Source organism: Tachysurus fulvidraco, chromosome 8 (assembly GCF_022655615.1).
Source record: "Tachysurus fulvidraco isolate hzauxx_2018 chromosome 8, HZAU_PFXX_2.0, whole genome shotgun sequence".
Classification (NCBI taxonomy): Eukaryota; Metazoa; Chordata; class Actinopteri; order Siluriformes; family Bagridae; genus Tachysurus; species Tachysurus fulvidraco.
In genome coordinates this window covers 16,445,730-16,589,908 of record NC_062525.1, presented here as the reverse complement: position 1 = coordinate 16,589,908, position 144,179 = coordinate 16,445,730, and the positions used below count along the sequence as shown (strand labels likewise).

The 144,179-nt window shown below is 38.5% G+C and overlaps 1 protein-coding gene across 11 annotated transcripts; it reads right to left on the bottom strand.

Annotated features, from left to right (window-relative positions):
• Positions 1-37,765: 37,765 nt before the first annotated feature.
• cacna1g (calcium channel, voltage-dependent, T type, alpha 1G subunit) lies at positions 37,766-143,095 on the bottom strand. Of its 11 annotated transcripts, none has more exons than XM_047817659.1 (37): positions 142,974-143,095; positions 137,805-137,938; positions 122,093-122,190; positions 115,723-115,882; positions 114,459-114,744; positions 113,466-113,558; positions 111,687-112,512; positions 111,145-111,524; positions 96,697-96,848; positions 96,144-96,329; positions 95,744-95,858; positions 95,470-95,625; positions 93,451-93,516; positions 89,316-89,409; positions 88,797-88,978; positions 87,368-87,847; positions 87,103-87,203; positions 84,839-84,962; positions 78,194-78,262; positions 76,872-77,056; positions 69,211-69,337; positions 68,381-68,506; positions 68,200-68,289; positions 67,674-67,866; positions 66,639-66,689; positions 57,464-57,615; positions 55,604-55,713; positions 53,610-53,743; positions 52,491-52,561; positions 51,390-51,468; positions 50,757-50,878; positions 49,735-50,136; positions 46,183-46,326; positions 45,214-45,336; positions 41,948-42,140; positions 41,488-41,657; positions 37,766-39,301 (listed from the first exon to the last, which is right to left on the bottom strand). In XM_047817659.1, exons 1-37 carry the CDS (start codon positions 143,064-143,066, stop codon positions 38,414-38,416), a joined length of 7,155 nt encoding a protein of 2,384 aa, XP_047673615.1. In that variant the 5' UTR covers positions 143,067-143,095; the 3' UTR covers positions 37,766-38,413. The 11 variants fall into 11 exon arrangements, with proteins under 11 accessions (XP_047673615.1, XP_047673616.1, XP_047673617.1 ...); XM_047817660.1 differs by having other exon boundaries at positions 88,797-88,975; XM_047817668.1 differs by lacking the exon at positions 37,766-39,301 and adding an exon at positions 39,474-41,158.
• Positions 143,096-144,179: the final 1,084 nt, after the last annotated feature.

Here is a 144,179-nt window from a genome sequence, read left to right as displayed (position 1 = left end):
GTCAATTTTCACCCAAAAATACGTTGCCTTACCATTTTGAGCATTTTTTTGACCGAAAAATGTACGTCGTCTGATCTTTTAAAAATTTTCACTATGTGAAAAGGGGGGTTAAATCTAGCATTTTGTTGTAATTAATGTGCATTTATCATGCTCCAGAGCTGAGATTTTAGCTGGAATGCTTTTCACAGCCCAGTTCAGTATGGGCGACAAATTTGAAATGCCATATTGCGGAAACTATGCATAATAGGCTAAAAAATAATCTTCATCCGAAGTTAATATTGATCTTCCTGACATGTATAGTGAATTTTGTGAGAATCGGATTTGGGGTCAATTTTCGCCCAAAAATACGTTGCCTTACCATTTTGAGCATTTTTTTTGACCGAAAACTGTACATCGTCTGATCTTTTTCATTTTTCACTATGTGAAAAGGGGGGTTAAAACTAGCATTTTGGTGTAATTAATGTGCATCTATCATGCTCCAGAGCTGAGATATTAGCTGGAATGCTATTCACACCAAGGTCGAGTATGGGCGATGATTTTGAAATGCCATATCGCGGAAACTATGCATGATAGGTGAAAAATATTCTTCATCTCCATACATTGACCCGCCGCCTTACCATTTTGAGCATTTTTTTGACCGAAAAATTTACGTCGTCTGATCTTTTTAATTTTTCACTATGTAAAAAGGGTTGTTAAAACTAGCATTTTGGAGTAATTAATGAGCATCTATCATGCTCCAGAGCTGAGATTTTAGCTGGAATTCTTTTCACAGCTAGGTTCAGAATGGGCGACGATTTTGAAATGCCATATCGCGGAAACTATGCATGATAGGCGAAAAATAATCTTCACCCCAAGTTAGTATTGAGTTTCCTGACATGTATAATGAATTTGGTGAGAATCGGATTTGCGGTCAATTTTCGCCCAAAAATACGTTGACCCGCCGCCTTACCATTTTGAGCATTTCTTTTGACCGAAAAATGTACGTCGTCTGATCGATTTAAATTTTCACTATGTGAAATGGGGGGTTACATATCGCGGAAACTATGCATAATGAGCTAAAAATAATCTTCATCCCAAGTTAGTATTGATGTTCCTGACACGTATAGTGAATTTGGTGAGAGACGGATTTGGGGTCAATTTTCGCCCAAAAATACGTTGACCCGCCGCCTTACCATTTTGAGCATTTCTTTTGACTGAAAAATGTACGTCATCTGATCGTTTTAAATTTTCACTATGTGAAATGGGGGGTTACATATCGCGGAAACTATGCATAATGAGCTAAAAATAATCTTCATCCCAAGTTAGTATTGATGTTCCTGACACGTATAGTGAATTTGGTGAGAATCGGATTTGGGGTCAATTTTCGCCCAAAAATACGTTGACCCGCCACCTTACCATTTTGAGCATTTCTTTTGACCGAAAAATGTACGTCGTCTGATCGTTTTAAATTTTCACTATGTGAAATGGGGGGTTACATATCGCGGAAACTATGCATAATGAGCTAAAAATAATCTTCATCCCAAGTTAGTATTGATGTTCCTGACACGTATAGTGAATTTGGTGAGAGACGGATTTGGGGTGAATTTTCGCCCAAAAATACGTTGACCCGCCCGGCCTTACCATTTTGAGCATTTTTTTGATCGAAAAATTTACGTCGTCTGATCTTTTTAATTTTTCACTATGTGAAAAGGGTTGTTAAAACTAGCATTTTGGAGTAATTAATGTGCATCTATCATGCTCCAGAGCTGAGATTTTAGCTGGAATTCTTTTCACAGCTAGGTTCAGAATGGGCGACGTTTTTTAAATGCCATATCGCGGAAACTATGCATGATAGGCGAAAAATAATTTTCACCCCAAGTTAGTATTGAGTTTCCTGACATGTATAGTGAATTTGGTGAGAATCGGATTTGGGGTCAATTTTCGCCCAAAAATACGTTGACCCGCCGCCTTACCATTTTGAGCATTTTTTTGACCAAAAAATTTCCGTCGTCTGATCTTTTTCATTTTTCACTATGTGAAAAGGGGGGTTAAAACTAGCATTTTGGTGTAATTAATGAGCATCTATCATGCTCCAGAGCTGAGATTTTAGCTGGAATTCTTTTCACAGCTAGGTTCAGAATGGGCTACGATTTTGAAATGCCATATCGCGGAAACTATGCATGATAGGCGAAAAATAATCTTCACCCCAAGTTAGTATTGAGTTTCCTGACATGTATAATGAATTTGGTGAGAATCGGATTTGGGGTCAATTTTCGCCCAAAAATACGTTGACCCGCCGCCTTACCATTTTGAGCATTTCTTTTGACCGAAAAATGTACGTCGTCTGATCGATTTAAATTTTAACTATGTGAAATGGGGGGTTACATATCGCGGAAACTATGCATAATGAGCTAAAAATAATCTTCATCCCAAGTTAGTATTGATGTTCCTGACACGTATAGTGAATTTGGTGAGAGACGGATTTGGGGTCAATTTTCGCCCAAAAATACGTTGACCCGCCGCTTTACCATTTTGAGCATTTTTTTGATCGAAAAATTTACGTCGTCTGATCTTTTTAATTTTTCACTATGTGAAAAGGGTTGTTAAAACTAGCATTTTGGAGTAATTAATGTGCATCTATCATGCTCCAGAGCTGAGATTTTAGCTGGAATTCTTTTCACAGCTAGGTTCAGAATGGGCGACGTTTTTTAAATGCCATATCGCGGAAACTATGCATGATAGGCGAAAAATAATTTTCACCCCAAGTTAGTATTGAGTTTCCTGACATGTATAGTGAATTTGGTAGGAATCGGATTTGGGGTCAATTTTCGCCCAAAAATACGTTGACCCGCCGCCTTATCATTTTGAGCATTTCTTTTGCCTGAAAAATGTACGTCGTCTGATCGTTTTCATTTTTCACTATATGAAAAGGGGGGTTAAAACTAGCATTTTGGTGTAATTAATGAGCATCTATCATGCTCCAGAGCTGAGATTTTAGCTGGAATGCTTTTCAAAGCTAGGTTCAGAATGGGCTACGATTTTGAAAAGCATTATCACGGAAACTATGCATGATAGGCGAAAAAAAATCTTCACCCCAAGTTAGTATTGAGTTTCCTGACATGTATAGTGAATTTGGTGAGAATCGGATTTGGGGTCAATTTTCGCCCAAAAATACGTTGACCCGCTGCCTTACCATTTTGAGCATTTCTTTTGACCGAAAAATGTACGTCGTCTGATCGTTTTAAATTTTCACTATGTGAAATGGGGGTTACATATCGCGGAAACTATGCATAATGAGCTAAAAATAATCTTCATCCCAAGTTAGTATTGATGTTCCTGACACGTATAGTGAATTTTGTGAGAGACGGATTTGGGGTCAATTTTCGCCCAAAAATACGTTGACCCGCCGCTTTACCATTTTGAGCATTTTTTTGATCGAAAAATTTCCGTCGTCTGATCTTTTTCATTTTTCACTATGTGAAAAGGGGGGTTAAAACTAGCATTTTGGTGTAATTAATGAGCATCTATCATGCTCCAGAGCTGAGATTTTAGCTGGAATTCTTTTCACAGCTAGGTTCAGAATGGGCTACGATTTTGAAATGCCATATCGCGGAAACTATGCATGATAGGCGAAAAATAATCTTCACCCCAAGTTAGTATTGAGTTTCCTGACATGTATAGTGAATTTGGTGAGAATCGGATTTGGGGTCAATTTTCGCCCAAAAATACGTTGACCCGCCGCCTTACCATTTTGAGCATTTTTTTGACCAAAAAATTTCCGTCGTCTGATCTTTTTCATTTTTCACTATGTGAAAAGGGGGGTTAAAACTAGCATTTTGGTGTAATTAATGAGCATCTATCATGCTCCAGAGCTGAGATTTTAGCTGGAATTCTTTTCACAGCTATGTTCAGAATGGGCTACGATTTTGAAATGCCATATCGCTGAAACTATGCATGATAGGCAAAAAACAATCTTCACCCCAAGTTAGTATTGAGTTTCCTGACATGTATAATGAATTTGGTGAGAATCGGATTTGGGGTCAATTTTCGCCCAAAAATACGTTGACCCGCCGCCTTACCATTTTGAGCATTTCTTTTGACCGAAAAATGTACGTCGTCTGATCGTTTTAAATTTTCACTATGTGAAATGGGGGTTACATATCGCGGAAACTATGCATAATGAGCTAAAAATAATCTTCATCCCAAGTTAGTATTGATGTTCCTGACACGTATAGTGAATTTTGTGAGAGACGGATTTGGGGTCAATTTTCGCCCAAAAATACGTTGACCCGCCGCCTTACCATTTTGAGCATTTTTTTGATCGAAAAATTTACGTCGTCTGATCTTTTTAATTTTTCACTATGTGAAAAGGGTTGTTAAAACTAGCATTTTGGAGTAATTAATGTGCATCTATCATGCTCCAGAGCTGAGATTTTAGCTGGAATTCTTTTCACAGCTAGGTTCAGAATGGGCTACGATTTTGAAATGCCATATCGCTGAAACTATGCATGATAGGCAAAAAATAATCTTCACCCCAAGTTAGTATTGAGTTTCCTGACATGCATAATGAATTTGGTGAGAATCGGATTTGGGGTCAATTTTCGCCCAAAAATACGTTGACCCGCCGCCTTACCATTTTGAGCATTTTTTTGACCAAAAAATTTCCGTCGTCTGATCTTTTTCATTTTTCACTATGTGAAAAGGGGGGTTAAAACTAGCATTTTGGTGTAATTAATGAGCATCTATCATGCTCCAGAGCTGAGATTTTAGCTGGAATTCTTTTCACAGCTAGGTTCAGAATGGGCTACGATTTTGAAATGCCATATCGTGGAAACTATGCATGATAGGCAAAAATAATCTTCACCCCAAGTTAGTATTGAGTTTCCTGACATGTATAGTGAATTTGGTGAGAATCGGATTTGGGGTCAATTTTCGCCCAAAAATACGTTCACCCGCCGCCTTTCCATTTTGAGCATTTCTTTTGACCGAAAAATGTACGTCGTCTGATCGTTTTAAATTTTCACTATGTGAAATGGGGGGTTACATATCGCGGAAACTATGCATAATGAGCTAAAAATAATCTTCATACCAAGCTAGTATTGATGTTCCTGACACGTATAGTGAATTTGGTGAGAATCGGATTTGGGGTCAATTTTCGCACAAAAATACGTTGACCCGCCGCCTTACCATTTTGTCCATTTTTTTGACCAAAAAATTTCCGTCGTCTGATCTTTTTCATTTTTCACTATGTGAAAAGGGGGGTTAAAACTAGCATTTTGGAGTAATTAATGTGCATCTATCATGCTCCAGAGCTGAGATTTTAGCTGGAATTCTTTTCACAGCTAGGTTCAGAATGGGCGACGATTTTGAAATGCCATATCGCGGAAACTATGCATGATAGGCGAAAAATAATTTTCACCCCAAGTTAGTATTGAGTTTCCTGACATGTATAGTGAATTTGGTGAGAATCGGATTTGGGGTCAATTTTCGCCCAAAAATACGTTGACCCGCCGCCTTACCATTTTGAGCATTTTTTTGACCAAAAAATTTCCGTCGTCTGATCTTTTTCATTTTTCACTATGTGAAAAGGGAGGTTAAAACTAGCATTTTGGTGTAATTAATGAGCATCTATCATGCTCCAGAGCTGAGATTTTAGCTGGAATTCTTTTCACAGCTAGGTTCAGAATGGGCTACGATTTTGAAATGCCATATCGCGGAAACTATGCATGATAGGCGAAAAATAATCTTCACCCCAAGTTAGTATTGAGTTTCCTGACATGTATAATGAATTTGGTGAGAATCGGATTTGGGGTCAATTTTCGCCCAAAAATACGTTGACCCGCCGCCTTACCATTTTGAGCATTTCTTTTGACCGAAAAATGTACGTCGTCTGATCGTTTTAAATTTTCACTATGTGAAATGGGGGGTTACATATCGCGGAAACTATGCATAATGAGCTAAAAATAATCTTCATCCCAAGTTAGTATTGATGTTCCTGACACGTATAGTGAATTTGGTGAGAGACGGATTTGGGGTCAATTTTCGCCCAAAAATACGTTGACCCGCCGCTTTACCATTTTGAGCATTTTTTTGATCGAAAAATTTACGTCGTCTGATCTTTTTAATTTTTCACTATGTGAAAAGGGTTGTTAAAACTAGCATTTTGGAGTAATTAATGTGCATCTATCATGCTCCAGAGCTGAGATTTTAGCTGGAATTCTTTTCACAGCTAGGTTCAGAATGGGCGACGATTTTGAAATGCCATATCGCGGAAACTATGCATGATAGGCGAAAAATAATCTTCACCCCAAGTTAGTATTGAGTTTCCTGACATGTATAGTGAATTTGGTGAGAATCGGATTTGGGGTCAATTTTCGCCCAAAAATACGTTGACCCGCCGCCTTACCATTTTGAGCATTTCTTTTGACCGAAAAATGTACGTCGTCTGATCTTTTTCATTTTTCACTATGTGAAAAGGGGGGTTAAAACTAGCATTTTGGTGTAATTAATGAGCATCTATCATGCTCCAGAGCTGAGATTTTAGCTGGAATGCTTTTCAAAGCTAGGTTCAGAATGGGCTACGATTTTGAAAAGCATTATCGCGGAAACTATGCATGATAGGCGAAAAATAATCTTCACCCCAAGTTAGTATTGAGTTTCCTGACATGTATAGTGAATTTGGTGAGAATCGGATTTGGGGTCAATTTTCGCCCAAAAATACGTTGACCCGCCGCCTTACCATTTTGAGCATTTCTTTTGACCGAAAAATGTACGTCGTCTGATCGTTTTAAATTTTCACTATGTGAAATGGGGGTTACATATCGCGGAAACTATGCATAATGAGCTAAAAATAATCTTCATCCCAAGTTAGTATTGATGTTCCTGACACGTATAGTGAATTTGGTGAGAGACGGATTTGGGGTCAATTTTCGCCCAAAAATACGTTGACCCGCCGCTTTACCATTTTGAGCATTTTTTTGATCGAAAAATTTACGTCGTCTGATCTTTTTCATTTTTCACTATGTGAAAAGGGGGGTTAAAACTAGCATTTTGGTGTAATTAATGAGCATCTATCATGCTCCAGAGCTGAGATTTTAGCTGGAATTCTTTTCACAGCTAGGTTCAGAATGGGCTACGATTTTGAAATGCCATATTGCGGAAACTGTGCATAATAGGCGAAACATAATCTTCACCCCAAGTTAGTATTGAGTTTCCTGACATGTATAGTGAATTTGGTGAGAATCGGATTTGGGGTCAATTTTCGCCCAAAAATACGTTGACCCGCCGCCTTACCATTTTGAGCATTTTTTTGACCAAAAAATTTCCGTCGTCTGATCTTTTTCATTTTTCACTATGTGAAAAGGGGGGTTAAAACTAGCATTTTGGTGTAATTAATGAGCATCTATCATGCTCCAGAGCTGAGATTTTAGCTGGAATTCTTTTCACAGCTAGGTTCAGAATGGGCTACGATTTTGAAATGCCATATCGCTGAAACTATGCATGATAGGCAAAAAACAATCTTCACCCCAAGTTAGTATTGAGTTTCCTGACATGTATAATGAATTTGGTGAGAATCGGATTTGGGGTCAATTTTCGCCCAAAAATACGTTGACCCGCCGCCTTACCATTTTGAGCATTTCTTTTGACCGAAAAATGTACGTCGTCTGATCGTTTTAAATTTTCACTATGTGAAATGGATGGTTACATATCGCGGAAACTATGCATAATGAGCTAAAAATAATCTTCATCCCAAGTTAGTATCGATGTTCCTGACACGTATAGTGAATTTTGCGAGAGACCGATTTGGGGTCAATTTTCGCCCAAAAATACGTTGACCCGCCGCCTTACCATTTTGAGCATTTTTTTGATCGAAAAATTTACGTCGTCTGATCTTTTTAATTTTTCACTATGTGAAAAGGGTTGTTAAAACTAGCATTTTGGAGTAATTAATGTGCATCTAACATGCTCCAGAGCTGAGATTTTAGCTGGAATTCTTTTCACAGCTAGGTTCAGAATGGGCTACGATTTTGAAATGCCATATCGCGGAAACTATGCATGATAGGCGAAAAATAATCTTCACCCCAAGTTAGTATTGAGTTTCCTGACATGTATAATGAATTTGGTGAGAATCGGATTTGGGGTCAATTTTCGCCCAAAAATACGTTGACCCGCCGCCTTACCATTTTGTCCATTTTTTTGACCAAAAAATTTCCGTCGTCTGATCTTTTTCATTTTTCACTATGTGAAAAGGGGGGTTAAAACTAGCATTTTGGTGTAATTAATGAGCATCTATCATGCTCCAGAGCTGAGATTTTAGCTGGAATTCTTTTCACAGCTAGGTTCAGAATGGGCTACGATTTTGAAATGCCATATCGCTGAAACTATGCATGATAGGCAAAAAACAATCTTCACCCCAAGTTAGTATTGAGTTTCCTGACATGTATAATGAATTTGGTGAGAATCGGATTTGGGGTCAATTTTCGCTTGGCGTTGGCCGCCTTACCATTTTGAGCATTTCTTTTGACCGAAAAATGTACGTCGTCTGATCGTTTTAAATTTTCACTATGTGAAATGGGGGGTTACATATCGCGGAAACTATGCATAATAAGCTAAAAATAATCTTCATACCAAGTTAGTATTGATGTTCCTGACACGTATAGTGAATTTGGTGAGAATCGGATTTGGGGTCAATTTTCGCACAAAAATACGTTGACCCGCCGCCTTACCATTTTGAGCATTTTTTTGACCAAAAAATTTCCGTCGTCTGATCTTTTTCATTTTTCACTATGTGAAAAGGGGGGTTAAAACTAGCATTTTGGAGTAATTAATGTGCATCTATCATGCTCCAGAGCTGAGATTTTAGCTGGAATGCTTTTCAAAGCTAGGTTCAGAATGGGCTACGATTTTGAAATGCCATATCGCTGAAACTATGCATGATAGGCAAAAAATAATCTTCACCCCAAGTTAGTATTGAGTTTCCTGACATGCATAATGAATTTGGTGAGAATCGGATTTGGGGTCAATTTTCGCCCAAAAATACGTTGACCCGCCGCCTTACCATTTTGAGCATTTTTTTGATCGAAAAATTTACGTCGTCTGATCTTTTTCATTTTTCACTATGTGAAAAGGGTTGTTAAAACTAGCATTTTGGAGTAATTAATGTGCATCTATCATGCTCCAGAGCTGAGATTTTAGCTGGAATTCTTTTCACAGCTAGGTTCAGAATAGGCGACGTTTTTTAAATGCCATATCGCGGAAACTATGCATGATAGGCGAAAAATAATTTTCACCCCAAGTTAGTATTGAGTTTCGTGACATGTATAGTGAATTTGGTGAGAATCGGATTTGGGGTCAATTTTCGCCCAAAAATACGTTGACCCGCCGCCTTACCATTTTGAGCATTTTTTTTGACCGAAAAATGTACATCGTCTGATCGTTTTAAATTTTCACTATGTGAAATGGGGGGTTCCATATCGCGGAAACTATGCATAATGAGCTAAAAATAATCTTCATACCAAGTTAGTATTGATGTTCCTGACACGTATAGTGAATTTGGTGAGAATCGGATTTGGGGTCAATTTTCGCCCAAAAATACGTTGACCCGCCGCCTTACCATTTTGTGCATTTTTTTGACCAAAAAATTTCCGTCGTCTGATCTTTTTCATTTTTCACTATGTGAAAAGGGGGGTTAAAAGTAGCATTTTGGTGTAATTAATGAGCAACTATCATGCTCCAGAGCTGAGATTTTAGCTGGAATTCTTTTCACAGCTAGGTTCAGAATGGGCTACGATTTTGAAATGCCATATTGCGGAAACTATGCATGATAGGCGAAAAATAATCTTCACCTCAAGTTAGTATTGAGTTTCCTGACATGTATAGTGAATTTGGTGAGAATCGGATTTGGGGTCAATTTTCGCCCAAAAATACGTTGACCCGCCGCCTTACCATTTTGAGCATTTTTTTTGACCGAAAAATGTACATCGTCTGATCGTTTTAAATTTTCACTATGTGAAAAGGGGGGTTAAAACTAGCATTTTGGTGTAATTAATGAGCATCTATCATGCTCCAGAGCTGAGATTTTAGCTGGAATGCTTTTCAAAGCTAGGTTCAGAATGGGCTACGATTTTGAAAAGCATTATCGCGGAAACTATGCATGATAGGCGAAAAATAATCTTCACCCCAAGTTAGTATTGAGTTTCCTGACATGTATAGTGAATTTGGTGAGAATCGGATTTGGGGTCAATTTTCGCCCAAAAATACGTTGACTCGCCGCCTTACCATTTTGAGCATTTTTTTTGACCGAAAAATGTACATCGTCTGATCGTTTTAAATTTTCACTATGTGAAATGGGGGGTTACATATCGCGGAAACTATGCATAATGAGCTAAAAATAATCTTCATACCAAGTTAGTATTGATGTTCCTGACACGTATAGTGAATTTGGTGAGAATCGGATTTGGGGTCAATTTTCGCCCAAAAATACGTTGACCCGCCGCCTTACCATTTTGTCCATTTTTTTGATCGAAAAATTTACGTCGTCTGATCTTTTTCATTTTTCACTATGTGAAAAGGGGGGTTAAAACTAGCATTTTGGTGTAATTAATGAGCATCTATCATGCTCCAGAGCTGAGATTTTAGCTGGAATTCTTTTCACAGCTAGGTTCAGAATTGTGCATTTTTTTGACCAAAAAATTTCCGTCGTCTGATCTTTTTCATTTTTCACTATGTGAAAAGGGGGGTTAAAAGTAGCATTTTGGTGTAATTAATGAGCAACTATCATGCTCCAGAGCTGAGATTTTAGCTGGAATTCTTTTCACAGCTAGGTTCAGAATGGGCTACGATTTTGAAATGCCATATTGCGGAAACTATGCATGATAGGCGAAAAATAATCTTCACCTCAAGTTAGTATTGAGTTTCCTGACATGTATAGTGAATTTGGTGAGAATCGGATTTGGGGTCAATTTTCGCCCAAAAATACGTTGACCCGCCGCCTTACCATTTTGAGCATTTTTTTTGACCGAAAAATGTACATCGTCTGATCGTTTTAAATTTTCACTATGTGAAAAGGGGGGTTAAAACTAGCATTTTGGTGTAATTAATGAGCATCTATCATGCTCCAGAGCTGAGATTTTAGCTGGAATGCTTTTCAAAGCTAGGTTCAGAATGGGCTACGATTTTGAAAAGCATTATCGCGGAAACTATGCATGATAGGCGAAAAATAATCTTCACCCCAAGTTAGTATTGAGTTTCCTGACATGTATAGTGAATTTGGTGAGAATCGGATTTGGGGTCAATTTTCGCCCAAAAATACGTTGACCCGCCGCCTTACCATTTTGAGCATTTTTTTGACCGAAAAATGTACATCGTCTGATCGTTTTAAATTTTCACTATGTGAAATGGGGGGTTACATATCGCGGAAACTATGCATAATGAGCTAAAAATAATCTTCATACCAAGTTAGTATTGATGTTCCTGACACGTATAGTGAATTTGGTGAGAATCGGATTTGGGGTCAATTTTCGCCCAAAAATACGTTGACCCGCCGCCTTACCATTTTGTCCATTTTTTTGATCGAAAAATTTACGTCGTCTGATCTTTTTCATTTTTCACTATGTGAAAAGGGGGGTTAAAACTAGCATTTTGGTGTAATTAATGAGCATCTATCATGCTCCAGAGCTGAGATTTTAGCTGGAATTCTTTTCACAGCTAGGTTCAGAATGGGCGACGATTTTGAAATGCCATATCGCGGAAACTATGCATGATAGGCGAAAAATAATTTTCACCCCAAGTTAGTATTGAGTTTCCTGACATGTATAGTGAATTTGGTGAGAATCGGATTTGGGGTCAATTTTCGCCCAAAAATACGTTGACCCGCCGCCTTACCATTTTGAGCATTTTTTTGACCAAAAAATTTCCGTCGTCTGATCTTTTTCATTTTTCACTATGTGAAAAGGGGGTTACATATCGCAAAAACTATGCATAGTGAGCTAAAAATAATCTTCATCCCAAGTTAGTATCGATGTTCCTGACACGTATAGTGAATTTTGTGAGAGACGGATTTGGGGTCAATTTTCGCCCAAAAATACGTTGACCCGCCGCCTTACCATTTTGAGCATTTTTTTGATCGAAAAATTTACGTCGTCTGATCTTTTTAATTTTTCACTATGTGAAAAGGGTTGTTAAAACTAGCATTTTGGAGTAATTAATGTGCATCTAACATGCTCCAGAGCTGAGATTTTAGCTGGAATTCTTTTCACAGCTAGGTTCAGAATGGGCTACGATTTTGAAATGCCATATCGCGGAAACTATGCATGATAGGTGAAAAATAATCTTCACCCCAAGTTAGTATCGATGTTCCTGACACGTATAGTGAATTTTGTGAGAGACGGATTTGGGGTCAATTTTCGCCCAAAAATACGTTGACCCGCCGCCTTACCATTTTGAGCATTTTTTTTGACCGAAAAATGTACATCGTCTGATCGTTTTAAATTTTCACTATGTGAAATGGGGGGTTACATATCGCGGAAAGTATGCATAATGAGCTAAAAATAATCTTCATACCAAGTTAGTATCGATGTTCCTGACACGTATAGTGAATTTTGTGAGAGACGGATTTGGGGTGAATTTTCGCCCAAAAATACGTTGACCCGCCGCCTTACCATTTTGTCCATTTTTTTGATCGAAAAATTTACGTCGTCTGATCTTTTTCATTTTTCACTATGTGAAAAGGGTTGTTAAAACTAGCATTTTGGAGTAATTAATGTGCATCTAACATGCTCCAGAGCTGAGATTTTAGCTGGAATTCTTTTCACAGCTAGGTTCAGAATGGGCTACGATTTTGAAATGCCATATCGCGGAAACTATGCATGATAGGCGAAAAATAATCTTCACCCCAAGTTAGTATTGAGTTTCCTGACATGTATAGTGAATTTGGTGAGAATCGGATTTGGGGTCAATTTTCGCCCAAAAATACGTTGACCCGCCGCCTTACCATTTTGAGCATTTTTTTGACCAAAAAATTTCCGTCGTCTGATCTTTTTCATTTTTCACTATGTGAAAAGGGGGTTACATATCGCGGAAACTATGCATAGTGAGCTAAAAATAATCTTCATCCCAAGTTAGTATTGATGTTCCTGACACGTATAGTGAATTTTGTGAGAGACGGATTTGGGGTCAATTTTCGCCCAAAAATACGTTGACCCGCCGCTTTACCATTTTGAGCATTTTTTTGATCGAAAAATTTACGTCGTCTGATCTTTTTAATTTTTCACTATGTGAAAAGGGTTGTTAAAACTAGCATTTTGGAGTAATTAATGTGCATCTATCATGCTCCAGAGCTGAGATTTTAGCTGGAATGCTTTTCAAAGCTAGGTTCAGAATGGGCTACGATTTTGAAATGCCATATCGCTGAAACTATGCATGATAGGCAAAAAATAATCTTCACCCCAAGTTAGTATTGAGTTTCCTGACATGCATAATGAATTTGGTGAGAATCGGATTTGGGGTCAATTTTCGCCCAAAAATACGTTGACCCGCCGCCTTACCATTTTGAGCATTTCTTTTGACCGAAAAATGTACAACGTCTGATCGTTTTAAATTTTCACTATGTGAAATGGGGGGTTACATATCGCGGAAACTATGCATGATAGGCGAAAAATAATTTTCACCCCAAGTTAGTATTGAGTTTCCTGACATGTATAGTGAATTTGGTGAGAATCGGATTTGGGGTCAATTTTCGCCCAAAAATACGTTGACCCGCCGCCTTACCATTTTGAGCATTTTTTTTGACCGAAAAATGTACGTCGTCTGATCGTTTTAAATTTTCACTATGTGAAATGGGGGGTTACATATCGCGGAAACTATGCATAGTGAGCTAAAAATAATCTTCATCCCAAGTTAGTATCGATGTTCCTGACACGTATAGTGAATTTTGTGAGAGACGGATTTGGGGTGAATTTTCGCCCAAAAATACGTTTACCCGCCGCCTTACCATTTTGTCCATTTTTTTGATCGAAAAATTTACGTCGTCTGATCTTTTTCATTTTTCACTATGTGAAAAGGGTTGTTAAAACTAGCATTTTGGTGTAATTAATGAGCATCTATCATGCTCCAAAGCTGAGATTTTAGCTGGAATTCTTTTCACAGCTAGGTTCAGAATGGGCTACGATTTTGAAATGCCATATCGCGGAAACTATGCATGATAGGTGAAAAATAATCTTCACCCCAAGTTAGTATTGAGTTTCCTGACATGTATAATGAATTTGGTGAGAATCGGATTTGGGGTCAATTTTCGCCCAAAAATACGTTGACCCGCCGCCTTACCATTTTGAGCATTTCTTTTGACCGAAAAATGTACGTCGTCTGATCGTTTTAAATTTTCACTATGTGAAATGGGGGGTTACATATCGCGGAAACTATGCATAGTGAGCTAAAAATAATCTTCATCCCAAGTTAGTATCGATGTTCCTGACACGTATAGTGAATTTTGTGAGAGACGGATTTGGGGTGAATTTTCGCCCAAAAATACGTTGACCCGCCGCCTTACCATTTTGTCCATTTTTTTGATCGAAAAATTTACGTCGTCTGATCTTTTTCATTTTTCACTATGTGAAAAGGGTTGTTAAAACTAGCATTTTGGTGTAATTAATGAGCATCTATCATGCTCCAGAGCTGAGATATTAGCTGGAATGCTTTTCAAAGCTAGGTTCAGAATGGGCTACGATTTTGAAAAGCATTATCGCGGAAACTATGCATGATAGGCGAAAAAAAATCTTCACCCCAAGTTAGTATTGAGTTTCCTGACATGTATAATGAATTTGGTGAGAATCGGATTTGGGGTCAATTTTCGCCCAAAAATACGTTGACCCGCCGCCTTACCATTTTGAGCATTTCTTTTGTCCAAAAAATGTACGTCGTCTGATCGTTTTAAATTTTCACTATGTGAAATGGGGGGTTACATATCGCGGAAACTATGCATAGTGAGCTAAAAATAATCTTCATCCCAAGTTAGTATCGATGTTCCTGACACGTATAGTGAATTTTGTGAGAGACGGATTTGGGGTCAATTTTCGCCCAAAAATACGTTGACCCGCCGCCTTACCATTTTGAGCATTTTTTTGATCGAACAATTTACGTCGTCTGATCTTTTTAATTTTTCATTATGTGAAAAGGGGGGTTAAAACTAGCATTTTGGAGTAATTAATGTGCATCTATCATGCTCCAGAGCTGAGATTTTAGCTGGAATTCTTTTCACAGCTAGGTTCAGAATGGGCGACGATTTTGAAATGCCATATCGCGGAAACTATGCATGATAGGCGAAAAATAATCTTCACCCCAAGTTAGTATTGAGTTTCCTGACACGTATAGTGAATTTTGTGAGAGACGGATTTGGGGTCAATTTTCGCCCAAAAATACGTTGACCCGCCGCCTTACCATTTTGTCCATTTTTTTGATCGAAAAATTTACGTCGTCTGATCTTTTTCATTTTTCACTATGTGAAAAGGGTTGTTAAAACTAGCATTTTGGTGTAATTAATGAGCATCTATCATGCTCCAGAGCTGAGATATTAGCTGGAATGCTTTTCAAAGCTGAGTTCAGAATAAGCGACGATTTTGAAATGCCATATCGCGGAAACTATGCATGATAGGCGAAAAATAATCTTCACCCCAAGTTAGTATTGAGTTTCCTGACATGTATAGTGAATTTGGTGAGAATCGGATTTGGGGTCAATTTTCGCCCAAAAATACGTTGACCCGCCGCCTTACCATTTTGAGCATTTCTTTTGACCGAAAAATGTACGTCGTCTGATCGTTTTAAATTTTCACTATGTGAAATGGGGGGTTACATATCGCGGAAACTATGCATAGTGAGCTAAAAATAATCTTCATCCCAAGTTAGTATCGATGTTCCTGACACGTATAGTGAATTTTGTGAGAGACGGATTTGGGGTGAATTTTCGCCCAAAAATACGTTGACCCGCCGCCTTACCATTTTGAGCATTTTTTTGACCAAAAAATTTCCGTCGTCTGATCTTTTTCATTTTTCACTATGTGAAAAGGGGGTTACATATCACGGAAACTATGCATAGTGAGCTAAAAATAATCTTCATCCCAAGTTAGTATCGATGTTCCGGCCATATCGCGAAAACTATGCATGATAGGCGAAAAATAATCTTCACCCGAAGTTAGTATTGAGTTTCCTGACATGTATAGTGAATTTGGTGAGAATCGGATTTGGGGTCAATTTTCGCCCAAAAATACGTTGACCCGCCGCCTTACCATTTTGTCCATTTTTTTGATCGAAAAATTTACGTCGTCTGATCTTTTTCATTTTTCACTATGTGAAAAGGGGGGTTAAAACTAGCATTTTGGTGTAATTAATGAGCATCTATCATGCTCCAGAGCTGAGATTTTAGCTGGAATTCTTTTCACAGCTAGGTTCAGAATGGGCGACGATTTTGAAATGCCATATCGCGGAAACTATGCATGATAGGCGAAAAATAATTTTCACCCCAAGTTAGTATTGAGTTTCCTGACATGTATAGTGAATTTGGTGAGAATCGGATTTGGGGTCAATTTTCGCCCAAAAATACATTGACCCGCCGCCTTACCATTTTGAGCATTTTTTTGACCAAAAAATTTCCGTCGTCTGATCTTTTTCATTTTTCACTATGTGAAAAGGGGGTTACATATCGCGGAAACTATGCATAGTGAGCTAAAAATAATCTTCATCCCAAGTTAGTATCGATGTTCCTGACACGTATAGTGAATTTTGTGAGAGACGGATTTGGGGTCAATTTTCGCCCAAAAATACGTTGACCCGCCGCCTTACCATTTTGAGCATTTTTTTGATCGAAAAATTTACGTCGTCTGATCTTTTTAATTTTTCACTATGTGAAAAGGGTTGTTAAAACTAGCATTTTGGAGTAATTAATGTGCATCTAACATGCTCCAGAGCTGAGATTTTAGCTGGAATTCTTTTCACAGCTAGGTTCAGAATGGGCTACGATTTTGAAATGCCATATCGCGGAAACTATGCATGATAGGCGAAAAATAATCTTCACCCCAAGTTAGTATTGAGTTTCCTGACATGTATAATGAATTTGGTGAGAATCGGATTTGGGGTCAATTTTCGCCCAAAAATACGTTGACCCGCCGCCTTACCATTTTGAGCATTTCTTTTGACCGAAAAATGTACGTCGTCTGATCGTTTTAAATTTTCACTATGTGAAATGGGGGGTTACATATCGCGGAAACTATGCATAGTGAGCTAAAAATAATCTTCATCCCAAGTTAGTATCGATGTTCCTGACACGTATAGTGAATTTTGTGAGAGACGGATTTGGGGTGAATTTTCGCCCAAAAATACGTTGACCCGCCGCCTTACCATTTTGTCCATTTTTTTGATCGAAAAATTTACGTCGTCTGATCTTTTTCATTTTTCACTATGTGAAAAGGGTTGTTAAAACTAGCATTTTGGTGTAATTAATGAGCATCTATCATGCTCCAGAGCTGAGATATTAGCTGGAATGCTTTTCAAAGCTAGGTTCAGAATGGGCTACGATTTTGAAAAGCATTATCGCGGAAACTATGCATGATAGGCGAAAAAAAATCTTCACCCCAAGTTAGTATTGAGTTTCCTGACATGTATAGTGAATTTGGTGAGAATCGGATTTGGGGTCAATTTTCGCCCAAAAATACGTTGACCCGCCGCCTTACCATTTTGAGCATTTTTTTTGACCGAAAAATGTACATCGTCTGATCGTTTTAAATTTTCACTATGTGAAATGGGGGGTTACATATCGCGGAAAGTATGCAAAATGAGCTAAAAATAATCTTCATACCAAGTTAGTATTGATGTTCCTGACACGTATAGTGAATTTTGTGAGAGACGGATTTGGGGTCAATTTTCGCCCAAAAATACGTTGACCCGCCGCCTTACCATTTTGAGCATTTTTTTGATCGAAAAATTTACGTCGTCTGATCTTTTTAATTTTTCACTATGTGAAAAGGGTTGTTAAAACTAGCATTTTGGAGTAATTAATGTGCATCTAACATGCTCCAGAGCTGAGATTTTAGCTGGAATTCTTTTCACAGCTAGGTTCAGAATGGGCGACGATTTTGAAATGCCATATCGCGGAAACTATGCATGATAGGCGAAAAATAATCTTCACCCCAAGTTAGTATTGAGTTTCCTGACATGTATAATGAATTTGGTGAGAATCGGATTTGGGGTCAATTTTCGCCCAAAAATACGTTGACCCGCCGCCTTACCATTTTGAGCATTTCTTTTGACCGAAAAATGTACGTCGTCTGATCGTTTTAAATTTTCACTATGTGAAATGGGGGGTTACATATCGCGGAAACTATGCATAGTGAGCTAAAAATAATCTTCATCCCAAGTTAGTATCGATGTTCCTGACACGTATAGTGAATTTTGTGAGAGACGGATTTGGGGTGAATTTTCGCCCAAAAATACGTTGACCCGCCGCCTTACCATTTTGTCCATTTTTTTGATCGAAAAATTTACGTCGTCTGATCTTTTTCATTTTTCACTATGTGAAAAGGGTTGTTAAAACTAGCATTTTGGTGTAATTAATGAGCATCTATCATGCTCCAGAGCTGAGATTTTAGCTGGAATTCTTTTCACAGCTAGGTTCAGAATGGGCTACGATTTTGAAATGCCATATCGCGGAAACTATGCATGATAGGCGAAAAATAATCTTCACCCCAAGTTAGTATTGAGTTTCCTGACATGTATAGTGAATTTGGTGAGAATCGGATTTGGGGTCAATTTTCGCCCAAAAATACGTTGACCCGCCGCCTTACCATTTTGAGCATTTTTTTGACCAAAAAATTTCCGTCGTCTGATCTTTTTCATTTTTCACTATGTGAAAAGGGGGGTTAAAACTAGCATTTTGGTGTAATTAATGAGCATCTATCATGCTCCAGAGCTGAGATTTTAGCTGGAATGCTTTTCAAAGCTAGGTTCAGAATGGGCTACGATTTTGAAAAGCATTATCGCGGAAACTATGCATGATAGGCGAAAAAATAATCTTCACCCCAAGTTAGTATTGAGTTTCCTGACATGTATAGTGAATTTGGTGAGAATCGGATTTGGGGTCAATTTTCGCCCAAAAATACGTTGACCCGCCGCCTTACCATTTTGAGCATGTCTTTTGACCGAAAAATGTACGTCGTCTGATCGTTTTAAATTTTCACTATGTGAAATTGGGGGTTACATATCGCGGAAACTATGCATAATGAGCTAAAAATAATCTTCATCCCAAGTCAGTATTGATGTTCCTGACACGTATAGTGAATTTTGTGAGAGACGGATTTGGGGTCAATTTTCGCCCAAAAATACGTTGACCCGCCGCCTTACCATTTTGTCCATTTTTTTGATCGAAAAATTTACGTCGTCTGATCTTTTTCATTTGTCACTATGTGAAAAGGGGGGTTAAAACTAGCATTTTGGTGTAATTAATGAGCATCTATCATGCTCCAGAGCTGAGATTTTAGCTGGAATTCTTTTCACAGCTAGGTTCAGAATTGTGCATTTTTTTGACCAAAAAATTTCCGTCGTCTGATCTTTTTCATTTTTCACTATGTGAAAAGGGGGGTTAAAACTAGCATTTTGGTGTAATTAATGAGCATCTATCATGCTCCAGAGCTGAGATTTTAGCTGGAATTCTTTTCACAGCTAGGTTCAGAATGGGCTACGATTTTGAAATGCCATATCGCGGAAACTATGCATGATAGGCGAAAAATAATCTTCACCCCAAGTTAGTATTGAGTTTCCTGACATGTATAGTGAATTTGGTGAGAATCGGATTTGGGGTCAATTTTCGCCCAAAAATACGTTGACCCGCCGCCTTACCATTTTGAGCATTTTTTTGACCAAAAAATTTCCGTCGTCTGATCTTTTTCATTTTTCACTATGTGAAAAGGGGGGTTAAAACTAGCATTTTGGTGTAATTAATGAGCATCTATCATGCTCCAGAGCTGAGATTTTAGCTGGAATGCTTTTCAAAGCTAGGTTCAGAATGGGCTACGATTTTGAAAAGCATTATCGCGGAAACTATGCATGATAGGCGAAAAATAATCTTCACCCCAAGTTAGTATTGAGTTTCCTGACATGTATAGTGAATTTGGTGAGAATCGGATTTGGGGTCAATTTTCGCCCAAAAATACGTTGACCCGCCGCCTTACCATTTTGAGCATTTCTTTTGACCGAAAAATGTACGTCGTCTGATCGTTTTAAATTTTCACTATGTGAAATGGGGGGTTACATATCGCGGAAACTATGCATAATGAGCTAAAAATAATCTTCATCCCAAGTTAGTATTGATGTTCCTGACACGTATAGTGAATTTTGTGAGAGACGGATTTGGGGTCAATTTTCGCCCAAAAATACGTTGACCCGCCGCCTTACCATTTTGAGCATTTTTTTGATCGAAAAATTTACGTCGTCTGATCTTTTTCATTTTTCACTATGTGAAAAGGGGGGTTAAAACTAGCATTTTGGAGTAATTAATGAGCATCTATCATGCTCCAGAGCTGAGATTTTAGCTGGAATTCTTTTCACAGCTAGGTTCAGAATGGGCGACGATTTTGAAATGCCATATCGCGGAAACTATGCATGATAGGCGAAAAATAATCTTCACCCCAAGTTAGTATTGAGTTTCCTGACATGTATAATGAATTTGGTGAGAATCGGATTTGGGGTCAATTTTCGCCCAAAAATACGTTGACCCGCCGCCTTACCATTTTGAGCATTTCTTTTGACCGAAAAATGTACGTCGTCTGATCGTTTTAAATTTTCACTATGTGAAATGGGGGGTTACATATCGCGGAAACTATGCATAGTGAGCTAAAAATAATCTTCATCCCAAGTTAGTATCGATGTTCCTGACACGTATAGTGAATTTTGTGAGAGACGGATTTGGGGTCAATTTTCGCCCAAAAATACGTTGACCCGCCGCCTTACCATTTTGAGCATTTTTTTGATCGAAAAATTTACGTCGTCTGATCTTTTTAATTTTTCACTATGTGAAAAGGGTTGTTAAAACTAGCATTTTGGAGTAATTAATGTGCATCTATCATGCTCCAGAGCTGAGATTTTAGCTGGAATTCTTTTCACAGCTAGGTTCAGAATGGGCTACGATTTTGAAATGCCATATCGCGGAAACTATGCATGATAGGCGAAAAATAATCTTCACCCCAAGTTAGTATTGAGTTTCCTGACATGTATAATGAATTTGGTGAGAATCGGATTTGGGGTCAATTTTCGCCCAAAAATACGTTGACCCGCCGCCTTACCATTTTGAGCATTTCTTTTGACCGAAAAATGTACGTCGTCTGATCGTTTTAAATTTTCACTATGTGAAATGGGGGGTTACATATCGCGGAAACTATGCATAATGAGCTAAAAATAATCTTCATCCCAAGTTAGTATTGATGTTCCTGACACGTATAGTGAATTTTGTGAGAGACGGATTTGGGGTCAATTTTCGCCCAAAAATACGTTGACCCGCCGCCTTACCATTTTGAGCATTTTTTTTGACCAAAAAATTTCCGTCGTCTGATCTTTTTCATTTTTCACTATGTGAAAAGGGTTGTTAAAACTAGCATTTTGGAGTAATTAATGTGCATCTATCATGCTCCAGAGCTGAGATTTTAGCTGGAATGCTTTTCAAAGCTAGGTTCAGAATGGGCTACGATTTTGAAATGCCATATCGCTGAAACTATGCATGATAGGCAAAAAATAATCTTCACCCCAAGTTAGTATTGAGTTTCCTGACATGTATAATGAATTTGGTGAGAATCGGATTTGGGGTCAATTTTCGCCCAAAAATACGTTGACCCGCCGCCTTACCATTTTGAGCATTTCTTTTGACCGAAAAATGTACGTCGTCTGATCGTTTTAAATTTTCACTATGTGAAATGGGGGGTTACATATCGCGGAAACTATGCATAGTGAGCTAAAAATAATCTTCATCCCAAGTTAGTATCGATGTTCCTGACACGTATAGTGAATTTTGTGAGAGACGGATTTGGGGTCAATTTTCGCCCAAAAATACGTTGACCCGCCGCCTTACCATTTTGAGCATTTTTTTGATCGAAAAATTTACGTCGTCTGATCTTTTTAATTTTTCACTATGTGAAAAGGGTTGTTAAAACTAGCATTTTGGAGTAATTAATGTGCATCTATCATGCTCCAGAGCTGAGATTTTAGCTGGAATGCTTTTCAAAGCTAGGTTCAGAATGGGCTACGATTTTGAAATGCCATATCGCTGAAACTATGCATGATAGGCAAAAAATAATCTTCACCCCAAGTTAGTATTGAGTTTCCTGACATGTATAATGAATTTGGTGAGAATCGGATTTGGGGTCAATTTTCGCCCAAAAATACGTTGACCCGCCGCCTTACCATTTTGAGCATTTCTTTTGACCGAAAAATGTACGTCGTCTGATCGTTTTAAATTTTCACTATGTGAAATGGGGGGTTACATATCGCGGAAACTATGCATAGTGAGCTAAAAATAATCTTCATCCCAAGTTAGTACTGAGTTTCCTGACATGTATAGTGAATTTGGTGAGAATCGGATTTGGGGTCAATTTTCGCCCAAAAATACGTTGACCCGCCGCCTTACCATTTTGAGCATTTCTTTTGACCGAAAAATGTACGTCGTCTGATCGTTTTAAATTTTCACTATGTGAAATGGGGGGTTACATATCGCGGAAACTATGCATAATGAGCTAAAAATAATCTTCATCCCAAGTTAGTATTGATGTTCCTGACACGTATAGTGAATTTTGTGAGAGACGGATTTGGGGTCAATTTTCGCCCAAAAATACGTTGACCCGCCGCCTTACCATTTTGAGCATTTTTTTGATCGAAAAATTTACGTCGTCTGATCTTTTTAATTTTTCACTATGTGAAAAAGGTTGTTAAAACTAGCATTTTGGTGTAATTAATGAGCATCTATCATGCTCCAGAGCTGAGATTTTAGCTGGAATTCTTTTCACAGCTAGGTTCAGAATGGGCTACGATTTTGAAATGCCATATCGCGGAAACTATGCATGATAGGCGAAAAATAATCTTCACCCCAAGTTAGTATTGAGTTTCCTGACATGTATAATGAATTTGGTGAGAATCGGATTTGGGGTCAATTTTCGCCCAAAAATACGTTGACCCGCCGCCTTACCATTTTGAGCATTTCTTTTGACCGAAAAATGTACGTCGTCTGATCGTTTTAAATTTTCACTATGTGAAATGGGGGGTTACATATCGCGGAAACTATGCATAGTGAGCTAAAAATAATCTTCATCCCAAGTTAGTATCGATGTTCCTGACACGTATAGTGAATTTTGTGAGAGACGGATTTGGGGTGAATTTTCGCCCAAAAATACGTTGACCCGCCGCCTTACCATTTTGTCCATTTTTTTGATCGAAAAATTTACGTCGTCTGATCTTTTTCATTTTTCACTATGTGAAAAGGGTTGTTAAAACTAGCATTTTGGTGTAATTAATGAGCATCTATCATGCTCCAGAGCTGAGATATTAGCTGGAATGCTTTTCAAAGCTAGGTTCAGAATGGGCGACGATTTTGAAATGCCATATCGCGGAAACTATGCATGATAGGCGAAAAATAATCTTCACCCCAAGTTAGTATTGAGTTTCCTGACATGTATAATGAATTTGGTGAGAATCGGATTTGGGGTCAATTTTCGCCCAAAAATACGTTGACCCGCCGCCTTACCATTTTGAGCATTTCTTTTGACCGAAAAATGTACGTCGTCTGATCGTTTTAAATTTTCACTATGTGAAATGGGGGGTTACATATCGCGGAAACTATGCATAGTGAGCTAAAAATAATCTTCATCCCAAGTTAGTATCGATGTTCCTGACACGTATAGTGAATTTTGTGAGAGACGGATTTGGGGTCAATTTTCGCCCAAAAATACGTTGACCCGCCGCCTTACCATTTTGAGCATTTTTTTGATCGAAAAATTTACGTCGTCTGATCTTTTTCATTTTTCACTATGTGAAAAGGGGGGTTAAAACTAGCATTTTGGTGTAATTAATGAGCATCTATCATGCTCCAGAGCTGAGATTTTAGCTGGAATTCTTTTCACAGCTAGGTTCAGAATGGGCTACGATTTTGAAATGCCATATCGCGGAAACTATGCATGATAGGCGAAAAATAATCTTCACCCCAAGTTAGTATTGAGTTTCCTGACATGTATAGTGAATTTGGTGAGAATCGGATTTGGGGTCAATTTTCGCCCAAAAATACGTTGACCCGCCGCCTTACCATTTTGAGCATTTTTTTGATCGAAAAATTTACGTCGTCTGATCTTTTTCATTTTTCACTATGTGAAAAGGGGGGTTAAAACTAGCATTTTGGTGTAATTAATGAGCATCTATCATGCTCCAGAGCTGAGATTTTAGCTGGAATGCTTTTCAAAGCTAGGTTCAGAATGGGCTACGATTTTGAAATGCCATATCGCGGAAACTATGCATGATAGGCGAAAAATAATCTTCACCCCAAGTTAGTATTGAGTTTCCTGACATGTATAATGAATTTGGTGAGAATCGGATTTGGGGTCAATTTTCGCCCAAAAATACGTTGACCCGCCGCCTTACCATTTTGAGCATTTCTTTTGACCGAAAAATGTACGTCGTCTGATCGTTTTAAATTTTCACTATGTGAAATGGGGGGTTACATATCGCGGAAACTATGCATAGTGAGCTAAAAATAATCTTCATCCCAAGTTAGTATCGATGTTCCTGACACGTATAGTGAATTTTGTGAGAGACGGATTTGGGGTGAATTTTCGCCCAAAAATACGTTGACCCGCCGCCTTACCATTTTGAGCATTTTTTTGACCAAAAAATTTCCGTCGTCTGATCTTTTTCATTTTTCACTATGTGAAAAGGGGGTTACATATCACGGAAACTATGCATAGTGAGCTAAAAATAATCTTCATCCCAAGTTAGTATCGATGTTCCGGCCATATCGCGAAAACTATGCATGATAGGCGAAAAATAATCTTCACCCCAAGTTAGTATTGAGTTTCCTGACATGTATAATGAATTTGGTGAGAATCGGATTTGGGGTCAATTTTCGCTTGGCGTTGGCCGCCTTACCATTTTGTCCATTTTTTTGATCGAAAAATTTCCGTCGTCTGATCTTTTTCATTTTTCACTATGTGAAAAGGGGGGTTAAAACTAGCATTTTGGTGTAATTAATGAGCATCTATCATGCTCCAGAGCTGAGATTTTAGCTGGAATTCTTTTCACAGCTAGGTTCAGAATGGGCTACGATTTTGAAATGCCATATCGCGGAAACTATGCATGATAGGCGAAAAATAATCTTCACCCCAAGTTAGTATTGAGTTTCCTGACATGTATAGTGAATTTGGTGAGAATCGGATTTGGGGTCAATTTTCGCCCAAAAATACGTTGACCCGCCGCCTTACCATTTTGAGCATTTCTTTTGACCGAAAAATGTACGTCGTCTGATCGTTTTAAATTTTCACTATGTGAAATGGGGGGTTACATATCGCGGAAACTATGCATAGTGAGCTAAAAATAATCTTCATCCCAAGTTAGTATCGATGTTCCTGACACGTATAGTGAATTTTGTGAGAGACGGATTTGGGGTCAATTTTCGCCCAAAAATACGTTGACCCGCCGCCTTACCATTTTGAGCATTTTTTTGATCGAAAAATTTACGTCGTCTGATCTTTTTAATTTTTCACTATGTGAAAAGGGTTGTTAAAACTAGCATTTTGGAGTAATTAATGTGCATCTAACATGCTCCAGAGCTGAGATTTTAGCTGGAATTCTTTTCACAGCTAGGTTCAGAATGGGCTACGATTTTGAAATGCCATATCGCGGAAACTATGCATGATAGGCGAAAAATAATCTTCACCCCAAGTTAGTATTGAGTTTCCTGACATGTATAATGTATTTGGTGAGAATCGGATTTGGGGTCAATTTTCGCCCAAAAATACGTTGACCCGCCGCCTTACCATTTTGAGCATTTCTTTTGACCGAAAAATGTACGTCGTCTGATCGTTTTAAATTTTCACTATGTGAAATGGGGGGTTACATATCGCGGAAACTATGCATAGTGAGCTAAAAATAATCTTCATCCCAAGTTAGTATCGATGTTCCTGACACGTATAGTGAATTTTGTGAGAGACGGATTTGGGGTCAATTTTCGCCCAAAAATACGTTGACCCGCCGCCTTACCATTTTGTCCATTTTTTTGATCGAAAAATTTACGTCGTCTGATCTTTTTCATTTTTCACTATGTGAAAAGGGTTGTTAAAACTAGCATTTTGGTGTAATTAATGAGCATCTATCATGCTCCAGAGCTGAGATATTAGCTGGAATGCTTTTCAAAGCTAGGTTCAGAATGGGCTACGATTTTGAAAAGCATTATCGCGGAAACTATGCATGATAGGCGAAAAAAAATCTTCACCCCAAGTTAGTATTGAGTTTCCTGACATGTATAATGAATTTGGTGAGAATCGGATTTGGGGTCAATTTTCGCCCAAAAATACGTTGACCCGCCGCCTTACCATTTTGAGCATTTCTTTTGTCCAAAAAATGTACGTCGTCTGATCGTTTTAAATTTTCACTATGTGAAATGGGGGGTTACATATCGCGGAAACTATGCATAGTGAGCTAAAAATAATCTTCATCCCAAGTTAGTATCGATGTTCCTGACACGTATAGTGAATTTTGTGAGAGACGGATTTGGGGTCAATTTTCGCCCAAAAATACGTTGACCCGCCGCCTTACCATTTTGAGCATTTTTTTGATCGAACAATTTACGTCGTCTGATCTTTTTAATTTTTCATTATGTGAAAAGGGGGGTTAAAACTAGCATTTTGGAGTAATTAATGTGCATCTATCATGCTCCAGAGCTGAGATTTTAGCTGGAATTCTTTTCACAGCTAGGTTCAGAATGGGCGACGATTTTGAAATGCCATATCGCGGAAACTATGCATGATAGGCGAAAAATAATCTTCACCCCAAGTTAGTATTGAGTTTCCTGACATGTATAATGAATTTGGTGAGAATCGGATTTGGGGTCAATTTTCGCCCAAAAATACGTTGACCCGCCGCCTTACCATTTTGAGCATTTCTTTTGACCGAAAAATGTACGTCGTCTGATCGTTTTAAATTTTCACTATGTGAAATGGGGGGTTACATATCGCGGAAACTATGCATAGTGAGCTAAAAATAATCTTCATCCCAAGTTAGTATCGATGTTCCTGACACGTATAGTGAATTTTGTGAGAGACGGATTTGGGGTGAATTTTCGCCCAAAAATACGTTGACCCGCCGCCTTACCATTTTGTCCATTTTTTTGATCGAAAAATTTACGTCGTCTGATCTTTTTCATTTTTCACTATGTGAAAAGGGTTGTTAAAACTAGCATTTTGGTGTAATTAATGAGCATCTATCATGCTCCAGAGCTGAGATTTTAGCTGGAATGCTTTTCAAAGCTAGGTTCAGAATGGGCTACGATTTTGAAAAGCATTATCGCGGAAACTATGCATGATAGGCGAAAAATAATCTTCACCCCAAGTTAGTATTGAGTTTCCTGACATGTATAGTGAATTTGGTGAGAATCGGATTTGGGGTCAATTTTCGCCCAAAAATACGTTGACCCGCCGCCTTACCATTTTGAGCATTTTTTTGACCAAAAAATTTCCGTCGTCTGATCTTTTTCATTTTTCACTATGTGAAAAGGGGGGTTAAAACTAGCATTTTGGTGTAATTAATGAGCATCTATCATGCTCCAGAGCTGAGATTTTAGCTGGAATGCTTTTCAAAGCTAGGTTCAGAATGGGCTACGATTTTGAAAAGCATTATCGCGGAAACTATGCATGATAGGCGAAAAAAAATCTTCACCCCAAGTTAGTATTGAGTTTCCTGACATGTATAGTGAATTTGGTGAGAATCGGATTTGGGGTCAATTTTCGCCCAAAAATACGTTGACCCGCCGCCTTACCATTTTGAGCATTTCTTTTGACCGAAAAATGTACGTCGTCTGATCGTTTTAAATTTTCACTATGTGAAATGGGGGGTTACATATCGCGGAAACTATGCATAGTGAGCTAAAAATAATCTTCATCCCAAGTTAGTATCGATGTTCCTGACACGTATAGTGAATTTTGTGAGAGACGGATTTGGGGTCAATTTTTGCCCAAAAATACCTTGACCATTTTTTAAATTTTCACTATGTGAAATGGGGGGTTACATATCGCGGAAACTATGCATAATAAGCTAAAAGTAATCTTCATCCCAAGTTAGTATTGATCTTCCTGACACGTATAGTTGTTACGCCTTTATGTTTTGAATTTTGCTTATTTTTTTTCTGACTGTCACTGGTGTCTTTCGGTGTCTGGTTCTTGTTTCAGCCCCTCCAATCACGTCACATATCCGCCTGCATGCAATTGGACGATCATCACATGACACGCTATGCCCCGCCTCTTCGTCGTGCTATTGGCTGGCTCTGAATTTTCGGTTGAAAATTTAAACCACGTCGGCGAAAGTGAAAGGGGGGGGAGAGATAGAGAGAAAAAGCCGGTTTTTGAATGGTTGTATGCTGTGGCTTGCATGCCGTACTACCCCCATTGTGGAAAGCACGGTGTATTGTCGAAATTGTGGGTTGATTTAGTCATTTTGTGTTTTCTGCCTCGTTGTATGAGTGTCCTGTTGTATGTGTTTTTCATGTAGATTTTGTAAATATGGTTATATGTGGACCTTGTAAATACACACTATTCGGTGGTTTGTAGGAAGTCGGTGCCAGTTTTGTTATTCGGTTTATTATTGTTTTTGGCTAGATAGGGAGCGAGGGAAGGACATGTACTTTCTTTTCTTTTCTTTGGATTAGGTTAAGGGAGTTGTACTTGTTGAGTTTTATTTATTATTTTGGCCTTTCCGACTTCTGAAGCTGTCACCACCTAAATAAAATAAATACAAGAAGGAAACTGACATGCCACATTCTGTTATTTTTCTTTTTTCTTTTCTATTTTTGTGCTGAGTTTCATTTTTACCTGTATGTTACAGTCTGACCTAGACCCGGTCGTAACAGAATTGGGGGCTCGTCCTGTGCGCTCCGTGTGTTGTTCTTTTCTGATACGTTTGCCGGCGGTTTTGTCTTGGCGTTGGGGGTGTGAGGTTTATTTTATGAGAGATGGCTACAACGTTTGATCTAGATCAGTTTGTTATTTGTCCTACGTTTGAGCAGTTTGAACGATGTCGTAAGGATGACTTATTAACCCTTGCAGACTTTTTCCGCATATCGGTTCCACGGAGTGCCAATAAGCGCGACATCAAGGAGCTGCTGTGTGCGGAGCTGATAAAACAGCGAATTCTTGTTGAGCCTACCGAGGAGGGTCTTGCATTTGATTTAGTTGGTTCTGAGGATTTACCGGCAGCGGAGGCTGGACGTAAATCTGAGGACCCAACGCGCATAGATCCCGCAGTAGCAGCAGGCTCACCGCTGGAGGAGCCCGCGCTGGAGCTCCAACTAAAACAACTTGACCTTGAGTTAAGTCGTCAGCAGTATCAGTCTCAACTAATACAGCTACAAACCTTGGAGTTGGAGGCAAAGAAGGAGATAAAACTCAAGGAGCTGGAGTTAAGGTTTGCTCTTGGAGAGAGGCCAGAATACGGTCCTAATGTACCTCCTGCATCTGCGTCTCCTGCACCTGCGCAGCCTGTGCCTCTACATGAATCATCACCGGTGTTACAGCGTGCACACCAAGGAACCCCGTCTGTAAGTGTTGCTGGGTTTGATGTTAGTAGACATATTGCGTTAGTTCCTATGTTTAGGGAAAGTGAGGTGGACACATATTTCTCTGTTTTTGAGCGCATTGCCGCCACTCTGCAGTGGCCTAGAAACATTTGGACGTTACTATTGCAGTGCAAGTTTGTGGGAAAAGCTCAAGAAGTGTGTTCTGCGTTATCATTAGAACAAAGTATGGATTATGAAACTGTGAAATCATCTGTCTTGAGGGCGTATGAACTTGTTCCGGAAGCCTATCGCCAGAGATTTCGTAAACAGGCCAAAACCGCCAGCCAAACGTACGTTGAGTTTGCGCGTGAGAAATCTGTTTTGTTTGATAAGTGGTGCGCTGCAAACAAGGTGGTTACTTTAGAGCAGTTAAAAGAATTGATTCTGTTGGAAGAATTTAAGTCGTGTCTTTCTGATAAAATGGTGGTTTATCTGAATGTACAAAAAGTCTCTTCGCTGGCTGATGCTGCCGTTTTGGCAGATGAGTTTGTGCTTACTCATCGAACCGTATTTTCTTCTCCGCGGCGTGATGTTTCTGAGAGGGTCTCGGTGAATACTCCTAAGAATGCTAGTGAGTTACGTGAATGTTTTTATTGTCGTGAGTCTGGACATCTCATTGCTGCTTGTCCGGTGTTAACACGCAAAAACCGACGGAAAGCACACAGCAGTCCGAAAAGTGTTGCTTTAGCACATACTCCGCCGCAACACTCTGACAGTTTACTTTCACTTGACTCAGTTGATTCTACATTTGAACCTTTTATTATAGATGGTATGGTCTCTCTTTCTGACACTGGATTGGATTTTAAGTCGGTGCGCATTTTGAGAGACACTGGAGCCGCTCAGTCCTTTATTTTGGAGGGTGTTCTCCCGTTATCGACCAATCTAGTTGTGGTACAGATGTTCTGGTTCAGGGTATTGAACTTGGGGTAGTGAAGGCACCTTTGCATAACATTTATCTTCGATCCGATGTCGTGGCTGGATTTGTTAAAGTTGCAGTTCGATCGCAGTTGCCAGTTAAGGGGGTTTCATTTATTTTGGGCAACGATTTAGTGGGTGGGAAGGTTTTTTGTTGGCCTGTGGTAACTGACAACCCAACTTTGAATGACCGTGATGAGCTGTCACGTGAATTTCCCTCTGTTTTTACTTCATGCGTGGTGACGCCTGCCCAGGCCCGAAAAATGAAGGATGCTGATGATCTTTCAGACTCATTTATGTGTAGTACAAATCCTCTGTGTGAGAGCATTCCCGAGAGTGATATGATCCGCAGTTCTGAAACTGACCCAGACATTAAAGTTATTTCTGTACTGAAGGAGGAATGTGATAAGCTTGGTGTTGGACGTTCACAACTGGTGGAAGCCCAGCAATCAGACCCTTCACTCTCTCCGTGTATTGCTGCAGTTGTGGAAAAGTCAAACTTGGCTAACTATTCAACAGCTTATTTCTTTGATGGTGATGTGTTAATGCGTAAATGGGCACCTCCAAACTCGGATCATGATTGGAGGTCAGTCTTTCAAGTGGTGGTTCCCAAGCCGTATAGAACCCAAGTTTTAAGTGTCGCCCATGACCATGATCTCTCTGGCCACTTAGGGGTGAGAAAGACCTATAGTCGTGTGTTAAAGCATTTCTTTTGGCCTGCCATGAAGTCCGATGTCAGCAGTTATTGCCGTTCGTGTCATGTTTGTCAAGTAGCGGGTAAACCTAATCAGGCTATTCCCCCTGCACCTCTTCAGCCTATACCTGTAATGGGTGAGCCTTTTGAAAGAATTTTGATAGACTGTGTGGGCCCCCTTCCTAGAACCAAGTCTGGAAATACCTACTTGCTAACTATGATGTGTGCTGCTTCTAGGTACCCTGAAGCCATACCATATATGTGGACCTTGTAAATACACACTATTCGGTGGTTTGTAGGAAGTCGGTGCAAATTTTGTTATTCGGTTTATTATTGTTTTTGGCTAGATAGGGAGCGAGGGAAGGACATGTACTTTCGCTTCTTTTCTTTGGATTAGGTTAAGGGAGTTGTACTTGTTGAGTTAGAGGGAGTTTTATTTATTATTTTGGCCTTTCCGACTTCTGAAACTGTCACCACCTAAATAAAATAAATACAAGAAGGAAACTGACATGCCACGTTCTGTTATTTTTCTTTTTTTTTCTATTTTTGTGCTGAGTTTCATTTTTACCTGTATATTACGGTCTGACCTAGACCCGGTCGTAACATAGTGAATTTGGTGAGAATCGGATTTGGGGTCAATTTTCGCCCAAAAATACGTTGACCCGCCGCCTTACTATTTTGAGCATTTTTTTTGCCTGAAAAATTTACGTCGTCTGATCTTTTTAATTTTTCACTATGTGAAAAGGGGGGGGGGGTGTTAAATCTAGCATTTTGGTGTTATTTATGTGCATCTATCATGCTCCAGAGCTGAGATTTTAGCTGTAATGATTTTTACAGCTAGGTTCAGAATAGGCGACGATTTTGAAATGCCATATCGCGGAAACTATGCATGATAGGCGAAAAATAATCTTCATCCCAAGTTAGTATTGATCTTCCTGACACGTATAGTGAATTTGGTGAGAATCGGATTTGGGGTCAATTTTCGCCCAAAAATACGTTGACCCCGCCGCCTTACCATTTTGAGCATTTTTTTGACTGAAAAATGTACGTCGTCTGATCTTTTTAAATTTTCACTATGTGAAATGGGGGGATACATATCGCGGAAACTATGCATAATAAGCTAAAAATAATCTTCATCCCAAGTTAGTATTGATCTTCCTGACACGGATAGTGAATTTGGTGAGAATCGGATTTGGGGTCAATTTTTGCGCGAAAAAATATTATTATATCATAATAAATTTTGAATTAAATTATATTATTATTATTACTAAGTGGAATCCGCTTGTTAGTTTTCATCTTCATTGTTGAACAAAATCAAGCCTGATTGAAGGAAAATTATTTCTTGTTGACTGCATTGATTTATGCCAAACAGTTTATTATTCAGCCTGCAGAATGCTGAGTGCATGTAACATGTTTTTAACCTCTGTGCTCTGCTTTTCAGTACTTTAATTATATGATGCGTTGGAGCATGCAGTTCTACTTATCAGTCTAGTATGCAGAGATCATCTGTCACAGTGTCTTGTGGTGTGCTAACACTACATTTATGATGAAAATGCTGTGTCTTCTGTGAGCTGGACAAAAGGCACAGACCTCCTAAAGAGTCCGGTTCCAGGTAAATAACTCCCTGGAAAGAAGGTAAACAGTGGATTTTACTTTTAACCTTTGGAAGAGTTTATTTTGTTGTTGTCTCTCACCTTAAAGCCAACAGTGCTGTATCCAAAAGCTGTATCCATCCTCCAGAAGGTTATCGTGAGGCAAAAACTGAAACTTGTTAAGATTCTGCAACCTGAAGTACAAAGCTGTGAAAAGTGGAAAGTCTGAGCACGTAATGTTACCTACTGTCACCGAAACAAAGCTAGTCCTAGGAGGCCAAAGACCATTTACTTTGTGGATGTTGAATAAGTCAATAAAATAGACTTTTAGGTAGTTTTACTCCTGCTATTTTTTGAAATTGGAGGAAAAACCTGAGTGTACCTTTAGTATTATTACTTTTTTCCAGTCACATTTGTCAAAGGTGTGAAACACTTGATGTCTATTAAAGAAACGAAGTGAACGGTGCACACAAAACTGTCTTTATAGATTTCTTCACGATTCTCTCGGGTTGAATGGGTTTATGGCATTTAATAGTCATGTTTTTTGAAGATAATTACACAACTTTATTCTTCTAAATCAACTTCCATGCTTAGTCAATAAACTGTCTCATCATTGATGTTAAATGCTTTAAAAACAATGTCCTAGTGATGTTCTACTGATGTTGTAGAGTTATATTTTTAAAGAAAGACTTCAATAGGTTTAATATGAATCAAGACTAGTGTCATTCTCTATGATATAAATCACAAAAACACAATTCCGAGGATAGAATGGTGATTATGTTGAGAATATGTCGAGCTTTTCGATAGTGTCTGCTTTTGTAAGTCAGGCTTTCTTTGGAAAACAGAGAAAGTATAAAATTGTCCTGTGATCGCAGAAGTTTAATATTTACAGCTGAACACTTCTGTAATCATACAACATCAATGCTTGAAGCTCAAAGTACTGTAATCATTAAACACTGTCATGCATGTACTGAAGGATTTTTTCAACACACTTAGTACTGTGTGACTTTCCAGTATACAGCTGTTTGGGAGTAATGAGACATAATATAATGATCTGGTGTCACCCAGATTTGTGTAAAACTGCTTTGTGACAATGTCTTGTACTGAACGGCGTGGCCAAGCAGCAGGGGGGGAGGGTGGTGTTGGTGTTGGTGGGGTGTCAGGGGATGGGGTACGGATGGGAGCCAAGTCTTGGAATATGTGTTAGGGATGAATGCATGCCTGTGTGTAGTTTACACATAAGGGTTGTGAATTTCAGTAAAAGATGGAAAGCAGATAAACAGAGGGAGTCACAAGGAAGTGAGCTATGAGAGCTGAGTGGTGTGTGCTTGTGCTTGTGTTGTCTCTGTGTGAGACCTTCAGTCACAAAAAGCACTCATGGAAAATAAATAGCTCTTTTAAGCTGTCCAGAGTCTGCCATTTTCTCCTTATCCTCCCGACCATCCTCCCGTGTGTGTGACATATACTGTATAAATAAAATTTTACTGAATTGAATACACCTTATTCTGTGGTTTTATTTCATACAGGAAATTTTTTTTGGAAAAGTCCAAAAAAGCTTAAGATGTGTAGCATATTGTAGAAATGTTGTGAAACTCTACTTAGTAAAAGAAAAGACCATCAAGACCAATGAGATTATGTCTCTGAATATTGGCGGATATTAGATTCTTATTAGATATTAGATACTTTCCTTATGCATGCTAAAGATCTGATAACAGAAAAACATTTTCTTAAACATAGAACATATTTCCTTTCCTTCCTTTCTAATCTGTTAAGTAATTGTAAAGTAAACATGGAATATGAAGTCAATATGGCATGTATCTGGTTAAATAAATGAAGGAAATCCACTTTGCTTGTTTAATCATTAAAATTTGGATGCAGTGCAAGAAATATGCAACTATTTTTAAGCAAATGATATTATAAGCAGGGAGACTTCCATGAAATGACTGCTATCACTAAATCTTACATTCAACTAGAGTATTATAAAAACTATATAAATCAAATATAAGGGTTTTGGGGGGAAGCTGATCTGTGCTCTAAGCCCTAAAATACTGCATCATATAGAGCTAAACAAATGCAGATATATGCAAAGGAGTACATCAAAGCCCTTCACATGCTGACATGTTCTTCTCTGAACTAAAAACTATTGGGTTTCCTGAACTAAATTAAGTATTTTTTTATTAAATATATTAGTCTGGTTAATCCCAAAATTCTAAAAGGAGAAAATTTTACTTTTTCAGTCTGTGGTACAGGAGCATCAGGGACATTTTATGTGGTATTTGATCAGCTTCAGCTGTTTAGCAGTTTGAGTTAAACTGATTCTTTACCCAACATGTGCAGGAAAATAGCTTAAGCAAGAATAAAGAGTAAATAAAAATATTTCCTTGTTTTGGTGAAATACAATATATATGGCCAAAACACCTGACCCTTACTGGCATATGTGGATCTTCCCCAAACTGTTGCCACACTTATCTGCAACATCTTTGTATGCTGTAGCATTAAGATTTCCCTTCACTGGAACTAATGCCTCTTTTCCACCGGAAAGAACCGGGTGCTGGTTCAGAGCTAGCGCTGGTGCTGGTTCAAAGTTGGTTCCACTGGCGAACCTTCTAAGAACCGGTTTGCCTTTCCACCGCATAGAGAGCCATCACAGCGCCGAATGTGACGTCACTGTATACGTGTCACGTGTCCCAGCAACGTTAGCGCAGCAGCGGCAAACACAAACACATCAACAATGGCGGATGTTGCTTTACTGTTAATGCTCATGGCTCTTCGAACCTACATTGGCATCCAAATGTGACGAATAAAACGTGTTCGTGCAGCAGCCCCATGTAATCTGTATAAACGGAGGTTGTAATCGAAAAGTACATAACGCTATTTTATCATTAACACAGAATTAGCCTTAGCATGTAGCTACCTACTATCATGTGTGCTGATAATGTATCATATTGCGGTAAAGTAAAAGTGTATTAAACATTAGTATACTTAAGGTACATTATCAAATGCGCTAACAGTAGCCCCACCCCCAGCTCCTGACGCAAGCGGTTCTTAAGTCTAGACCAGCAACGTTTTGGTGCTACTTAAGAACCACTTTTCCTGGTTCGGAGCCGGTGCTTTGGTGGTCGAAACAGAAAGAACTGGTTCTAAATTAGGCTTTGGCTCCGAACCAGCACTCGAACTGCCTCGGTGGAAAAGGGGCATAAGAGGCCCAAAGCTGAACCAGCATGACAAAAGCATGACAAGAACACACACACACAAAAAAAATTAAATAAAAAAGCAAGATCCAAAAACTCGTTTTATCACATTTGCATTGGTAAATTTGAGTGGCCTGCACCGAGCCCTGTCCTCAACCCCACTGAACACCTTTGGTTTCAGTTGGAGCCCCAACGTCACCCCAGTCCTACTCGCACTCAGGCTCACAGATTCTCTTGTGGCTGAATGAGAAAATCCCTTCAGTCTTACTACAAATTTGAGAAGAAGCCTTCTCAGAAGAGTGAACGTTATCACAGAAGCAAATGGAGATGAAATCTGTGCTTGGATTTTCAGCAAGCACATATAGGCAATCCACAAACATTTGGCCATATACTGTAGTGTATAGTTTTGGCTTCCCATACAAAAGAAAAAAAAAAAGATTTCGGCTGTTTGATAGAATCGAGGAACAATGACATTTTCCCAGTCCACCACACACTCATATATTATATACATTCTGCTGTGCTACAGTACATGAAATCCAGTTTGTTAAACAAACAGAAGATAAATTTAAATTTCTACAAATTTCAAACCAAATCTACTTACATACAGCATTCGGAAACAGATGCTTTTTTCAGCATCCTAAATCAAAATCACATTTTTTTTCAATAGCTGAAGGTTCAAGAGATAATTTTCTATTTATTTATTTCTGAAAGGTGGGAAACGTGGAGCTGGGATGAGCTACTGAATTATAATGTTTTAGTGTCTCTGATGTCAGCGGCCAAGGCACTTAAAACTACAATGAAAAATGTTTTTCACATGAAATAAAAACACAACTGTTAAATTAGCTTATTGCAAATGCCTCCCAAAACACACACACACACACACACACACACACACACACACACACACACACACACACACACACACACACACACACACACACACACACACAAACTCACACAGTCCCCAGGGCGTAAAGGAGATAAATACATAAAGCAAAACATTACATAAAAAAGCCAAACATTCTGAGGAGAACTGAGAAAAAAAGAAATCAGAAGATTAATATCAGCCTGTAGGTTGGAAGGATGTGCTGGAAACAGGTTTAACACACACATGTATTTTGATCATGTTACATTGATAATCAGCTGAAACTTGCTAAAAAAAAATGGAAAAATAAGACAGCTGGTTTGGATATTATTTTGATACTGAAATGTATTTTGCCTAATAAATGTGAATTTTACATTAATTCCTTAAAAAAGAGTCTACAGAACTCAATGCATGTTATGCCAATATCACAGGTCAATGTCACAGGGTTCATAAACATAAAAGAAACGAATGGCCGCACGTAGTGTTTGCTTTTTGATGAATAGGCCAGTAATGAGACTGTGCGGTGTTGATCACAGGGCATATCTCAGCACAGCAAACACAAATAAGGCTAATTATTCAACTCACTAAGATCATTTGCTTGTGTTTAAAAATCAAAGAGCAGTTTAATGAGTTATATATACTGTGTGAGTATATATATATATATATATATATATATATATATATATATATATATATATATATATATATATATACTACAAATACATGGATCTTAAAAAAAAAGAACATTTCCTTTTTTTAATCCTACCTAAAGCTAAAAATATCCTATGGTGAAAAAATAAAGCAAAACAACAAATAATTTCAACATTGAAAAGTCACAAAGGGACACAAATAAAAATATATTGAAATTAAAAAAATCTACATCTGTACAAATACTATGGCCCAATAATTTAAGAAAATAGTGTCTCTAAAACGTTCATATTGCTTTGTACCTTCACCACTGCTCTTGTGGAAGAAGAGCTGTGCTAAAAAGTCTCCAAAACAGCCAGAAGGAGCCCTGTGGGGGCCCCAATAACAACATTTAATAGGAGGTCATAGGATTGCCAGCATACGCCTGCTGGCATGATGGAAGAGAAACTGTTCTGTTATTAGCTTGGTTTGTCCTCATTACAGTGTCGTTTTGATTTTCTTTTTTGGCAGTACAGAACAAGACAAGAAATGGTCACTACTCATCATGATCATTGGTTATTCACCATTGTTGTGTTTAACACTATTACTCTCTATGCTATTATTACTATTATCACTGTCATGGACACACAAAGTGCATTGTCTTGTTAACTCGTGCATATATGCATTCGTATGCACTTTTGTGCATTTGTGTGTACATGTTCAGTGCTCAGAGCTTGATTTCTCAAAGGAGAAGTTGGGCAGAGTTAATAGCTTGGGGTTAGAAACCCCTTCTTGGGGCAACCCATCTCCTCCTCCACCCAGATCAAATGAGTCCTTGGATTCACTGGAGGGGGCTCTCCTTCTCAGGCAGGTGTCCCTGCTGGGCAGAGAGGGTGGCATTGTACCCATTCCAGTGTCCAACACTATCTGGAAGTCCCTCGGAAGCACCAGCCCCTCTGGAGGATCCACAGAGATGCAAGGAGGGCTCATTTTCTTCTTCTTGCGTGTCCGGGGCGAGGGCTGTTGTAAGCTGTCTGCGCGTGACACAAAGCCAGAGGAAACTGAGCTCCTCTGGGGGCTGCTTTCCGTCGATGGACAAACCTCAATGGAGTGGCGTCGTGGGTCATCAAGCCAGGATGATGGCCGTGGCAGTAGTAGTGGTGCCCGCCTACTCTGCACGTCTGCACTGTGATACTTCTTGAATTGCCTCAGAGATGGGATGCGGCCTTCACACAGCCCTCCCCCAAATCCACCTCCTCTAATGCAGTCCTGACCCCTATTATCTTTAAAGCCTGATCGGATTATTTGCGACACCTCCTGATCCACGGGGTCCTCCTCTGAAGATTTGTCATTGGCAGAGGGAGAGCAACGGTGCCTGGAGCAGATGTTGTATTGATCATGGGGGTTGTGCTGTGTGTGCACACTGCCACGCAGTGGTTTGGGAGAAGCACCTGGTGTTGCAGGAACGAGGAAAAGTGACGGTTGGGGAAACTGCTGCAGTGCTGGGAATGTAGTGCGAGGAGTGGAGAGTTCACCAAGCCCCATGGGGCTCTCATTCTCCTCTCCTTTAGTGTACAAGGCCTCCTGAGAGTCAGTGCTCACTGCCACCTGAGGAAAGCAGGGGTGGGAGAGGTGGAAGTGAGAAGGAAGGGTACGGGGGAGAGTGTTTAAGGCATGATAAGATGAGAAAGTAAGGTTGTTAAAATGAGGCTGAAAGGGATTACAAGAGCTGGGAATGATGAGCAGTGGGTTTAGAGTAGAGTTCACCATTTGTAAGTCAGCATGCTGTGCTCTGCCAAGTACAGAAGTTAATAATAATAATAATAATAATAATAATAATAATAATAATAATAATAATAATAATAATAATAATTGTTGTTGGTGGTTTTGATTCTCCTTTCTGTTCACAGAAATAATGCCTTGTAAATAATGCCATGAACTGGTATGTGCACTACACCAAAATGTTGTTCAGGGCAAGGCAGAGGTTGCAACATCAGTATCTACCCTTTCCTCTTATCTCACCATTTTCTCTCAATTCATTACATGTCTGGTGATTTGTTCCTTTAATTTAAGTAAATTGAAGTACATAGGCTTTAGCCATCATTAAAGGCAAAAAAATGTAATGATATGAATAGCACTTCTGAACTAGGGCCGAGGACCTTTTACCATGATCCTATTTATCCTGTTTAGCAGACTGCACTCTGAGCCACTGAACTATACTGTAAGAGACCACAAACAACCTCCTTTCTCCAGGTAGGGATACATGCCAGAGGTAACACTTTGAATCAGTCGACTATAAAGTTACCTTCTGCTCATATGTCCAGTAGGAGAAATGTGGTGGTAGTGTACTTCAAAGAAGGGCTAAAGATCAAGCAGATTTATGTATGAATTTCGACAGCTGAAGGGCAGAACCGAACTAAATGGTGTGTGTGTGTGTGTGTGTGTGTGTGTGTGTGTGTGTGTGTGTGTGTGTGTGTGTGTGTGTGTGTGTGTGTGTGTGTGTGTGTGTGTGTGTGTGTGCTACCACCTTCCTGTTTACCGGAGCAGGTGTGCATAATATAGACATCACTGCCACCTAGTGGTCACTAGATATTACTGAACAATGAATTAACATATTCATTTCTGTAGGCACTTGGTGAAGGCTAAATACACTTACAGTACTTAAGTACACTTCCTGACTGAAATGGCAAATGAATAAAAATGTTTAATGATGTTAAATGACTCTACAATTAAAATTAGTAAAATTTAAAATTTCAACTGCAGCAATATATAATAAAACATGAACTTACTAAAGCTTACTCATGCAAATGCAAATCAAACTCATGCAAATCTTCAAGAAGAGCTTTATCCTGCCTAGAGGATATTCTATTCCTGTAACATAGTATGTGGCTGGTAAACACTCTGGATGGGGTGCCAGTCCATCATAGAGAACCATGCACACCCCCATTCCCACACACGTTCATCTCTGGGCAATTTACCACAGACGATCAACCTACAGCCGCTATTTCTGTTTCTGGGACGTGGAAGAAATCTGGAGGATCTTTAGGAGAACATGTGAAACTCTAGAAAGACAGTAACCAAAACTCAGGAATGAACTGGAGACTCTGAAAGTGTGAAATGATTAAAAAAATTGGACACTAGACCATTGGACATCTCTTTCTTGTTGGGCAGAGAAATGTTGGTGACATCTCTCTGTCCTCTGCTCAGGACAATAAACACTGTACCTGATCTTAACCCTTCTTCTAATGTTTGTCCCTTACAGTAGCACTGGTGAAATGCAGTGGAGCATGGAGATTATGGTAAGATTTTGAAAAGGAGAAAAGGCTTTATGAAAGGAGTCAGGATCGAGGGGTGTGGGAACAAATGTGAAAGATGCTGGAGGCTACCACTCCAGCTCTCTCAGCAGCAGGAGTATCTGTGTCTCAGGAGCAGGCTGGGGTCCGGTGTGTGCTGTACCATGCTGATCTGATCAGGATTAGTCACATTAGTGGATACACAGGGCACAAGAAGAAAAGGAGAAGAAAAAAGAAGAGGAAGAAGAGAATTCAGGAAGAATTATGAGCAATGGGCAATGGACTAGACCAGAGGACAGGTCTGTCATGCAGAGGTCTCCAAATATACTACATAAAACAGACAGAAGATACAGTACATTGAATACAAAGAGAGACAATGACTAAGCAACGACTAAGTAGCAGGTGCGGAGAAGAAACTCACAAAGATGTTGATGAATCACAGTCAGTGTTGAGTGTTGGAGAGAAAGCTGTAAATGTGCCAAGCGTATGGGTAGAGCTCACCTGTCTGCGCAGGGTACGGGAGAGTGTGTGTCCATGTCGAGGGGGAGGAATTCTGGGGATACACTCTGAGTCAGACAGGCTGTGGGGACTGATGGGCCGGAAGAGCTCTGTAGGTACAGTGAGCTGCTGTGTGGTCTCCTCTGTCTGAGACTGTACAGAGCTAATGGAGCCTATGAATGGAGATTAAGCTTATTTAATGTGATAAATATTCAGGAACTCTCATGATTTTTAGCAAAGAATCATTTAAGGTACGTGTTTTTTATTAGAACATATTGAATATATTTATTACTGATATAGCAACAGACATTTTTATTTTATATTTATATATATACAGTATTATAAAAATGTCTGTATTGTGGATACAGTATTTAATTATACCATATTTAGCTGTTACATTCTTGCTATCATGTGCTAATGCTCTATGCTAATAGCTACAGGGATAGGTGTCTTTGTGCTGCACCTGACTGAGTCTGCTGAGATGAGGTCATGAGGGTTGTTGAGGATGGGATGGGCTGGTGGGGCAGGAACATGTAGCTGTCGTTGGGTAAGGAGTGTGCACGCCCCACTGAAGTCTTCTTCACACACAGCAGGTGCTCTTCCAGATGTTCTTGTGGCTGCACAGACTCAGTTGTTGGTTCAGGAGGATCTGTATTCTGAAGGGCAAAGGAAAGCATCGTGAGAAGAGCTGTAAAGTGAGCTTGAGCCAGGGGTATGAAAACCGGTGCATCTCCCTTACAAAACATATACACAGTACCTACAGGACAGGTTAGCACACTGAAACGAAAGGCACACTGGCTATAGGGAGGAGACTGAGCTTTTTGACCTGTTGTGGTCAACATTAGCTTTATGCTCTTTAGTAACTGTCCTCTCTGACAATGGCAAAGAGCCATAGCTTTGTTTTTTCCTCACTAAAATATCAGACATTTGTTATTGGAAAAGAACTCCCACCAGGCTCCTCCCTTCCAAAGCCATATCTAGAGCCTTCACTACTGCAGCTAGCAGACATGAGAAGCCAACCCGTATGTTTTTAAAAAGACATTGTGGACATGGTATTATGGGGAAACATGATTACAAAATACCAGTCAAGACAGTGACAAAGCTGATAAAAATCATGGAGCTTGAACATAACCATACACATATACTGACACATAAAGATGATAAGGCAGAACCACTCAGAGAAAGACAAGGTAGAGAAGTCCACATGTGAGAAAGGACAGAGACAGAGGTGAAAAAACAGACGGGAAAGTAGCAGGGAACAGGACTACTCTACTGGTTTGGACACAGCCAGTCATGGGACATGTGGGACATGGCCAGTCAAGAGCGTGTGTGAGAGAGAGAGAGAGAGAGAGAGAGAGAGAGAGAGAGAGAGAGAGAGAGAGAGAGAGAGAGAGAGAGAGAGAGATGCGGGTGTTTAGGAAACCCAAGAACTTCCAGTCAAACTTGTCCTTTAGACCCAACCAGGGTAAAATTAATCAATTCCATTCAAGACTAATTCAACTGATATTCTACACTAATAGAAGCACCATTTCTTAAAAGAAGATTAACTTAACTTGTAGCCACGATAACTAATATCCTTATGTGTTACCACAATATTTTACCCTGCAACATGTTTTGGGCTGTAAAGTTAAACATATTAAGTCATATTAAATACAGTAGAGAGTACAGTATGTTCATTATTAAATAACAAGAACTGTTCCGTGTCCCAAGATCTGATCTTTTAATCCAAGCTTAATTTACTTATCCAAAATACCTAATTTTATTCAGCACACTGATTTGTGTAATATTATAAATATAACAGTAGGGTGTGATTTACATCACCGTAACAAAATCTGAATGTCAGACCTCAGAGCTCTAGGCATCCCCAGAGCGCACGTTAGGAACCGCTTACTAGCCAGATTACTATTTCTAATTTTGCCTTCTTTTCATTCATTATTTATTATCCTATTTGTCCATCTCTGTTGATCATAAATCATATTGAATTTGACATTAAAGGGTCTAAAGTTCAAATTTTCTGTCCTCCAATTATTTCCAGGATTATGCTTGTCTTTAATGGTAGCAGTCTAGATACCTAAATCTTGAGGGATCTACAATTACATAATTTTAATGATCTGAATACAAATTAAACACCTGCATACTTATCTTATTGAATCTGAAAATGTTTCATGGTAATTACACACAGAGATGAGAAATACGTATTTAGACACTATTATTTTTGTTATTTTATATTCTTCCAGTGCATACACAAACTGTCCACTTTAATAGGAACACCTGTACACGTGCCGAAAATGTGTGAACAGCACAATGTAAATAATACCACAGATAGATGTAACGTTCACATCAAACATCAGAAGAAAGAAAAAGTGTGATCTCTGTGACTTAAACCGTGGCATGATTGGTGGGGTCAGATGGATTGGTTTGAGTATTTGAACTGCAGATCTCCTGGGATTTTCTCTAGAGTTTACACAGCATGTGTATATATATAATGTTTTTTGGGTTTTGTGCTTAATTTTTCAAACAAAAAAGTATGTATTCAGAAGTACAAGCAAATATAGGTTTAAATAAGAATACTGACAAGAAAAGGGGGCTCAGACACTATGTTAAAAAGTATAAAAATGATGCTATTGCTTGGAAAGATTTCACATGACAGGTAGCAATTATTGTGAAGGTGGAGGAACTTCTTATACAGAAGCTACAGAACCAGAGCAAACACCTCAAATATCTCTTGGTTTGATAATAAAGTAGACAGATGGAACTGTAATTACACAGATATCTCTAATCTTAAACCTCATACACTCAATGGACATCTCAAAGCATTTAGCTTCTCATGTTCAGAGAAAGAACAATCGTGCGTATGTTCCCAAGAACACCATAGTGAAGTACAGATGTGGGAGCATCAGGATATAGGGCTGCTTCTCTGAAAACAGTACTACAGCATTGAAAGAAACATGATTGGAATGACATTCTGCAGCACATTAGAGGAGAATTTTATCTTTTTGGCTAAGAAACAATCAGAGGAGAAGATTGGCGTTTCAGCAAGACAATGTCCTCCAACCTACAGCCAAAATAACCTTGTAACATTTAGGAATGTAGACAATATGCCAAGTGGAATGGGTAAAAATTAAACCACAATGCTACAAAAAGTGAATTAATTCGCACCGTAAATGCCTCAAAGATGTAATTACCAACAACAGCCTAGCAGCAAAGTACTACATGTGAGAGACTCCCTAATCCAGAGCAACTGACACTTTATATTACTTCTATACATCTTAGCAATTGAGGGTTAAATGCCTTGCTCAAGAACCCTGGCAGTGGATACTCGGTGGCCCTGGGATTCAAGCCCATACCCTTCAGATCAGTGTTTCGCATCTCAACCACTAAGCTACCGCATCTCTGTTGTACTAATGTTCATATGTGGTGTCGGAATACCTCATCACTTAAATTAGATTTTTTATCTCTTTTTTGATTATGAATAAAAACTTTTTTGTTCAAATACAAAGTCACAAGACATTATGTGTTTAACTATAAGAAGTGGATATACACACTCAATGTATATTTAATAACAAGTCTGAATAATAGTGTCTGAATACTTATTTCACCTCACTGTACTGTACACAATGCCACAGGAGCACACGGAAAACTGGAAGCTCTGGAAGATTACTGGAAGCTCTATAAGGAAAGACCTAGGACCCGCAAAGATGAATGAACAGTTGCTCTACTGTTAAGTACATTGCAATCCAGACTGGTTAGTAAGAGGGGATTAAAATCATCAGGGACAGAGTCATCCGTCAGAGCTAAGGACCAGGATTTCTCCGATGCCAGAGACAGAGCTTCCATCTCAGCTAGGGGGATCTAAAGAGGAAGAGATGAGGCCAGGGTGAGAACAGAGCCCATCTGGCCACATGCAATTAGAGACACACATCGACACACACTCACACAGGATTGTCTTGTGCCAGAATAAAGAATCCTTTTCTAATGATCCATATTCATTTGCTGTTTTCGTTTGCTATTTTTTTTTGCAAATGCAGGATATAGCAAGTATTTGCAGACACTGGCACTAATCGCATTGCAGAAATCAGATTAGTAATTCGATTTTATAATTAAATCCAACAAAAAGTAATCATAATATATAAAATGCTACATCACATATTTATTGATGTAAAGCAGGATTTGTTTTATTGGCATTTTCACCCATCTTAGGCTTTCAGAATGCTGGCAGATTCAGTGACTGGCACAGAAACTTTAAGCTGAAGCAAATTGCAGAATACAGTATGTGCTCTAAAGACATAAATTATCTGCAATTACATCAGCAAGCTTTTAAGATCGCACATTTTGCTAACTTAACAACATTTTCTGCAAAGCTAACAGTGTTCTGCAAAAAAAAATTGCATCGTTCTACAGCAATACAGTTCATTGATCCTCACTTTATGACATTCAGGACCGAACAGTAAAGCTTTGGGTAAACAAATTTACAGAAGAGTTTTGTGTTTGTTGGATAAAATTAACATTCTCACAGCCCTTATTTTCATTAACAATTCCTCTCATGGACAAGAACCTGGTTTATTGTAGAGCAGATATTTCTGAATTACTTAGTGAGCACAAACGCAAGTGTTTCACAGAGAAAGACAGAAAGGCCAAAGACAGAGAGAGAGAGAAGGCATGGTGTTAGGCAGCAGGGTGCACAGGGGAGCCATTGACCTGTTTCTCATTGCAGTACTTGCTGGGGAGAGGGGGCAGAGCGTAGTAGTGGCAGATGGAGCCAGAAAGGTTGTCCATTAGGCTGAGCTCTCCTTCCATTGAGCCCTGGATCACCAGGGATACCGAGTCAAACATGGGCCTCCGCTACAGACCCAGCCATTTGCAGACAGAAAAAGAGAGAAAGACAGAGCAGACAGAGACATAGACACAGGCAGAGGAAAGGAGAGGTAGTGGGAAAGCAACAGTTCATAGACAGGAGAAGCAAGGAAGGAGAGAAGTTCATAGACAGGTCAAGAGGCCATGTGGAGGTTAGACATATATGTAAAGAGAACAAATAAAGCAGAATACAGTAAATAAGACCCTCAGTGTGCTATAATGATAAGTAAAGACCACCTACTTACCTTATTTTGTGAGATTAGATACACGTTTTAATACAGTGCAATTTTATGTTTTATTTTAATTGCACAGATAAGTAATTGTAAGACCTGCATTTAATCCCAAGTCTTTTCATTAAATCCAAAGAGTAACATGAATATATTATGGTATATAGTATATATGGTATATTAAAGTACACGCTGAAGCAATGCAAACAGAATACCTGGTGTTACACACCATAATCCATCTGTACTTCACTCTACCCCAAGCCATGACCACCTCTATTATTTTTATTTTTTTATTCCAGGACCAGTAACATCCTTATGTTGCCTTGATGTGAAATATTTCAGCTCGACACTGTGATTTTGCATGGGCCTGAAAAAGCAGCAGCAACATGAGCCGCATTATTCACACAGACGATGCGAATCTTATGTACATTAAGAAGATAAACGCAACATATTTTTAATAAATGTACTAATAAATACTGAGGTATTAAATGTACTGTGAAATATACTCTGCTGTTATCATGATTGTTGCTGGGATGAGTCTGAAATTTAAAAATAAAAATAAAAACGTTAATCTTACGTTTAAAAATGATTGAAAAATCAAAAAAAGCCTTTCTTTGAAGGTGACATGAGAGTTTGTTCAATTTCATCTATCTGTAATAGGAAAACTGGTTAGTTTTAATGCTTATGAACATGTGAGACACAGTTAATGCCAGTTTATTTATCAGCAGGAGCTGGATGGGAAAATGCCCCCTTTTTTTGCTGATCAACACTGGTTCAGCATGTTAGGATAGTGAAGAAGACTATAATTGCACATTTTAATGTAGATATGGTTTGTCTGAATGTTGTCTGACATTTCAAATAACAACCCACAAAATCCATAGTTGATGTTTCTATTCATTTGTAAAATAAATGACTGAAACAGTTAAGGAGATTGTGAGTTTGTTATAGAATGTCACGACACACAAATTTTCAGATTGGCTGGCATGCAAAATCATTTACACACAACTTTATTTAAAGACTATTTGAATGCGACCTTTTGTGTATTGGTATATTAGGCAAACCTCTATTAACGTAATAGGATCAGGATCATTCTATATAGTATATTTTACATGTAGTCCCCCCCCCCCAAAAAAAAAATTAATAAAAAATAAGTATTTGTTTCATTTCCATTTATTAATTGTGTGTGTGTGTGTGTGTGTGTGTGTGTGTGTGTGTGTGTGTGTGTGTGTGTGTGTGTGTGTGTGTGTGTGTGTGTGAGAGAGAGAGATAGATAGATATATATATATATATATATATATATATATATATATATAGATATATATATATATATAGAGAGAGTGTTATAGTTATTTTTAGAGAGAGAGAGAGAGAGAGAGAGAGAGAGAGAGAGAGAGAGAGAGATTATGACTGGTGTTTATTGTAATTGTTTGTTGCCTTTTTGGACTCCTCTCAATGCGTGACTGTCACCCTCAATGCTTGACACTTGACAGCCCTGTACTACTACTACAAGCATAGTGTAGTTGGCAGGTAACGAAAGGTGAAAAAAATCCACCACACACAGTGTTTCCCTGATTTTGCCAACTAATATTTGTATGTAAGTATTAATAAGATCAAGGCCTAAAGCTTTGTTATAACAGAACATGAATAATCCTGCACTAATATCTGAACTAATCATGAGTTAAAGCATGTACTAATCAAAGACTAATAAAGAGCTAACCTTAGCTACAACATGAGTATCATGAAATGTGTGAATAACCACCACCTTAAGTACAAGTTTAAGTCCAAACACACTTCCTGTGTAAATATGAGTGTATGTAATTACACATCTAATTGCCAAGCCGATGATTCTCTATAATTACATACGTCTAATGATGGTAGTTAATGTGTAACATTTTGTACATACGTACGAATGACACTGTGCATAATTCCTTAATTAAAATTTACATAGTACAAAACACTTCATATAAAGTGGGCTTTTACTCCAAATTTGTTAATGACAAGCAATAAAGCCAGATGGTTTTGTGTTCACTCCACCTGCACTAGCACATTCTCCACTACCACAGATCACCACTGGGGAGCACAATAACTCTACTAAGTGTCCATGGCTGTATGCAAACCAAACAGCCCTTAGCAGGAGAGTGATAAGCTGATTTAACTTAACATGAGATGAGGGATAGAAAAACTGTGATATGAAGGTCACCATTTACTAAAAAATGGCATTCTAGAAATAGCCAAGCACAACAAAAACAAGCTGATGTATCGGTGCTTTCCCATGGCACCAGAATGACCTCTGGCTGCTTTACATTTAAAAAGGGAAGCAGCAGGGCCATCTCTAAATGACAGCAAGAGACCAAGACGTGCAGCTGATCTGCGGGGTTTAAAAAGAAAAAGGATCAGCAGGATATAATGCTGCATACAAATTAGTGTGAAGTTCTGTATTAGGAGCTTTAAATTATTATTTTTTTATTTTTTGCAGAAATGAAAAGATAAAAGTACTACAGCATAATGCTGAACTTTTTAAACAAATTTACTAACACTAATTTGGTTAAATATCTTCCTAAGGACAATCTATGGCTTATTTATAGTTTGTATACCATTCTATACGTTATAATCCTATAACAGTTATTCATGTCCATGCATAATAATTAATGATCTCCAACATCCTGCCATGGGCCATTAAAACATTTCTGCAATTTCAACCAATTATGATTATACACTGTCACACAATCTAATACTGTATAATGCCATTACTCTACTAATAAAGGACAATGAGTTTATGCCTCTTAAACAGGGCTTAGCACATGGGGAGAGAGCTGCTGTCTCCCTCTTCAGCTGGCATTGTGGTGTAAACCAGACAGATGATGAGAGTCAATGGTCAGCTTGCTCATTCTCTATAGCTGTCACATCTCACATGGTGCCCTGCTTGATGCTCAGCTCAGCATTCAAAACCTGGCCAAGGATTTTCAGCATACTGGACAATTCTCTATGTCTCATGTGATTCACAGTTTGGGCATGACTGGTAATGGCCCTGTGCAAACATACACAGCTGCTAGCACATACTGAGCAAGCAAAGCTCCCTTAGTATCTGCCAAATCATGTTAATATCAGTGTGCTGCCTAGAGAGTGATTCAAATCAACCAACACCTAAGATAGCAGTAGTTTAACTCACCTGTAACAGAGGCTCCAGACCTTGAGGTTGGTCTGACTTGTGTGCTGATGAGTCTCTGCGTATGGCCGCTGATGGGCTGCTTGGGGGATAACCTCTGTCCTGTGAGTCTCTGGAGATCCAGCGAGACCCTGCAGGCCCGCCTATGTCTCGCAGGGCCAGAGGGGAAATGTGTCCCCCAGTCATCCCCCCATCTCCCCCTACTGCCTCTAGCTCCATTTCCGCCTCAAGTTCAGCCTCCTCCTTCGCCTCTTTGTTGCTCTCTTCCAGGTGCTTCATGAGGACTGCGATTACAACGTTGACCAACACAAACTGAGCCGTCAGCACGAAGGACACAAAGTAGATAGGAGACACCACTGTGTTGTAGCACGTTCCAGTATCCTGAGCGCAGTCTCGCAGTGTGTCCTGAAATGTACACATAGACTCATAGGGTTACATGTAAACTTGTTTATACTAACACAATTACATCCACGCTGTCTTTTAAATGTATAAAATAGCATATCTTGCTTATTTTGCCTTAATAAATCCTGTGAAAAGTATAATTGTGTGTGAAATAATAATTTACGTTATATGTTATCTAACAGAATTCACGTTTACTTTTATCACTGCAGGCATACGGCATGTTTTTATATTGCATTCATAACACATTTTAATCTCTTTCTTTAAACTCATGTCTAATTCACTATTCTGCTCAATATGTAATTTACATTTATCTGTAAATCTGAAGATTTACTCTTCTGACAAACTGCTGTAAATGATTGATCGTTAAGAACAGTCGTCAACAGTGTTTTCTTCAACCTTTAATGGAACGTGACATCATTTACATATATGTGCAATTTATAAGAACACTCCAATGACATAAATCTTCCTTATTAGGGTGCTTAGTATACCAGGGCCTCGGTAAAGACAGCAAAGACTTTTATGGCTCCCCAATGAGGCCCATAAAGATCATGTGAAAATGACTGTGAACCTTAACTAAAGTTCAGATGATGTACAAAATGGTGAAACAGACAGAATAAACGTACCTTCATAATGCCGTTCCAGTTGTCCCCAGTGGACACGCGGAACAGCAGGAGAAAGGCCATGCCAAAGTTCTTGAATGTGGCGTAGCGTCCAAGGCCCTCACAGGGGTGTAAATCATCACATACTACAATTCAAACAGCATGGAGCACAAATATATTTACATTCACTGCCATAAATAAACGCATCACTTCTTCCAAAAAGAATCAATCTAGAGTCCTAAAGGATTCTTTGGAGTGTCTCTTTGTCAAAGTAAAGTTCCTTAAAGTTTTCCTATCAGTGGTAGTTTAAGGAAGAACACTTTGAGGAATATGAGATCTCTTAATGATTACTTGTTACACTTTATATTTAGTAAATCCAAATAAGACATTTCTCTTTCATACTGTACTCACCAGAAATTTGTAAGAGCGGTGTGAAAAATGGGTCTCACACACGTTTCAACATAATCCACTTAAGTGAGTGAGGAGACATTCTAACTATCTAACTAATCATCATCATTGACAAATTTAATGAATTCAATTAAATAATCCAAGCAAACTATTTAGATCCTTGATGGAATAAAAATGCAGATGGTGCATCATAAGGTCTCTGCAGTAAGTGCTAGAATCTATTAATGTCTCTTAATGGTTTGTGCTTACTCAAATCACCAAACAGCTCTACTCCCAGTGCTGCGAAGATAAAGAAGAGAAGCATGAAGAGAAGCCCCAGATTCCCCACCTGTAGAGAGAGAGAGAGAGAGAGAGAGAGAGAGAGAGAGAGAGAGAGAGAGAGAGAGAGAGAGAGAGGGAGAGAGAGAGAGAGAGGGAGAGAGAGAGAGAGTGAGTGAGTGAGTGGAGAGCAAGATGAGACTGAGACATAGAGCCAGATCAGTGTTTTTGAAGCATAAAAGGACAGAAAGAATAGATCCAGAAATATCACCTCCTGAGAGCCAAGTAACAAGAGAGCTATGAAGTGAGAGAACTCATTCCCAGTGATTAGAGATGGAAGTTTAAAAGTTCACAAGGTTCTTTGCTTGAGCAACAATAGCTAAACATACAAAACAGTAACCATGCACAACCACATGGACAGCATCAGGTAGGCTATTGAGGACAATGAATAGGGTTATTCACTGGAAACTGGTCCAAAAGTTATAAAAATAAATAAAAAAAAAAGATATATTTTCATTGTCTATAGCTGGGCTTTTTTCAGCTGTAATGAAGCTTATGATTCCCACGTACAGTACATTTCAGAGGATGACATGGTTATGGATCACTGAACACTTGTATTTATGTCCCTATCTGGGCATGGGGAATTTTTAAACCAGTGGCATCCAGACACAGAGCGGGACGAACAGATCGTAAAGTAACATCAAGTTACAGCATGAAGTAACCCAAACAGGAACACAGAGTACTTGCAATTATTTATGCACATTACTCATTCAGAATTGCTCGATTATTTATTGAAATTATGACAGTATCCTGTGGTGCAGCATGCACTCAAATCAAAAGGCCTTCGTCGAGAGCCTTGGAGCCCGGCAGCATTAGAGAGAGCATGCTGAGCTGCTGACTTTTTTCCCCTTTGCCTCCTGCTGTATTTGCTATCTTGCCATCGGTCCATATGTAGCGTCACTACTTCACTGGCTATGGAAATGAGGCCCAAAGAAAAAAAAAAAAACAGGGCCTACAGTCGCTGGGCTCAGAAAAAACAAATGATCTAACGTGGGCTCAGATGAAGACCAGACAACAGAGTGGTTGTATTACCTGAGGCAGGGCCTGGATCACTGTGTCCAACAGAGCTCGCATTCCCACAGCCATCTTCAAGAGCTTTAACACTTAAAAGAAACAGAGGAGTTTGATGAGGTCAGGCTTTATCACCTCTTGAATAAAATGTGTGTCTGTGTGTAAAAAGAAAGTTATAAAATGGTAGTGAGTAGTGGTTAAAGTACAAGTCTATGTTTTAATAGCTCCTTCATGGGCTGCTCTGTGATGTTGAGGTGAAAGGTGAGAATATTAATGTGCTGATTAAGAGAAAGAATGGATTAAAGAGCTATAAAAAGAAGACACGCTAGACACACTGCTTCTTTGGTCCAGCCCTATGAATTTAATTTCCCTGTTATTTCAGGGTATTAAATTGGATGTAAATAGGTAGCAAGCATGTATTAATATGAAGGCTATGATAATGATAGTTTGTAAATGGGTTGCAGGAGGCCAGATGCCCCTGTTGCTGCATGTGCTGAGGATGCCTGGTGCTTTAATTAAGTGAGTGTCTCTAGGAATTTGAATAGAGAGCTAGAGTGCACATTTACACAAATTTTCTCACACACACACACACACACACACACACACACACACACACACACACACACACACACACACACACACACACACACACACACACACACACACACACACACACACACATACACTCATACACAGAGTTTGTGTGTTTGCTTGTTTTTGTCTGTTGATGGTATAATCTATAAAACTCCCAAAGCACATCATTCATTAGGTGCAGAACAACTGGCCAAAACAGATGAGTGCCCCAGATTCTCACTCTGTGTGTGTGTGTGTGTGTGTGTGTGTGTGTGTGTGTGTGTGTGTGTGTGTGTGTGTGTGTGTGTGTGTGTGTGTGTGTGTGTGTGTGTGTGTAAGATTAAGACAAGCTATGTGGACTGAATTTCTCATTTCATCCATCTGTTCTCTATCTACATGATGTACAACTGCTAAACAGTAGCCATACAGATGCTAAAACACTCAAACAAAGTATCAGTTAAGGAACCGAGCTGTTTCTAAGCAGATTAAAAAGAAAAGAAACAGCAAGGCAGTAGAGTTGATTGAAAGCAAAGTGGAGACAACAAAAGTATCGGGAAGAGAAATCACCACGGGCAATGCGTAGCACCCTCATGATTCGTATGATGGTCGGGTTAATAGGGAGTGAGGCGTTGACCTCGATCTCCTCCAGAGTTATTCCCATAATTGACAGCAGCACGATAGCTAGATCCAACTGGTTCCACCTGCGGAAGACAGGCACACATTATTCAGCACACAGCATCAAATGAGAATTTCAAACAGATGACGAGAATCCAATTTTCATAATTTAATAAAGCATTCTTCAAGATTATTCAACCCTAGCATGAAAGCTCTCATTTGAACTCCAATTTACCCTAATATTTCAGCAATTTCAAAGTATTTGCTGTATCTCAGTGAGACTTAAAACTACTTGCCAAAGTATAAATCACTTCCTCTGAGGTCATGAATTTTTGAATTTCAGCACTGTCACAGGTGAAGTGTTGCCTAGAGTCTGTTTAAAGGAAAGCCAATTCATAGAGGCCTGTAGCCATGCAAAGGGATTTAAACAGATATGAAAAATAACTGGAGCAAAAAAATTGAGAACATAAACCCTTTCTACATTTTATTCTGGCCTGATTAAGAAGAATGATCTGATCACAATGATCTGTTCAGTCATAAAAGAACAGAATAACCTGACTAGAGTAGTTCCCAGTCATGGTTGTAGTAAATAACTGCAGTCATATTTTTTAAAGTTATGACCCCTAATACTGCATTTACAGACTAGTACATGTAGTAATATGACCCACCATCTGGATGTTTCAGAAGTCCTAAGAAGCCATTTGTTATCATTTTTTTCGTTTATGTTTTGTCTTAATAAAGACTAAATTTTCCTATAATCTGTGTTAAAGAACATGATCTAGATGCAACAAAAAATGCAGCATCATGGATCATGCACTTTTACTTGGATCAGGAACTCATGTGATTGACAACTTCCACCTAACTGTGCAACCCTAAGTAGGCTGTGATGTCTGCATCTTTTTTGTCGAAGAGAATATTGTGACCCTACTGCGGTTAATCCAGCCGCTGTTTCTGAAATCACGGTTGAGCTAGCCGCAAGTGTATTGTAGCCACGTGGCTTTTAGATACTTAGCATTAAGAGTGCTTAGAAGAAAGTGAGCTCCCACAAAAAATTAATAAATAAATAAAAATAATAATAATGCATGGCTTCTTAGAACTTCGGTAGGTTGCTGAGAAACAGTTGTTAAATGTTATAGTGATCCAAGGTGTAAGATGTACATAACAGGGTTTTCTTTATATTTAAATGAATAAAATTGTCATTGTACTGTACAGGTATACTGTACATCTGATAGTGCTAGGATACAATCTGTGACTGCACCATGAGAAAAACTTCAGCTCACGTGGATGTATCTTCATTGTGATGACTAAGTAGTTGGTAGAGTGCAAATTGACAATATGCTTTGGGGTAATATCTCCCTGTGCCATGTAGGTGCAGATATTCGCTCAATATATCATTACACTTACTCATGTACACTGCGTCAAGCATGCTTACCCAACCTCGGTTTGACTGCTTGACTAAGGTACACGAAAGGTACAACAGAAAATCTGTTCTTTAATATTTTATCAGTTGTTTTATAACTAAAATATTTCTCTTAGTTACCTCGAGTTATTTAAGGTTGCGATTATCTCAAGAATTGCTCATACAATTTACAGACTGGAATCCATTTCTAAAAAAAACTCCACAAACCACCAGAAACCACCAGAAATCATATTTTGGATATTTGCTTTAGTTTTTTTTTTTTTTTTAATTACTCATTAAAAAAATTATTATTTCCACTGATAGAACACATTTGACATTATTTATGAGCATATTTCATATTATTTATTTGTTTTTCAGTTAATATTAACAACAACAACAATAATAATAATAATACACATTATTGATTATCTTTATTCTAAGGTACTAATTATTTCACGTTAGGACATACAGTAGCTATTGTTTCTCAGATATCCTCATGCATACTGGGATTTTTTTCCCCCCCTAAACCTTACTCTGTGTCTCATACCTGTCTTTGAAGAAACGCCTGAATCCAAATGCCACAAGTTTGAAGACAGACTCCAGCACAAAGATAATGGTGAAAATGTAGTTGCAGATTTTCAGCGCTTCATCGAGCACCTGCAAAACAGTGAGATTTCAAAAAGCTGTGAGATTATGAGGGTTTTTTTTTTTTTTTTTTAATAAGAGACAATAATCTTTTATTTGAAAAGTGGAAGGATTTTCGTTTAGCTGTTAAAACCATTTATTTATTTATTTTCAAAACATTTTATAATATGTCTCACCAACTATTACTATGACAAATGCTGCAAAAATACTTTTTGTGGGCTCCATAATTAGCACTGAAAAATTTACACCAGAGCCCAGCTGCATTTATCATCCTGTTACCAGCAACAGTCTACAATACAAAACCTCCTAAGAAAGTGAAGAGTACTAAAGAGACTTACAGGAGATTTGAAAGGCTTGTAAACTAATTCCAGCTTGATTTACTTTCACTGTAACATTTTAATGTACATGACATATCTATATAAAACATAATACTCAGATGTCTTCTTGCTTCAAATTTTTATCCATAGTAGCAGTTAAACACATTTTACAAGATGCAATTAGAGCAGCCATTGCTACAGGTATGTTTATTGATCTGCAATCAGATGTGTAACTACTGTACTTGTTGCAGCAGCTCAGTGGTTTACGATTAGGCTACTGCTCAAACGGTTGTAGGTTAAAATCCCTGCAACAGCAAAGTGCCAGTGAAGATCAAAGTTACTTTCCATTAAATATGTAAATGTACTTATGTGGGAAAATTGCTCCCACACTGGTGCTTTCTTGTAGAGAACAGTTTTAAACAGATTGTTCCTGTAATTAAATTTGAAAGTAATTAGACAGGGTATTGCATTTTTTAGATTATATTGAAAAAAAATTATACAGAATCTTTAAAATATCACATTTTATCACACAATGCCAAGTTCTGGAGTCAACACTAAAGCCAGAAACAAAATCAGATGTATACTGCCTGGCACGGAAAGAAGGAAGCGTTCCATGCCAAGACCTACCAAATGATCACACACTACTTATACCCAAAACATTAACCAACTCTTCCTTTCCCCTTCCACACTTTACTGCTTATACAAACACTCATCTATTTATAACCACAGGTCAGCATGGATGAACTCTATTAACAACAGGGTCAAAGCCAGGGAAACCCTCTGGCAGTGATGAGCACTAACAGGAAGGTAAATACCAGCTCATTTGGTAACACTCCCAGACAGACGCTACAGCTTAGCTACTGCATTAGCAGCTCAATCATCTAGCTAGTAATTACAGCTCAATCATCTAGCTAGTAATCAGTTTCTGCTAAAGGACAGTACACGTCTCTGATGGGAACAGTTTATAAGCCTGAGAATTGACTTTTATTTTTCCCACTTTCAGACTTTTGTTTATTGCATCAGTGTTCATGCTTGAAAGATTTGTGAAATTAGGATCATTAATATATCACATCATGTAAAAACTGACCTTCAGTGAAATATACCTGAAGAACATGCTGCAAAATGTAAAGGATTTACCGTAAAACCTCAAATCTTTCGATTAACTATCCATGCTCTGTATTCACAACTTGTATTTATTCCCTTGTTTTACTATGTAGGACTCACTGAATATTTATGAATTTCGTTAAAGATGCCACCTTAGAGGTCAATAGACAAAGCACCTTAGCATAATAGTAATATGTATGATTAGTACATAATAACGGTGACTATAAAGAGAAAACAACAGATTTATTTCATTCTGATATATAATTAGCCATTAGCAATCAGGAAAAGAGACAGCTAGCAATCAAATAATTTTGACTCTATAGGAGGATGGGAGGACCTACCTTGGGCTGTTGGTAGTGCTCCATGGACATAGTGATGACGTTGAGGCCTATGACGATGGTGATGAAAAGATCCAGGTAGTGGCTAGTGCACATCTTGTGGATGAGACGACGAGTGGGAGAGTAGTCTGAGTAGTAAGGCTTACACTGAGCCTCTGTAATGAAGAACCACCAGGACCGGGGGGCAAGCATGAGATTATTGTGAAGAAGACACACATACCCATGAGAAAGAGGAAGGAGGACAACAATAAAAAGAGAAGCTAGAAAACTAAAGAAAGAAACAGAAAAAAAAGGTTCATATGCAATCCTCTTGATCAGAGTAAGGGATGGAAGAGCGGTCCATGCGAACATGATCACTTACAGCCTTATCAACTCAAAAACATGTCCACTCTTTCAATTTCAAAATATTTTCACTGGCTTTCCTGAGACACATGCACTTATTTTGTTTAAAAGGTTTTCAAACATGAAGAAATTCTGATTTTGATGTGGAGTCATTAAATGGTGCTTCTAATCTCTACTTTTTTCAATCTGGAACGTGAGGATGGCATCGGACATAACAAGGGAGAGGTGGAAAGGCTTGAAGAGCTTGCAGAGCAGCAGGGGTCAGGGGGCTTATTACTCCAGCACACAGGCAGGGCTCCTGGCAGCAGCTGTTCTCCCCATTCTCTTAGAGCCCACTACGCACACCATCCCTAAAGCCCTGGCACCATGTGCCCAATTGTAGGAACAGGTGCTGCCTAGCCCTGTTTTTTTTTTTAAGTGCTATATCAACACTATTCATTTAGTTGTATGGCTGCTCCCTGCTGGATTTAGTGCCTTCTCTGTGAGGGCAATTTAGAGCAAATTTAGTCTGAGAAGATAATGGTCCGTGCTGGGACAGCCGTACATATGCAAGCTTAGACAAACACTTTTTATATGCACATACATCAGTGTCTGGGGATTAATTCCCCATGGGGATTTATGGGACTAACAGCGGAAACTGCTGTGGTTCCCTGGACTAGAACCACCCTTATAGATTCTGTATGAGAGCTTATTGGAATACAGACAAAAAAAAAACACCCTCCATGTCACTAAAAGTGTTAATGTGCTTTTACTGTCTGTTTATTATACTGTTAACGCATACATAATACTGTCTATTATGCATGCGTTTGAAGATTCCCTGTGGCAGAAGGGCTTGAAAAAGGATACCAGCTAGTCCCATGCTGTGCATAATTAACACAGGATCACAATATAGGCTCTGGCTTACATGCTGCCTAACTGGAGCCATGTTATTGTGTTCTAAAATGTGCTGACTTAAGAATTTCACAATTCAAAACTACCCAGCATGGGCAAAACTTTAGCTTTCTTTTCAAAGACTAGAACAGACCTCACAACATAGCGTGCCTTTTGTGATGGCAACACTATAAAATCCAGGGGGACAAGCAAAGCAGGGCAGACTGCTCCAAATCTAGGGTGCTCGATTACCGAGACAGTTGAGAACCAGGGCATGGCGTCGCTGGGTGGGGTTGGTTTTCTGCTTACAAGTGCACCTGGCTGCTTTTGAAGAGGTCAGCTCCCATACGACCGTACTGTTGCTCTGCTTTCCCCTTTTCATCCTTGATGAGAAGCTTTCCCCTCTCGTATTTTAGTCTGACAAAAAACATGCACACATATATGCTCCTTTGTGCTCTCTTATGTAGAGAGATCACTGGTAAATAGATGAGAGAGAGATTTTACCACAGTTTCTTTCAGCTAATGAGTACTGCACCAAGAACATATGATTTTTCTGTGATGGCTTGTGTAGTGCATGGCCATTTTGTGGCTTGCCAATGGAGACTAAAGAAGGGAAACAAAGGTGCATGGAGCCAAATTAGCTTCTAAAACCTCAACCTTTCACTCACACTCCCTGGAGAGGGTGAGAAGCTTGGCATGCCACATATGGAAAATGGATTAAAGTTGGCTTATTTTGGCAGAGGTGCCACTCTGATGTCATCCTATTGAAATGCTTCAAAGCAAATGGCCATATAAGTATCAGCCAAGTCAGCTTTAAGGAGATTTAAAGTAGAGAGGGGAAATGGTCTGAAACTATTTTTAACCAATGCGAGAGAATGAAATGGTGGTATGGACCATAGCTCTCGGTTCAGTTCATCTTCTTATCTATTTTTGTGGCACCGTCTGACTGTCTAATGATACCATGACTGTGACTTAATGGGGCATTTTTTTGCTGAGATAGCTATTTTATTATATTTATCACAATATTTCAAATGAATTTGTATTAAATAAATAAACGTTAAACAACACTGTTTTACACTCAAGCATGAGTCACAAGACTTCTTGACTACAATGACTACAATGGTCAACCATTATGTAATTTGGTGCAATACCCATAAAGCTCGAGGTGAGGAGCTTTGATGCATTTCGATGCCTCTGGTATATTCAGTGCATTTAGAAAACAGTGACCTATTTAAACCCATTGTTCTGGACCTCATTTGGATGAGTGTAAAAAGTAAAATGTGTTGCCAGACCAATAAATTGTTCTTCCAGTAGAAAAAAAAATAAATTAACACTGATCTTGATTTAGTTTATGAGGAAAAAACTAGGCACATGTCCAACATTCTTTTCAAAATGAAAATCAGGCCACTGTACACAGAAGCAATGCGTCCACAGAGATGGTGAACATCAACTTCTACCTCAGGAGCTTGGACAGTTGGGAAATACAGACACGGTGTGATTTATTGTTATGAATATCAAACACTAAACACCACACAATAAAAACAAGACAGTCATCAGGTTATAATGGTTGCATGAATGATTGCTTTTACGGATAGTCCAAGGTAAATTCAATTTCAAAGAAACTAACTAAAAAAATTAAAGACCAATGTGTTTTAATTCCCCTAAGCAGAAGTGTATTAGCATGTCTACTAAACCCTGCTTTATATGCAGTGCACATGGATTTAAAAAGTTCTAATGATGTTGAATTTAGAACAGTAAATATGTTCTATAATTAGAGAATGGTTTGAAATCTAGTTCTGTCTCCAATTTATTATAGAGTGTTAGCAAAGTTTTGATTATTGATCTCAGAAACAAACCTATCTGTTCTCTCCACTGTTTTTTACATGCCCGAGTCTAAGCTGTTGAGAAGCACGTCTGTAGCAAGGAAGGTGTGCAGAGGCTCCTCACGCAGCATGCTGAGGTCAATTTTTTTAAAACAAAAAGAGGAAGAGAATGTTGTGGATGAGAACTGACTGTCCAGCTCAGCTTAGGGCATTAAGACTGGCAGCAGGCAGCTGTAAAAGCAACCGTTTTATTCACCTCAGCAAGCAGTGCTGTGTTTAATGAGATATTATTCCTCTGGATTTCTAGCAAAGTCTGCAAGTGTTTATGAAATATGGTTGTATGGATTATGTGTACATTTCATTTAAGTTTAATCTTGTTTATTGTGCTATTTATAATATAATAAAATCATATGTGCAGTGGAGATTAAAAAAGTCTACACACCCCTTTAAAATAAACTTTTGGGGGGGGTTGTTTGGTTATTAACAGGTGTGTGTATAGTTTTATATCCATTGCATGTGTGTAATAGGTCATAAATTATTATTTCGATTTAAGGGGTTTTTTAGATTGTATTAAAATATATTGTATTTTTTTGTGTGTGTTTATACATTTTTATAAACGTTTTAAGATGTGGACTTGTTTATAAACACTAAATAAAGTGTAACTAATGTAACATGATATTAAAAGTGCCTTTCTTTATCTTCATGCTCAACTCATGTCCCTGCTACAGTATATAGCACCCACATAACTACCTAGGATAGCATTTATTAAGGTAAATGACAAATGAATTAATATTTGATAAATCCTATTATCAATGTATTCTGAATATTATTCTTGTTTACGAGTCATTATATAAAGATAGTGGGTAGAGACAAAAGTCTGGCTGCGAGTCTATGCCATGTGGGATGTATGAGGTAGTGAAGTGATCGTAGTTACTGTAGACTTGATTAAACACTGTGTGTGTCGAGGAGAGTGCCGGATGCACTTTAAAGTTCAAGTGAGGTGAAATGCATGACGAGTGAGCAGACAGAATAACTCTATGGAGACAAGAAAAACACATAAGCCAGAATGTCTGAAATAAAAATAAAATATATATATATATATATATGTGTGTCGGGTGGAGTGCAGCCATATAACTTAATGATACATCCAGATGAACCGTTCATTCTTGTTTCATTTGTTAGGGATGATTTTGCAAAACTAAATCAAGAGATTGTTCACAGAATGAGTCAATGTCTGTTGGTCACTGGTTCAGTGTGATAAGAGGCTTTCTTGCTGTGATCTGGCTTTCCGTTATATTATTGTACTACACTATAAACCATCACACACTGACTCAGAAGCCAACCCGAAAAAAAAGTCAGATTAACTTAATCATCAATCATGTTTCTGCTGGATGTCCCAAATTCTGCCCTGTTAACACAGATAAATCAGAGAGAGAAGAGATAGAAGGATAGTGCAGTAAATGAAGGAGTTCAGACAAAGAAATATTAAAGAAAAGGAAAATATGCCATATATGTCAATGATAGTAATGTCAGAGCATAGTATAATAGAATCAAACAGACACATACACACAGAGAAACAAGACAAATAGACACAGAAACACATAAACATCATGCTGCTAGATATGGCAGACAAACCACACTTTCTTTCTGAGTCTGACTTGAGTGAGATGGCCGTTTAAGATGAATGATGTATGGTGAAACATACACAGCAAGTGGAGGATGGGATGCAAAATGAAAGGGATGATCTGCACAGTGCGGCAAAATTCTTCACCATTTAACCCGAGCACCGTATGCATTTATTCAACCAAAACTATTCCTCAGTCTAACCTAGATATACATTCCTCGCTATTAACCGCATAATGTACTTAGAGACACTGTACATAATACAACATGCCGTACAAGGAATATGCATTTTGAATTTTAGGGGTTAATCAAGCAACGAAAGGAAAAAAAAATCGTTTACTGGTCATATTATATGGAAATAAATGTTCCAGAGTTCCAGAAAAGATAACTGTCTGCATGAACACCTGTCAGATAACAGACTACAAAACATATCTCTAACAGTTCACCCGTAGCCCCAGCAATCAATCAGCAAGTCATGAAATATCCAAGAAGAATTATTTCTGATTTGTTCCAGAGGAAAATCTACTGCTCTGAATCAAGCATGTACTAAAACTGTCAGGAATTACTCACTGGTTTTCTCGCTGGACTGTCTCGTTTATTCGTCAGTATGTTGCCTTGTCATCTGGGTAGCGCTACAGTACATGTGTCTGACTGCTGATCAGCCAGAGAGCAGAACAATCAGTCACTCTCGACATGATGATTTACCCAGTGGTGAATAATACAATTAGCATTGTAATGTAGAAATGTAGAAAATTTCATCTATGTTGCTCTAGAAACAGCTAATAGTGTAAAAAAACAAACAGCAATAACCATTCTAGAAATAATTCTACTTGAGCATACATCTTTCTAGTAATCTTAACTTTTACGCTCTTTTCTTAAAGCATACGAATACTTTTAAATTGTCTCTAATGCCTTTCTTATTGGCTGTAAACTGGTAACTCGTTCCTGTGAGTGCTTTCTAATATAAAAAAAAATCATACTTGCATTGCAATGATAACAAAATAAGGTTCGATTTGCTATAATTCGATGCCTCTGGGCAATAAAAGAAGAGACGAGGGTAAAGAAGTGAATGAACCGACACAATATCGAAAAGTGAAGTTTAGCATAGCTCTCTGTCTTCTAACTGTTTTTACATCGCACATCCATCACATCATCTGTTTGTGTTATCTGGCAATAAGAGAAGGTTACTCTAGTACAAGTCACAACACTAGAATGAGATTCGATATACATCACAAAAACTGAGTGAGAATTAATATGCAGTACTCTGTTGCTGAAGTCTGTTAAATCTCAACAAAAATCATTCACTTCAGAGGGTCTTTACCTTTAGGAATATTAACAAAAGAATAAAAACAAAAAAAACAGCAAATTGCTAAAAATGCTATTCTGTTTACTGAGAAATCTTTTTTTTAAGCTTTTACCATCTGTTCATTCATAGACGCAGTCAGTTATGTAACATAAAGAACAAAAATGCCTTTGAAGAATGAAGGAGCTGCTGAAAGCTGATAGATAACATGACACCATTCTGCCAAGAATATTTGCTCGGTCATGTCATAATGTCTTAGCTGACAAGACAACATTATTAAATACCCGTTATGGTTAATAACAGTAAAGAATAATAAGTAATTAAAGCCTTATAATCATCCACTATTGTCTTTTGACAGGTTCGCCTACCTAGCGGTGAGTGTGATAGATGAGGTAATACGCTTCAAAAGGCTCACCATAACCCAGATCCATTTAACCATTGGATCAGGTTAGATATTTATTTCTCTTATAGAATGAGCTTCAATTATTCAGTTTCTCAGGCAAAGTCTTTACTAAAGCGGAAATTAAAGCTATAGTAAAGAATAAGATTTCATACATCCATCCATCCATCTTCTACCGCTTATCCGGGGCCAAGATTTCATACAGACTGCAAATATTATACAGAATATTATACAGCCTCTAAATAAATCTACTGTATATTTACAGATGTTTTGATCTGTTTTCCTAAAAAAAATTATATCTTGAACATAAATAAGCACGTTATGTAAGACTATGATAAAAGTAAAAGTCCTCACAGTCCTTTAATGGACCAACATTGAGAAAAGAAGAACATGACTTGATTAATCAACCCATTTGACATGTCCACTAGCACACAGCAGGAACAGCATCTAATAGAGAGAGACAGATTGGGGTCAGGAAGTCTTTTCTACAGAGCCCATTCAGAAGTCTCAAACATTCTCAAGGTAAGTACAGGCCAAGGTAATTAACACACTGTTTGCTTATTGGGAACAAATCAGATGTTGCCAGATGTCCACTCAGACAGCAAAATTAAAATTCATACATTATTTGTATAGCACAGGCATGTACGCTATAACACACCTGAAGAACAGACTAGATGTACAGTATACACAATAATGGTTGTGCTGATTATACTAAACACTAAAAGAATAAAAGTATATTTAACAGAATGCTAAAAACATTGACACATTTAGAGAAACACTCTGAGTGGCTGAAGGAATCTAAAAGAAAGACAAAGTAATAATAAAGTGCAGTGGAGGGGAGTTTTTTGGAAGATGATCCTCAAGCACTGAAAATCTCTCAGATTGGCACAAACAACACCAGAACATACAATCTATATATAAACACCCTTCTAGCTGAGTTGCTAGATGTAAAACTACAGTAGGTTTGAAAGGACCCAGAACAATAGAAGGAACCACGCTGCTAATAGAGTCCACAAATTATAATTCATTATCGTATTATATCAAGTGGCATTCAATTTAAATGGCCACAACTATTTTAATTGATGTTCACTTTGGCAGCTTGGATACACACTTGTGTGTATTTTTTAAAGATGTGTGAGGTGATAGAACTAGTATAAAAGTGGCACTCACAAGAGGACAAATATTTTTAGGTATTAAATTTTCTAAAGTTGCAAGACTATTCTTATAATCTTCCTAATTTTCCTAATTTTTTTAAGTGACTTATCTGGGGGACTTATCTGGGACTTTCTGAAACTCTCAATAAAGACACTAAAGTAAGGATTTGCTAATTATTGTATAATCCTTTGAACATATGTTGTAAAGTATTTTGTATGAATAAGTTATCTTAAATCTCCTGCTCAGTAGTTTTAGTCAGACCTACAAATAAAGAGCTGCATAGGTATGAATGAAGTATATTGAAAATGTAATAATACATTTTGCAAGTTCATTGTCAAAAATATGGGGTAGTTAATGCTAAGAAGTAACATCATAGTGGTAAGTTGTACCAACCTGGTTTAAGACTGCACAGTGTAGGTTGGTTGATGCAAATGTGTTGTTTTTCTCGTATTTTATTTCATATTAGTTCTCGTGTGCTTGCATTACCAGCCATTAAGTTCTTCGTAAATACTGCACTGTAGCACCAACTTAAACTTAAATGACTATGGACTTCAAAATCCAATCTGCAAAGTATGATCCAGGCAAGACTGGTAATTACAAGATATTTAAATATTTAATAGTAAAAAGTCAACACACTGTAAAATTAAGTGCTACTAAAAATCTGAAAAGTCTGACAAAGATATCGTCAATTACCTTAACTTTATGTTAATTATTCGCAATAAAGTCGCACTATCTAGATGTTGCTAACTACTTTAAACTCAAAAGGAGTGAAGACGGTTGCATCGTCAGCCACATAATGCTTGTTCTAACTGACCAGTCAGTACAGCAATCAACTGTTTTCTTCTAGAACTGGTGTAGCAATGATTGAGCAGGAAATTACTGATCGAAGCACGTCAATACAGTACATCACATAAATAGATGAGTTGTCACACAGTCATGCAGTCTCTGAACAACTAAACAATAATGAGTGGTGTGGTGTGGTGTGTGTTGTGGTGAGAACAACTCGCTATATCAATAGAATCGTGAAAATAGTGATAACTGGTGGAAACAGGATACATCACAAATACAAAGCAAGCACTGAGCAATGACACCCAAAACAGATATATATATATATATAAACCAGAAGCAGACAAATTACATAAAGCTAGACGTTCACGGTGTAACTCTTCCCCTCACAGTCAGACACAATGCTTCACAATGGGGGCAAAAGCAAGAGCATAGTCTAACATTTGATTTTAACTAGCACTTACTGCAGACTGATGTGTACTTATTACACTCAAGCCATTATAGTAAGAGTCTGAGATTTCTTTATTAAGTTACAAATAGCTAAAAGTTACATTATAGTGCTTATTAGTTTGCAGAGTGCTATTGATATGAATTAGAGCATTTCCTGTTTTCTCATCTGTCTCTGTCTCTCTCACTCTATCTGTCTATCTCCCCAGTGTGAGCGTGAGGTTTAGCTGGTAGGAGCCGGTGATGCTGCTGGACAGTTGATGAGTTGTGGATAAATTACATACACACATGTCCACAGACGATTCTCACGGGTTTCAATGAGGTGGGGCTTTGGACTAGTGAAGGTGCCCTCCCTTATACTGCCCTATAGCCAAAGCCCCTTAAACACCACCACGGTGAACACACAGACATGCCAGAAATACTCTGTACCTGTCAATCCGCTCTCAGGACTGGACCAACTGACACCCGTCAGCATTATATCTAAAAGAATGAGACCATGTTAATCAGGCGAGGCCTGGGAAGCCTGCTGAAGGAGCTGATGTATAAGCAGAAAATGGAGAGTGGATGTTCAGTGTGAATGTGCTGGTGAAACAGTCTTGTTCGTAGCAATTTCCAATTATTCTGAGTCCAACTCTAGTCATCATTATCTGTACTGTTTTTGCTTCTTTAAAGTTATTTCACTAAAGAGCTCTTTTTGCCTTTAATCATTTGATGTCTTCACAAACAATAAATTAAGTTTTTATTCAATGCATAGTTTGAACACAACTATGCTATAAAACCTACCAAACAAAATAAGCTAAAACAAACAAACCAAACCACTTCAAACACTTAAAGAGAAAATCCTGCTTTAGTCATGAAGAACAGACAGAACAAGACTGACAGCAGCTAGTCCTGTACTCATATTTCTCTGTCCTTGTGTGTGTTTGTGTACTTTTCAGTTACTCATCACCTGCCATTGGGTATATTTTCATCTGTATTTCACAAGGGTACAAACTGTCTGCTATCACTTTGTCAAACAATATGCTGCCAAACCTCCATCATCACACTCAGGGGGTCTTAGTGCTGAAAATAGTAGGCAAAGTAATTGTGAACTTGTGATGTAGGATCTAACCGACTCTTTCAAAAACAGTGCAAAACTAAAGAATGTTGTTTACCACTGCCCTGCATGCATGGGAAGAGCAGACTTGGCAGACCCCTGGGACAGGAATATACCACACACCCTGCTCTCTGTCAGGATTCAGGCTGGCATGCAGGCCATGGGACATGCTTGAGCTACGTTCCCAGGCAGAGGGGATCAGGCTGCGAGAGGGATTGTCCTAGCTACGCGCCAGCTGGGGCATTTCATTCACTGCACGCCGGTCATTCTGATTAGCTCTAGCGTGGAATTTAGCGTCGAATCTAACGGCCAAGCAGGACTCAGAAAGATGTGGAAAGACTACCGACCAGCCAGCTCCTTCTCCTTACTCCTTCTCTTTTTCTCCATTCTTTTCAGCCGTTTCTCCTCGCGCCGCTTGGCCTCTTCGGCTTCCTGGTGCCGCCGACACTTGTGGAAGTTTTCCACCACCACACCCACAAACATATTGAGCACAAAAAAAGCCACGATCAACAGGAAAGAGATGAAATACAGCAGCATCCAGGGGTTGTGGTTCATTATAGGCTGAAACACAGATTGATTAAACAAATTAATGATCAATGATATATAACAACACATTAGGATGAAGGGGTATGAAATAATCAACTTGAGTGTGAGATGTTCTGGCTGTAATTACAGTAATCATGCACTGGCAAAGGTACCTGAAGGCCACAGAAATACAACATTAATATTAAAATCCTAATGCAAATATATGAATGTGTTGGATACTAATGAGTCATCAGTTATTTTAGCAGACAAGCAAATAAAATGAATAGAGAGAAAATAAATAAAAGATAGAATTCTGAATTCTCATATGTAAAATAGACATCATTAGATGAATGTGTACTTGACAGGTACCTGCTGATCAACGCCTACAGCATCTAGTCCATCATACATAATGTCGACCCAGCCATCCTTAGAGGCCAGTACAAACAGAGACATCAGAGCCTGGCAAAACACAAAGAAAATATGGCACAGTTAATTTTTGTTGAAAACATTGGATATTAATAAGCTTATATAAGGCCTGGCTATTGCTCACCTGTCCCAGGTTGTCAAAATTGTACTTGTGCCTAACCCACTTGTATTTAAAAAGAAGGCAGTCTGACTTATTTGTTATATTCCTTATATCCTCCCCCTGGCACACGTAGAACTTTCCCTTGAAGAGCTGTTTAGAGAAAAAGAAGGAGTCATTTACATTTTAAAACGCTCTACTCTGAAGACCAATCTCATTAACAGGAAATTACACATAACACATTAAACATTACACCATGGCTTTGAGTTATTATTAAAACTGTGTTACAGATCACTATATTGATGCGTATTTAAAGGATACATCATTGGTTCAACATAGCTGACATGTCAACTAGAAGAACAAGGCTGATTTTTAATAAAGTGGCGTCTGTTTATTGAGTGGTCGACCCTTCAATACATACTGTATGTATATAAGAGAGAAAAAATGAGCAGGAGTAAATAGAGGAGTCAATGATAAATGGCTGTCAGATTTCCCCATTAGTTTAGGTAAGTTGTGGACAGATATAATGTTTCATAAATGTCAATACTAACATATAGATGGCTGGATTCTGGGCCCCAGGTACCACTGGCCATATGTTCTTCTTATGTACCTCTTTGTCAGTATAATGATCCTTTAGACAGGATCTTGTAGAGTAAACCCAGTGGGGCCTTGAAATTTATGACTCATGATACAGGCATAAATTACCCCATTGAGGTATGGCATGTTACCCAAGCCAGCCTTGTGGCTCAAAATCTGTTGGCTTACACAATATACACCATTTGATATTCAATAGTCACACCATATATTGTATGTTGTTCATCATATAAAACACGTATATTACAGAAACATTAATTCACCTGAACCCCCAAGATGCCGAAAATAATGAAGAAGGCACAGCAGATGACCACAATGTTTCCGATTGGTTTAAGGGACGACATCAGAGTTTCAACCACCAACTTGAGCCCTGGAGCTCTGCTGATCACCCTAAAGTGCAGAGAGAGCACAAAACAGATTGCAATCACAAACAAGGCAAAAGGTACTATCCTTTTTAATCTTCAATGTAAAAGTGACTAGATGAAGAGTTTTAATAGAACAGGCATGTACATCAAGCTACATAAGCAGATGTATTGGAGGGTACACAATCATTAGGTACATTACAGCATGATCATGCCAAGGGAAAGAGTGTGTGCAGATGGCAGGAGGATGCTCACTGTCCAGAACTGAGCTATGCCCACTCTCCATCAGTAGCCCCATTTCCGCCAGCAGCATGAAAAAAGAGGAGCTCTATTTTCCCATTGCCACTACTGTATAAGCTCTGCTTTGGACAATAACTATAAGGAGAAGCGAACTTTTAACTTGCTAACAATATGTTGTGCCTTTTCAGAGAATCTGTCTCTTCTGAAAAAGAAAAGAGACTGTCATCAGTGTAGCATTGTGGCATAATTATTAACAGCAAAGACAGCTGGAGCAACAGCAGACCTGTCATCTCCCTTGTGGTGAGCCAACGTACACAGAAGCACAGAAACCAGTACCCATACACAGAAAAGACACGTGTAAAGACATAGATTTGTGTGTGTGTGTGTGTGTGTGTGTGTGTGTGTGTGTGTGTGTGTGTGTGTGTGTGTGTGTTAGAGAGAGAGAGAGAGAGAGAGAGAGAGAGAGAGAGAGAGAGAGAGAGAGAGAGAGAGAGAGAGAGAGAGAGATTTTTATGACTCATAACTCAGGTTAATTCATTGCTCCATTTAGCAATTAGATAAGCTAATACCAAAGTTTAAATTAGCACTGCATGACTGTATACTGTAGCATGACTTTATACTGTAGCATGGCTGTATACTACTGTATTCTATAGCATGGCTGTATTCTACTGTATACGATAGCATGACTGTATACTGTAGCATGGCTGTAAACTACTGTATACTATAGCATGGCTGTATACTACTGTATTCTATAGCATGGCTGTATACTACTGTATACTGTAGCATGGCTGTATACTACTGTATACTGTAGCATGGCTGTATACTACTGTATACTATAGCATGCCTGTATACTACTGTATACTGTAGCATGGCTGTATACTGGCTTCCGGTTGCTGCACGCATCAGATTCAAAACACTGATGCTGGCCTACAAAGCCAAAAATGGACCAGCTCCCTCTTACCTCAAAGCCCTCATCATTCCTCGCACTGCACCCCGCAACCTCCGATCTACCAGCACTGCTCGACTGGTTCCACCATCTCTCAGGGTAAGAGGCAAGTATACTACAAGACTCTTCTCTGTTCTGGCACCAAGGTGGTGGAATGAACTTCCCCTAGAGGTCCGGACAGCTGAGTCACTGGCTATTTTCAAGCGGCGGTTGAAGACCTACTTATTCAGGAAACATTTCAACTAGCACTTCTTTCCTTATCTTTTGCATTTAAAAAAACAAAACAAAAAAAAAAAAACCTTTGACACTTTTTCATTGTAACTTTGAGCAAATGTTTTAAACTCATGGTATCTTAAGAATGTAACCTAGTGAACCAGCATTAATGTATTCAATGTTAGAGATTTAAGCACTTATGTACGTCGCTCTGGATAAGGGCGTCTGCCAAATGCTGTAAATGTAAATGTATACTGTAGCATGGCTGTATACTACTGTATACTATAGCATGGCTGTATTCTACTGTATACTATAGCATGCCTGTATACTGTAGCATGGCTGTATACTATAGCATGGCTGTATACTACTGTATACTGTAGTATGACTGTATACTGTAGCATGGCTGTATACTATAGCATGGCTGTATACTGTAGCATGGCTGTATACTACTGTATACTATAGCATGGCTGTATACTACTGTATACTATAGCATGCCTGTATACTGTAGCATGGCTGTATACTATAGCATGGCTGTATACTACTGTATACTGTAGTATGACTGTATACTGTAGCATGGCTGTATACTATAGCATGGCTGTATACTGTAGCATGGCTGTATACTACTGTATACTATAGCATGGCTGTATACTACTGTATACTATAGCATGGCTGTATACTACTGTATTCTGTAGCATGGCTGTATACTATAGCATGATTTATACTACTGTATACTATAGCATGACTGTATACTACTGTATACTATAGCATCGCTGTATACTACAGTATACTATAGCATGGCTGTATACTATAACACTGCTGTATACTACTTTATTCAATAGCATGGCTGTATACTATAGAATGGCTGTATACTACTGTATTCAATAGCATGGCTGTATACTATAGAATGGCTGTATACTACTGTATTCTATAGCATGGCTGTATACTACTGTATACTGTAGTATGACTGTATACTGTAGCATGGCTGTATACTACTGTATACTGTATACTGTATGGCTATTTTCAAGCGGCGGTTGAAGACCTACTTATTCAGGAAACATTTCAACTAGCACTTCTTTGACACTTTTTCATTGTAACTTTGAACAAATGTTTTAAACTCATGGTATCTTAAGTATGTAACCTAGTGAACCAGCATTAATGTATTCAATGTTAGAGATTTAAGCACTTATGTACGTCGCTCTGGATAAGGGCGTCTGCCAAATGTATACTATAGCATGGCTGTATTCTACTGTATACTATAGCATGCCTGTATACTGTAGCATGGCTGTATACTATAGCATGGCTGTATACTACTGTATACTGTAGTATGACTGTATACTGTAGCATGGCTGTATACTATAGCATGGCTGTATACTGTAGCATGGCTGTATACTACTGTATACTATAGCATGGCTGTATACTACTGTATACTATAGCATGGCTATATACTACTGTATAGCATAGCATGGCTGTATACTACTGTATACTATAGCATGACTGTATACTATATCAGAATCTAAGACATGGTTATACCTCTCACTAATCTGAATAATAAAGCCTGCATTTTTCTTCATCTAGCAAAAGGGATTTCCTGGTAGAGCTCTGAGCTAAAGCAGAAGCATCCTGATTTGATCCTGGGCTTTGATCTCCTTAAGAAGTGCCCTGTGATTATATCAGTGTCAGAAGATAGGAAGAAAGACCATGATATAGAGACAAATCTGATTTCAAAAGAATCAGGTAGAAAAAAAAACCTGAGAGAGTTCCAATAACACATTATTTCCTTTTTTACTCTGTTTACACCGTCACTTTCCAGAAAGTCTGGGCATTTATATTAAATCAGACTATCAGAAGCTGTTAGATATAATGTCATAATGACAGATAAGTCATGGAGTTGACCAACGATGAAACCTTTAACAATCTGTGACACTTCATGTTCAGGCATAAACCTCATGTGAGATTTTACCCTGTACCTGTAGAGGGCACTCTTGCTTGACATGTTCAGACTTGTGTGTATAATTAGCAGCCATGCGACAAATGATTATAAGGTAGAGTAAGCACATCAGTGAAGATGTCTTACAGAGAGTAATGGCATAAAGCAGACGCCATACGGGATATGGATCTCAAGCATATGAGAGCATAAATGATGTTAAATCCCTTCTATTGAAGCCTAATGGCAGCCCCAGCTTAGGGAGAACCATAAATATGGAGCAGACAGGAATTTAGAGTAAGCACTTGTTTGCAGATCCCAGTGGGATGTATGAGGATAACTCGGTCAAGCCTAAAGTGACTGGCAGAAACACAGATGCTCCTGAATTTAACTCTGTTCACACGGTCCGTTGCAAAACAGCACAGCTTCTGCTGTCACTTGTGAGACATGATGAGTATTCACCGTATTCAGTTTCAGTCTTCCATACACAAGTCGGGTAGGGTAAAAAAGTCCGTGAGAACAAGAAGTACGGTACGGAGGATCCACTTGTTCCCTGGACACAAGCTTATATTGACTAAAGGATGCTGGACTGGGCTGAATAGAGATATATATATATATATATATATATATATATAGAGAGAGAGAGAGAGAGAGAGAGAGAGAGAGAGTGCCACTGCTGTCCTACACACATGCAAACACCAACTCACTGCAGATCTACACAGCACAACTGAAAGTAGAATGTAAACACTAAGAGACAACTGATATCAGAGCTAATCTGATCTGTATTTTATTATTATTATTATTATTATTATTATTATTATTATTATTATTATTATTAGTAGTAGTAGTAGTAGTAGTAGTAGTAGTAGTAGTAGTAGTTTTAGATGTGGCTTTAATCCAATTCCCACATTGTTTTTCTTTGGCATTATTTATTTTGCTTTATTTTTAACAAAGTAAACTGGCTTTTTCTCCAAAGTGCTAAACAAACTAGCAGTCTAATTTAATCCCCTGAGATCCTGACCATTCATTCATTCATTTCATTCATTTTCTACCGCTTATTCGACTACAGAACCTCGGGTCACACACTACGGACAATTTTCCAGAGATGTCAATCAACCTACCATGCATGGCTTTGGACCAGGGGAGGAAAAGGGAGTACCCAGAGGAAACCCCCAAGGCACGGGGAGAAAATGCAAACTCCACACACACACACGGCGGAAGCGGGAATCGAACCCCCAACCCTGGAGGTGTGAGGCGAACGTGCTAACCACTAAACCACCATGCCCCCAGATCCTGACCAGGAAGTTACTAAAGATGAATGAATAAACCTTGGTAATGCATCACACTGTGACCTACATTCAGGTTAATGAACATTATCTTTCCTTGTTCACAAGTTCCACATCTCGCATCTATCACATCTACACACCACTCGCCCACAAACTGACAAAAACATCCTGCTCACTTTAAACCTTTCTTTTCCGTTCTTATTCCCTTGTTGCACATTTCTATTAGGGATGCACTAGCAATATAGAGTATAGAGTAGAGACAAAACATGGCCATTTTTTTATTTTAATGATCACTCTGTTGTCTGTCATTTTGTACCTCCTCTCCTGACTTGTTACCTCGCCTCACAACACACTCAATTAATCCTGAGAAATTACAATTTTAGAGCAAAAACAATTACACAAGCAATTGCCTAGAAACAATAATGGATTAAAAGCATCTCCAGAGAACCTGGGAGTGCAAGTAATCAGACCACAATACAAAACCAATTGAACCCATCTGCCTGCCTTCCCTTTTGTTGCTCTTCCTCTTGTTAATTACAGCAAAAACGCAATACAGGATGACTAACTCGTTTAGGCACGACATTCTGTAGCGACACAAGCTTGACAAATGAATCAGAGACGGGGCGAGCAGCCTGAACATTTATAATTAAGGAGGGTTAACCAGAACAGTGAAGCTACAAGATCTATATGTCACACTGTATGTTGGAGGTCAAACTGAACTTATCATAAATGCTTTAAGAGGAATGAATGTGCACACACAGATTATTACGTCGTGTTAGGGTTGATTTAGACATCTAACAACCTGCGGGTCAGAAGATAAAGGAGTGAACATGGGAAAGCATGTGGTGTCGCTGCACACATACAGTATGAGATACATCAGACTGCTCCAATGTAATGACACTAATAATATTACTGAGGAGACATGGTCACACATTATAAACGCACACACAGTCACAAAACAACACATCTTCCCATTACACCCTAACACACCGATTAATAATCCTACCTTGAATCTGCATTACCAAGCAGCCCACATATGGTGTAGATTACCAACCCTCCCTGCACCAGGCACATCTTTACTGAGGCAGCTGAGCTTGTGCTGCGGAGACTTTTTTACGACTTTGTCTTTCTTTTGATTTCAACTTGGACTCCGTTGCTGAGTGTATTAACATAAAACCCAGAGACTGAAGAAAGGTTTAAAAGTCAAGTTAAACTTTGAAAGGTGTCCAGAGATGTTGAAGCCCGCATGCAAGCAGTAAAATGCTCCCAAGCGGAGCGTTTTGGCGGCTGGCTCGGCTGTGAGCAAGAATAACACACCTTTTTAATGTAAACTCTGCAGAGCTGAAGGAGGCAACACATGGCACGGCATGTTTTATTCACATGGCTTTTGCTACCTCAGGGAATCTGCTGTGTGCAGCAGAGGACCGTGTCCTTACACAAAATGGGGAACACACACACAACCAAATACACACACACACATTCCACTTAAGCAATATTCTGTCTATACATTATTCAGTCTCATAAAATGAAGAAAGCCATTGACATGGCAGGTATATGGAAATAACAATGAAATGTGTTCCTGTGTGTGCATGCGTGTGTGTGTGTGTGTGTGTGTGTGTGTGTGTGTGTGTGTGTGTGTGTGTGTGTGTGTGTGTGTGTGTGTGTGTGTGTGAGAGTGAGTGTTATAAAGATAGCTTAAAGGTAAAAGCAGTGATTTTGAATGATTTTAAAACTAAAGTTGCACTTGGTGTTCCCCATAAATTCACAGCCCCTGATCACACTCAAACAGCACACACTCCCCAGGGAAGAACATCTGAATGTCAATGTGAGCTGGTGCTTTCTGAATTAAAAGACAAGCTCGTTGACAGGCATATTGAGGTGTCCTGAGCAGACTGACATTGGTGCTTAGTTAGATTTTATTACATTTGCAGCACCTTTGTCATCACAGAGACCAGAGTTTTTCCTTTCACTAGAATCTGTGAAGAATCTTGTCACCTATTTGAGCAAAACAAAACAAAACAAACTAACAAACAAACAAAAAAACACTGACCTTATCTTTTATTAAAACAGGTCTAGTAATTTGATCAGCTATCATTTGCAGAAAGATGCACTCACACTCAGTCTCTGTTGCTGGCCTTACATTATAATAAATGAAATTTCCTCTGATGGACAACATCATAAAAATGAATGAAGACACATGCAGATTTTCCTCTGCAAAGTCTCTCTGAATGCATGATCGTCCACAACCTTCACACATGGAAAGCAGGCACTACCTAATCAACAACAAACATGGAATGCAATTCTCGGCTGGAATGCGGTCCCTGAAAACACACAATGTCTCGCAAGTGGAATTCTCTCCATTTCTTTTTCTGTCTTTGCTCAGAAATACAATAATAACGATGTCAAATCCACCCTTCATCATTCTCATTTAAAATCCCAAACATAAGCAGACTAAGTATTTGATTAGATCTTTCTGTAAAGGCCCATTGAGAAACCAAATCCAGGAGAAACAAGATCACTGCAGGAAAAGGACGGATGAATGAATAATGAGTGGTTAGATTCAGTCGAAGCATTTTGAAGGCAAATTGGATGAATATTAGATTTTGTGCACCGCTTGAATATTTGATCAATCTTTCAGCAGGCTTCTCTTCAAGAGCTTCTCTTTACAAGAAGTGCAGCACGAGGCATATCCACATGCACAGAACTGTATGATAAGCCATCTCAGAAATTCAAGAAGAAAAGATCAGCTTTCTGACTAAAGAAATCCCGTGTATTGGAATTCCATAGTCCTACAGATTACTGAATTTTCACCATCTGTGAACCACCAACTCAGACTGTGTGTACGGTAAAGGTAAAATTCCTGTGATTTGTTTATACATTCCAGAAAATGAGGATGAGAAAGCATGAGAGGAAGAGTGAAGTAAATGAGCAGAACAACAGTATAAGTACGTACCGGAGGGGGCGGAGAGTTCGGAGCAGCCTCAGCACACGCAGCATGCCCAAGATCTTAGTGCCACTGTTTGATATCATAGACACCAAGATGTCAATGACTGAGATGAGCACCAGCATCCCGTCTAAAACATTCCAGCTGCTCTTCAGGTATGTCTTCTCCCCAAAACACCAGCCCAGGGCCACCACCTTCAGCACACACACACACACACACACACACACACACACACACACACACACACACACACACACACACACACACACACACACACACACACACACACACACACACACACACACTCAGTATATGCAATCAGTATCTGGACTAACTTAGCTCAGTATATATTGCTTGCATATGAAATGACATTATATAATGTAAGGAATAAAACTCTATAGGGTGTGCTGTAACATAGGAAAATATAATCCACACCAGGGAGGTGTGTTGTAGCCATACATCTCAGTCATTAACCTCATGTTTTTAAGTCCATTTTTAAAAGATATTTTTCTTAAGTTCTCTTAGGAGAAACTACTATTGATGGAAGGGCAGTTATGAGCTGAGTCTGTGCAGTAACTTAGTGGCACAATACGATCTAGGATGAGCTCACAGCAGCAGAGGTAAACAAATCCAGACAAAAATCAGATCATCTCCCTGAAAAAGACTTCCCCAGGAGAAAAGCAAAGGCTCCTAATGCACTTCACATGAATATATCAAATGATGCCACGATCAAACCTGCACCTGAACAAAGGCACGTCAGGCAAAGAGAGCCGCACCCCTGCAGCGCCCTGCTCTCTCTCTCTCTCTCTCTCTCTCTCTCTGCCCTAGACACTTTGTGTAAGGCGTTGTTAATTAACCTCTAGTGACTAAGATTATTCTCTAGCATGATTTTCATTTGAAATCTCTTGAGTGGGTGTGACCTGGCATATAGCAGCTCTGAAAATAGAAAGCTTAGACCTCACTGAATGACACCTGTGAACTTTTCTGCCTTCTCTTGAGAGGTCTCGGCATGGACGTCCATTTCAATGCTGGTGATTTGAATATCTGACAGACTATTTTTTTCAGTGTAGTACAAACAAACGTAGCACCGAGTGTTGAAGGCGCAGTTCAGAACTGGACTTAATGACTGCCTTATCTAGAATTTGGTTATTTGAAGGAGGTTGAAGCTTTCAGAGAGTGAACAGTCTTACTGGTACTGGCCTGGCCTTGCTGATTTAAAACTGAAATGCAGTGAGCATTATTTTAAAAATGCTCACATCAGGCAGGGTTCACCCCCAAATAGGGATGACCGATGAGATCACACCCAAGCAAATTTCAGCGTTACCTCCTACCTTTATTGTCATTTCAGTCACGAAGATGGCTGTGAAGATGTAGTTGGACACCGTCAGGAATATACGCTCCTGTGGAGAGAGCAAGACAAGGAAAGAAAGAGACGGCTTAGTCATTGCAATATCACACATAATGCAGTCCTCACTGTTTATGTGTGTGAGCATGTGAGCCACATCGCACATTAGAGATGCCTCCTGTGAAGTTAGCTATAGAGCTGTGACTCTGCCCACGCGTAGAGTACTCCAAATGCATTAACATCTCACAGAGGCACACACAAAACACACACACACAAATATACAGAAACTGTTTATCTGAGTCAAAGCATAATGTTATTTACTGCAGCAGGTAATTAGGACTGTAGTATTCCTAACCCAAAGAAGTCAGTTTCCATTTGCAACTTGACGTGAGGTGGTTAAAAATGGAATTGTACAGTGTAGTTATAGGCAATGTGAGAAAAGATGAAAAGGGTAGAAAGTAAACAGGTATTTCTTGAAAAAAAAGAAAGAAAAAAAAACCTGCCACAATCTTTTAACAATGTGAGCCAGCTCTGAACTTTTCTTCCTATTGCTGACAACCTCCTGATGCCAAGACCACACTACAGCTCCCTCAGATCTAACAAGCTCTGTGTATAAATGGGTGAGAGAGTTAGAATCCTTTACCTCCCTATGAGTAAAGAATAAACATGACACACAATGATGTTATAGAAAAATAAATCAGTGATGCGATGAGGTGATGCTGCAACCCCAAAGCTACAGTAATCTGAATTAAAGCAGCATGAACCAAAGTGTTATATTTTTTTGTTTGTATATACATTTAACATCAGCATACGTTATACATTAGCATCTATCAGCAATGGTTCCCTCACCAGCTTTTTTTGTATGAGTGAGCGTTAATATAAACCAAGCTGCTATGATAGAATTTTAATCAACACCTCCTGAGCAAAGAGATTTGAGAATCACCAGTGTGATGGTATAATGATTTTTATATCTTTTTTATAGCAAGAGAATATCTTTGGACTATGAATTGTATTGTTCATAGATAATCACTGACTATTCTAGAATAAGTGCTTCATCCTGGCCAAGCAGGTGGTGGATGTGATACCAAACACCATAGTCTATTGCTGTATATCACATACTCAGACCTAAAGGCAGTTTAAAGTAAGCAAACAGCCTCCCAGCATGATTTTTGGGTAGTGGGAGGACACCGGAGTCAGGAGTCAGTGCAGTCCAGTGAAAAGGACCCGCATACACAGGGATGAATACAGCACAGACTGTAACTTGAGCAAAGGATTACACACTGAAACCTGAAGCTGTCAGATTCAACTAGAAACTGGGTGAAGTTTCAATACCTATGTGGGAATGCCTTTGTTTATTTTTAGTTTTTGCCTAATCAATCACAATCACTAATAATACAATATTCAGAATAACCCCGATGAACCTTTATCAGTTTAAAGTGTGCGATTGATGGCACGCACCAGCTGTCATTCAAATTTTAATTAGTTTTACTTTTTAATTTATAAATTCAAATATTTAAAATTCACTTTTAATAACAAGTTTCTTATTTCCATCTAGCTGAGAGGAACCCAGCATGTATAAATGTTTCCTTATCTCAGCAACACTTCCTTCGTTCTCTCAGGTGGAAAATGCATAAAGCAGTCTTGTCAAATACATTTGAAATCATCACTGATTTGCAGCACAGCCCGAAATATCTAGTCAGCTACTGTGGAAAAAAGTGTGCAGGCAAACCTCTTCCAGTACACTTCATTCTTTTGTGTCAATATACTGTACTGACTCTTTGCCTTGATCTATACCAGCCCTGATATATCCTATATAATGCCATTGATGATTAGCTCCATGCTCATTTAGCTGATAATCAGATGCTGGCTGTACTGTATACTGCAATGCTTCTGGTAGCATTAACAATGTTAACCGGCTTACAATAATGTCTTAAACATGCATCAAAGAGTTAATGGTAGAGAGGGAGGAGTCGGTTGATTTTTTTCTGCTATCATAGCTGACACAAACTCAGTACCTTGCTCAGGATCTGAGGCACATACTAAAGGAAACAATATGCAAAGGTTTGAGACTGTATTGCTGTTTCAACATGGTTTAGGGAAAAAAAACACAGCATTTCGACAAGAATCATCATCGTTCCTGTTTATTTATTCTGCTCTTCTTTTTGTGTGAAGCACCAGACCCCATGACTGTGTGTTACAGCATCTTCAGTTAGTAAGCCTCAGCTTCATATTGTTATGAAAGGGTGTCACACTGGCATCATATCTGCAGCATTTCTCTGTCTCTCTTCTGCTGTGAGCCCGTCTGAATGCATTATTAATGTGTAATGGTGCATTTGCGAGTTGAATGAGGAAGACCATGACACAAAGTTTAACAGCTGGATCCCATAAGGCCTTCCTCGATATTTCAGAGCTTCTAACTGCTGAAGCAATTACTACACTTCCACTTGCTCCAACTCTCAACATCACTTCTCCACCCAATCTGTTTCCTTTCACATTAAGCTGAAAAGCACATACTTTTTACAGGAGGCTCAGCTGTGGAGTCTGATGGCATTTGTTAATATCTAAATGAAAACGTTCAGTGAGCTGTTACTATAAAGAGACTTCATCATGGAGAGAAGAACATGGAGAACAATATATCCAGTTAAAGCTAAAAAGTTCTTTCTAACTCGATTTGAACAGGTGAGGTGAGAGTTACTGTCTCAATCTTAATAATGTCGAAATTATTAAATTATTTGAAACTTAATTTGACTGAATTTATTTGGGGATTGTATGATTTTAAGCCTTTAAACAAAAAGGTGCAAAATATTTTCAAAAGAAAATGTGGATGTACTGTATAGGCAGAAAAAAGGTTACAGTTGATTTCCAACAGATATTTCAGCTGAGCCATCCACAAGTCAGATAAAGACAGGCACAATGTACAAGCTATAAACTTGAGGATGAAAGAATGCAAAACAAAAATACGACAATTATTTGCCAAGGATTTTTTTTTGCATGCATTATTTTAAAAATAGAGACTCCTTTGTCCATTAGTGCAAAATCCCAAGCAGGATGCATTCTGGGAGAACCTACAGCAAAGTTCCTTCTGAGATGGAACTGGCTATAAACATGAGAAACGGGCATTAAGCCAGAGGGCACTGGAGAAAATTGCTGCCTCTTTGTGGCCATACTATAAAATGCACATTTGCAAGAATCATGTTTTCAGCCGTGGTTTTATCTTTAGTAAGCTTTAGTTCATATGAATGATTGCATCGCCTATTACAATACTTAAAAAAACGAAAATATTATCAATTTTTAAAAAAATTTTTTATAACATTTTAAGGTACTAAATGATACCTTTTTATATCAATAATGTTGCTAAATTTAATCTGATCTTCATAACTGGGAAAGTGCAACACTGGAAAATCTGATTAAACATACAGCAGGTGCAAGGTTTATTTATGATATACAGTAATACCTCGAGATACGAGTTTAATTCGTTCCGTGACCTTGCTTGTATCTCAATTTGCTCGTATCTCAAAGCAAATTTCACCACTTAAATTAATTGAAATCCCATTAATCCATTCCAGCTCGCAAAATTCCACTCCAGTTGTTTTGTTTATGTGTTTTGAATATGAAAAATGTACAGTACCTGTGTTTATAAATGGTAAATATTGTATAAAAACTTACAGTAATAAAAGAGAATGTTAAAAAAAAATAAACTGGTTTATTATTTACCTTGGAGATCAGAGGACTTGAGCTAACGGAAGATGTGCACGGAGGTTGAGGGAGGAGTAAACAGATGGAGGAGTTAGGAGGAATTTTGTCTCGTATGTACACTTTCACTTTCATTCACTTACTTGCTACTGTACACTCTTAATGCTACTTTACTCTTTAATGGAACTTAACTAAACTTCACTAAAATTAATGAACTTAACTGAAATTCTCTTAACTGTTGTTGTGGGTCTTTGTTCGGCGGCGGCAGCTCGGATGCTCGTATCTCAAAAATTTGTTCGTATCTCAAGGCAAAAAATTTGGTCAAATCACAGCTCGTATCTCAAAAAATTCGTATGTCAATGCACTCGTTTCTCGAGGTATCACTGTATATATGTAAAGGTCCATATCTGTGATTTGTACACCCTTTTCCTTTCTTTTTTCCTATACACTTACACAGTAAAGCTAAAAATGCAACCATTATAAATACATAGACATGACAGTTTTACTACACAGGTTCAGAGAGGGGAGATCAAACCATCAAACCATCAACATAAAATAAAAACCAAATGAAATATTCTAGACTTATATATTCTAGGCAACACAACAAAACAAACCAAGTAGAAGTGGTAGCTCAGTATTTAAGCCCTGTTGATCAGAAGTTTGTGAATTCAAATCCCTGGACCACCAACCTTCAAGTGCTGGGCCCTTAAGCAAGGCCCTTAACGCTCAACTGCTCAGCTGTATAAATAAGATAAATATAAGTTGCTCTGGTTAAGTGTATCTGCCAAATGCAAAATCTGTAACACAGACAAACAAAAATAAGACGTTCTCAAGCTGGACAATTTGTCTTTTGGGTCATTTTTGCCAGTAGCTTCAGGATCCTCCTATTTATGGAATTTAAATACCATTTATTTAGCATTTGAACAAACACGGTCCATTTGCATTCATTTCTATTCAATTTCAAGCCTTATCATTTGTTCTTCCAGTTCAAATGATTAGCATGTGAACTTTCAAAATCTAAAAAAAAATAATGCTTTTCAGAACTGCATGACTTTCCACCTACCCTGGATTTTCTTGAAAAAAGAAAATCGCATAAAATCTATACAAGGAAACAGATAAATTTATCATAATGCCCTCTCTGATCTGTGCTTACTCACACTAGTACCTAATCCTTCAGCTGTCTATTAGAAACCTGCTGCTCATGTGCCGAGCAAATCTCCCTCAAGTGATACCCACACACTTTACTCGCAGACAGACAGCAATGCACACAGATCATTCACACATGCCAGCACTAATCATCCACTGAAGGTTAATGCTACATAGTAATGGGATTGATTAAGAGTCCAAAAGATTATATACTGTAGCACAAGTCCACCGCTATAGTCATATATATATGTATATATACACACAAACACACAGTTTACATTTGAGGTTTAAATATAATACTAAATGATCTCTCCTGCAAAACAGTACATAATGAAGAGAAGATTCACATCTTCACCACAGAATAATCTACTTATACTCATATTTGGATGCATGAATATTTAATTTCTAGCCTTCATGTGATAAAACCTGCAGAGAGTCAATATATTATTAAAAACATTACATTGTCATTCGCATCAATGGCTTTCTAGTTTTAGGCACTGTTACTGAAATTACTAGGCAAATTTACAGCTGGGTTGACATTTGGAAATTTGTATAATTGCAGTGGTTCATTAAATTGTTTCATAACTTTAACTATTTTCCCTATTATAACAAAGATTGAAAAAGCCCCTGAGCCACATGTCAGGGCTGTTCTGGCAGATTCATTTGGCTCTACGTGCTTTCAGTGTAAATATATATTGTGTCTGTGAATTCTGTGCATGCTTTTTATTATCATAACGCCTAAGCTAATCAGTCAGCCATTATTTAGAGTGAGCTTGTATGGGCCCTCTGGTAACATCATCAGCTAGAGTTATCCCCTGCTAAAATAACACTTGAATGAAAAGAATATTAAAAACATTAAGGTTGTGTTTTCTGAAGATGGTGTGAGAAGAGGCCATGTATACAGGAGCAAAGCCAAATCTTGGCAAAAGCTAAAGATATTTTCATCAAAGGCTAAAATGGGCTCCATAAATAACTGCATTGTAAATGAGCCAATTAAACTTCAATCTTTCATAGTGTCAAGAACCTGAAGGGGATTAAAAAGAACTAATGAACTAATTACATAACAATTTTACATAACTGTCTAAAACAAAGAGTCACAACATCCCTGCCTCTGTAATCGCTGCATATACTGATGTGAAGGAGAACTAAGATTAATAACATAATCTATAAACAATATAACCCTCTGTACAAAATATATACCCCTGCTTACTGGCAATTTCAAAGAAATTTCCCCTCATATGTATTATTCTGCTGCTACGTGTGGGGGCAACTGTCAAACTAATAATAACAATACACTTTTAAACTGAGCTAATCTTTCATTTGGGACTGAGAACAGTTGAGAAGAGGAAATAGAAATCATTTTATAGTCTCATCCTCTAAATCCTGCATAATCATTCATTTACCAAATGTGTTCCTTCTAATGAGGCTGAACCACAGCAAATGGTGCACCTATTAAATACAAAAATTCAGTTCATGTGCAATTCATGCTGAAATGTGGTGAAATGTGTTTTTAATTTGCGGGGGTGAGTTGTGTCTAGCTTCCTCATTTGTTTTTTTTCAAATATTAGGCACATTCTGTGTAACCTATCTGTTAGAATATCCTGGTTCGTTCTTGCCTGTTAGAGAAAAAGAATCCGTGCAGATAACTGCATCTCTTACCATTACAGTATCTGAGCTCTGCCATAGAGACAAGCTGGACTAACTACCCCTTGAGATCACTCAATACCAGCTTCACCGATCCTTTCATCCTCTAATTAAATGTAACTCTATGTTTGTGTTGACGTGGACTCACAGGACTCCTTGCTTCAATCTTGGGCCTCTCCATGGCAATGGTGATACAGTTGAGGAAGATAATAACAAGCACCACATGGTCAAACATCTTGTGCGTGATGAATTTATTGCAGCTCACACGAATCCTGTAAGATATGATCAAGTCAGGCACTTCAGAATACAGTCACTGCATGAAAGAATGAATACAGATTATCCAATAATTATGTAATTCTAGGGCTAGCATAGACTGCAAATCGTTGTGAGAGGCTTTTTGTTTATGCTTTTGTAAGTAATATTGCTTATTTGGTTACAAGAACTCTAAAGAAAGAAAAGGACAATCTAGATTCTAAATCATGGCAGTCACTTCCTTTTTGTCACAAGCTAAAAATCATATTTTTTCAGAGTAATAGCTAGTGGTAGCTAGTTGGCTACAATAGTATTTCGACATCTGTATATCACACTTGATTTCGGTGATTCCTGGTCACTTAAAACATGTTGATCTTATTATTCCTCAGGGCATGTTTGATATCAGTCTAATCCGTATTTCATAATGACATCCCAAATATCCTACAGGTTTAGGTAAAGCATTTACAGTATACAGTTTTATATTTGGTAATACTTACACATTACTGTGCTGAGACTACCTGGTCTGTATGAGAGACCTTTTATTCTTCGGTTCCCTCTAATCAAATTAACATACGGTACCTAGTGAGCTAAACATCTGGGGGTCCATCCTGTTATTATCTACACCATATCTCTTCCACTTGGTACTCTGACCATGAGGCACAGGGGTATAAACAGGAATGCACTGAACAGGATGCTTTACCTCATCCTATTTCTGTGATGCTGTATGTCAATTGTTGTGAGTTCTCTTTACTTCTATACACTGTATCTTGTATTTGTGTTTTTCTAAAATAAACCAATTGACTGTTTTATCTCTAAATATTCAGCAGTTCTTCTGCATGAAATTACGATGCATTAAATGTGCATGATTTAGATGTTTAGTACAAAATGTTTCTGAGCTAAAGTTTAGAACGTTAGACACATCAGGAAAGAGACTAACACTTGGAGCTTAAATCAAACCGCTTAAATGAAATATATTGGACACAGATCCTGATCTCACTAATGCTCTTGTGGCTGAAGGAGCACATCCCCACAGCCCCTCTCCAAAATGTAGTGAAAAAGAAAAGTTGAGGGTATTATAACAGGAAAGAGGAAAAATTTGGAATGAGACTTTCAAAAATTCCATATGGGTGTGATAGTTAGGTGTCCACAACCCTTTGGCCATATAGTTTTAAATCACATCACCCCAGCGATAACTCCAACTGGTAGTCATGCCAACATATTTTACCAGCTATCATCTCTTACTATATAAGGACAGCCATAGTAGGCTGAACAGTGAGGTGTGAGACATTCCCAAACTTTATCTAAAACGGCACACCATACACTGTATAGTATTGGCAACACCTAATCTGTATAATAGTAATGAGGATAATTATATATGCAAAGAATATAAATGGAAATAACAAATAATACAAATGATGATACAAAAAAAAAAAAAAAAAAAAACACAATACAACTGATACGTGTGAAATGATTCCAATGTTCCATTACATAATTTGGGGTTTTAATAGCACACTATATCTAATGTATGCATTAACCCACAAGCACTGATCATAATCAGCGTACATTATTTAGGACAGAGCTGTGGACTCCTAACAGGAAACAAGAGTTTAGTGATGTCCAGGGATGTGTATCTGTAAAGTATATATATACTGTAATATATATACTGTAGGATAGAAGATTTCTCTGGCTTGTTAAACAAATAAGCAAGAATTCACATTCTAATCTTAACTCTAGTTATAGACATTCATACATGGATCTAAGCGGTGCTGCTCTGCACAGAGGATAATGAGATCAGCTTCTGAATGTGCAGCGTGGTGCAAATCACCATCCTTTTGGGCACACTTCAGGTGGAGGAGGATGTGTGACTGATGCTTAATTAGTAAAGTGAGAGCAGAATGCACTTTGTGAGGGTTTTCTCCCATTTTTTATCTTTAATAAGTAGTCTATAAAGCCTAGTGTGAGGACAGGAAGAGTAAGGGACAAAACAATAGGTTGTTAATGTGTTAGTTGGAAACTCAAGAGGTTGTGAGGTTCATCAGTTTCATTCTTACCTGGAAACACAATTGAATAGGGCAAAATGAAATAAATGGACAGTTTTGGTATGCTATTAGTGCAAAATGACAGACACAACATAGACAGCTTGAGAATACGCAGGATCACCTGGACTCAGGAGGAAACAGGTAGAGAGACCAGGTGTTCCTCTGCCTGCACCATTCTGGCTGCTTATGCTCCAGCCAGCGGTACAGACGTGCTCGTCGACTCTGCAAAAAAAAAAAAAGAAAAAAAAAAGAAAAGAAAAAAAAAAGAAAAGATAATGATGTAAGTTCATTGTGAGATTTCTTTTTCTTATATATAGAGTCAGCAATTTCTCTATATCTAATTTTTTTCTAATTTGCAACAAATAATTAGATGCAGCTGTTCTTACCAGGTTTCCCTCCTCATCAGCATTGTCATCCTCACTGTGATGATCATCTAATGAGAGCTGTGTGGTGGCCCCTGTGGGCGAGCTCTTGCCATTGCTGATCAGATTTGGTGGTCGTGTGCTGTGTATGCTAGCGGATCTGTGCAGGTATGGCACCTGCAGTGTGTCTGGAGGCAGGTCAAAGGAGCTACGTGTCTCCAGAGATTCCATGCGCCTGTGCCGTGGCCTTTGGCCAAAAGAATCTGTCCTGCTGAGGGAAACATTATCACCTTCCAACATCCGTCCTCCACCACTGCCTACACCAGCACCATCGTCATCAGAGCTGGAGTGGCCTTCACCGGAGAGCAAGGAGCGTCGCTCGCCCGACTGCCGCTTCTGCCTCTTCAAGCTTGGGGCTCGGCCCAGACTGTTCCAGCTGGACCGTCGACTGTTCCAGCTTCCGCTGGAACTCCAAGGAGCATGAGGGGAACTTCGCACGCTCGACTGCAAGAGGAACAGCAGGAGCATGTACAATGTTGTCAGATCAGATCGTTTAAGGTCATATTTTTACACAAAACCTTGTTGAACAAATTCTGCAATCAGAGACATTTGCATGTTTGCTTTCACAGCGCATATTGCTGTTGAGTCATCAAATCATATTCAAATCGGCTGAGGGCTGGTTTGTTCTTCCTTTTAAAAACCTTTGGAACGTAAGATAAGCAGTTTGGAGAAGGAGAGGTGAGGCAGGAAGTGGAGAAAAAGTCAATCTCTGAAATAGAAAAAGTCTCAATGTGCCACCCACCTCCACAGCAACTGGCCAACAATGACGTATAAAGGGCAGACAGGCATTTGGCAGAAACTTTGATAATTCCTCTGACAAGATGAACTAACAAAGCTATCAGTTAAACTATTTTCTGGTAGTGATATTTCTTTTCGACTGAATACTAGAATAGCACTAATAAATAATACATTATTACATGTGAATAATTGTCATTTGTATTAATAATATATACAAGTACGTCTATATATGTTTATACGTCTACATAGAGCTGCTTAGGGACAACCGTCTTCATTTTCTTTAAATGTGTGTTTAGTATTACCAATAATAATCTACAATAAAAATCTACAATAATATTTGTCAGTTTTTCTTAGTCAGTATCTTATAACTATCTTTATTCTAAGTAAGGAATGTTTTTTACGTTTAGGAACCCTTATGCAATCACTGCCTCTAAATTTTGTATCCTCACATCCTAAACTTCAGACTCAGCAATAGCTTTAATATAGTTTGGATAGTTTTGTCATGTAGCTTGTAGTATAGCAACAGTTCCCCAAAGAACAGCAAGCACTGCAAGTATTTTGCCCTGGACATTCAACATCTGTAATATCTACTGAGTTTAGCCTGTCCTCATAAGCACTACTGCACTGAGCATAAATCAGACTTGATGGCACTGACCGGAGTTTTGTCATGGCAGCCAGGCTCAACAGAAACATTGCTGCCCCTGCGTGATTCGTAGCCCAAAGTGAGGTCCTCTCCTCCTGAGATCTTGGGCACAGGCATGGGAGTAGCAGCTGTGTGAGTGATTAGAGGAGGTGTAAGGCTGGCTTTCAGATCCACATGGCCATTGATGGGCACTACTACAATCAAGAGTGACAGGAAGAGGTAGGACACACATAGTGAACATCAGCTTCCTCTAGAAGACATGACAGATAGCTGAAAAATACATGAGGTACATTTTCTAACATAAATGTTTCAGCATGCCCTTAGCCACTAGTAAAGAAAGAGTGCAAAGGACAAAAAATAACAAGAGAAGAAAAAAGTCAGACAGCTGATCTCACACAAAAATATTTTTTCAATATTAATACTAATATATAATACTAATATATATACTAATATATTAGTATCAATATTAATACTAATAGTAAAACAATGACTAAAAAGAACATGAAAGTTTGCGAAAGGGAAAGCTCTCACCAGATGAAGCGGACACATCCTTTTTGCTTCTGCAGACATCATCAATGCTTCGTGTATAGAAATCTGCTTCTGAGCCCGACTTGGAGCCATCGCCCTTAGGTGGAAAGAGAAAAGGTGTTAGTGCAGGACACGAGGGCCAGTCAGGGCAGTGTGGAAACAGGTATAATAGACAGGAAGCTGAGTGCAGGTCTGGCCTTCCAATCCCAGCAGCCCTCACACCTAAAGGTCAGAGAGCAACTGTGATCCATGAGAGTCATGCAGTGCAGCACCACTCTGAAACAACTGTCGTCACCGAATTAGCTGTTTGCTTATACAAGGTCTAAATATTTTTCAAATGTATCACTCACATGTATTTCTGAGAAGATGATCTCATGATTAGACCATCTGCTTTATTTGTGTAAATACGAATCCACATGGTGTTGAAAATGTGTGGGGGTTTTTTTCCGGCCCACTGGAAGGACAGCATTAGTAGAACAGACACATTCAATAATCGCACTGTAGAAATAAACTCTGCTATTTTTATCAGCGGCTTGTGTCTTTATTTTCGTTTGTATCTCTCTCCCTCTACAGTCTCCACAAAACCAGTGTTTCAGTGTGGTCTAGTGCAAAACTTCAGCACTGGGTGGTTTGTTAGAACAGCAGCACCAGTTAAAAGTCTCTCTCTCTCTGTCTCTCTCTCTCTCTCGCTCTCTCTCCTTCAACAACATTCCATTTCATTACTTTTGTCATTGCAGAAATACAAAGAATTTGTAACCTTATTCTATGAATGATGAAGATGAGAAAACGAGCAGAATATAAAAGCTGGAAAACTATTCAGAAAAAGAAATAAATAAAAAAATAAATAAAGCATAAATCTAGCCAAGAAAAAACTCTCAGGTAATGCTGAAATTATATTTTGAACATTAAAAGCAGGAGTAAATTGGATTGGGAAAACAGTGTCTAAACGAATGTGCAATTAACCGTGAAGATCTTGGTCATGAAACTGATGCCAAACTAATTATTTTTTGCATTCCCTTTGGTATGTGATTTTAATTCTTACATACAGCAATACGATGCTGAAACTGAGAGATGAGAAAGATTAAAAGAGAAAGAGTGAAAACTGTTCTGACAAACCGTTCTAACTAATGTCAATGCCTCCCACTGTTTTCACTCTAAAACAATCCAGCCCAAACTACAAGTTTTTGAGGAATTGTTTTTGCAACAAAAGGTGACAACTGAGTGATGGATGTGTGAAAGAGCCTGAAACCAGTGGGATTATTGAACAATAAAACAATAATTATTTCCCACCATGGCTAAAACAAAGAGTAGTGAACACTGAACAGGACTTGTCAAGATGAGAAGGCACATCAAGTACAATGCGAGCAAAAACAAAAGATTTCTGAATCAGAAAAATCAAGACTGGTAAAGCGATATTGCCTTATATGTGATGAAGAACAAAACATAATAAACACAGCTGTGATAGGTTCGTAGGTGGCAGTACAAACCATTTTCCACACTTTTTGTTTGCCTGTGTGTGCTTTTAATCTTTAGGTTAGCATCATCACCCTGTGTAGTTACAGTAGTATGCAAAAGTTTAGGAACCCCTGACAATTTCCATGATTTTCATTTATAAATATTTGTGTTTGGATCAGCAATTTCATTTTGAGCTATCAAATAACTGAAGGACACTGAAGTAATATTTCAGTAGTGAAATGAAGTTTATTGGATTAACAGAAAATGTGCAATATGCATCAAAACGAATTTAGACAGGTGCATAAATTTGGGCACCCTTGCCATTTTGTTGATTTGAATACCTGTAAATACTTAGCACTGATTAATCGGAACACACAATATGTTTTGTGAGCTCATTAAACTTCATAGACAGGTGCAGCCAATCATGAGAAAAGGTATTTAAGGTGGCCAATTGCATGTTGTTGTTCTCTTTGGCTCTCCTCTGAAGAGTGGTAACATGGAGGCCTCAAAATAACTCTGAAATGACCTGAAAACAAAGATTGTTCAACATTATGGTGTAGGGGAAGGCTACAAAAAGTTAGCGCAGAGATATAAGCTGTCAGTGTCCACTGTGAGGAACATAGTGAGGAAATGGAAGACCACAGGCACAGTTCTTGTTAAGGCCAGAAGTGGCAGGCCACGTAAAATATTGGAGAGGCAAAGGTGAAGGATGGTGAGAACGGTCAAAAACAGCCCACAGACCACCTCCAAAGACCCACAACATCAACTTGCTACAGACGGTGTCACTGTGTATCGTTCAACAATTCATCGCACTTTGTACAAGGTGAAACTGTACGGGAGAGTGATGCGAAAGAAGCCTTTTCATCACACATGCCACAAACGGAGTCTCTTGAGGTATGCAAACGCACATTTGGACAAGCCAGTTTCATTCTGGAATAAGGTGCTGTGGAGTGATGAAACAAAGATTGAGTTACTTGGTCATAACAAGGATGTCTTATGCATGGAGGCAAAAGAACACAGCATTCCAAGAAAAACACTTGCTACCCACAGTAAAAGTTGGTGGAGGTTCCATCATGCTGTGGGGCTGTGTGGCCAGTGCCGGTATTGGGAATCTGGTTAAAGTTGAGGGTCACATGGATTCCAGTTAATATCAGCAGATTCTTGAGAATAATGTTGAGGAATCAGTCACAAAGTTGAAGCTACCCCGAGGCTGGATGTTTCAACAAGACAACGACCCAAAACACTGCTCAAAATCTAGTTTTGAACAAGTACAATGTTCTGGAATGGCCGTCCCAATCCCCAGACCTAAATATCACTGAACATCTGTAGGGTGATTTGAAGCGGGCTGTCCATGCTCTGCAACCATCAAACCTAAATGGACTGGAGATGTTTTGTAAGGAGAAATGGTCCAAAATACATTCATCCAGAGGCTGTTATTTCTGCTAAAGGAGGCTCTACTAAATATTGATGTGATTTTTCTGCTGGGGTACCCAAATTTATGCACCTGTCTAATTTCGTTTTGATTTGATGAAAAATGAAATGAAATTGCTGATCCAAAATGAAATTGCTGATCCAAACACCCAAATATTTATAAACGAAAATCATGGAAATTGTCAGGGGTTCCTAAACTTTTACATACGACTGTATTCACCTGGAGGCAGCCGTGTGGAGTTAGTAGGGCAGTTCTCAGATTGACCGTGATTTGGCAATCTAAATACTTAGCCCTGTGTGGTCATTCTCAGCAGAGAGAGTCCAGACGTACTAGTGAGAGAGTTCATTAGGCTTTAACTGACCTTTTCTGTCGCCTCTATCGGCTTATGAATGCCTAAACAGCTAAACGTCTCTAATGGTGTTTAGGGTCAATGAAAGCGGTAATCATTTTAGTAGCATCGGCTTCATTCTGTGCTAGTTGTGTATGGGGTTGTTCTTTATTTTAATTTTTAGTGTATTTTCTTTATTTTGAGGAAACTAGACTTGCTCAACTGATTATAATCTGCAGTCTTCACCTGAACTGTGATACGCTGCATTTGTTGACATGGATGAAATGATGTTGAAAGACAAACATGTGAAACTCTTGTTATGACCTCTGACTGCATGCAACACCTAGCGCAGCCGCATCGATGGCAAAGGGGAAAAAAAAGATAAACAATGCCCAGAATAATGAACAGACAGTCACCTCAACAGGATCAAGAGCTTTTTTTTCTCTCTCTTTTTAAACCAAACCTCCAGTGTCAGCGTCCTATCATTCCAATAGAATTGGTAGCATTACCAATGGAAGTATGGAGTGAAAGCTATAATAACAAACAAAATGAACAATAAGAAAGAGCAAATCGCTCTTGGATGTGGAATAGTACTTTAAGCTATCTCGTGCAGAGTGATTTTCAAGTCCATTTAAAGTGAGTTCCCATTCCTTTTATTTGCTTTTGTTTGGTAGTCTGGCTGGCTTTGCTTGATTTCACTGTGGCTTTCCATAAGCCCCAAAAAACATCCTCTTCAAGCCAGATAAAATAAAGAAGCTTTGCAAGGTTTGGATTTTGCCTTCAGGGATTGAGCAAGTGAACCTGAAGAGGGACTTTAAAGACATATCGGCTTCTATGCAAACAACCACAAGCGACACCGTGCACAAAATCTGGGGACCTCCTGATTAGTCGCAATGGGTTACGTCAAGATGAGTGCTACATACCCCTGAGTCTACTGGCAGCTGAATACAGCTCAGCTGACCATGTAAGTCTTCCTTCTTGGACAGTTCCTAAAGTGGAGATGTGATTTTTCCCGACCGCAGATAGGAAAGTAGTGAAAAAGACAGAAAAGCAGCATAGTTTTGAAATAAAATATATTTCAGATAGATAAGAAACAGATACACTAGCAGTCTAGCAGAAGGTCAGAGAAGACAGACAGGATGATTGATATGTGTACACTTGTACACTGTTACCATAAATTCTCACAATGTGTGAAATTCAAAAATATATTTCTTGCTATAATCACAATATTTCCATATAGACTTGTGGTTATAGTCACTATATTTCTCACAGCAGTAATTGAAACAGCAATGGAGGGGTTCAACAAAAAGTACTGGCTTACTTAGAGCGGATAATTGAATGAGTCAGGAAATTGACATTACACGCTGGTGTAACTGAGATCACACCCATTTCCATGAACTAATTGCGTGGAGTTATTTGCTTGAAGCAGTGTCCGAGGCAGCTCGCTGCTGCCCGGGCTTCGATCCAAGGCCTGAATCTTTCTCCTTAACATATCTCATTCATCTGATGGTCTCCCTGGCAACCTTGACACACAGCAAGTTTGGCCAGCAAAAAATAATGCGATGTTTGAAAGAAAGGATGTGGGTTAAAAAGAAATTAAGTAAACCCCTTTGGGATGTGTTAGGCTAAAGGAAAATAGGGCTTCGGCAGTAGAGGAACTAAGTTGACATTGGAGGTATTTCAAAATGTACTTATTTAGCAAAGGCAAAGAAAACAACACTGGACTAATTTCCGGGAAAATAATTATCACAGAGCATTTATTTTTGAAATCTTTCAAGTGGGTAAAATAATTTCCTCTGCCATTATGCTATAAAAAGGCTACTTCAGTCTGGCAGACAAGATGACCAGGCATGTTTACCTTAATGAGCGGAGATACTTCCAGCTTCGATCACCACATTCAGGCCGTTTACCATGTTTAGTAAAGCAAACTTGATAGCACAGTTAAGGAAGTAATAATGTTCTGTCTGAAAACTAATGTTGTTATCCATTAGCCTGAATAAAACATTTCTGCATTAGTAAATGTTTTGGAATTACTAGGCCCTGATCTATTAAATATCTCTTTTATATGTGCGTAATGTTTTTTTTTTTTTTTGTAAATGGTTTACAAAACAATCTAAAAAATTCCAAAGTTTCTGATAGTAAGAAGTACAGTATATGAATCCAGACTATTAGCTTATGTCTAGAACAGTGGCTGAGAATGGTAAAAATGTCTGACAGACTGACTTTTCCACTTAGTGTTACCTTTTTCACTTTTTTGACTGTAGTGTTAAATATGAAAAATGTGCCCTTCGTCATTGCCTGTCTAAAGAGAGAAGATCAAAGCCATTGTTTTTACAGCTTGTGGCAAGAAAGATGGTGTTTAATTAAAATGGCGGAGAAGCCAGTCTGCGCCTCTTTTCAAAGAAAATCCCCTCCACCCAAAAAATGATACATGGGTATAGCCTTCATGTCTGATTTATCCAGGGGTTATCCTTTTCTTCCTTTTGTTTTCTTTCTGTCTGTATACCTTCTGCCGAGAAATAGCTGCTATGTGTTGGGTGATAAGTGCTTGCATAAGACCAGAGGAAAAAACCAAAGGAGAAGACGAAGGGAGGAATGCGAGACAAAGTGCTCTGAGGTGAGCAAGAGCACGGAGCTGGCATGAGATTGATGCACCCACAGTGAAAACGCAACGAGGAACTCATCAATGCCTGCTGAAAAAAATGAAAACCATTAGAGAAAAAGGAGAGCGAAGAGAGAAAGAAGAGGAGGAGAGAAGAGAATAGCTGAGGGGGAAAAAAGACAGACTTGGAATATGATCAGCAGGAGAGGAATGGAAAGAATGAGAAAGACAGGCAGGGGTATTGAAGGAGGACAGCAGAAAAGGAAGACAGAGAGTCAACAAAAAGTAAAAATGATCGAGGGAGAGAAAGAGTGATGATTTTAGGATTGCCCTACAGTACCTCAGTCTGGAAGCCCTCCACTAGGATAGCCACCAGCAAGTTGAACAGCACGTAATTCCCAAAGGTCATCAAAGCAATGAAGTAGAGAGCCGCCACAGGTGAGGTGGAGGCCATGCCATTATAGAGAACCTTATTCCAGTCCTCCTGGGTGAGGATCTAATGATTGAAGTCAAAGACTCAACACTCAGCGCTCTTCTATTTGTACAAATACACTGAAATCAAAGCTGAGTTGACAAATAGAATAAGGCTTTCGCTTTATATTGGGCACAATTACCTGAAACACTGTGACAATGGCCCAGAGCAAAGAGTCGAAATTCTTGCGGTCAGGCATCGTGTCACCGTCTCTCTCTGAGCCAAACTTACACCCGAACAGGTGCATTCCCAAAATACTATTTCAAGCAGAGCAGAAGATACAATTTAATATTATGGAATCTTTAAGAATATATATGAGACCAAATCGTAACAAACAAATAAATAATTAAAACAGATAAGCACAAAATATATGAGAAATGTTCACAATTTTATAGCTCAATATTATTTTAAAACAGAATTGTCAGCTTCTTATATGTAGTTTCAATGTAGAATAGATAATGCAGCAGACTGGTGTTTCTGCTGGTCTACTGGTAAACCAGTGGATTTCATTTAGAATTGTTCTCCTTCTCACTCATTCAGACCTGAATATGAAGATAAAGAGCATCAGCAGCATGCAGAAAGTTGCCACGTTGTCCATAGTCTTCATCAGAACCACAAGCTGTCTCTGTAGCGCTGGCATGAAGCGCACCAGCTTCAGCACCCGCATCAACCTGAAGGTCCGCAGCACTGACAAGCCCCCTCCCTGCTGGCCCACGATCTCCCACACACTGCACCACACACAAACACACACACACACACACACACACACACACACACAAACACACAAATGTTGTAACTTACAACATATATTCAATAATCTTAGCTCATCTGAGACTTCAAGGATCATCAAATAAAAGAGGCAAATTTAACAGTGTTATAAATACGAGCAGCATCAAAATCATCGTCCTGACAGCTGCCAGAACAGAAAGACCAGCTAGCAGCTGTCACAGGCTCAGTAATGGCTGCAATTTGTCAAGGTGTCACTATTTTGAAGTAAGTGCCAGAAAGAATTCAAATAATAATGATGAACATGACAAAATATTACAGCCGCAGTGATGCTGTTTGAATTCCTGCGCTGCTGACATGTGCGTGTACCTTATTACGACAATAATGCCATCAAAGATGTTGTAAGGGTTCTTGATGTAGCCGAAAGGGCCATACACCAGCAGCTTCAAGAGCATCTCCAGCGAAAACAGACTGGTAAACACAATATTACTGATCTCCAGCGCGTTGGTTAACTCATCAGGCTGAGGTACATAGAAAACAAGAAAGACAGGAAGTCAGAAATACAGCAGTTTTAAAATGAACAAACAAAATGCTCTAACAGCCTCAGAGAGAGAATAACATTTAGAAGTGGGAATGTTTTATTACACATGATTAATTACAGACTGCACACTGAAAACACCATACTAGCAAAACAGATTAAGAGATCAATCTTTTCTCCACTGGGTTGCTTAAAAAGCAATTATTTTATCATTTTAACCCATGGCAGTGGTTTCTGGGGTTTTTAGTCTATACAAGAGTATATAAACAACAAAATATATAAATAAATAAAACCACAAAATGTGACCTGTGGGGTCCAAACAACCTTTTACAAATATCACCCCAATGCCCAGTTCTTGTCAATTATCAGGCCAATATAAAGCAATAAATATACCTTAGAAGAACATATTTACCAATTTCAAATTTCGGGTGAGTAAATCCTACTAGTCTTGACTTCCAGTTGTTTGAGTCACCTACGCTTGGTGTAGTACAAATGACTGATAGGTGGTGGCCATATTGTTTGCAAAATTTTCAAAATTTTGGTGAGTAAAATGACTGAATGACTAAAAAGTGTTTAGCACATTATGCAAAGCATCAGCATTATGACGGGATGAGGTGAAATGGTTCAAAAGGCAACTTTTGATGTTTTCAGCAAAAGAATCACGAGACAAAATACATTCCACCTATTTCACAAAAGATATATATGTTTACAAGTTATATTGTTTATTGCATGCAAGCGGGACCTACTACTCAAAATTTAATACCATAGCTCATCATTAACTCTGTAAAGTTCCTGCTAGATCTTGATCTCCATGGCGGCCATGTTTTTGAACAAGCCATCATCAAAAATCTAGCTACAGACTAGCATCCACATATGCAGCAAAGCCCTGTAGTTTGAAAACGATCTCAAATTTGTTTGCAAAACTATGCAACCAATCAAGAGTTATTGAAAATAGTCCAAATAGTTAGTTCAATAAGTTAGTCAGATTAGGCTCCGCCTCCCTAGAAGTGACAAGTGGAAACCATATAGTCCACAGATATCGATTTGTTTTTTAATAATTATTGAGAATCACACTCTGCTAAGTTGCTTGAAATATTTTGTAAAAAGTAGGCCAAAATTCCTGAGACTAGCTCACAAAAATAAGTACTGTACATTAGGCAAATTAATGCTTAGAATCTACAAAACATTAGGGTTACAACACTGTTGGTGTTTGGACCCCTAATAACAAAATTCACCATCTTGCTCCTGACAGCAGCAGGACTTACATTATGTATGTAATACGTTATCTAAACACACACACAAACACACACACACACACACACACACACACACACACACACACACACACACACAATAATCATGCCTTGTAACCAGGCCCACGAATGTTTTTTTTTTCAATGTAGGAGTTTTTAATGAATATCTAATACTCTAATGCAAGGAGGAGGAGGACAACAATATGATAGTGAGGATGATATTGCAATGCATTACATCATGAAAAGCTTTTCTGAGAATGTAGCAGGTTTCAGTGTATGTCAGCGGTATAAGGACACTGACCTACTCACAAGAACTTTGTTCCGGCTCTAACCTGAATTGTTAGACATCAATAAATAAGAAATAATATTCAACAGTAGATATACGGTACTCTAGGATTACTAAATATAATGATTATGAATTCTACCAATTAAATCCATAATAATATTATAACAGCATTTGATATACATAAATTAGAAGCCTCCTGTTGGTTAAAAATCTGCATACATTAGATGGCAGGGCAGGTATGATGAATAAATGTTGTATTTGGTGACAAATTGAACAGAATTATCACTGCAGGATTAATAACATCAGTGTAAACACATTCCCTCACTGTTTAGCACAGTTGTTTAACACAGTTTAGCCTCAGTTTAGAAGCAGGCTGCGTTGAGCAATCAGCATCACGCTAATCAAATCTCTCCAAAACAAGTCAACAAGAATTACCGAAGATATAATAGTTTTAACGATGCTAGTCTTGAGGGGCCAGACATAATTCCTAACAAGAGTACATGTTTGGAAATAGTTTCAGAAAATAAGTGCAAACATTTCTATGCCCCCAGAAATTTCCCTTAAAACCCAGTCTGCACTTTTAACATCTGGAGGAGTAACACCATTTTAAGTTCATTAAATAACTATTTTTGCCCATAAATAAAAAATAAATAAATAAATAAATAAATAAATAAATAAATAAATAAATAAAGTTTACAAAGCTGAGAATAGTTAAAGATTGTGTCCTGAGGCAGGTTTGTGCTAAATCTCCCACTAAAGCAGCTCAGCCACTGCAGCTCATTGGATACTAGAGGTCTTCTCGGGTCTAGAGAAATGTACCCAACCCAAGGTGACCCGAATCACTTTTTACCCAAACCCGACAAGCATTTATTTTTTCTTTCAAAAAGACCCGACCCGAGTCTGACCATTTATTAAAGTTTTATTTTACAGAATTGATTAATTTCTTATACTCATTGATATAAAACTAAATGTTCCACTAAATGTAGTGTAATTGAATGGGGACTCCACTACTACATGTAATGTAATTGAATATGACTCATCGCGCAGCACACTCAATCACACTACAGGTCATTTAGAGATGACAATCAGCATATAACTGGTTAGGACTGGTTAGGAAGCTGGTGTTCTCGCAAGAATCCCCAGAAGCACTGGGAGAAAATGAAAACTCAACACACACAGGGTGAAGTCGAACCCTCAGCCATGAAGCTGCTGACACTAAATTTCCTGACAGTTTCTTTTTATTTGTTATTTCAGAAGACTAAACTGGAAATAAAATGTGTGCTACTGTAAGTTACAGTACACAGTGTTAAACTACTTACGCTGCTAGCTCATTTCTTATCCAGCTGTGTATCTTCACACCCTTAATTGTTTCACCAGATTGATTTAAAACAAACATCTTATATTGATTCTAGATGATTCAATTTTATTGATTCTGATTCAAATGCTGTCTTTCAATATAAGGACAAAATAAAGTTATACACTTTATGCAGGTTAAACATCAGTCACAACCATGAGCTAAATGCTAGTGTCCATTGTTAATGCTGAACATTTTTATTTGCGATTTTCATCTTTTCACCACCACACAACTGCTTTAACAGACAGAACCTACATCACAAATCTAGTGATCTTAGCTTGTAGCTCTTAGCTTCCTTGGTAGATATATGTCCCTTTTAAGTGGAGTACCAAAACAAAAGAAAGAAAAATTGAACACCAAATATGTATTGGCTGATCAACTGCATTCGGGTTAAGAAAAAAATTCTTTTGGGCTTAAAATTATTCGTTTAAATAAATCAAAAACCCAAGCCAGGCTGTAATCATAGCTGTGTCACCATAAAACCAAGAAGACATCAGCATGATCTCAGAGGGTTTACCACAAAAAGCAAACCACCGAGGAGCCTGTAGAAGAGAAGAGCACAGCCAGGTCACACAAAAGACTGCATGATGAAAGAACATTTAAAATCTGGCTATTATGTTGAGTTCACAGAGATGATACAGTGTGTATAAAAATGGCTGTGACTCACCCAACATTCATCCAGTAAACACTGAATTCAAACAGTTCTGCACTTTAACCTCATATTAGATATTATCATTTCATTTCATATCCAGAGCCAAAACAGCAACAATTGCGTCAAGGTCCAATAACTCAGAAACCGCTGTGTTTGTAGGTCCTGCAGTGTTTGACATGTTGGGCACACAGTCCACTCAGTAGGAAGCTGTTCACTTCAAATCAAGACCCCTTACGGGAAGAAATCAGCATAGAAACCCCTCATGCGTCTTCCAGGAAGAATAAAAGCATGAAAGAACTTCATACTGTATATTTCTGTTGTACGGATTTGTTTAACATTTGTTTACAGTTTTGTGACTCCTGTGTCACACTTTGGAGAATACTGTATTTAGAAATACAAAGACTTCTTTACAATTAAGAACCACATCTTCAGTAACTGCTTACTGAAGCTCCCTTAGAAGGGAGGAGGGGAATAAAGACGCCTGACCATTGCAGGGCATGACACGTTCACAGACAAATTCACAACTACAGGCAATTATTTAAGCCACGACACGGTTTGGGTTGTGTAGGAGAACACTGGAGAACTGAGAAAAAAACGCTTATTGAAAAAAGGAGAACATGTGAAACTATACACAGACAGTAACCCGAGCTCAGGATCTCAGCTGCCTGGAGCTTTAAACATCTAACTGAGCCACAAACAGGACCATGGTGGTTGTTACGGTGAAGATTTGCTGTATTTTCAGTTTTCCTCTGAATTTATGAAGGTAACACACACAGCACTGGGTTGTATAAATGACTGTGGGAAACACAGCATTCTCCAGCAGTGGGTAAGTTGGGATTTACAAGGGTTTAGTACACTTCACAAACTCCAATGTTCATAGAGCGGAGAACATTTTCACAGAGTGAGTACTGTAATACAGAAACAAAGGATGAACAGACCGCCATTATTTTATCATTTTAGCCCTTGGCACAGGTTTCTATTGTTTTTAGTCTATACAAGAGTATATAAACAAGCAATATAAAAAAAATAAAACCACAAACTGTGACCTGTGGGGTCCAAGCAACCTTTTACAAATATCACCCCAATGCAGTTCTTGTCAATTCAAGCCAATATAAAGAAATAAATATACCTTAGATGAACATATTCACCACTAATCATGTGAAATGTGTGCTAGAATCTGATCGGCTGACATTGTACATGCTTTTGAAGTAAAATAGACATCATTAAGAATTCACAGATTTCAGCTCAATCAAACTTACTGCTTCTGACAAACACTGATTTGAACTTAACTCCCTGTTGATGGCCATTCCGCAGAACTCGCAGCCCTGCTCACAACCTCAGCTGCATCGTGCTTTTCAAAATTTCAGATGAGTAAATCCTACTAGTCTTTACTTCCAGTTGTTTGAGTCACCTACACTTGGTCTAGTACAAATGACTGATACAATAGGTGGTGGCCATATTGCTTGCAAAATGTTCAACATTTTGGTGAGTAAAATGACTGAAATTTTTAAATAGGGCAAAAATCCTAGTACTAGTGGGTAACTGTGTTTAGCATATTATGCAAAGCATCAGCATTATGAGGGGATGAGGTGAAATGGTTCAAAAGGCAACTTTTAATGTTTTCAGCAAAAGAATCACGAGACAAAATACATTCCACCTATTTCACAAGTTATATTGTTTATTGTATGCAAGTGGGATCTACTACTCAAAATTGAATACCGTAGCTCATCGTTAACCCTGTAAAGTTCCTACTAGATCTAGATCTCTATGACGGCCATGTTTTTGAAGTAATCAAGCCATCATCAAAAATCTAGTTACAGACTAGCATCCCGATATACAGCTAAGCCCTGTAGATTGAAAATGATCTCTTTTTATTTTTTGCAAATCTATGTAACCAATTGAGAGTTATTGAAAATAGTCCAATTAGTTAGTTCAATAAGTTAGTCAGATTAGGCTCCGCCTCCCTAGAAGTGATTGGCAAGTGGAAACCATATTGTCCACAGATATAAAACTTTTTTTTTAAATAATCACACTCTGCTAAGTTGCTTGAAACATATTTTGTAAAAAGTAGGCCAAAAATCCTGAGACTAGCTCACAAAAATAGATGCTTAGAATCTACAAAACATTAGGGTTACAACACTGTTGGTGAACTTTAACCTCATATTAGATATTATCATTTCATTTCATAACCATAGCCAAAACAGCAACAATTGCGTCAAGGTCCAATAACTCAGAAACCGCTGTTTGCCGGCAGTGTTTGACATGTTGGGCACACAGTCCACTCAGCAGGAAGCTGTTCACTTCAAATCAAGACCCCTTACGGGAAGAAATCAGCATAGAAACCCCTCATGCATGCAGAGAGCTGAAGACAACTTCCAGGAAGAATAAAAGCATGAAAGAACTTCCTATATTTCTGTTGTATGGATTTGTTTAACAATAAATGAAGAGAAAATTTTGTGACTCCTGTGTCACACTTTGAAGAATATTTAGAAATACAAAGACTTCTTTACAATTAAGAACCACATCTTCAGTAACTGCTTTAGGAAGAAAGAAGGGAGGCAGGATTAAAGACGTTCTTGCAGGGAATGACACATTCACAGACAAATTCAAAACTACAGGCAATTATTTAAGCCACGATACATTTTGGATTGTGTAGGAGAACACTGGAGAACTAGAGAAAACCTTTATTTATGAAGGTAACACACACACAGCACTGGGATGCATAAATGACTGTGGGAAACACAGCATTCTCCAGCAGTGGGTAAGTTGGGATTTACAAGGGTTTACTCCACTGTTCATAGAGAGGAGAACATTTTCACAGAGTGAGTAATACAGAAATAAAGGATGAACAGACAAGCCTTAGACCGCTGATGGGCTGTTACTTTTCTGCTGCCAAACACACAGAGACAATACGGAGACTTTGTAGTTATAGTACTTATTTTTTGGAAGGGGAAACGTCTAGATTATCCTGCTGTAAAGGCAATAGGCAACGAACACAACCATGGCCTTGAGGTTTGAGATGTAAATAAATAACAGTGGATTCTGATAACAAATGAGCTCATATGATTACACTGAATAAAGGCATGAGGGTCCAGTTCTAAAAACAGTGAGCAAAAGTCAGCACGCCCAAGATATAAACCTCTTGAAAAACACTAGCCATCTTTATCACAGTCAAAGCGGCTGATCTAATGATTAGAGGCCGATAAAGTATTGGATACAGTATTAATCATCCTCAATGTGTTCCAGCGTGAGCACCGTCAGCTTCTCCCCTGCCAGCACGCCAGCACTTGATGCAAACCAGATGCCACCATAAGCCGGCTCAGCCAGAACAGCAATAACACAATGACAGCCCCATCCTGAAGAGCAGTAAGCGGGAAATGGAGAGAAGGAGTAAAGCGGTTATTGAAGACAAACCCTCTAATGACAATGTTAAACTGAACTTTCAAGCATTTACAAGTACCGTGGAGCCAAAAGTCATGTGCCACATTTTTGGCACAAAGACAGGCATTTCATCAAGAGACCGTAAAAGGAAAAGCTGTTAACAGGAAGGAGAACATAGACGACCAGAATTAGATCTTACACAATAACCACACCCTGCCTACTAACAGGCTTACATCCAGGACTGTCAGTAGCTTATGTTAGAAAGCTGATGTACATTCTAGTCAGAAATATTTGAAATTATATCGATACGATATACATGTTTTTTATTTGAATGTTGATGCTAATCAAATTAAATATCCAATTATCTGAAATTGCTCAGAATTGCAGAGACTCTTGAAAAACCTGAGTGGGGAAAAACACTCCTGTAATTAGAAATGATGTGCCAGTGAAGGCTGATGGGCTAAATACATTACTGATACTGAATACTTACATATCCGTTAACGCTGTTACTTGCATTGTATAATAAAATAATATTATTTTGTGTGGCTGATACATACCTGACACATTTTCAATAAATTTTCAATTTATTACTGAATACCGGGAGTCAGCAAATTCAGAAATTAGCTTGTCAAAGTAAATAAGAAAACAATGGCTCTGTTTTGCTGTGTGGCATTTTGCCGGTTTAGCATCACTTGTCAGAAAAGTGTCACTGCACATCTATATAACGGTATCCTGACTGCTTTCCTCTATTCTATGAAAAATCTATCCCTTTGGAAGTGTTCTTTTCTGAAATGACAATCACCACCCTCAGAGAACAAGAGGCTCAAAGAACTGATTGATGAGCATGAAAATGATGTACATCATATACTGTACCATAGTATCCACAGTCAACAAATCTCACTCCATCTCCAAGAGCCAAAAGATATTTTGGACTAATGTGTTTGAAGGAATATGCAGTATTTCAGAGACATGGTGTTCATCCTCCAGAAGTTCTAGAAACTTGTCCAATTAGTGCCAAGGTGTATTAAAGTTTGTACCTTCGTTCAGTAGAAGTTAGTCTGAATTTACTATACTGTACAGTACATGCGGTTTAAGCACCATGTAATGTAAAGCACACAATGTGGCCTTCTTGTCTGTATACAGTACACATTCATCCGAGGGATGATTGCAGAGAAAGAGAAAGCAGTGCAAATTACTTTTGGAGAAATGGGGAACTTTAGCAGCTGACAGTCTGACTAAAAAACAGCTATAAATCAGTTCAGTCATCTATAGCTCTGGGGTGTATAGACCATGATGCCATATGAATTGATTTGTTTCAGCATTAGGCTACTTTTACCCTTCAACATGGGTTGTTTCATTAATTTTACATTAACATTTTTACATTTGGCTAATGCTGTTATCCACACTGACCCGATACTCCGCATTCCACATTATGTTTACATACAGATTAAATGAAAACTTTTGTGACAATTTTGTACCAATTTTCTGTGTGGTTAAAGTCATGGTGAAGTGCTGGCTTTATGCCAACGTCGGTAATTACTGTTTAGTTAATATGTCACACTTTTAGGCTACTTGTTCTGACACAAATTTGCTTCATTAAAGTGTTTCCTCTTTTGCCCTGAGCTTTAACACTGAGGAAAGTAAAAGGTCTTCAAACTTTAGAACTTCAAACAAAACAGAATCAGTCACAATTTCAAAATCACCTTTTTTTTTTTTTTTTTTTTTGCATTTTTTTAAAATATAAATAAATGGATTATGGAGTGAAAACACGCCTACTGCATGTTCAGGCTCATATACAGGAGACCCTTACTGCGTTATGTACAGATCACTTTATTATTCTCGTTAAACTAAAGATGTCTGCAGTTATTTTAGTTGAGGATTGAGAAACTCTTATAGTTAAAGTCTGTTATTTTTTATGCAGGCTTCAGTCTCGATGGAGCACCTGGAAGCATCTTATTGCACCACTGCAAAACATGATACCAGATCTCCATATTCCTCATGAGCCTAATTTGAGCTAAAACTTTATGCACTCAATAAAACAGGCAGACGTTTCTGCAGCATTGTGTGCTTAGATGTATTCCACAAGCATACAAAAAGCCAGGGCTACACTACAACTATTTCTGATACAAAACAGTTGCTAGGGGAAGTTTTAGAAAAAATACAAAAATCTTATTTTCATTCAGTTTGAAGACTTCAACCCAAATGACCTAAAATCTATAAACATGGGCACAATCCAAAAACTTACTTCGTGTTTTTCAGCATTTGAGTGAATAAAGGAGTTTTTCACAAAAGATCCTGGCAAGACCTAAAATGTCTTAAAAATGCACTTTAACATTATAGAAGCACAAGTGGATGCAGTATTTGTAGGGAATACATGAGAAAATCCTCAAAAAGAACTAGAGAGAAATAACAGAATTGATGTGAAGTCAGTGGAGGAGCCTGATGTTCTACAAACAGCATGCTAAACCATCTAGTAGATGGACTGTTATATAATTACTACAGGCAGTATTGTAATTGGTCAGTTAAGCTTACTTCATACATTGCAAAACTCATGCAAACAAATTCTCCGCACAAATCCATCTGCTTTCCTGATGTGCCTTGATATACCTGTCCTGGAAACATCCTTCAGTCGCCCATTCATCACAGAAATAGCTGTTCTGCAGCAATACTGGGATGAGATTTCTTTACTTTATTTCAGACTTCTATTTCTTATTTTTAATTTAGTTATTTATTTGCAAAGTCTAAGGAGATGTGTGTATGTAAAAATAACACCTTGAATAGTACTTTTATTATTATTATTATTATTATTATTATTATTATTATTATTATTATTATTATTATTATTATTATTATTCATTAATTTTCAACCGCTTATCCGAACTACCTCGGGTCACGGGGAGCCTGTGCCTATCAAGGCAGGATACACCCTGGATGGAGTGCCAACCCATCGCAGGGCACACACACTCTCATTCACTCACACACTCACTGAAGCTTTAGGGAGCGAAATAATTAATAAATCATATATATATATGCCATCCGTGCTGCCAAAAAGTCACTCAGTGACATCAGTGGACCAAGAGTGGAGAAGCTACTGTAGCTAGCTAACCTTGTTAGTGTGGAAGTGGAATCTTTTAAATAAATACACTAAGGATATAATAATGAAGTAATAGTGTCTTAAACAGGGAGATTAAATTATGTATGCTACAAAATCTGTTCTCCTTATTGTGCACATGTTTTTATCAATAATAGCCAGTAAAATCACTCATCGGGAGGTTACACTGATAATAACAGGATCACAGAGTGTGTCAGAAAGTGAAGCCTTCTGTCTGTAGTGACACTAAAGGCTTTTGCTCGTGCATTAAAGTGGTCTCACAAATTGCTGCTGTAAGCAGTATCATTAACAGGCACCCAACAAATATGAGCCTTGTTCTGCATTAAGCATGAGGGAACACGTAACAGTCAGTGCTACAGCCAGGGCACGAATGCAGAGATCCCCGGCTGATAAAATTAGAAAGTCCAAGCATAATAAAAGCACTTTATTTAAATTAAAGTTATATTCACTGAATAGTGGAGGAAACAGGCTATTAATCTTTGTGCTTGAAATATTATGTGGGAAAAGTTGATTACCGCTGTAAACCTCGGCGTGAATCTGCAAGCTTCAGTCGGAGTGGGAAATGAAATTCTGGGCACTTAGCATATACTGTACAAGTGAACTAATTCTCTCTGATCTGTTCTTTTTTTTCCTTACATTTACATTTACTTTACGACATTTGGCAGACGCCCTTATTCAGAGCGATGTACAAGAGTGCTTTTAAGTCTCTCGATAAATACATTAACCCTGGTTCACTAAGTTCTCACTGGTTCTTAAAGACTACTTAAAGACTTCTGAGTTAAGATACGCAGAAGTGCTATCTACCATCTTCCTCATACATAAGCTCATATCCTACTGATAAAAAAATTATCAATAAATACTATCAATCTGTTGTAAAATAAAAGACATACTAAGAAGTTACTAAGCAGAAAATAAATGTTGTTCCAACTAAACAGCTAATTTTACAAATGGTCACCCTGCTAGCATCCTGGTGAATAGTCTGTGCTGAAGGAAAACAGGGTTCCTAGAAGATGTGATGCATAATGTAAAAAAACTCAAAGGAACAAAGCTCTTGGGTCACTGTCAATCAATTGTCTGCTTAACAGAGGTTAAAAGAGTCCTCCACAGGAGAACACAGGGCCATATCCTAATCCAAGCCAACAAGCATAACAAGAATAGGCGGTGATAAGAAGACTGGGCCAGTAAAAATGAGGGCAATAAAAACTCCAGGACAGTTAAAGAGAACAGATGCAATTAGGCAGGTTGGCATCAAGTTTTATTTGCTCAGGGACTAGGTCAAAGAACCCAAGTAACCTTGTAAATCCACATTCCTTCTTTAGGCCTTCTCCCGTTTTCCAGATGGGCCACAAGATAAAGGCAGCTTCTCTGCCAGATTTCTCCAGCAGTCAGCACTAGAGAAGATACAGCGAAGGGAAACACCATCCATGTGTGCGTGCTGCCTTCCCTGGGGCTATCACTAGCGCCACAGGAGCGTAGCAAAGCCAGTGAAGAGCATGAGCTCACATTGCTCTTTCAGGTCCAGCACTTTTACTCAACAAGAAGTCGCACGCTCTCGCACACTAGTCCGTTCAGTTAACCGACCAGCATTCATGCAAGGTTCAAAAGTTCACATGCTTGTGACTTCTGAGATTAAAATGGAAAGCAGTTGTTAAATATGATTCATATTAGAATAAGTCAGGAGAATGATGGATGTTTTCTTGTTCAAGAATGAACAATTTTCAGACTAAGGGGGAAAAAACAGCACATTTATCAGAATGTCAAACTTCTGTGAAAAGCAGATAATTTTCCTCTCTGTTTGCATCCAAGCTCTGGGCAGCAACTTCAAGCAGCAAGTGGGCACGAACGAACCACGGTGCATGCCCCCGGGGCGATGTGGAAGACTGCAAGGCATGCGAGCACACTGTGTAAACACGGGACGATGAGTTTCAGATGTGGCTCGGCTGTCCTCTCATCGATTCAGCCTTCACACTTGTGCTCCTTTGCCTGCATGGACCAAATTACTCCTTTACAGTAAACAACATGAGCATAAGATGCGTGAAAAGCCTGGAATTCCAAAGCCTCAGGAAAAGTTATACAAAGGGCAGGGAGAAAGAAACTGCTGATAGCGTGCAGATCAGAACTCCATCTGTGCACAAACATCTATCAAGTGTCACCTACAGTACAAGTACTAAAGCCTGAAGCCTGTGCAAGTTGAATAATCACAGCATTGCGTCGCTCTGTTGAGTGAGAAAGTTATTGAACTGCTGCCACAGTCAGCTGGGGTGTGAATCATGTTCCTGAGAGGACCTTTGAAAGTGTGAGGCGTTGTGTTGTCTAAATTTTTAAATGTAGGCGATGCATTACAGACGAGTCTGTTATTTTATTATTATAACGATAAGATTCATACATAACTCTCATTCTTTTTCGTAACAAAGGAAGACCTTTCATTTCTCAGCAGTGTGTCATCCATTAGCCATTAAGAAGATGAGAGATGTATTACCTGCTGCTATTCGTCTCACACACACACCTATACTGTAGCAGGACACAGTGGAACAAGGAGATGTTTAATTCTTCGATGTTCTGTGACACAGGAAATTAATTTAGTAGTCGTGTCTTTTATGTAGTTTGTCAAGTTTGTTCATCCTGACCTTCTTCCATTTTAGAGAAACTGCTCTGTCATTTCGGGATGCAGTAGGGGTGTGAACTTTTCACAGTGTGATAAGCTTGTCTAAAAATATCACAGTCTCACAGTATCAGGCTGTTAATCAAATGTGGAAGCAGGGGCATGGGAGCGCTCTGGCTTCATAATAGAGGGTGTATCTGGATAAAGTGAGTGGTAAGGATCTATACCGGTGCCGGGTGCAGTGGCACCAAACTGTAATCACCATCACTGGAAGGCTGATGCTGGTGGAGCTCTTGAACTTAGGGGTTCTGAGTTATTTTAGGCTATGTCAATCTATGGCTGTAAGATTGGTGTTTCTAAGAGAGTGCTGTACTATTAGGTCACCTTAGGACTTGTGAAACAGCTCAGTACAATTGCAAAGCATGTCAAAGATCAGTAGTACGGACAACTGATTTACATAACCCAACGGTAGTCCAGAAACCCTGAGCTCAAGAGCTCCACCAGCCTCAGCCTCAAAGTGAAGTCTGTTACCCTTAGATCCTTAGGAATCGCTTTTCCCCTCAACCGTCTATTCTCAAACCTCTGCTTAATCACACTCCTGTTTCCACATGAATGTTTCTGAAAATATGACTGTTCAGTATCATGCTGGAGGAGTTCTGTGGGTTAGGATAATGCATACATGTAGTTCATACGTGTGTTCATACATGTTTGACAAACTATAATTTTATACCTGATACATACACCTGGTATTTATGTGAATAAATATTTTCTTTGTTAAACTGTAGGTGCATGTTATAGGGCTCGTGGCCACATACAGTAAATTGCGCTTAATCATTAATAGGTTATATGACAATAACATTTCAGTTGGCTTTACCTTTGCTAGGCACTCAAATCATACCTAAAACTCCTGGCAGCACTGCTTCTCTAAAGAGTCCTTTTAAACCGTGTCTAAATTTCATTGTTCTGCTCTTTAAGTTCAGTCAATACTTCATTCATTTGGTTTTCTCAGGAGACAACAAAAATATTGATGTCATTTTGAATGTCATTTTGGACAAAAGATATATATCACCTAGGATTATTTCCACTGTATTTAAAGAAGGTATAATACAGAATAATTATCACATGCAAGAGTATCCGCAGTCATTAAAAAAAATTACTGACATGACCGAATTGGAGCACTAGCATCCCAGACATGTTCCTGTACACACCTTCCCATGTACATGTAGTCAAACCCACATAGGACTTTAGAAAGTTAGTTTTGATAATAACATTTACATAAAATCTTTTACATTGTCAGTATTTATCTCACAGTCATTATAAGATAAAAGTGAGATTGGCTACAAGAAAATCCCACTATTTGCTCAGCCAAAAAGAGACTGAAATGGATTTTACTCCGAATTTGAAGTAACCATGCAATTGAGGGAATGTGACACCATGAACAGAGCTTTCCAAGTGCAACACAAGTCAGTCACATCAGAACTGTACCTCCATCATGCCCTGTTTAAGTCAATATAGCAATTTATCCTTACCAGGATGAACAAGTAAGATTTTAGATGTACTTCTCTGCTTTTAACACATCTTCCCATCTGCTGGCAGTAAAGCTACATGGCAGGTTTATATGAGTTTGAGAAGCACTAACCTGCTCATGGTACTCGATTCCCATACTGAGGGTATTGATGAGGATGGCGATCATGATGCCTCGTCCAAAATACTTGCTGTCAACAATCTTGCGGAATGTTTCACACACAAGTCTCCAGAAGTGCACTACTTTTGCTGCCCGAGCCCCTAATGTAAATTTCTTTTTCTTATTGGGGTCTCTGCCATCCCGATAGTGTGCATCTTGTGTGAATTCATACACTCCCTCGCTGTCTGAGTCTGCGGTCTCATTCGCCTCAGTTCCTTCTGAATCATTTCCCAGTGATTTAATACAGTAGGGGCATGTCTCGGGGTCAAACGTCAGCATAGCATCCAAATTTGTACCACTGTAGTTGGTATTGGAAAGCTTGCGTAAGGAATTCCCTGGAATGTATTTGGTACATGATTAGGCTTTAGGCATAGAAAAGCAAGTTTAATTTTTTCTGATGTTCTATGATCTACCAACTCATATAAAATCATAAAACAGTTGACATTAAAGAATGGACAGAAGCCAATAATAGAAATAATACCAATTTGTTCATTTACCTGAAGGCCCTTGTGTGTCCAGTAGGCACTGGGATGTATTGATAGGGTTTGGAGGTATGTTGAGGTTGCTGAGGATGTTGGTAGTGCAACAGGCTCCTCCTGGATCCAGCGCCCTCTGCCTGAGCTGTTCCAGGGCTACACAAGGCTGCAGAGTTGGATAGTTCTTCTGCACTGGTGCAGCAAATGGCACAGAGTTCCTCTTGTAGGCCTGCAGCATTGGATGGCCTAATGTGGGGGCACAATGTGGCTCCAAGTGGCAGGTTGTGTGGTAGGTGCTGTGGATTGATTCGGCACTGCTGGAGCCCAGAGCTGTAGAGCAAGTAGGGGACGGGTCCTGCAGAGGCATAATGGTAGGGAGAGTAAGACGTCCTGTTCCTGCACCATTCCTGTTGCTGTTTAGAGAGGCCACCTCTATCTCTTGGCCACTGTCACTCCGGATATTCCCATTACCAAGATGGTAGTGATGGTGGTGGTGATGGTGATGGTGCACAAGGTGATGAATGGAGCCCTGCCGCTTCCTGTGCCGTCGTCTCTTTGCATTTGGAGGTTCAAGGGCAGGTGAGGCGCATATCTTGATGCCTGCCCGACGAGCAGCTACCCTAGTAAGGTGGCCTAACTGCCTGGTGGCTTTTCGAACAATGTAAACCAGGTATTTTAGGAGCTCATCGTAGCAACTACCTGGCTCTGAAAAGCTGGCTAGTGTGCTGGCATTGGACATAAATCGCACTCTCTGCTCTTTCATCAGCTGACTTTCGCGCTGTTTAGTTTCCGAGAACTGGGTGGCTATGACAACTAGGCACAGGTTGATCATGAAGAATGAGCCCACCTAAAGTGAAAGAGAGTGAGTGAGAGAGAGAGAGAGAGAGAGAGAGAGAGAGAGAGAGAGAGAGAGAGAGAGAGAGAGAGAGAGAGACCGAGAGAGAGAGAGAGAGAGAGAGAGAGAGAGAGAGAGAGAGAGAGAGAGAGAGAGAGAGAGAGAGAGAGAGATGGATACTGTCAAAAACTTAATAGCAGTTTAGGAATATGTTCTAGTATGAATATATTATGCAGATACTAGCCATTACAGAGCAATCAAAGGCTCATAATACTCGAGAAGTGTAAGTGATTGCTGGTACTTATTCTGAAATACCTCTCATCGAATAGAATAGCTCAAAGGGTTAGGCAGGGAATTGACAGAGTGTTTAGCATTAAATACATTACAGCTTATACATTACCCCTTGCACAAATAGCACTTATACCCTATACAGCACATGCATTTAATTATGAGCCTGCCCCATTTAAAAAAAATATTTATACCTAATTTATTAATGAATATTGGTCAGTGTATACCTAATAAGGGTGTAGCACAATGCTACAATGCTAATCATGTCTTTTAACAACTGGGGCATTTCTGTGTATTCTGTTATAGTGCTTATATGATTTCCTGTGAAGGCTTTCTTTTAATTACAATGGAGAATAATACAATATATTTTAAATTAATTGAATAATCATGTTTGGACACACAAGCAGAGATATGCTACCCTGGAGCAGTGACTCTGTACATTCATCAGAAAAAAACATTAGCTCATGTCCAATGCCTGGAATATCTGGTCTAGTTTCAATCTCTTGTGGGAATAAATGCTATTAATATAATCCAAACAATATTGTGTATTCAGTTACATTCATAATATCTAAATATATATAGAATATATTAATAATAATGTAGTACATTGTGTGTGTGGTAGGCATTGCACTACATCCTGTCCACAAAAGCTGTGTGATGGGTTGAAAGCCACTCACTATAATGAGGAAAATGAAGTAGATAAAATTGTAGAAGGAGTGTGCATCCATTACAAAGTACATGATGTCCACCCAACCCTCCAGGGTGATGACCTAAAGAGAGACAAGAAAAATAATTCAGCTCTCATGCAATTATGTTCAGTACATTACATATCTCTAATCTAGTAAAAAAAAAAAAATATATATATATATATATATATATATTCTGGTCAGCCTTAGCACAGCACACAAAAGTGCAGCTGTCCTTTCTGAATTCAAAAATGCATCATTAAGCAGTGATGAGATCCCCAAGCATGACCTGGAAGACCAGCAGTCTCGCGGGGGGGATATCCTAGTGCAGAGATGCTCTAATTCTTTAATCCCCTCTGTTACTCTTCAAACAATCAGATGGAGAAAAGAAACAAATCTCCTGTGATCTTTAGAGTAATAGTACAAGGTGCTGTCAGACAAACAATTCATTTCAGAGGCATTAGACTTTCAGGCTACAGAATTGGCAGCTTGCAAAGGAATGATTATGCCTTTGACCCCTTTCGGCCCTCATTATTTGGCAGTATTCTAAATATTTAACAGATTTCCATTTGAATTCTTCTTCCTAAATGTAACAAGCATTCCCACCGAGACATTTTTTTAGCACATAACCAAGTTTAATTCCATAGTTCATTGAAAAATTGAGATGTAAGCATGATTACATTGATTTGTGATCAAAGGTAATACAATGTTAATGGGGACAGCTAAACACTGTCTTCGTATTCCTTCCAGTATTCCAAAAACATCAGATTTTTCCAAAACCCTAAGTGGCAGCATGTTATGTTTAAATTGAGAATAATGTATATCAGACAAAAACAACAACAGCATTTTGATGTCAGTGAGGTGAAGCACAGAAGCCATGTTTTAGTATACAACCTTCATCACTGAGACACAGTGAGTTCAAACCTGGTTTTGTTCAGTGAGACTACTGTTTGACAATTATACAAATTTGTAGTGAAAACTCACCTGAAAAATGGCAATCCAGGCATAGCCTATGTTATCAAAGTTGATGGCACCCTTAAAAGGATTGACATCTCCAGCAGAGCAGTTGGTATAGTACTGGTTCCAATCAACACATGTGGTGTTATCTGTGCTATTGTAGGCTCCCATGTCCAGCTGACACTGTAGACCCTCCTCATGCAGCCTAGGAATGGAGTTGCAGTGGCGCATGCCATTATACCCCATCAGAGAGCAGATGAACGGGCTCTCATCGTCAATGGCGTAGTAATTGGGCAGGTCTATGCTTTGAGGACTGATGTACATAGAAATGGTGTTACTTCAAATTCGGAGTAAAAAGTTTAAACATGGCAATTCGATTCAAATTTAAAATCATACAGAACAGACTAATAATTCTTTGGACTATAAGGCTGAAACTTTGCTGCTGTGGTAAAGTAAGTTCTGCAGAACATTTTGATGCTGAAACTCATACATCAACTATATGACAATATGTGAGCCAGAGGATGATGCAACTAGAACAGACACTGACAGAAAATACATTTCTTTGACCATGAGAAGTGAATGTTTCACCCAACTTGCCACAGCAGGCGACACTTTATATCTTGCACATGCAGGTACAATTATCAAGCATGTACAGTATGTACTTAACCTTTACGATGTGCCTTGGGGACACTGTGACCTATAGAAGTGTGAGATCCAAATTGCTGTTTTAGGAATGAATGCTGCAGCCTCTTGGTTACTCTGTCATTTCAGAAGCAACTGTGTACATTATTACATTATATAATATCTCTTATTTTGTCCAAGTTCTAAGTAGTTCTGCAGTATGAGGGGCTCAGTAAGGACTAGCTCTAATGGGGCTTTTCTCTTACAGAGCATACAGTAATTGGGCTGTCTTTTGAAACATATTTGCCTCTGAGTGAAAGTGACACAGCAAATTAGCAGTGCAAATAGCTTCAATTACCTGTTGGGACAAATCCAGGGCACATGGATACCTGGAATATTTATTGCTTTGCAGTGATTTTACACTTTAGAACAAATCTGATGTAAAGGCAATTACCATTATGAGACTGTTTAGGAATTAGTTACTGTAAGCCAAGACATACCAAGACGCTATGTTTTTTCGGCTGTGTTACAGAAAGCAGTCATAAAGATCACAGTACTAGAGTTCACATTGCATCCATTCATGTGTAAATTTATTTTTCAATATATGTGCTTAATGATAAAAAGATTATAGATTTTATAGACAATTACAGACTTTTCACTTTACACTTACACAGAGAAGTTCACAGGTAGGAAGCAGCGGTTACGGAGCAGCCCGGCCCACAGCTGGACCCCAACAATCCCAAAGATGAAGAAGACAAAGAAGCAGAGCAGCAGCACATTGCCTAGCATAGGAAGAGTGTCCAGCAGAAGAGTCACCAAGATTCTCATACCTGCACAACAAGAAGAGCATTTGCTTCATACTCGCCTGTAAAAAAACAAGAACAATAAAGCACACAAAGGAACAGCTTCACCTGAACACATGCCCTGTAAACGCTCAATAAATGCACAATGCTCCGTATTCTAACACGTCCTTGTTTATGAGGGATTATTGTAGACCACATGTTTATGCTATGTCATAAAATTCTTAGCAGAGCGAATATATCCACTGAGCTGAGTCTGCATAATGTCTTCTGGTAGCCTTGTGTGTACCCTGCTAGGATTTGTGAAGCAAGGTGTGTAGAGTATAAACAATGACAATCATTTCACGTCGGGCTCTGGGAGAAACCACTGGAGATGTGCAATCTGTCGAGACCTCCTTGCAGCCTTGACTAAGTGGGGGGAAAACTGCAGCCAGCTATAACTTACAATTTCGAATTGGTATGAGTGAAAATAAACAGCATGGTGTTATCAGCAGCCAAAATAATAATAAAAAAAAATGATAATAATGGATCCTTGTTTCCAGTACACACATTCCTGCTATGCCATATTATTTAACACATTGCACTGGTCTGTACAATTCCACTAGTCTGTAAAGTAATAGAAATAGATAAATTTTCTGTTGGCTTCTTTCCTGTGTATGGACTTACTAGAAAAAAAAGTATAATTGTTAAGGGTTAAAAAAATATTACCTCCCAAACCTCAGTAATAATCAACCACTGCTAATCTGCTGAACTGGGAGGGAAATGTATAAACTCTGCTCATGAGTGACACCAAAACATCTAAGGCATTCACCCAAATACAGCAATTCACTGAGCATCTAACAAACACTGAAGCATCGCTGTTAATTTTTTCCTTTAACTTTTCTTTCTCTCTGAGAAAAGATCCTATTAAAAAAATGCTGTTCTTTCTAAATATTGAAAGATCAATATTCAATTAACCCCCCCCCCCCCCAAAAAAAAAAATCAATTCCAAGTATTAAATTGCAAATCAATAAAAAGAAGAAATTTTTTGAAAGACAAAACTAGATGAAGAAAATATACACTTGAAATAAGGTTTTTCATAATAAAAAAAGAGCAAAAATAAACTTGGTTTCAAGTTTTCAAGGAAAGCTTAGTGAAGTTCAAACACTCCAGCTTGCTATTATGGAGGCAACTTATTTTGACATTTTCACCATCATCCTTTTTTTGGACCCTGTTTGTGCTGAATGACACTGTAACTGTTTATGGCCTTAATAATATATACAGTAAATTCAGTTAACTACTATCTTTTATTTATTACTATAATACAATATATTCTATAGACTATTAATAATTGACCAATGTTTGACCAAATAAATATAATTTCATAATTCTGCTTCTGGTTTTCAGCTGGCTATATTGATTCGTATTATCGTAAATGCACTAGTATACCAGAAATGTTTACAGAAAGGTTTTAATCATTAATCTTGTCTATTTATTAAGATGCTGGAGGCAAAACTGTTAACTGAATGATGTTATCTCATATCTTGCTTTCACAGAAGAGATTCTCTATCACATTAAGTGCGCTCTGAATACAAGCCGAGAGGTATGAAAAGGTTACTTCTGCTTTCATTTGGCTAAAATTTGTCTCTGAAAATCCCTTGAAAAAAACATATTGAGAGATACTTGAAAAAGACCTTTAAATATCCTTTCCTAGCTTATACATTCCCTTAAAAAGCCATTTCAGGAGACAGGGTTGTGGAGGTCCCAGTGCAGCAGTTGAAAGATACCCATGGGAGAATCTGCACTTTTTAGTTATTCGGATATGCCAAACAGCCTAATATCAAAAGCGCAGGCAGAGAAGGAACTATAATCATACAGGATTAATATACAGACTATATTTTCTGCTGGTCTATAGATTAAGCAGTATTAAAGCAATACTTAAATAAATATTTTAAAATCATTAAAACTTTCCTACAAATGCATCACTTAATCAGACAGAAGTCCATGTATGTACTACTAAAGATCCAACACACTTTACAAAAGATTTCACTATTTCTAACAGTAATTTAATAATATATTATAAAATAACAATAATATAGTTTGGAAAGACACAAATCTGATGCCTGTTAGGATGGTGAAAATGGATGTGCTTGTGATACACAAACTATATACCAATAGTAATCATGTATTGATTTATATATTCACATTACCAGACTTCTATAAATCACACTTTTCTCAGCTCAGTTATCTTGTATGAAACATCATTTACACAATATATGACATATAACAGGCCTTTTCTCTTAGTAATTCTAACTTGATTTTCTTGTCTTTACCATAGCTTTGTGCTCTCTCTCTCTCTCTCTCTCTCTCTCTCTCTCTCTCTCTCTCTCTCTCTCTCTCTCTCTCTCTCTCTCTCTCTCTCTCTCTCTCAACACAGTAACAGTAACAGTTAACACAATATACGCTCTGGATATAACTGAAAATGAATACTTATTTTATAATTATATTATAAAATACTTATTTTATAATTATATTATATTATATGATAAGAATAAACAAATATTTAAATATTTTTTGGTTCACATCTGACTGAGACTGAGGACTGGTATTCCATGGAAGGTAACAAAAGTCGAGAGATTTTTGATTAAATGCAAGCAAGAAGTCAGCTATAAAGCTTGCCTGACATAAAACATTATTAATTTTATAAATGATTTAATGCTGTGAGATGTATTTAGAGTGTTCATTCATTAGGCTACTAGTTTGTTTATATTTTGGGAAATAAACCAACTGAATTCATTAGAAAATATCACAGACAGGTGCAAACGTAATAATTACTGAATAAGGCCATCCTTAAAAATATTCTTTTTAATTTAATAATTTTTTATTTTTATTTTTTTGCTTTAAGTCCGACCGACTTGCCGGTTGTAAATTTGCATTACGACTTTTTTTTTTACTCTTCAAACAACTAATACAAAAGCAATAAAAAAATATTAACCGGTTCGGGCACCATAATACATCTAAATAATTCACTAAAACAGCTCGACACCGCTTTAACTTGGCACGAAGTTCTGGAAAAACTGTGTCCAGCATCAAAATAAGGTTTGCAATGTTGCGCCCGAAGGCACGGGTTGAAGACCCAGTCAGTGACGTCACGATATTCTAATTTGTTTAAAGTCATGCCTACGTAATCACCATCACCTTTTTTTTTTACATTGAAACTTGAAAAAAATATAGACCTACCTACCATCCCTTTTCTTTCTTTTTCTTTTTTTTTTACTGTTACTGGAAACCAAAATATTTTTAAGGATAGCCTAATTGGAAGTGTGAGGGTTAGGTCCTTTTATCACTGCTCAAATTTCTTGCATCAATCTGCATGTCCACTCTCCCAATTACTGTCAAGCTTCCTACCATTCCATAGCTTCTGCCACATGCTGACTGTGGCACTTTGCTTCATGCCAAATAATACTGGGTCACAAGCAAATGCCCAGAGAATTTTCCAATCAACCTCCAACTGCCCTCCAAGTATACACACCTAGCTAAATCCTGCCTGGGTGTTACTGTAGTAAAGGCCAGTTTCTATAGACAGGCAAATCCACACGTTATGCAGATTAAGCCAGAGAACTCCCCTGACAGGCATTTGCAGACCAGGCAAATATGTTAAAGCTTTCTTGGGTATGGCCAAAAATGAGAGCTTGCTAGGATCTCGTGGCTTGCACTGCTCGGCGGTATTCTGATTTGTGACTGGCAGTTTTAAACCTTCATCAATCAAACCAGCGAAATGGAGAACAACAGCAGAACAGAGGACCGGAAGATATAAAGGTGAAGGTAAAGACACAGAGAGAGAGACTAAACTCATAATTCATAAAAGCCATTAGGAGCATCTTAGGAACGTAAACAGAGGAGCGTTTCGCCTTTTTCTTAGCAATGTGAATCCCTATGGGTCCTGTAGTATACATCAGTCATTTAGCTTTCTAAAGCTAAAGTTATTTAAGTGTTGCCTATACTTTGAGTTGGACAGCCAAATGATGGATAGTGTGAGTTTGCCTCCTAGTACATTGCCCCATATTTTGATTAGAGAGCTTAAAATAAGCAAAATAATGACACATGGGACTCATGGGAAAAACCCTACAACTCCCACATTTCAATTAACATTCCAACGCAGGTGATGTACAAATTATTTCCAAATTAATTCCACCATTAATCCTTTAATTAGCCTAAGTGATTCTTGAACAGCAAATAAGGTTGGATGCTCCCACTTGGCTTGCCCCCGCACCTTTGATTGACATAAGCATTAATTATGCAGTAGTACAGGGAGAAGTGACTATGCTGTGCCCCCACTTTTAAACTCTTCACTCATCACACTTGTGTGCTACGTCAGGACCGCTGGGCTTAAAGTGACACTGATTGTCTCTTTGCTCGGGTAGGACGTGAAAATGTCTCATACTGTGCTAGACAGATAGTGGGATTGGGGCAGGCATAATGTTTATAAGAAATTTACGCCGTGCTGATGGAGCACTGGTAAAAAACACTTGGCTGGGTCAGTATTCGGTGAGTCAGACAGATGACAAATCAGATCAAGGACATTAATCAAAATCCTAGCTGGGTCAGTCACAGCATTTTAACTGAGCTTTACTGCTTTTTAATTATGAATGTTACCACCCATGGATGAATTAGCCACATGAAACTATTTAAAATCATGACATTCCTGAGATGCTGTGAGACACACTAAAAGTCCTACAACTATTTACACTCAGAGCTGCTTGTGTTGGATTTGGCATGACTTTTTGGATGCAGGTGTCATTACTGCTGTGTAATATGTCATCATTCACAAATCTAAGGCAGAAAGAACATGTGGCTACCATCTGTGCTAGTACTGTACATATTAAGTATATTTAAGTAAACTGGTTTCAGGTAAAGTCAATTATATAAAACTTAATGTTAGTAGATGTATTTATGTAGTTCATTTATGGTTAGATGAAACAAAAGGAATTGTCTGCTTGCCTTTTACCAGGCTAGGTCTCTAACAATGTAACAGCAAAGAGTATGAGCCACGCAAGCTGTGGCTACTCTGCTGCTGAATACTTACCGTTATCTGGCTAGCCAGGGAAAACAGGTGATATAACAACTAGTGCAGCTAGCTAGCATTATTTGTGGTTGTGGACTAATTTTGGTGGCGGTGTTGATTTTGACATAAGTATCCATGTGCACTTTCAAAAAATAAGAAAAAATGCAATGCTATGTTATGAGAGTACCAAATTTACCTGTGGATGTACATAAATTGCAATCATGTATGATTTGATCCATTCATTCATTCATTCATTTTCTACCACTTATCTGAACTTCTCAGGTCACAGGAGGCCTGTGCCTATCTCAGGCATCATAGGGCATCAAGGCAGGATACACCCTGGATGGAGTGCCAACCCATCGCAGGGCACACACACACTCTCATTCACTCACACACTCACACACTACGGACAATTTTCCAGAGATGCCAATCAACCTACCATGCATGTCTTTGGACCGGGGGAGGAAACCGGAGTACCCGGAGGAAACCCCCGAGGCACGGGGAGAACATGCAAACTCCACACACACAAGGCGGAAGTGGGAATCGAACCCACAACTCTGGAGATGTGAGGCAAACGTGCTAACGACTAAGCCACCGTGCCCCCCTGATTTGTCAGTGCAAAAATTATTTTTGTTTCTGCATGGATGCATCTTCATCAACAGAAGTGAGTGAGTGCAGCTGAGTAGGAACAATGCTAGTTATGCATCCTAAACTGAAAACTACCAGACTACTACTAAATACTATTCCTGTATTTCACAATAGAAATTTAGATATACTGTACATTTTAATTTACAGTAGTTAGTAAACCAATCTAATACAAAAATAGTAACGTTCTACCTCCTTGGATTTTGTAGACTAACAAAAAAAAACTTTATACTATTTCAGCATGGTTGACTGAATCGCAGATATAATCTATTAATCTCTAGCCCGGAAATTCTAGAAAGCAGGAAATCCTGGACAACAGTAAACACAAATAGCTGCTGTGCCTCTGGCTGGGAGAAAAAAAAAAGTGCTCTAGTTAGTTGACTTGCTGTTTGGGAGGCATGGGATTATTACTGTAGAACTGTGGGAAGATTCACTAAATTCAGATGAATTGAAATAGTGTCCAGTTACCACAGAGCTAAAATTTTAAAAGATATACAGCACTATAAAACACTGAGTACAGGGTAGAATAGGTTAGTAATATCAATACTCACTGGGTACTCGGTTGATTGCTCGTAGAGGCCTGAGCACTCTGACAGTACGAACAGCAGAGAAACTGACATTCTGCAGGTTGAGCGAATATTCCAGCATCCTGCAAAAAAATGAAAACAAACAACAATTTTCAACAAACCGTAACAAACCTTAAAATTCTAATCAGTTATATTTGTGAAATATCAAATGGAGACTTTCAAAAGAAATCATTAGAATGAACAGTGTCAGCTTTTGTTAGGGATCTAATTCAACATGATCCCATATAATCTTATGCATACTAAGCAGAAAAAAAGCAGCCAAGAAACTGGTCATAGTGCAGTATCCTGTATCCAAAAATGGCAAGTTCCCAGTAATACATATATATTTTTTAAATTAGAAAGTCAAAATCTATTAGATGCGAGCAGCTTTACTAATGAGAGCAAGTGGATTGAGGTGATGAGGGGTGTAATGGGTTTGCAATTCTAGCCTGGAAAACGCAGACATGCTGCCACATTTTGGGTAATGCAGTGGTGTAATAGTGCTATCTATTAGACTGGGCAGTGTTTTTTTAAGGAGCTGTGCTGTGTATTCTGATACTGTCTGATCCACTGAATATTACATAGACTGGACCAAAAAAAAAATAAAGAGATTGCTACATGGCTTGTGAAGACAAGCTAGTCATTGATTTCTAACCCAGACAATCGAGCAGTGATCATCTCTTCAAAAATAATTGTAGGGTCTTCCATGGAGTTAGGTCTTGAACCATCCAAGAGCAGTTCCCGAGTTCCTGTGATATCACAATTGGAGAGAGAGAACGAACAACAAACGAACGATGTGTCCCATGAGCAGGGCTTGTGCCAGATGGAATAGGCCAATGTGCCATATTTCCTGCGGCGTCCACATAATCTGTGTGCTCCCCACTGATGAAGCTTTAATATTTTTCAAGAGCATACTGCATGTAAGAATGTTTCTAACTGATTATGAAACCAGTATGACAGAAGAAAGCTAGGCTAATTTTTTAATAAAAAGTTGACATGGCTACATAAATCAAAGGCACAGTGCTCTTTCTTAACCATACTACCTTGTTGAACATCCCATTCCTAAAACATGGCTAATAATATGGCACTGGTCCCCACTTTTCTGCTAGAATAGCCTTTACTCTTTTTAGAAGGCTGCTGACTAGATTTTCAGTCATGGCTGTGGGATTTGTTCACACAATGTTTATCCACAAGCACCTTAGTGAGGCTGAGTACTGATGCGCAGCCAGGAGGCCTGACACAAGTTCAATCCAGGGATGTTCACTGGGGTTAAAGTTCTGTGCTGTGCTGGTCACTCATGTTCACATTAGCCTCCAATGGTAGCTCAGTGGTTCACATATTGAAAAATGCATTGGGAGGATACGAGTTCACATCCCAGGTCCACCAAGCTGCCACTGCTTGTAAATGTAAGTCGCTCAGAAGTCGTGCCTGCTGTTTGCTGTAGAATTATACACCACAGTCTTGGGTGCCTGAGTGTAGAAGGCGTGTGTGTGGGTGTGATAGTCAGGTGTATATATACTTTTGACTGTATATTGTTTTTTATCAATGATAGCTCCAAAGCATACTGTTTTCTTTCTTCAGACACCATTTTACTCTATGTCCTGAAAAATCAATAGCAATTAGTTGAGTGACAAAGTGCAGAGTAAAAGGAGAAGGAGGAAAAAAAAACAGGCATTGAATAAATGCTAGCAACATTATAAAAAGCAATAATTTAATATTTGCATTAAAGTCATGGCACAGTGGTGCAGTGAGGAGCATTGCCACTTCACAGCTCCAGGGACATCATTCAAGCTTGTGTTTCTGTCTAAGTGGTGTTCTCCTATGAATGTGTGGGATTCCTCTGGGATCACAGGTTTCCTCCTATCTTTCAAAAACATGCCAGTAGGTGGTCTGGCTATTGGCTAAGACAAATTGCCTCTAGTGAGTGTTCCCTCTGTGAGTGTGTGTTTGTAGGATAGACTTTGTATCTAAGGCAACCCTGACCAGAATAAGCAGTTACTGAAAGTGAGTGATTATAATAAACTCACATTTTTTCAGCAGATTCATGCAATGAAACAGATGTGTATTCATTCCACTTACCACAGTTATGTGTTTTAGTAATATTGTTGATGTTACTGTATAATTAATTATTTGTTTTTTATGGTTGGTGATTTATGGTAAAACAATGAAAAAAACAAACAAACAGAATGTGACTAATAAAGTGTTAAACATTATTATCATAACATGAAGATATTATATGGAATAATCATTGTAACTGCATTACAAAAGGAGATAAGTGGCTTGAGGTGGAATTGGAATTGTGTTTTTGTGTGTGTGTGTGTGTGTGTGTGTGTGTGTGTGTGTGTGTGTGTGTGTGTGTGTGTGTGTGTGTGTTACAAAGGGAAAACAATAGTCTAGAGTTAGCCTTGCACATGTGTTATAAATTCAATTGGATATTTTAAATTTAGTCAAAGAGAAGCATCCAGTGGGGTCAATGTAATGTGATCTTCAACAATACACACATGCTATCATGCACGCACATACACACGTAAGCACACACACACAACCACAGCTGCCTCACACATGTGAACTTTGGAGGGAGATGCATTGAAAAATTCCATGCCTTTGTAGCCATCAAATAGGGTACACGACCTCCGTGTGTATGTGCATGCTAACAGCTACAGATTCCAGCCAATTCAAAATGTCTGACAAAACTAATTGGCTATGTGACAGGTATGTATTAAAAAAAAAATACAAACTCACCAACATGGACTGCAGCTGAATTTTAAAATGATAGAAGATGTTATTCTCTAATGCTATCTGTATGCTGTACCAACCTCAGATTGAAGGTATTTTAAATACCCAAGATTATCTGTGGAGCCAGGGATGATGGTGATGTGCAAACAGTATGAGCTCCATTAAGCAAGAAAAGCTCGAAGGAAATGTGTTATGCTTTTGTTGCTCCTGAAATCTGCAGAGCAGCTTTCGAGAGCACTGATTGGGTCTGATGGAAACCAGCTGGTAGCTGGAATAGAAAAATAATAACAGTGGTGACTAGGGCTAAAAACGGAAGGATAGGGGAGGACTAAACATAAAAAAATATCAAAAGAGGGGAAAATGCATGACGTTTTTGATGTCAAAAGATCTGCCAGAGTGGCTGGAAAGTACAAACTGAACTAAAACAGAGAGAGAATTTGGAGGACTGTGGTTGGGATAGAGAGGGGAATAAAAGAGAGTACATGTTTGGCATGGGGGTGAGGGGGGGGACAGAACTTGCGTGAGGACACTTCACAAAAACTCTTGTTGCTAGGTCAGGCAAACATGAGGCAGCCAGAGCAGAGTAGAGCTAAACAACGTGAACATGTCTATATGGTTGTTCACATCATCAACATGCCTTAGCATCCATCAAGTTCTACATATACACTATAGGTGTGTAAATAAACACTGAACTCATGAATGATGATGCACAGGCACATAATGAAACACACACACACACACACACACACACACACACACGCACACACACACATACACACACACACACACACACGCACACACACACATACACACACACACACGCACACACACACACGCACACACACACACACACACACACACACACGCACACACACACACACACACACACACACACACACACACACACACACACACACACACACACACACACACACACACACACACACACACACAGGTAAACATGAAGTGATGAAGTGTCTGGGCTGGGCTCAGGGCCAAAAACACCTGGCACTTATCTTTGTTTAAGGCATAGATCTAGTTTAGGATGGCACACTTTGACGGAATCACACCACTTGCCTGACAACTATGACCACACAGTCAATAATGGCTGCTCTTGGAGTACACAGTGCTAGCAGTGAGGACACTATAATAGGAAAAGTATGAAGTAGGAAAGAGTCCTGCATCCAAAACAGATCTGACCTTCAGAAACCACTTTGATTTCACCAAGTGGGAGCCATGCCCTTTTTGAACAACCATCACCAAGTTGGAATGAAAGAAAACATATAAATATCCGTACACTGTGTGTACACGAAGAGACAGAATAACATTTGAATTCATTTACTTCCTTGGTTTATCTCAAGAGTTGGGTAGTATTCAAAGCAGCAGCCCTGCCTGCGGTGCAAGAAGGGCTAGGTGTCTTCTTCCACCTGACACTTTAATGAAGAGAGATTTAGAGAAGGTTTGCTTTCCCGTAGCCACATCCATACTGTATGTATCCATATACTACCTTGCTCAGTGTTTTAATAGAATTAGACTGACTGACTGATTATAATCAAAAGTTGATGAGCTGCACAGAGATGATCATTTATTGGGCCTTTGTTTCCTATATCACATCAATTTAATCTCTAAACTGATGACAGGTGTGAACGCAACAATCTCACTCACATGCAGACGAAAACATCCGCCTGAGAGTGTCTGAGGTGGTCTCGGTGCGGTTCTAGGTCGAACCCTAGTGTGTTTTGATTGCAGCATGAAAACAATTCCATCCTGAATCAACCCAATTGGGGGAAATAAACTAAACATGCTGTGTATTTTGGGATACAGACAACATTTCTCTATGAATTTAAGCTGCTAAACTGAAGTCTGGCACTCCAGAAATACCATGTGTTCTGGATATTTGATGCAACAAACAAAAATGAATACATAAACTGTGGGTGTGATAAATGCTTTTAAACTAGTTTTTCATACAGTTATCTAGAAGTTTATTGAGAGCCAGCTTCATGTTCTTCTTGCTTTTTAGACCTTTGTTTATCATTTTCAATCCGATGAATTAATTTTCTCATTTTTATTTTTTGAGTTTTAATTTATTTTTCAGTTGTAAACAACACAATGCATTTTTTACATTTTGGTTTATGCATGTTTATTATATACAGTGTAACCAAAGCAAAACTAATGATGTAAGTCTGTATTGAGACCTACTTTTCAAATATTTGTAAAGGAAATGCATGTTTTGAACAAAGGAAATGAAGGAACTTAATACAAGGCAATAAGGTGTATGACAAGAAAAGAAACCAGCTCTGCTCTGTGTGCTTCGGTCAAACACAACTTGACCACAGGGCAGAAAATAAATAAATGAGTACGACCTTTTACGGTTATTTTTGTTCAAAAAATATTTGATGGCCTTTCATGATACCTTAGTCCTTGTCTCATTCTCCTGAAAAGACATTTTTTGGCACATAGCATGCACCTGGAAACATGAATAAATCAGAGAGAGCAGAGAGTATTTTTAGTGTGGTTTCAAATCTGACTGAATATCATAGTGAAACAGAATTTCATTTAGTGGTGAGCAGGTAAAGTAGACTAAGCATGCACGTCATGTAAAAACAAATTAAAATGCATAATTTGCTAATTTTCCTAATTAACCTGACAGGTTAATTTTTTTTATCCTGATAAGCCTCTAGCTTATTTACATTAAAGTGTAAAGTCACTGTGAGACATTATCATTTATATGTACAGAAAATTTACTTCACCAGCTCATGAAAGAGCAGCTGAAATCATTATGCAACAAAACACTAGGTTATCCCAGTTCCCTAAGAAGGGAACGAGATGCTAGATTTTGGCTTGACAATATGGGAACGCCTCTTTGTGAAAGTAGTGTTTGAAGCTCTGTGTGAAAGCCCTGTAGGGGAGGGAGTGCAAGTCCAAACTATAAAATCTGGTAACAGTGTACAGAGAGGAACGGACCAGCCTGCTGATGCACAGATATCAACAAGAGGAACACCTTTCCCAAGGCAATAGAAGTCAAGTCAAGTCAAGCTTTTATTGTTGTTTTAACCATATATAGCTGATGATAGTAAAATGAGACAACATTTCTGCAGGACCATGGTGCTACACAGAACAAAGAAAGAGCTACATAGAACAACACAGAGCTAAGGACTTAAGTAAGGTGTCTGTGCAACCTAGTGCAAACAGTGTAAGACAAAAGACAGTGCAAATAATTGATACACAACACTATAGGACAATACAGGAATGAACACCTAATATAATAGCAGCAGGTATATGAGGTATTGTAATGAGCTGTGCAAAACAGCAATTGACTGAATGTGTAAGACAGCATTTGCAAAGTTGCAGTGATGCAGATGCTCAGGATGCTCTCATTGGTCCCTCTGTAATATGTATTCAGGGTGGTGGAGGGAGATGTGCTGTCCCTCAGCCTTCGTAGGAAGTAGAGATGCTGCTGGGATTTCTTGGTGATGAACCTGGGGTTGAGTGACCCAGTGAAGTCAGATGAACACCAAGGAATTTGGTGCTCTTGCCAATCTCTACAGAGGATCCTTCAATGTTCAGCAGAGAGTGGTTGCTCTGTGCTCTTCTGAAGTCAACAACAATCTCTTTAGTTTTATCAAACATTCAGAGAGAGGTTGTTGGGTCTACACCAAGCAGTTAGCTGTTGCACCTCCTCTCTGTATGTTGGCTGGTTGTTCTTGCTGATGAGACCCAACACGGTCTTGTCATAGGCGAACTTGATGATATGGTTCGAGCTGCGCTGTTCTACACATTCCCTAAGCACCCTGCCAGGAATGTTGTCTGGTCCAGCAGAATTTCCTTGGGTTAATTCTGCATTGAGTACTCTTCTCCTTGGATAGACAGAATACCTGGTTGTTAGGTGGAAGTGGAGGTGGATGGTCTTCCTTACCACTACATTATTCTGCACTTCAAACCGAGCATAGAAATCATTCAGCTTATCTGGGAGGGAAGCGGCACTATCACAGGCAGGTGAAGTTGTCTTGTAGTTTGTGATCACCTGGATGACACATGTGCTGACTGTCTCCGCTGTCTTGGAAGTGGCTGTGGATTGTCTGGGCACGTGCGCTCTTTGCTTCTCTGATGGCTCTGGGCAATTTTGCCCTTGTGGTTCTTAGGGCCGTCCTGTTCTCTGCATGCACGGCTTCTGGATGGAGCGTGTGGTGATGGTCTTGGAGATGGTCACATCATTAATGCACTTGCTGATGTAGCTGGTCACAGATGTTGTGTACATCTTCAAGTTGACAGAATCACCATTGGTTGCAGCCTCCCCGAAGATGTTCCAGTCAGTGCACTCAAAACAGTCCTGAACTGCAGAGGTGGCTCCTGTTGACCAGGTTTTCACCTGCTTCAGAACTGTTTTAGAGCATCTGATGAGTTGTCTGCATGCTAGAATTAGCATAACAGAGTCTTGTCGAGGCTCTTCATGGGGACATGTCAGGGATGTTTGTCTAAACAAGATCCAGCATGTGGAATTTAGGGAGCACTGATTTTTGATAATAAACAGTCCGTCAGAGTGAGCAGATTGCCAATAGCCCCATAGAGCTCACATAAAGCCTCTTTATCATTAGTGCTGGGGGGAATGCACACTCAGACAATGAAAACATTGGTGAATTCTGGTGGTAAATGAAATGGACTGCATCTAACAGTCACAAACTCCACTAGCAATGAGAAGTAACTAGAACCAAGCACAGAATTCCTGCCCCATCCCATGTTTATATACACACAACCAACCACCACAAGCCTTACCACACAGAGTTGAATTTCTGTAGGCAAGAAATGAGGTGAACCTGTCTCAATACTTAATACTAGTAGAATAGGCCCTAATGCCTAGAGATGAAGACATGCCATGAGCCTCATAGGCCCAGGAAATAGTCTCAACTACCCATTGTGCCAGACACTGCTTGGAGACCAGATTGCCTTTATTGTAGCCAAAAAAGCAGACTAGCAGTTCAGAGGATGTACACCATGTGCTCAAACAATGTGCATAAGTGCTGAGAGCCTGAACTGGCACAGAAGGTGTGGACTTTACCACTCCACCAACTCATGGGGTTGAGGAAAGAAGTCTGCAAAATGACCCTGCAGCCAGCCATAGTGGGCACCTTGGGAATGTATTCTTGCCAGGAATACAAAATAGCCTAAGACAAGAGCTGTCTTTAGGGACAGAAACTTCTGACTGACTCTATAGGCTCAAAGAGATATCCCAAAGGGATAATGTTGGCTGCTGTTGCCATGAGCCACATTTACTGTACCTCTGTGCCTGAGCAGTAGAAATGTGCTGGCCTAGCCAAAAGCTTGTTTGGAAAAAAGATTGGAATTCACCCAAGCAGGAGAGAAGCATACCTGCATCGTGGTCAAATCCCAAATCAACCCCAGGGAGGTGGTTCCTGAGAGGGAGAAAGAACACTCTTTTCCGGATTGCCAAAGACCTCATGTGGACAAGCATGAAGACTGGCCACCATATCTTTCAACTAAGCTTCCATGCTCCCATGCACTTCATGAACATGCAGATCTAAAATTCGATGCAGTGCATCATCCTTCTTGGCAACTAGCAAGTACCGATTGTAAAACCTTGTGTCTGTCTCTGTAGGGGGAATGTCTTCTATGTCCCCTCTCTCCAAGAGTGACTGCAGTTCCTGCTGGAGGAAGAAAACTTGTACTGTTCCAACAATAGTGGGTGAGAAGCCTTGAAAAGGGGGAGTACAAGAGGAAAATTGGATTCTGTCCATTGTACCCTTTCTCTATGGTGTCCAAAACCCACTAAACACACCAGAGTCAAATGCCTACCTCTCCTGATTAGTGGTGCTAGAATGAGGCCAACAGCTAGAGGAAGGCCCGGGGTCCTGGCTGCAGTGGGGGATAAAATCTCTGAATGGTGCAGACTGGCATTTCACCTCCTGACTCATATCGATGATGGTATTAACAGCATTGATGAATACGCCTTGGGGCAATATATGGGCATCCAGGAAGAAAGCTTTATTTTTCACTTTTATCCTTAAAATTAAATCCGTTAAATTGAGCCACAGCTTCTCCATGAAAAGGTCTGTGGGTTGGTGGAGTTGAGCTACAGCCTCAGGGTTAAGTCCCTTGCCACAGTCCAGGTCTTTAAGCAGGTTGACCTGCCAGGCCTACAAGACTACCATGGTGTGCATGGTAAGACTAGCCTGGCCTTCTGACATGAAAGCTTTGATTAAAAATGCAGATGTACAGTAGCCCTACAGATGTAGGCTTAGGTGGAAGGAAGCAGACAGATTGCTAGCTAAGGTCTCTTTAACCCTGGGTAGCAGGGAGTTGTTGTATGATGATAAAGTGGATACATCAGAGTCAGCATAAAGAACAAGAGAAAGGGATTGGCCAGTCTCTTGTTACATTTCTGCCAACTCCACCTGCAATCCCAACGACCAAGCTCAAGAGCTGCGCATGCATCCTGCTCAAGTGTCATTTGTCGTGATATAGCATGGACACGGATGCACACATTGTTTGAATTGTTAAGAGCCTAGTCTAATAAATGCCTAGTCTTCTAATATATATATATATATATATATATAATATTTCCCTATTCTCAACAAAGAATACAGAAAAACACCAAATCTGGAGTGATGTGACATAGATGCCCTTATATGGACTTACTGGTGTGCATTGCTTCATCACATAACCTCTTTGAACTGATAGATTGGTGTGTTTTAACACAGAACTTCAGACACTGCTTCAAGCCATGACCCAGCGTTGAGTTCTCTTGAAAGGGAAGTACATATTTACACTACACTACACTACTTTCCCTTACTGAGAAGATATTGATGCGTGTCATGTACAGTATATAGCAGAGCATATTCTCTTCACAGCAGCTTTTTGAGAGATGAAAAGAGAAAACGACAAAAAACTTGAGCATGGACACCACCACAAATCTAACACTATTCAAATCTTCATGTGATTTGCAAATTCAATGGCAAATGTGTTTATTGGTTTGTTGGAAACAAAGTGTAAATATTAGATATCAATTATTTTTTTGTATAATGTGTTCAAGCACTCAATAAATGTAAATGTCCATAAATAATTTTATTTCCTGTGTAGAATATTCCTTTTTTGTGAACTATTTAAAAAAAAAGTAGACTTCCCACCCTTAACTATGCCTGTGAATGCTCTCTCTCTCTCTCTCTCTCTCTCTCTCTCTCTCTCTCTCTCTCTCTCTCTCTCTCTCTCTCACATACACACACACACACACACACACACACACACACACACACACATGTTGTGTGTGTGTGTGGGGGGATCCTAACATCTGTAAGTACCTGTGAAAAGCTCTGATATTGATTTCCAGATGCTTCCCAACGCAAATATGAGATTTAGGAGCTATCAGATAAAAGTGTACACAGTCCAGTGGAGCATAAGATGATCATCGTTTGCCAACATACAGTAAATGACCGGGGATCATTAAAAGGAAGAAAGCTTAGTCACATTTAAATCTAACAAATTTCCACAAAGACGGGTAAAGTGTACGATGCATTTGAAAAGTGGGAAGCAGAGAAAAATGGATTATAGAGTGGCTAATTTGTACATTAGAAATGCAGGTGTACCACTGTTCCTTTATTTCTCCACTCAAAGGCTGAGGAAATAAAAAACCGTGTCACAGATATTTAGTCACGTTTCAGGTATTTTGTGTTTTTTGAGATCCAGTTGGAAAGGAAATTTTACTGAATCCTGGCAACCCTAGTTAATAATATTAGCTCAGCTGTGTATCACTTGCACGAGTGGCAATAGCGGTGTGAAACACACCTGCTATACTGAACACAACTCAACACAAGTATCTGTGTCTAAATTCACTCAGAATGAGCTGCTAGATTCTGGATGTTCTATATTGTCAAACCAACTACCTATTACAGAGTTACCCAAAATAATTCACTAGATTGTAAGATATAAATGTCTCGACTTAATTTTGTATGTTATTAATATCATTCTGCCTAACCAAAATCTAGACTCATGAGCTGCTGCTGAAGTGAATGCCATAGACATTCACTCAAAGTGAATGAATATGCCTTTAAAGTCCTGACAAATCTTTGGCAAGGACATGAAAATAGCATACAAATAAATCAGACAGTAGCTCATCTAGCCAACAGAGAATATTCCAGATGCACCACTATTTATTTTCCACTTTTATTAATGAAAACAAAATGAAAACTATAAATTGTAGGTGCTGAAAGAAGTACAGCAATCAAGCATTGCCAAGAGCACAAGATAAAGCCTCTGAGAGATCCAGGTAGCCATATGAGTAATGTCCAATGAGCACAGAGGACATACTACAGTTGCCATGACATGCAAAATATGTCCGCATATGCACTGTGTGTGAGAGAGAGAAAATCTCAAGAGAGCATTATATATTGATAATACAATGTTCAATCATTATATTGTGCCATAAAAATGTTTGACAGTGTGGAAACCTGATTTACTGAAACTGGTTAGATCCACAAAGTCTCACTATAGTGTTCCTGCAGAGCAGAGTCATATAATAGCATCAACATGGATTGATAGACTCAAGTCTGCAATAAATGGTGAGTATGTGCCAGAAGATAATCCTGAGATGAGTCTCTGTCTAGCTGAGAGATCTCCGGTGCTTAAAGTCAGCCTGTCAGAGTTCTCACTCCCTTCTGTCAGCCTGTTACTGTGAGACATGGACACTATACTGGCAGAGTGCACCATACCTGCACAGAGAGGGGGAGTTCATCTCAATGCAGCTGTGGGAAAGTGAAGAGCAGTAGTAACATAACTAGGCCTGGCATTGCCTCTCAAGCCCTTTCTCACTACCTTATTAAATCTAATGGCCAATCAGCATGCAGAAATATTAAAACATTTACAGGAACATGTCTGTATTGTGTTTGTACTGTAGTGTGTATGTAGCTTGGCCACATACATTGTAACCAGATGTCATCAAATGCAAACTGTTTGGATTAAACACAGATTTTAATAAATGGAAGACTAGTTTTTTTGAGAGAAAGGTTCACAGGGTATTTAATTAACATTAAGTTATCAAGACTAGGATCCTGCAGGATGCAGCAAAGTAAGAAGTTTGAATACATTCACAAGTTACTTTAGATATGAAGCTCGTGGGGCAATCAATCACTAATAATAACATGTTGCAGCTCTTAGTGGTAGATTGAAAATAAAACACTTTAGGCCAGGGTTTCTGTTAGTCAATAAATACCAGTACTGACTGTTTAAATTGAGATCATGTCAGACATAGTGTCCAGAAAAAAAAAATATGGCAAAGACATACAAATTAAATAATGTGCCTATGATTTTTCCAAGCAAGTAAAGATCTTGTCTACACCTCCTAACACCTTTATTACCTCCTCGTTTTAAAGGAATAAAGACAATATTCTGAAAGAAAAAATGTCATGGTTTAATCATAGCTATTTAACCACTGAACAACTGATGACTGTCAGAGCTAATATTACCTTCAGCTAGCCTCTGATTCATATAGCCACTATGACAGAGAATGGGACTGTGCCCTGCCGGAGCATTGGGGGATGCAAACAGGTGCATGCTGTCAATGTTATGTGATTATTCTTGTATGAGTTCACCTGTTTCCTATTAGTCCTACTGTACTGTATTAATTATACCCTTCCTCATGCATTGATTATTTGCCGATAATTTCATGTAGTTTCTACAGTAGGTGTCCATATCTCTACATTTGTATCTGTTAACTCTATGCCACAACATCTTCAACATGACACACTGCTGGAATCCCTGTTTTCAAGCAAATCACTGATACTGTGATCATGTTCAAAAAACAAACAGGAATGAAATGGGATTATGACATTTGCTAAAAAGGTCTCAGTTGTCTTTTAACACCTTTTATATGAAAGATAAACCTAAATATGAAAGAAACCTAGACAGCTGGCAAAGTGATCGAAGTAGTTAAATAATGCTAATGTAGCAAAGTCAACATCAGCAATAATGCTGATCAGCCTACAGGGTCTGTGTGACGTCTTCGAAATACATTTGCTGTCATTTAGAATGGTCACTTTTTTCCTACCACTTCCAGAAGTGATTTTTTTTTTTCCTTAATTAAAAACCCACATGGACCACAATTCACAGGGCTAGACAAAAATATGGGGCAGGAAAAAGGTTAGGTATTCGTTAAACTGGCAGAAATAAGACAAGTAAACATGAAACAGTCCTTAATCAAACACAAATCAAGACAGGCAGATAGTATAAGCTTAGCCTCATCACAGGCTCAGTACTGGACCAAGAGTTCACCAAATGTATTCGACAATATGGGGTTATTTAAATGGAGAAGTGTGATTGCAAACAGGTGTCATTAGTAATCACAAGTCAGCCAACAGATGCCATGTGACTAAATTTCATGGGAGGTGTAGTTTTCACAGGGTTGATATGTTAATTAAAAAAAAAGAAAATTGTATGAGCTGTTTATGTGATGACATTTTCTTCAACAATAGTTAAAAAAAACTATTAAAAATAGTTGCAACAGTTATGAAAAATATACATGTAATATATAAATGACAATGGCCATAAGTCTAATTTACAGATTAACATGATATTGTAAAGTAAACAATACAAATAGTCATCTATAATCCACTAACTGTTGCACAGGATACTGTGTATGACAAAAACAGCTTTATCTCCTTTGATGGCAATCAATTCTGTCATAAACAATTAACAACAATTTTATCAGCACTAATTAAAATAGCAGAGTTATTATTTAGCATAATCAATTCTTCTTTGTAGAAAAGCCTTTATAAGCTTTATAGTTTGGGTGATATATTTTGATTCCTGAAGCATGACGAGGAGTTTCTGAGCTTCCTCAAACAACCTGAGCACCTACGTGTGCACTGTGAGGAAGTGAAAGGGCTGATGGGTATTGCTGGAATGTGAAATGATTCTGCGCTCGTTGCCAAGCCGCTGGGGGTGTGTGAGGCTGATAGTTTGGCTGCTTAGTGCTGAATTCTCAAATGGTCTTTAAAAACGATGACAAGCTCATGCCAACGTGAATGCCTTTCCGAATAATGTGCACACAAACATTAGATAGTAAGCAAGGATGCCAAAGCATCAGTGCACTGTAAGCAGCCTGGTATAGTGTCAGGAGTGTAACCTAGAAAGACAAAACAGAAGCTTTCTCAACACAGCTAAAAAATAATGTCTAGTCAGTTCCAATCTGCTTTCTGCTGGATATCATGACCCTTTAATTTTTTATTACCAACGAAAGGATCATAAGGACAGATTTGTATTTTATAAATACAGAGAATGTTATATCTCCTCCAAATAAAACACAAAAACTTGATGAAATTTTAAAATAATCCAAATTTAGTCCCCACACTGGAATGGCCTACTTGCTGTTACTTGATTCTGTATGTTCTGTATGTTCCTTCTGAAACTGGAAGTCAGAGTGACATAGTGTTGAAGCACTTGATTTATTTACACCACAGCCAATAGCATTCTCAATAGCTGATGGAGAGTCCCTGCTAGTGAATGAAGACCAAATTACGAATTCTCATTCTGTCTTAGGAAGTGAAGCATTCCAGCTCTGAAGTGCTCCAAGCTTCTGTCACATAACCGTGATCTTGTACGCATTTCATAACCAGGCCAGGGTGTTAATTTGATTTTAAAAAAGTGTGCAAGATAATGTATAGCCAAAAAAAAACCCCACAATAACAATCTAACAGTCTAATACGATTGCTAACAGTCTGCTACTATAGAGCAAGCCCATGCGCAATTATCTGACATACATGTACTGTATACTGCTGTAGAGAACATTGTCACCTCGGTATGAATCATGAAAGGTTTTTAATTGTTTTAAATGAATAATACATCATCCACTGGGTGGTGGGGGTGTCTCCATTGGGCACTCTGGTTTCCAACCCCCTGTATAAAGACATGTGTTGTAGGCAGGTTGGCATCTCTGAATTGTCTGTAATGTGTGTGCACAGTTGTGCCCTGTGATAGACTGGCATCCTGTCCAGGATGTACCCTGCCTTGTACCCTTAACCTTCCGGGATAGGCTCCAGCTTACCCGTGACCAATCGGATAAGCAGATAAGCAGTATAAGGTCTCCTACACAATTTTTTCTGATTTTTAACTACAACATGTGGGTACAATCTTAACCCCAAAGAGCGTGTGTGTGTGTGTGTGTGTGTGTGTGTGTGTGTGTGTGTGTGTGTGTGTGTGTGTGTGTGTGTGTGTGTGTGTGTGTGTGTGTGTGCCTGTGTGTCTGTGCATATTTTCATGCTAATCAAGCAGCAGAAACATCTGATTCTACATGTTTAATCAGCTAATCTTGGCTCAGGTGGGACTTCTACTTGCTTGGAATAAAAACCTGCAGCTATAAGGGACCGGTACAAATAACTTAACATTACGTTTGAATTCACAGACAGTTTAAATATTGCAAGCAGACGGAAACATTATTTGTTGATACTATGACTGATGAGTTTCTAATGAAATTTAAGAAAGCAAAAATGATAATACGATCTATCTTTGGTCACCCAAAGCTGTGTTGCTACTAAGTAACCATCTGGAGTGTTATTAATCAGCATTGATGAACTAATTTAGCCAACGTAGCAGGAGCCTGTATTTCCTGTGTGGTTTAGAAGAACATGCCAGCAGCCTGTCACTGCTACTTGCTTCCTTTATGTACAGACTTTGGTTGATTTCTCCTGGGAATGTCCTCTCACGTGCTCCATGTGCTTGTTTCATTTTCATCTCCACACATAATCCTGTGCTATCTCGCAACAAGGCATGTGATTAACACATATTAGCCCCTCTTCCAGCACAAACTGGCAGAAAAGATCACAAGCTCTCTATGTGACACGGAAACTGAATAAACTAAGCACAATTGCATCCAATGATCTGATCTAAAAAAGAATCAATTTAGATGTCAGAGAGTTAATGGTGATTTTGGAAAGTTGTGGTGAGAAAAAAAACTCACCCAGCCAGCACAATGAAGAAGTCAAGCCGATTCCAGGTATCCCCAAGGTAACACTTTTTGCCAAAGATTCCCAGCGCTACCATCTTAATCACCATCTCCACGGCAAAAAATGCAAAAATGAAGTCGTCGAAATCCTGGAAAAAGCAGACATGCACAAGGTGTAGCATCAGATCCTTAAGATTTTAAGCAATTCTTGAACTAAGGAGTATTTACTCATTTTATGAACATGCAAAATAACTAAAAAAATTAAATCACTAACCACACCACTGCCATATTCAGCAGACTGAATTTGGGAGGGTGTGTGTTTGTGTGTGTGTGTCTGCTGACTTGTGCTTTTTCTCCACAAATCCTCGACCAGGCCTTTATTGACCCTGATTATATGTGTCACGTCATATACTGATTATGTGTAAATACATGATTATGTGTAAATATTTGTTTATTATTAAATTATAATTGTAATTATATAATTTTAGAATTATGAAATGAATTTTGATTTTCTTTTTTCTTTTTTTCTTTTTTTGAGAGAGAGAGACCACAAAGTGGCACAGGGATTATAGCCAAACATAAAAAAGTATAATAGGGTTTAAAAATGAGAAAGGATATATTATTTGTAAATATTTGTAAATATTAAATATATATATATATATATATATATATATATATATATATATATATATATATATATATAAATTATATACATATAAATATATATAATATATGTAAATATATAGTAAATATTTGTTTATTATTAAATTATAATTGTAATTATATAATTTTAGAATTATGAAATGAATTTTGATTTTCTTTTTTTTTTTTTTTCTGTTTTTGAGAGAGAGAGACCACAAAGTGGCACAGGGATTATAGCCAAACATAAAAAAGTATAATAGGGTTTAAAAATGAGAAAGGATACATGAGGAGAAGTGCAAGTTTAACATATGTTTTTGTAATACAAACATGCACTCGTGGGGCTAGCCGAGTATATCTGACATGGACAATTTCCTCATTGTAGACTTGGTTAATTTTGGCATTGCTCATGGATTCTCATAGTAACTTTGTTTCGTGCACCATATAATGATGAGAGATGAAGCTGGCGTGTTCCTTTGACACTTGGCAATGTTCATTCACTTATTTTCATCAATCTGATTTTTTTTTAGTCAGCAAAAATTGTGCAAATGCACATGTGCAGAACATATGGAAAGATTCTTACTGTAAGAGTTTTATGCACCAATTATTTGCCCATTTAATACATTATTCGACAGGTTATCCATCTTATACATTAAGGTGGAAAATTTTACTCAAATGTGCCTCAGTCCTTTTCTTTAGGTCTCAGTGAGGACTAGACATGGCGGCATTTTTACTCCACTAGATTTTATTAATGGATTGTTAGGATGGAGGTAAATCTTGGTCCTGTGGAAAAAGTAGAACTGTTCACAAAAAACAACAAAGCTTGTAAAAAAAAAAAAAAAACACTATAAAGGAACTGGTTACTGTTATGGCATGGGGAAGTCTCCTGCAGTCTCTGTGCTAGCTCAGCATTAGCGATGACTCTTAAGCAAGGGAATCTCTCCAGCAAAGACACTTTCACCAAACAGGGAATGTTAATTAAGCAGCAGTAGGTATACAGGTTCTGACGTGCTGCATCATTTCCAGCCAGATTCCACTCACACTTGTTCTTTTCATTCACCATTAATCGTAGTACATAATGCAGATCAGAAACACGATAGCTTGTGATAGTTGATTGCAAATTAATTTGCAAGCGTGATTTATCTCATATTGTGAGCACCACTGTGGGTCAGATGGAAGTCCACATGACATTAAATAAATGTAAATACAGTATACTGTATGCTTAAACATGTCATTTGACCCGACCATTGTAAAATAGGGGAAAAAATGTTTCTTGCCTATGAACTGTCACTGCTTATCCTCATGTGATTAATTCGAGCTCCTGCCTCGAATGATAAGACATAACACATCTTTGTCAATTCTGTCAGCTTCGTTTGGTGAGCTATTTACTGTCATTTTAAATATGTGTATAAAATATTGAACGTCAAAGTTTTTTCAGCGATGCATCTGAAGATATTCACAGATTATAGAGATCAATGTGGAGGGAAAAAAAACTGGAATTCTCAAGCGGCTACTTCTTAAAAGGCATATTTTCTCTGAAGAACCAGGTTCTCTCAGCCTTACATGGCTTTTGGACTACAAAGCATTTGTGTGTGCGTGTGTGTGTGTGTGTGTGCGTGTGTGTGTGTGTGTGTGTGTGTGTGTGTGTGGCTTCTCCATGGTTTAGCAGCTCTCTAAAGAAAAACAGCGCAGACGGGGGAAACCCCACAACAGTGCAGTCCTAGACTGTCCGCACAGTCTGCCAGCACCATTTAATGGTTTCATATTCGCCCATGCGGCTTTTTTATTTGCTTCTCTTTGCAGCACCCACTAGCATTTCACCTTTTTCACTATTCATCTTTTCTTCTTTTCTTGCCACTAGCTTCAAGATGAATAGAAGTGCATGTACGACTGAAACAGCTCATCTGTACACGCTGGTCTTCTGTTATAATAAATAATATACAATAATTATTTATTAGGAATACTGGTGATTGGGATATAAGTTTTTGCTTTACTGGAAGAGATGGTTATTCCAGTACAACTGATGCACTGCTTTTCATGCACATCCAAACCCACTTACAAACCACACATACAGTGCTATGAAAATGTATCTTCCACTTCCTGAGTTCTTCTATTATCTATAACTACATTTGGCGCTACTAAAAGTAAAGGCCTAAATCCAAAAATGATGTGGTGGCAGAACCTGAAAGACAATTTAGAAACATCTGAAATAAAGCCAGTGGAGAAAGTGGGCTCAAATCCATCCACAGTAATGTTAAAGACTCATACTGAGTTACAAGAACTGCAAATTACGGTTAATAGTAGGAGGTGGCATAACCTCTTATATTTTATTTACAGGAGATATGAGTATAAGGTATTTTTGTTCATAAAAGAACTAAAAAGATCATTAAATACTGGATTTGATCTTTCAAATTGCCTTTCCAATATCTGTCTGAAGATCAGAAAAATATGCAAAAGAAAGGACGCAAACAGATTTACAGGCAAATGCACATTCATAAGGCATTAGTGTGCATGGATATGCTCTTCTGAGGAAAAAAAAAATCCTGATTTTATGCAAACACACTAAAATGGAGAAACATATGGTCACCACCTCCCCACTGATCTGTTTCTACTGACAATGTCTTTCATCCTGTGTTTGTATTGAGCTGGTATGCAGATTACATCATTACTGCGTACAGACGAGGTTAACTTACATCGCATGAGAATAAATGCTTGTTCTTCTCTTTCACTCTTCTCTCTTGTACTTCCTGTACAGTCTACCTGCCGTTTTGATCGAAGTTGGTGTTTTCTCTTTATGATTATGGATTAGCCTCTGATAATGAAGCCTATTTGCAAAAAACAACAGACTTTTGCCCTGTGTCTGTCTATCATGCAATTTACAGCAAATATATAAAATATAAAATATATCAGAACAAAAATAACAACAAAGACGGCTGTGTTCTTATTCCACCTGGAAAAAGCAAGAAGCAAGAAGTGTTTTTGCTTCATTGCCCATAGAGGACATGAAACATCAAACTTTCAGACACAGATCCTGCTCAGACCCTGCATGCCTGACTTATTCAGAGTTATTCACATATGCTCCAAAACAGCTGTGCTCAGACAGCAGAAAACCAGCGAGACGCAAGAAAGAAAGTTCAAGACACATTCAAAGCTATATATGTCTTTCTTGTCTTGATGGTGTTGATGGATGGTTGCTGTACTGATAGATGATCTCTGAGTCTGTATGCTCTGATTAAGACCTTCTCTCTGATGCGTTCTCTCTGATATGTGTCTCGACTGAAATATCACTGGCTCTCTGTCTAAATGTGTGTGTATTTCCAGTTTCGGATCCAGCAACTTACTTCTACTACTTAAATCTCCTACTTAAACACATTTCCCAAACATATTCAGTGGAATGTGTTATGTGCTCCGTCAAAGCTGCTCGCATTCATTCACCAATACTGAAAAAGGAAAACTCTTTTACATGTAAACAGACGGATTCCTTTGGTATTTAGAGCAGCATTAGTTCTGTATTTAGACTATTAGGTGTACATGAGAGAGGGATTGTCAGAAGAGGGAAAGTGTGTGTGTGTGTGAGTGAGTGAGTGAGAGAGAGAGAGAGAGAGAGAGAGAGAGAGAGAGAGAGAGAGAGAGAGAGAGAGAGAGAGAGAGAGAGAGAGAGAGAGAGAGAGAGGAACACAGGAGGATGTGTTATTGTGCAGGCAAAGAAGGCGGGGGTGGTTTCGGGGGAAGATGGGAGTCCTGCACACTTCCCGGCTTTATTATATCATTATATCTCATTGGTTTCCATTATTCCACCAAAGGCATTCCTTTGTATCTCAGGCAGAGGTTAATGTGAATCACATTGGCCTGGGAGACCCTGTATATCTTCCTATCAGCGACTGAACAATACGTGGCAGCTTTTGTGAATTGTCCTGACATCTTATTTTTGTATTATCTATGTCTTATTTCCATATGCGAAGAAGAATAAGCTAATAGTCCTGTTAGTGTCTATATAGGACGAAGAGCTACAGAGTCTTCAGATAAAGATAGATTAAAAACTTACAGATTGAGAGCTTGATTTGTAATGCTTTTAAGATTTTAGCTAGAACCAAAATCAAAAAGTGTCGGAACTTGTCAATGTCAGCATGACCGCAGATGCTCATCACTATCCAATCAAAAACACAGCTAGAAAAACTCTTTTCTTCTAGTTTTAATGTACAGCCTGTTATGTTTACACTGCTTGTAGTACGCAGTCCACTCAGGATTTCACATGAGATTTGTAATACTTGATTTTGTTGCAGGTTTTTTAAAATTGCGATGAGATTTTTGTGCCTTATTCGTGGAAATTGAATTGGCAAAATTGCAAACACAGGATTTTTAAAGACTTTCTATGACAGCCGTACTGTACATGAATCGAAAAGTGCTTTGACTGAAAGTTTGACTTCGAACGACACATCTTGGCCCAAATCTGCAAAACATATCTGTAATTTTGAAAATATGCTATCTCCTTAAAATATCACAGAGCTTGTTTAATGTACAATATTTGTGTTTGTCAATACTCACCTCAAGGATCTTGCAGCGTTCTGAGTCACAGTCACTGTCCTCACACGGGTGGAACATGCCCAAAGTCACACAGTTCAGCAGAATCACTAGCATACTGGCTCGTTCAAACCATGTATGGAAGAGCAGTTAAGGAGTAACACACAGAGCAGTGAAACAACACACAATAAATACAATTCAGGTCACAGTCATATATATATATATATATATTCATATATATATATATATATATATATATATATATATATATATATATATATATATATATATATATAAATATATATATAAAAATATATATACGTATATATATATATATTTACTTATATACAATCTCTCACTACATCATGACAATAACTGACATGAAATCTGGTTAAGCAATGGCTGATTAAATACAATGATACATAAAGACAAAGGCTTTAATTAGCACCTGGTTAAAAAGAATATTGTTTATATATTGGTATATTTTATTTGTATATATTGTAAATATAACTAGTATATTTTTAATTCAGTTTTCGTTAATGCTGACCCAGAAGCTAGGATTTGTTTTGCTCTATCAAATAATAGCCACCAGTGAGGGGTCAAACACATTATTATTATTATTATTATTATTATTATTATTATTATTATTATTATTATTATTATTATTAATACTTCATTGTTAGCCAGCTTGTTAAATGATATTTATTTTTCATAACAGAATATAAAAAAAAAGAAAGAATATTGTCCAATCTATTAGTTAGCTGGGAACATCGACGAATGGTATTGATTACACAATGTAATATTTGCCCTCAGGATTGCTAGCTTGTTAGTGAACTCTGCTGAATAGTAGTCCAAAACCCGCTGGACAGATACCCACTACTTACTTATTTCTTCAACAACAATTTAATACAAAACGGTTACAAATATTTTTCTGTTTCTTTAACAGCACAGTTAAATCAGCTGAAACACATTATATATGCTGACTAAATGTAACCAGACTTAATTTCAGACAGCATTCATCAGTATAAATGTCACCAAAATTACCCCTTACCATCAAAGTCAATTTTGGCAGCATAAAAATTCAGCAAGCACATTATAACAGATCATATACAATGTCATTATCTACCAATCTGGAAAAGATTGCAAAACCATTTTAAGACTCTCCGACCAGACCACAGTGAAAGCTATCATCTCCAAATAGAGAACATTTGCTGTATTGATGCGTTGAAT

Coding starts and splice junctions, on each gene's coding strand:
- cacna1g (XM_047817659.1), bottom strand. CDS start 143,066: ATGCTAGTGATTCTGCTGAACTGTGTGACTTTGGGCATGTTCCACCCG. Junction 95,626..95,743: donor CCATTGTCACAGTGTTTCAG/GTAATTGTGCCC, acceptor TTCAATCATTAG/ATCCTCACCCAGGAGGACTG. Junction 78,263..84,838: donor AGATTGAAGCAAGGAGTCCT/GTGAGTCCACGT, acceptor CTCTCTCCACAG/GAGCGTATATTCCTGACGGT.